Below are 135362 nucleotides of genomic sequence, written 5' to 3'. Positions count from 1 at the left end.
TCAAAAGATAAGGATTCTCCATTCTATACCTAAACACCATAAACACTGTGTAGGTAATGTTTAATCCCTAAGCCTAACATTATGTGCTGACACACTTCATTCAGAAACTGAGTGATCGTTTATTTGAGTGAGCGTGAGTACATGTTTTGCGATGAATGAATTGAATCTACATCTGGAATGAAAACTCAATACAAGCTCACTTTAGACCAACACAACTAATTCATTATTATCAATCAGCTGTTCAGTGTTGTTTTAGGGTGAAATCAGGAGTGATTCAGTTTGATTCTAAATTTTCGACCACTATTCTAGTTTGCATCTGGAGCAAAATAGAACAAACTCGCTGGTTTCCCCAGCAGTGTTCTATTCATGTTTTTCAAATTTTCAATTAATTGAAATCATTATGTTACTGCCAAGAAAGGCGTCGGAATTGCAAAAGTGGATTGATCCGTAGATAAAATGACGCATCCATACACCAAAACAATTGAAAAATATTTGAATCTCGTGATTCAATCGTGGTTCAAATCTGCAGAAAATAGAACGGAGCGTTATACCAGTTTTATTTCTTTGACAGTTGACTGGTATAAAAACTGAATCTAGAACAGCTGCTGGGAAATTCAATGTTTCAGATTCATATTCAAACTGACAGCCCCGAACGATTTGAATCACTGCTGATTTTACTCTTACTGGTCGAATAAAGCTAATATGACAAAAAGATATGAAATAATGATTAAGGAAATTTACCATATATTTTTTTTTCACCGTTATTACCAATGATTGTAGCAAACTGATTTCTATGGTTAGAACACGAACTTAATATTATTCTCTTTATTCTTATTTTGCAAAACGCAAACTTATAAGTTATACTTCCTTCATAAGTTCGTCTTAACTAATAGAGGTAATAAGCTAAGTTTATTACCTCTATTTTTTAACTCTGTCTAGTCATAAAATTACTGAGAGACTGAGACATTAAATCAATAATTGAACATCGATTTCTGTATTTGCATGCTGGCCTATGCCCCCTGTGTAAGGTTCCATAATTGAATTATAATATAGTTTGTATTATAGTTTATTGCGTTTTAGAATCTAGGTATATAATCTGTACCGGATGAAACATAATTCAGGGTCGTTTTCAGTTTGATGTCTATTCGGTTTGATTGATTTAAAAAGACGGATGCCGAGATTGTTGACAAGCTTACTTTGGGTTTTACTTTGATCGAAATCCGTTTAGCATACGTTACTAACAACTACACTCTATTTTCTACTAATATTCACTAACGCACCACCGAAATTGCGGAGGCACGTAGGAGAATGCCTGCCATAAGGGCGGACAACATCGCAGAGCGAATGTGTCGCGATGAAGGTACGTGGCATGCGGTAACCAGAGTCGTGACACAAATAATGTCAGAGCTGCAGCGTCGATGGAGAAGGGACCAGCAAGTAAGCGTCGGGGAGCAAAATCCAGCACAGTGAGCAGTGTTTGGTCTCGGGTCGTAGGGGCGCCAGCGAACCGGAAGTCTTCTGCCAACCAGTGTTGGTAAAATCACTCATAAATCTCAATCAACGAGCGCTCCCGTACGAAGGAAATCATCTGCGATTTTAAAGGAATGCATCACGCTTGAATTTTTCATGCTAAAACGCATCATTTCACTCATTTGCCAAAAAATCATTTTGGTTTAAAAACGTATTTGAAATCAATTTGGGGGCAATTTATTGCTTATACATGGAAGAGTGTCTAATATTTATGCGACAAACGCCAATTCACTGTTTTTAACGAAGGAGAACAAAAGAAAACCAACGATGATTCAAATGGATGATTCAACTCATCCATGAGTTTTTAGGTGCTGAGTTGGGTGCGTTTCAACTCACGCTTGATTTGAATCATCCATGAGTTTTGAGATTTTGAGTTTTTACCAACACTGCTGCCAACCGGAATCGTTGGACCGACCTCGGCACTCGAATTGCCAACCTGCTGAAGAAAGAAGAAAGAAGAAGGAAGTGCTTCGGGTATGTAGGGCACCGCCAGTGCGGACGTTATCCACCACCGGAACTGTCGGACCACCTCTGCAACCCGAAGACGAAGACGGCGCAATGCGCGAAAGCGTCCCCTGCAATAGCCGCCGGTAGTCGGGGCACCATCAGTGCGGAAGTTTCCTTCACCGGAACTGGTGGACCACCCTCGACGCCGGGGGAAGTCAGGAGGATTCGAGTGAGGAAGTTTGTGGCACAACCGCCGAGGGATCGAGACAACGTAGCAGTGGATCTCAGCAAGCCAGTCGGCGAACTAGCCTAAGCTTAGGGGCCGGAATTTTAGAAGAAGTGCATGACCACAGCCCCCCCAAGGCAGTCGCAGCATCCAGTGGTCCTGGGGGATCGAGGCAAGGAGGATAAGGGACCCGGTTTATCCGGGAGGCACATTTTTAGCAGGTCGGGAGGAGCCCATCCCTGTTCGCCTTCGAGCATAGTGTGGATGCTCGAGGTGTCTGTCGCGCAGATTTTTGATGGCCTTTAACCCTTGTAACCCACACACACACACACACACACACACGCGCGCGCGCACACACACAAACAGGGCTACGAAATGGTGAGTTGACATCTGGGTAGGAGCGACCTACACAGCTCTGGTCCTCACAAGTTCCAATCTCACGCTTCCACGGGTCTTCCGATGACAATCGACCGCCAGCTAAGGGTTTTGTACTTAGCTGGTAATGCAGCCTGGGCACTGTTGTCCTTCTGACATCAGCTAGAGTGAGGGGGTGCGACCAAAGGGACCATCGTCCCTAACCCCTAATCCAAAGGCGTTAAGCGACCCGTGCCGAGGGGATGCATGGCCAGGGGGGTGAAATAATGAGCTAGGCCTCTAACGGAGCTTGTGGGGTACCTGGGCACCCTCCACAGTAATTGTCCCTTACCGCGTCATGCTGGGCTCTGGCGTGGTGGAACTCTTTTCCCGAGCAACTCGTGGGACCAAAATGGAAAACCAAGTCAATTCTTCAATTAGTGGTAGTAGTGTAGGCGATAACCCCTTTGCAAGAGGTGGGTTGTTTGTATGCAAGAGGAGGCCAGAGGCAATAGTTGGCAGCTCAGTGCGCAGCGCCAGCGTGGGTCACTTAACCTTCATCTCGGCTAGAAAAAACGCCGGTAGAGGTTATTGACGGCCCCTGGCTTGTGGAGGCGATGAACCGCAAACGCGATGGGCTTTCGGCCTTCGAGGTGGCGACGGAACAGCTGGACGCCATCGTCGACTTTGCGTCATCGAAGCATAATATCAGTAAGGACCTCAAGAGGAGCTTGCTGAAACTTCGAATGTCGATGTTGGATGCCAAGCTGGAGAGGGCGGTCGGGACGGCCAACCTAACCCGTGAAATCCGTGGAGTCGAGGTCTACCCAGACTGAGGCCCAAGGATTCGCGGACTCGGGCAAGGTCGAATCGACCGAGGGCGTGCCAGCGAAGACGGTGGTGCCAAAGTCTACCCAGACTGAGGCTCAAGTATTCCGAGCACGTCGGGGGTGACTGCTCCAACGGAGTAGACACAAAAACGGGGAGACAGTCTCCAGGGATGAGCTCCTTGGGGCCGCTCCAAAACGCGGAGGGTTACTACCCTGAACAAGGGTAGTGGGGATGGAAAGCTGAACCCCGGCCAGGTACCTCCAAAACCGGGGAGGAAGAACCTGGAAAGGTCCGTCCACCCAGGAAAGACGGTGGTAAAGGGTTACGGTAGGCTGAGAGTTCTCAGCCGCACCAGACCAGGGAAATAGAGAGGAAGGCGTCATGGACTCTGGTCAAGAACAAGAAGAAACCGAAGACGTCAAGGGCCGAAAAGAAGGCCCAGGCGAATGAGGGTAGCAAGAAAGTCTAGGGTAGGCGCCAATCGCTCCAGGGGCGATGCCCTAGTCATCACGGCGGACGAGGCTAAGTACTCGGACGTTTTGAAGGCGATGAGGAGTGACGTCAAGCTCGGTGAACTCGGCGCCGACGTACGTCGAATAAGACGAACCCAGATGGGCGAGATGATCCTCGCGCTGAAGCGGGGCGTCTCGCAAAAGGGCGCCGCCTATAAAAGGTTGGCGGAGGAAGTCCTAGGCGAGACGGTCAAGGTGAGGGCACTCACCGCGGAGGTCAATCTAAGGGTTAAAGACCTGGACGAGATCATCGAAGTCGAAAAGCTCGTCACGGCACTGCGGCGACAGTGTGAAGTGGAGACGCCCACCGCAGCCGTTCGGCTACGGAAAGGTCCGGCTGGGACGCAGGTAGCATTGGTTCGGCTATCTGCAGCGGACGCCTCCAAGGTAGTCAAGTTAGGGAGCGTAAAGGTGGGATGGTCGGTATGTCCTGTGGGCATATACGAGCAACCCGAAGTTTGCTTCAAGTGCCTGGCACCGGGGCACAAGCAATGGGACTGCAAAGGCCCTGACAGAAGCAATCTCTGCCGACGCTGCGGATTGGAGGGACATAAAGCACAATGCTGTACGAACCTTCCCAATTGTTTGATTCGTTCCAGCAAAGCTGTGAACAGCAAGCACCCCATGGGGGGTTCGATGTGCCCGGCGTTTAAGCGTGCTGCAAAATCACATTGCAGGTAACGCAGCTGGCTTGCTTGGCCTCACCCGAGTGTTTGGTGTGCGCAGGTTTAGAGGAAACGGCGGAACACGTGGTGTTCGTGTGCTCACGTTTTCGCGCAATGCGTGACCACATGCTTGCCACATGTGGTCTGGACACTACCCCGGACAACCTAGTTCGGAGGATGTGTAAAGATGAAGTTGGCTGGAACGACGTTTTATCGGCTATCGCCCAAATCGTTTCGGAGCTACACAGAAGGTGGCGCGTGGACTCAAGGATGGCTAGTTCACGCGCAAATAAGAGGTGGCCCAAGGGATCCGAATCGGCTTCGTGGGTAATACCGGTGGTCATACTCTGTGGTCGAACTCGATCCTTTTATCGAACAAGTGGCCGCGCGAGGAACAACATGGTATCGTCGCTTTCGCGGCGTCGGTCAACCAGGCGGGTTCCGAGCACGAGGACGGAAAGGGGTCTTCGTCAAGGCTGGGGAAGGCGTAGGCACCGCGTCGGCAAGTCCTACTGTGTGTTGGCGAATAGACCCTGTCGCAGAGAGGTCAATTTGGGATGCACGCGGCATCATCATTAATACGTGGCGAAACGTATAATGGAACTCCTGTGTGACGACCCCAACTACTTAAATTCCTTCAGGGGGTTTGGCACAATCTTTTATGCGGAGTCGGTTTACCTTGGCACCGACCCGCACTAGAAAAGAGTTTGCGCCCAGCAACAGGGTTCACTTTTGCTGTTAAAGCAAATTACAGCACTTGGCAAGGTTCTAAATGAACGCGTTTTCGGGAGCACACCACTCGATACGGAAGCAACGCACAACTGTCATTTTATTATTTCACGCATGCTGCGACGCAGCAAAGCTAAATCAACAAAATGACAGTTGTGCGCCGCCTATGAACTGAGTGGTGTGCTCCCGAAAACGCGAGCACTTTGGAACTTGAATTCCGTCAGGAGTGACCTTAAAGAGAGAGAGAGAGAGAGAGAGAGAGAAAATTGTCAACATAAAGTAGGTTAGCTGTAAGTTAATAAAGAGTATGATTGGTACCACCGCAGCGGAGTGGTGTTTTAATTGATCATATACCCGAAATCCAGTGCCGCCGCGCGGCCTACCGGCGGGGATCATCGCCCCGTCGGTGGAGGTGCGCTTCATCTGAAGCAATTCCTTGTGGAACTCTTGTAGCAATTTCTGGTGGAACGTGTGGTGAAACTCCTAGAACAATTCCTGGTTGAACTCTTGGAGCAATTTCTGGCGAAACGTGTGATGGAAATCCTGGATCAACTTCTGGTGAAACTCTTGGAGCACTATCTGGCGAAACGTGTGATGAAACTCCTACAGCACTCCCTGGTGGAACTCTTGGAGCTATTTCTGGCGAAACGTGTAATGCAACTCCTGGAGCAATTCCTTGTGAAACTCTTGTAGCAATTTCTTTTCTGGTGAAACGTGTGATGAAACTCCTAGAGCAATTCCTGGTGGAACTCTTGGTAGTGCTTGATGGGGATGGGTTTGAAGCTGTTGAAGAGTTTATTTAGTTTGAAGCGTTTCAATGTGACATGCGTGACATGTTTTTTTTATATTGTTAAGGAGACTTTCAGCCCTAGGCTGGCCTGTCTCCGGGATTGTGACATGGGACAATGGCGTTTTCCGTGAAGTGAAAAGACGTATTGCTTTTGTGAATATGACTTTCTACGGATTACTTATACCATCTTAGCCACCACAACATGCAGACGGAAACAAAATTTATTCTGCGTAAAACTCTGATTGTACCAGTGGCCCTTTCTGAAATTTATAAAGCATGGATATTAAAAGGGAAAGACCGGACAGTTTTCGGGTTTTAAGCGAATAATGCTGCATACAATACTAGGTGGGAAACCAGCAAATGGTGTGTGGCACAGACGAATGAATCACGAGCTGTATCAGGTGTTCAAAGAAGAAAATATTGTGAATCGAATTAAATACGCCAGACTTTAGTGGGCTGGTCACTTAGTGCGAATGTCGGAAGAATGAATAGCGAATATACAACAGAGAACCGGATAGAGGGCGGTGACTTCGTGGACGACCATGGACACGCTGCCTGCACGAGGTGGAATCGGACTTGGGACTGGAGGAACATCGCCCAAGACAGTCGATTGTGGAGCTCTACAATACGCTAGGCAAAGTGTATCGACGCTGTAGCCAACCAGGTGTCTAGGTAGGTATCATAAAGGACATACTGTTGATCGTTTGAGAAGCAAGTTTTAAAGCGAAATTTCCCTTTTCCTTCTTTCGTTCCAGATCATATTGTTCGTGCTACCACCAGATCGTGTAAAAAATACCTATAAAAACTTCAGGAGCGATTTTCAACTAATGATCGACTTGATATTATCATGGTACTTCAAGTAGGGACATTTTGTCAATGCGCTGTACACTATTCTTAAAAATATTGTTTTCTCTGTCTATAGAATTCTTCTGCAATTGTTGACTTCAACTATGTCAAATAAACACGGTGAGGGCGTCGTTGAAGTTTATGGCCCGATGTCATTATCCTACAAGATTACAAACAGATCAGTAGAAAACATTTCCAACCAAATGAACAAATGCATTTAATATTACTGTTATAGCCTATTCAGATTGGGCAATTTATGACTTTGTTAAGTGAGAGGGTATCCAATTATTACGAGGTGTTCAGACTGCAGCAAGATAATATATCTTGACGTTTCCATGTTTCCTCATTTGCACGCTAATACAGGGTTGAATTCAAGGAGAGTTTTAAAATTTAATTTGCGAAATCAAGCATTTGTGTGGCGACAATCGAACATTTTTTTCTGAACAAAGTTTCTACGAAAAAAAAATATTAAAAAAAATATGAAAAGGGATTTTTGAAGAATATTTGAAGCTCTCATTAAGGATAATGAGCGAAGCTACATTCATTAGTTGGGTGCGCCGTTCTTCGGGGAATCAGACTATTCCTCAATTTATTTTTAAGTTTAAAAAGTATTTTGATTCTGTACTATGATCGAACGGAGATTTGATAGAAAAATTTAGATACTTTTGGGAATTCTCACAAATGTTTTATTTAAGGTTATTCTACTTTATATATACATCCCATTCAAATCGTACAGTTGTCCCACGTGAAAAATGTTGAAATCCAAAGTATATTAAGCCATTCAAGGAGCAGAATTGAAACAATTTATGAAATCATGTTTATTCATCAAATATATTCGTTTTACAACCGTTCCTACGTTTTAAATTGTCTTCCGCATTGGCCCTTGAACTTTGAAAATTTATTCGATTTGTTCTATTAAATCTAGGTTTAAGTTAAATACTTCATTTTAATTCTAGAGAGCATCTGTTTTTTAAACAATTCATGTTGAATAAGCGGAGAATAAATAATTATCATCGTTATTTTTCATCATATAAAATGCTTTCCACAAAACCATCACAATCCGAGTTATTCTTCAGCGCTCAGAAGATTTCCATCTAACATGCATTCGACCCTGCTGCGACAGAAAGAGCATGACTGTCAACTACGAAACGAAATGAAAACAGAGAGAATTTTCTCTCTGGCAAAGAGAGCGTGACGCTTGTCAGTTTTGTTTTGTTGAATTTCTCCCTGCATTCCAGTTAGAACGAAAGCTCTCTCGTAATAATTGTTCGTAATAAATTCTTTTTAGTAGGTATCTTTTGACAGCGCAAAATGTATGGAATATTACGTAAATAATGACATCATAAAGCGTATTTACCCTGAAACGCCAATTATTATGTCATTAATGACATAATCTGAATAGGCTATTAACGTAGCAAAAATGCATCACTTGTGTTTTATATTTTAATTTGAAGTAAAAGATTTAATTTAAAAAAGAAGGAAAAGGAGCAAGTGTAGTTATATGAACACAGTTGCTTTCATGAATTGCAACACGAAGAAGATAATTGAAATTCAGAAAACCTACAGATGTAAAATTAAAAAAAGCTAAATATTCAAATTTATCTGTAAAATGTTTCCAACAAAATGTTTACAATAAATAAATTGTTGAATCGATAAATAACATGTGTTTTGACTTCGTTTCTCATAACCTAGTTTGTTAGCTTACCTTCAAGATAAATACGGGAAATTGGTCAACCTTTAACTTGTCCACATGTTAGGGTGATAGCGGGGAATCGCCCACGATGAAAAGCTTTCAAGTCGGTCAAGTCTAATCTAATGAAAATTCTTGTAGGAGTTCCACTGAGAATTCCTTCAAGAGTTCCTCTGGATCTTCCTCCAGGAGTTCTACAGAGAATTCTTTCAGGAGCTCCTCTGGGAATTTCTCTAGGAGATCTGAGATTTTCTTTAGACGTTCTTCTGATCATTTTCCAGGAGTCCCTCTAGCAATTCTATCAGGAGTTTCTCTGGGAATATCTCAATGTGCTACTCTGGGGATTCTTTCTGGACTTCTTCTGAGAATTCTTCCAAGCGTTTTTGTAACAATTCTTTGGAGGTTCCCTATGATTTTCTCCAGGAGTCACTCTCTGAAAATTCCTCCAGGAGTTCTTCTGGGAATTCCTCCAGGAGATCCTCTCAGATTTTCTACAGAAATATTTCCAGGAAATCCTCTGGGAATTTCTTCAAGAGTTCCACTTGGGATTCCTCAAGAAGTTCCTCTGAGAATTTATTCAGGAGTCCCTCTGGCATTTTTTCCAGGAGTTCCATTAGCCTCTCTGAGAATTCTTCCATTAGCTTCTTTGAAGATTCTTCTAAGAGCTCCTCTTGGAATTTTACCAAGAGTTCCTTTGAGAAATCTTCCATGGTCTCTTCTGACAATTCTTCCAGGAACTTCTCTTCTTCCATGAGAAGAATTCTTTTGGGACTTCCTCTGGGAATTCTTCCAGAAGTTCCTCTGGGAATATTGCCAGGAGTACCTCTGGGAATTCTTCCATGAGCTTTTCTGAGATATCTCACCTAAGTTCCTCTGGGAATTCTTCCAGAACTTCCGGAATTACTCCTGGAGGAATTTTCGGAATAATTCCTGGAGAAACTTCCGAAAGAAAATTTCGAGGAACTTCCGAAAGAATTCCTGGAGGAACTTCCGGAACAAATCCTGGGGAAACATTCTGAGGAATTCGTGGAGGAACTTTGCCGAGGAATTCCTGGAGAATCTTCCGGAAGTAACCCAGGGAGAAATTTCTGGAGAAACTTCACGAGGAACTCTTGGAGGAACTTCACGAAGAATTCCAGGAGAAAGTTCCGAAAGAATTCCTGAAGGAACTTTGCGAGAAATACTTGGAGGAACTTCTGGAGGAATACTTGGAGAAAGTCCACGAATTCCTGGAAGATATTCCAATGAAACTCCTGGAGGAACTTCCGAAGAAATTTCCGAAGTAATTCCTGAAGGAACTTTCCGAGGAATACCTGAAGGAATTCCGGAGGAACTTCTGGAGAAATTTCCAGAGGAATTCCGGAGGAACTTCTGGAGAAATTTCCAGAGGAATTCTTGGAGGAACTTACGTAGGAATTCTTGGAGTAACTTCACGAAGAATTCTTGGAGGAACTTAGCGAATAATTTGTGGAGAAACTGGAGGAACTTACTGAGGAGTTCCTGGAGGAACTTTTGGAGGAATTCTTAGTGAAACTTTCGGAGGAACTCCTGGAGAAACTTCCCGACGAATTCCTGGAGGAACTTCACGAGGAATTCCTGGAGAATTTTCCAGAGTAATTCCTAGAGGAACTTCTGGATAAATTCCTGGAGAAACTTCCGGAAGAATTCCTGGAGGTACTTCCCTAGGAATTCTTGGAGGAGCTTCGCGAGGAATTCCTGGAGAAACTTCTGGATAAATTTCTGAAGGATCTTCAGGAGAAATTTCTGGAAGGATTCCAGAAGAAATTCTTGAGGAATTCTCGGAGTATCTTTCAGATAAATTCCTGGAGGAACTTCCCGAGGAATTCCTGGAGGATCTTCCGGGGGAATTTCTCGAGGAACTCTTGGAGGAACTTTCGAAGGAATTCCTGAAGGAACTTCACGAGGAGTTCTTGGAGGAACTTCGCGAAGAATTCCTGGAGGAACTTTTGGAGGAATTTCCAGAGGAATTCGAAGGAACTTCTGGAGAAATTTCCAGAGGAATTCTTGGAGGAACTTACGTAGGAACTCTTGGAGTAACTTCACGAAGAATTCTTGGAGGAACTTAGCGAATAATTTGTGGAGAAACTGCCGGAGGAATTCCTGGAGGAACTTACTGAGGAGTTCCTGAAGGAACTTTTGGAGGAATTCTTAGTGAAACTTTCGGAGGAACTCCTGGAGAAACTTCCCGACGAATTCCTGGAGGAACTTCACGAGGAATTCCTGGAGAATCTTCCAGAGTAACTCCTAGAGGAACTTCTGGATAAATTCCTGGAGGTACTTCCCTAGGAATTTCTGGAGGAACTTCGCGAGGAATTCCTGGAGAAACTTCTGGATAAATTTCTGAAGGATCTCGGAGAAATTTCGGGAAGGATACCAGAAGAAATTCTTGAGGAATTCTTGGAGTATCTTTCAGATAAATTCCTGGAGGAACTTCCCGAGGAATTCCTGGAGGATCTTCCGGGGGAATTTCTCGAGGAATTCTTGGAGGAACTTTCGAAGGAATTTCTCGAGGAATTCTTGGAGGAACTTTCGAAGGAATTCCTGAAGGAACTTCACGAGGAGTTCTTGGAGGAACTTCGCGAAGAATTCCTGCAGGAACTTCCGGAGTAATTCCTGGAGGAACTTCTGAATAAATTCCTGGAGACACTTCCGGAGGAATTCCTGGAGGTACTTCCCTAGGAATTCCTGGAGGTACTTCCTCGCGAGGAATTCTCGCTTAACTTTTCAAAAGGACCTAAGTCACATTTTTTTCATGAATTAATTTGAATAGCGCAATCAACAGAAAAACGTAAAAGCTTTTGATTACAGTACTCAAATTAATTCATGAAGCAATATTACTTAGGTCCTTTTGAAAGATTAAACAGAAGAAGAACTTCTGGATAAATTTCTGAAGGATCTTCCGGAGATTATGGAAGGATTCCAGAAGAAATTCTTGATGAATTCTTGGAGTTTCTTTCGGATAAATTCCTGAAGGAACTTCGAGGAATTCCTGGAGGATCTTCTGAGGGAATTTCTCGAGAATTCTTGGAGGAACTTTCGAAGGAATTCCTGCAGGAACTTCGGAAGAATTTCTGCAGGATTTTCCGAGGAATTCCTGCAGGAACTCCCCGAGGAACTTCGCGAGGACTTCCTGGAGGATCTTTCGGAGTTATTCCTGGAGGATCTTACGGGAATTTCTGCAATATTTTCGAGGAATTCCTGCAGGAACTTCCTGAGGAATTCCTGGAGGAACTTCGCGAGGAATTCCTGGAGCATCTTCCGGAGTAATTCCCGGAGGAACTTCTGTAGAAATACCTGGAGAAACTTCCGGAGGAAGTCCTGGGAACTTCGGAGGAATTCCTGGAAAGATTTTCAGAAAATAATTCTGGATGAGATTCCGGAGAAATTCCAGGAGGTTCTTTCCGATGAGGAGGATTGTAGGATTTTCGAGAGGAACTCCTGGAAAAAACTTTCGGAGGAATTCCCGGAGGAACTTCTGGATAAATTCCTGGAGAAACTTCCGGAGAAATTCTTGGAGGATCTTCCAGGAAACTCTTGGAGAAACTTCCGAAGCAATTTCTGGAGGAATTCCTGGAAGAACGTAGCGGTGAATTCTAGAGGATCTTCCGAAGGAATTCTTGGAGGATCTTTCGGAGGATATCCTGGAAGAAATTTCGGAGGAACTTCTGGAGGAATTTTAGTAGTAACTTCCCGAGAATTACTCCTGGAATTTCTCCGGAATCTCCTCCAGAAATTACTCCAATATTCCCTCCAGGAATACCTCCGGAAGTTCCTCCAGGAATTCCTCAGGTAGTTCCTCCATGAATTCCTCGTGAAGTTCCTCCTGAAATTCCTCCAGAAATTTCTTCGAAAGTTCCTCCGGGAATTCCTCACGAAGCTCCTCTAGGAGTTTCCCCAGAAGACCATCCAGCAATTCCTCAGGTAGTTCCTCTGGAAGTTTCTCCAGGAATTCCTCTAGAAGTTCCTTCAGGAATTTCTCGTGAAGTACCACCAGGAGTTCCCCCGAATAATACTCCAAGAATTTCTCCAGAAATTGCTCCGGAATCTCTTCGCGAAGTTCCTCCAGAAATTCCTTTGAAAATTCCAGAAATCCTCGGGAAGTTCCTTCAGGAATTCCTCTGGAAGTTTCTCCAGAAATTCCTGTCCTGCGGCAGTTTCTATGAGAATTCTACGGGAATTTCTGGGAAATTCCTTTAGAATTCCTCCGGAAGTTGCTCTAGGAATTCCTTCAGAAGTTCTTCCAGGAATTCTTTCTAAAGTTCCTCCAGGAATTCCTCCAGAATGAATAAGGTAGGAACTGAATGGCTCAAGGCAATCGAAACTCGGTTATCGGAGTAGGCAAGGCCCACCGCCGGGTACAAGCAGAGTAGACCGTGGCGTGCAAGTGCACCGGCTTCCAGGTCATCAGGGCACTATTGAACCAGAAGTTATCTCCACGGAATCTTTGAATCGATCGACCTCAGCACTCGTCCGCTCACCCGTTGAGACGGGTCGTCAGTTACAGGGGGAGCTTCCGACGAGTAGCTCGCAGTTAAGGCAGAACTGAATGGCTCAATGGTTTAGCAAGTAGCCAAATAGCTGAGTACATGGGAAATCAGTTAATCGGGTAGCCTATATCCACCGCCGGGGACCTGTTGAGTAAATCGTGGCGGGCGAATGCATCGTCTTCTGGTCGTCAGGACACCATTGAACTAGAAGCTATCTCCACCAGAAATCTTTGATCTGACCTAGGCACTCGTCCGGTCATCCGTCGAAGTGTGAAAGTGCGGAGAACTTGAGCTGAACTTTGAATATGCTGACCAGTTGACAGTGTAGTATTGGTACTGTAATAGCCTTCCACGGATGCGGGTCGTTGGTATCAGGGGAGCTTCCGCCGCCGGATGACTCCCCGTCTGAGTAGGATAGATTCGCCACCGGGAACTATGTGAGTAGCTTGCATGTGCTGAATGGCACAAGGAAAAGATAAAGGGTTTGAGGGCTCAAGGCTTTTGTGTGATTTCTGGCACAAACAAGCAAGCTTAAGGTAAGAAGTACCGGTTTGGGAGGAGTACGTTTAGTACTGCCTATCTTACAGAAATAAACTGGAAGGTCGTCCCGGGGAGATCAGGGCATTAGAAGAGAAAATAACTCAAGTAGCGTTCCTTTACTTGCGTGGGTTTACTGGGTCACCCTTCCGCCAATCCCAATCCTTGAGTGATAATTTCAGGTGTCTGTTTTCAAATTTGCCTTCATTCCTCTATACAAAAAAAAACATCTGTTCGACGACTTCAGAGCAGCATATGATACAATGACAACCAATATAACTGATACGGTTGATAGAAGCGGCGATGGATCGGGTGATGTATGTAGTTCGAGTCTTAGGGGAATTCTTGAGTCCCTTCGAAACACGCAGAAGGTTACAACAAGTCGATGATCTATCGTGCCTGCTATTCAAAATCGCTTTAAAGGGGGTAACGGGCACGGATTGACACGAGTGATACGATTCACAAAATTTGTAAGACTGCGGTGGGCCGTATACGTAGCCAAAATGTGTGACAAAAACCCAGGAAAAATGGTTCTCGACAATGTTCCGACGGATACAAGAAGGCGAGGTGCGCAGCGAGCAAGGTAAATCGATTAATGATTTACGGCCCCTCCTTAAAGTGCATGGCTGGCATTGCCATGGACCGTGCTGAATGCGGACGGCAAAGGCCACTCCATCCTTAATAGGCTGAATAAATAATTGAATAGGGTTTAGATTGAATTCGGATTAGATTTGGATTTGAATTTTGATTTGATTTGAAATAGATTTGATTAGGAACGGATTTGTATAAAAAAAGTAAGTAATGTAAGTAATGCATAGTCATTGAAGACGACGCGGCATTCAGTTCACTGTTAAACATCACCTTGTCCTGTTACTCGACAGCAATCTTCCTCTGTCCTCTAATTTTACCCAAAAAAAAAATAAATTTACTTATCTCCTGTTGTATGTATTACAACATGAAATTGAAATTTTTTTATACTAATATGTTAGCGCGTGGAAACGCCCTGTGTCACATCTTTGGTCTCAGTTGATGCCATCCTAGCTCATTCGCTAGATTAACTTCATCAACAACTGCACAGCTGGAAAATTGATGAGACTTCTATTTTGATTTAGGTACCTCCTGAAACCGAGTAGGTGGACAATGTGTCAAAATTCGAAAAAAGCGAACTAGGTATCTATTTGTAACTCTTAATTACCTCACGAATTGTTGCGAGTCATCTCCGGTTGCCAATCGTTTCCCTCTTCACCGAATCACCGTCTTCAAATCGATTTTACGATGCTTGCTGAGTATACACTCCTCGTTTAACTTTCGGGTGCGATTGCAGCAGCGCTGATGGCGTAAGTAGCGGATTTACAGACGATTCCTTCAATTCATGTGAACATTCCGAAATGTGTAAGCACCTGTCCTTCGATCGGTTACATCATGATGTCCAAATCCTGAGATCGTGAACGACGTCGGTAGAATCGTTGATCGAAACGATCGTCAAGTCGGCACCACTACGCACTCGCCACCACCACTGGTCCCAGCCACTGAGAGTCCTCCGCCAAAACGCCACGAATGCCAATCTTTCATGGTGTGGGCAAGCTCTATATGAACCAGAACCCGTTTTAATTTGAGATCCGGAACAGCAGCCTCGAGCTGGTTCGGGTCGTAGGTGGCGTTCTCCCGTACGAGTGTATAACTACCTGTTGCGCTTACTTCAGGTGAAACGATCGTCGTCGGCATCACTACGCACTCGCCACCACCACCAGTCCTCCACCAAAACGCCACGAATGCCAACCTTTCGCGGTGTGGGCATGGTCCAGACCGACCAGGACCTGACGTAATTTGGGATCCGAAATGTGGAAGCCGCCTCGAGCTGTTTCAGGTCGTAGGTGACGTCCTCCCGTACAACGGATTTTCCTCGCGGTTTCAACCAATGCCGATGGCGGATTATTCCTCGGTTCGAGAATAGAAATAATCCAAAACCGGTGGCAAATGATGCTGAAGAAAACCCCTTTTCTATGCTATCGGCACAGCGAACGACGACCATGATATTTTTCACTTCACAATTTCACTTTTTTCTCACTTATGGCATCGGCAGAATTTAACATTTTTTCTTTCTTTTTTAAATTGTTTACATCGATCTGTCATCGAAGATGTGCATGTAATGTTGTTGTATTAGTGAACACAAATCATATTCACTACTACATACACTATTTTGGTCGACTCACTGAAATGACTCACGTTAGGGTAAGAGTTACACTAATGTTACCTAACGCAGACGTTTGATATCAGCAAACGCCTAACACGATGTGGCAATATAGCGTAATTTCAGTCGAGAGTTGACCTAACGTGAATCATTTTCTTAGGCTCATGAGGTAACATGTTGCCTAAAGTTCCGGGTCATGTTAGGCTCATTCTCGCTTGCTAGGTTTGCCAGCAGGAGAATGAAACTAACATGACTTAAACAAATAACATGTTAAAAAAAATTACTGGGTAACCTCAAAGTAACATGTTTCCGTGGCGTTGTGGAGACGATGATGACGGTATCGATGACCGACGTGATTTCACTGAAGCTCTATCGTGCAGAATACCACCGAACCGACCGAACTTCCAGATCTTAGTAAACAGTTCTAATTCATGTTCGTGTTTGGAGAGTTCCTGGTTGATGACAGAACGTTTTCACGTCATTGAAAGGATTACAGACAAAATTAGTATAAAATTTCAATTGAAAGGAAGATTGAACTGATACCTTCGCAGGCTTTCCTAACGACCACAATGACCAACACGCTGACCGAGCAGTCGAACCAAAAAGATATAGTGAAGAAACAACTTCAGTTGTCGAGCCATTTCAGTGATATTCCTGGAGAACAGAAAGAATTACAGGCTTCTGAAAGAATTAAAATAATTCACTGTTGAATAAACCTCGAAGGCTAAGAATCCTGTGATATTCTAACATCATATTGAGCTGACAATGCGTTCCTGCGTTAGACATTAGTAAAAGAAAGAAAATTCCGGAAAAATACCTGGAAATTTGAACATGAAGAGGCATTGGTGGGAGTACATACGGATGATTCACAAGAACACTGAAACCAGTACCAGTCGATGGTCTGGACGAATTCGGAGGTTCAGAGAAGGTGTGGGAGGACCAGGAAGTCCTCTGCAAGCTAACAGTTCAGCACACAAGCAGAGGCCGGGAGTTCAAGGGGTGCTTTCCCAGAGCTGGAGAACTGCAGAGTCAGCCTGGGGTTTCTTCCGAACCGAGGAGATTCCTCTGGGTTCAAAGGGTCTCAGGAGTCGAAGCTCAGAACTGGAAGTCTCGGGAGATCTGAGCAATCTCCGGAGGTCTTTCAGGGACCTAGTGACGGTTGCTACTGTGAATGATTTGAGGTGCTGTGTTGAAAGAAAAATGTGACAAGTCGAAAACGTTGTGAGATTCAGGAATTCGATACCTCCAGGGAAGTTCAGGAGGTCTCGGGAGTTCTCAAAGGTCTCGGGAGGTGGCCAGGGGTGAGGTGAGTTCCTCCTGGGAGTGGTGCTGTGAGGATCAGGCTTGGAGGGTGCCTGAGTCAGGATGAGATATGCAAAATGTCTCAAGCAGAGAGCTTCAAGGATGGAGAACTTCTGAAGTTCACTAGAAGCCTCAAGACGAAATTCCTGGGAAGGCTACCAGAAAATTCTCAGAAGGCCTCAGGCTGAGACTGCTCTGAGACTTCGAGGTCTCAGGGAGGACTACTCAAGGCCCAGAGGTTCAAGAATCGGGAGAGATTCTCATGAGAGGACTGGAAGCAATTTCTGATGAGGTGCTGGGAACCTGCAATTCTCAAATTCATCTGGAATTTCTCCAGGAAATCATGCAAATTCCTCAAGTGGAGATTTCTCCAGGAGTTTTCATAAGTTTCTAATTGTTCCTCAGAGAGTTCCTTCAGAGTGATGGGAGTTCTTCAGGATCTCTCCAGGAGATTCATTGAGGATATCTTCCAGATTCGTGGACTTTCTCCAAGTGATATCGGAAGTTCCTCAAGTATTTCTTGAAGTTCAACTGGAATTCTTTCGGAACTTTCTCCTGGAGTTCCTCGTGAAGATCAGTTCAAGGAGCTTTGATGACTCAAGTTCATCAGAACGATTTCAGGATGGTTTCTATCGGAAAAATTTCCTGGAGGAATTCCTCGGCAAAATTCTCCACAGATTCCTGGGAATGTTCCCCAGGATTAGTTCATCAAAGGATTCCCAGAATTCCTTCAGGTTTATCAAGACTCATTTTCTTTCAGAGGTTTCTCAGGAATTATTCAAAAATTCCTCCAGAGATAATTCGAAGTTCTGGAAAAATTCCCAGAGGAACTAAATTGTGATAGACAGAGACCTCCAGGAAGGAATTCCCAAGTGCTCACGGCAATATTCTCAGAGGTGCAGGCAATAATTCTTCGAGTTCTCAGAAGGGTTACTTCTCAGCAGAGTAGAAAGAAGTTTCCTGGAAGAATTGTCAGAGAGACCGGAGATTTCTCAAAGGAATATTAGTAAAATTCAGAGAATCTTAGAAGAATCTTCAAAAGCTAATGGAAGAATTCTCAAGAAGCTAATGGAGCTCCTGGAAAAATGAGGGACTCTGAATAAATTCTCAGAGGAACTTCGTGAGGAATCTCAGTAGACTCTTGAAGAAATTCCCAGAGGGTTTGCTGGGATAGTTCTCAAAGAAAATCTGGAGGATCTCCTGGAAATTCCAGAAGAACCTCGTGGACTCCGGTTCTCTGGGTCCTGGAGAAAATCTGAGACCTCCAAAGGTGTTACAAAAGCAGCAGAAGGGAATTCTCAGAAGAAGTCCGAAAGAATCCCCAAATGGCATTGAGATATTTCCCGGAAACTGATACAAATTGCTAGAATCCTGGAAAAATGATCAGAAGAACGTCTGAAAATCTCAGATCTCTAGAAATTTCTGAAGGAGCTCTGAAGAATTCATGAGACTCTGGAGGAAGATCCAGAGGAACTCCAGAGGAATTCTGGTGGAACTCTGAAATTTTCTATTCGATTAGACTTGACCACGACTTAGAAAGCTTTTCATCATTAGGCGATTCCCCGCTATCACCTAACGTGGACAAGTTAAAAGGTTATTAATTTCCCGTATTTGTCTTGAAGGTAAGCTAACAAACTGGTTATGAAACGAAGTGAAACACGTAGTGACATCGATTCAACAATTTATTTATTGTAAACATTTTATTTATGACATTTTACAAGATAGAATTTGAATATTTAGCTTTTAATTTTACATTATGGTTTCTGAATTTCGTTATCTTCTTTGTTGCAATTCATGAAGCAGCATGTTCATCTTTAGCTACACTTGCTCCCTTTTCTTCTTTTAAATTCGTCTTTTACTTTAAATTAAATATAAACACAAGTGATGCATTTTTGCTTTACGTTAATAACCTATTCAACGTTATGTCATTGTGTGTACTAATAATTGCGTTCAGGGTAAATACGCTTTGTGATGTCATTATTTGCGTAATATTCCATACATTTTGCGCTGTCAAAAGATACACTAAAATTTATTACGAACAATTGTTCAGAGAGGCTTTCGTTCGTTGGAATGCAGGAGAAATTCAACAAAACAAAACGACCAAGCGTCACGCTCTCTTTTGCCAAGAGAAAATTCTCTCTGTTTTCATTTCGTTCGTAGTTGACAGTCATGCTCTCTGTCGCAGCGGCAGGGTCAAAATCATATTTAATTAAATCTCTTCTGGTAACTGAAGAATAACTCGGATTGTGATGGTTTGTGACATTTTATATATGATGAAAATAACATTGATAATTATTGACTTCTCCTTATTCAACATAGATTGTTTAAAAACAGATGCTCTACAAATTAAAATAGGTATTTAACCCAAACCCTAGATTTAATGAAGACAAATCGAATATGATTTCAAGTTCAAGGGCCAATGCGAACAATTTAAAACGTAGGAACGGTTGTAAAATGAATATATTTGATGAATAAACGAGATTTCATAATTTGACTCAATTCTGCTCCTTGAATGGCTTATATACCTTTGGATTTCAACATTTTTCATTAGGACAACTGTACGATTTGGATAGGATGTATATAAAGTAGAATATAAATAAAACATGGATTACCATTAATTCATCAAATTTGAAATTTAAAAGTATATAAATTTTTCTATCAAATCTCGTTCGATCATGGCTGAAATCAAAATGCTTTTTAAACTTAAAAATAAATTGAGAATAGATACAGTTCCCCGAAGAACAGCGCACCCAACTAATGAATGTAGCTTCGCTCACATTATCCTTAGCCAAAGACTTCAAATATTCTTCAAGAAATCCTTTTCATATTTTTTAATATTTTTTTCATGAAACTTTTGGACTTCAGAAAAAAATGTTCGATTATCTGGGTTTCACAAATACTTGATTTCGCATAATTAAATTTTAAAACTCTCATGAATTCAACCCTGTATTAGCGTGCAAATGAGGAAACATGGAAACGTCAAGATATATTATCTTGCTGCAGTCTGAACACCTCGTAATAATTGGATACCCTCTCCTTAACAAAGTCATAAATTGCCCAATCTGAATAGGCTATAACAGTAATATTAAATGCATTTGTTCATTTGGTTGGAAATGTTTTCTACTGATCTGTTTGTAATCTTGTAGGATAATGACATCGGGCCATAAACTTCAACGACGCCCTCACCGTGTTTATTTGACATAGTTGAAGTCAACAATTGCAGAAGAATTCTATAGACAGAGAAAACAATATTTTTAAGAATAGTGTACAGCGCATTGACAAAATGTCCCTACTTGAAGTACCATGATAATATCAAGTCGATCATTAGTTGAAAATCGCTCCTGAAGTTTTTATAGGTATTTTTTTACACGATCTGGTGGTAGCACGAACAATATGATCTGGAACGAAAGAAGGAAAAAGGGAAATTTCGCTTTAAAACTTGCTTCTCAAACGATCAACAGTATGTCCTTTATGATACCTACCTAGACACCTGGTTGGCTACAGCGTCGATACACTTTGCCTAGCGTATTGTAGAGGCTCCACCATCGGCTGTCTTGGGCGATGTTCCTCCCAGGTCCGATTCCACCTCATGCAGCCAGCAGCCAGCGTGTCCATGGTCTTCCACGAAGTAGCCGGCCTCTACCCGGTTCTCTGTTGAATATTCACTATTCATTCTTCCAACACCCGCACTAAGTGACCAGTCCACTGAAGTCTGGCGTATTTAATTTGATTCACAATATTTTCTTCTTTGAACACCTGATACAGCTCGTGATTCATTCGTCTGTACCACACACCATTTGCTGGTTTCCCACCTAGTATTGTATGCAGCATTATTCGCTTAAAAACCCGAAAACTGTCCGGTCTTTCCCTTTTAATATCCATGCTTTATAAATTTCAGAAGGGGCCACTGATACAATCAGGTTTTACGCAGAATAAATTTTGTTTCCGTCTGCATGTTGTGGTGGCTAAGATGGTATAAGTAATCCGTAGAAAGTCATATTCACAAAAGCAATACGTCTTTTCACTTCACGGAAAACGCCATTGTCCCATGTCACAATCCGGAGACAGGCCAGCCTAGGGCTGAAAGTCTCATAACAATATAAAAAACATGTCACGCATGTCACATTGAAACGCTTCAAACTAAATAAACTCTTCAACAGCTTCAAACCCATCCCCATCAAAGCACTACCAAAGAGTTCCACCAGGAATTGCTCTAGGAGTTTCATCACACGTTTCACCAGAAAAGAAATTGCTACAAGAGTTTCTGAGAATTGCTCCAGGAGTTGCATTACACGTTTCGCCAGAAATAGCTCCAAGAGTTCCACCAGGGAGTGCTGTAGGAGTTTCATCACATGTTTCGCCAGATAGTGCTCAAGAGTTTCACCAGAAGTTGATCCAGGATTTCCATCACACGTTTCGCCAGAAATTGCTCAAGAAGTTCAACCAGGAATTGTTCTAGGGTTTCACACGTTCCACAGGGGTGCTACAAGAGTTCCACAAGGTGCTTCAGATGAAGCGCACCTCCACCGACGGGGCGATGATCCCCGCCGGTAGGCCACGCGGCGGCACTGGATTTCGGGTATATGATCAATTAAAACACCACTCCGCTGCGGTGGTACCAATCATACTCTTTATTAACTTACAGCTAACCTACTTTATGTTGACAATTTTCTCTCTCTCTCTCTCTCTCTCTCTCTCTCTCTCTCTTTAAGGTCACTCCTGACGGAATTCAAGTTCCAAAGTGCTCGCGTTTTCGGGAGCACACCACTCAGTTCATAGGCGGCGCACAACTGTCATTTTGTTGATTTAGCTTTGCTGCGTCGCAGCATGCGTGAAATAATAAAAATGACAGTTGTGCGTTGCTTCCATATCAGTGGTGTGCTCCCGAAAACCTGTTCAATAGAACCTTGCCAAGTGCTGTAATTTGCTTTAACAGCAAAAGTGAACCCTGTTGCTGGGCGCAAACTCTTTTCTAGTGCGGGTCCGGTGCCAAGGTAAACCGACTCCGCATAAAAGATGTGCCAAACCCCTGAAGGAATTTAAGTAGTTGGGGTCGTCACACAGGAGTTCCATTATACGTTTCGCCACGTATTAATGATGATGCCGCGTGCATCCCAAATTGACCTCTCTGCGACAGGGTCTATTCGCCAACACACAGTAGGACTTGCCGACGCGGTGCCTACGCCTTCCCCAGCCTTGACGAAGACCCCTTTCCGTCCTCGTGCTCGGAACCCGCCCGGTTGACCGACGCCGCGAAAGCGACGATACCATGTTGTTCCTCGCGCGGCCACTTGTTCGATAAAAGGATCGAGTTCGACCACAGAGTATGACCACCGGTATTACCCACGAAGCCGATTCGGATCGCCCTTGGGCCACCTCTTATTTGCGCGTGAACTAGCCATCCTTGAGTCCACGCGCCACCTTCTGTGTAGCTCCGAAACGATTTGGGCGATAGCCGATAAAACGTCGTTCCAGCCAACTTCATCTTTACACATCCTACGATCAAGGTTGTCCGCGTGAGTGTCCAGATCACATGTGCCAAGCATGTGGTCACGCATTGCGCGAAAACGTGAGCACACGAACACCACGTGTTCCGCCGTTTCCTTTAAACCTGCGCACACCAAACACTCCGGGTGAGGCCAAGCAAGCCAGCTGCGTTACCTGCAATGTGATTTTGCAGCACAGCAAACGCCAGGCACATCGAACCCCCATGGGGTGCTTGCTGTTCACAGCTTTGCTGGAACAGATCAAACAATTGGGAAGGTTCGTACAGCATTGTGCTTTATGTCCCTCAATCCGCAGCGTCGGCGATTGCTTCTGTCAGGGCCTTTTCCAGTCCATTGCTTGTGCCCCGGTGCCAGGCACTTGAAGCAAACTTCAGGTTGCTCGTATATGCCCACAGGACATACCGACCATCCCACCTTTACGCTCCCTAACCGGCTACCTTGGAGGCGTCCGCTGCAGATAGCCGAACCAATGCTACCTGCGTCCCAGCCGGACCTTTCCGTAGCCGAACGGCTGCGGTGGGCATCTCCACTTCACACTGTCGCCGCAGTGCCGTGACGAGCTTTTTCGACTTCGATGATCTCGTCCAGGTCTTTAACCCGCCGATTGACCTCCGCGGTGAGTGCCCTCACCTTGACCGTCTCGCCTAGGACTTCCTCCGCCAACCTTTTATAGGCGGCGCCCTTTTGCGAGACGCCCCGCTTCCAGCGCGAGATCATCTCGCCCATCTGGGTTCGTCTTATTCGACGTACGTCAGCGCCGGGATTCACCGAGCTTGACGTCACTCCTCATCGCCTTCAAAACGTCCGAGTACTTAGCCTCGTCCGCCGTGATGACTGGGCATCGCCCTGGAGCGATTGGCGCCTACCCTAGACTTCTTGCTACCCTCATTCGCCTGGGCCTTCTTTTCGGCCCTTGACGTCTTCGGTTTCTTCTTGTTCTTGACCAGAGTCCATGACGCCTTCCTCTCTATTTCCCTGGTCTGGTGCGGCTGAGAATTCTCAGCCTACCATAACCCCTTTACCACCGTCTTTCCTGGGTGGACCGGACCTTTCAAGTTCTTCCTCCCCGGTTTTGGAGAGTACCTGGCCGGGGTTCAGCTTTCCATCCCCACTACCCTTGTTCGGGTAGTAACCCTCCGCGTTTTGGAGCGGCCCCCAGGAGCTCATCCCCTGGAGACTGTCTCCCCGTTTTTGTGTCTACTCCGTTGGAGCAGTCACCCCCGACGTGCCCGCGAATACTTGAGCCACCGTCTTCTCTGGCACGCCTTCGGTCGATTCGACCTTGCCCGAGTCCGCGAATCCTTGGGCCTCAGTCTGGGTAAACCTAGACTCCACGGATTTCACAGGTTAGTACTTGACCGTCCCGACCGGCCTCTCCAGCTTAGCGTTCAACATCGACTTTCGAAGTTTCAGCAAGCTCCCCTTGAGGTCCTTACTGATATTATGCTTCGATGACGCAAAGTCGACGATGGCGTCCAGCTGTTCCGCCGCCACCTCGAAGGCCGAAAGCCCATCGCGTTTGCGGTTCATCGCCCCCACAAGCCATGGGTTGTCCATAACCTCTACCGGCGTTTTTCTAGCCGAGATGAAGGTTAAGTGACCCACGCTGGCGCTGCGCACCTGAGCTGCCAACTGGCCTCTGGCCTCCTCTTGCATACAAACAACCCACCTCTTGCAAAGGGGTTATCGCCTACACTACTACCACTAATTGAAGAATTTACTTGGTTTTCCATTTTGGTCCCACGAGTTGCTCGGGAAAAGAGGTCTACCACGCCAGAGCCCAGCATGACGCGGTAAGGAACAATTACTGTGGAGGATGCCCAGGTACCCCACAGGTTCCGTTAAAGGCCTAGCTCATTATTTCACCCCTTGCCCATGCATCCCCTCGACACCGGTCGCTTAACGCCTTGGGATTAGGGGTTAAGGCGATGGTCGCTTTTGTCGCACCCCCTCACTCTAGCTGATGTCAGAAGGAAAACAGAGCCCAGGCTGCACTACCAGCTAAGTACAAAACCCTTAGCTGGCGGTCGATTCAATCATCGGAAGACCCGTGGAAGCGTGAGATTGGAACTTGTGAGGACCAGAGCTGTGTAGGTCGCTCCTACCCAGATGTCAACTCACCATTTCGCAGCCCCGTCTGTGTGTGTGTGCGCGCGCGTGTGTGTGTGTGTGTGTGTGTGGGTTACAAGGGTTAAAGGCCATCAAAAATCTGCGCGACAGACACCTCGAGCATCCACACTATGCTCGAAGGCGAACAGGGCTGGGTTTCTCCCCGACCTGCTAAAAATGTGCCTCCCGGATAATCCCCTTATCCTCCTTGCCTCGATCCCCCCGGGACCACTGGATGCTGCGACTTCCTCGGGGGGGGCTGTGCTCGTGCACTTCTTCTAAAATTCCGGCCCCTAAGCCCAGGCTGGTTCGCCGACTGGCTTGCTGAGATCCCACTGCTACGTTGTCTCGATCCCTCGGCAGTTGTGCCACAAACTTCCTCACTCGAGATCCTCTGGCTTCCCCCCGGCGTCGAGGGTGGTCCACCAGTTCCGGTGAAGGAAACTTCCGCACTGATGGTGCCCCGACTACCGGCAGCTATTGCAGGGGACGCTTTCGCGCATTGCGCCGTCTTCGTCTTCAGGTTGCAGAGGTGGTCCGACGGTTCCGGTGGTGGATAACGTCCGCACTGGCGGTGCCCTACATATCCGAAGCACTTCCTTCTTCTTTCTTCTTTCTTCAGCAGGTTGGCAATTCGAGTGCCGAGGTCCGTCCAACGATTCCGGTTGGCAGCAGTGTTGGTAAAACTCAAAATCTCAAAACTCATGGATGATTCAAATCAAGCGTGAGTTGAAACGCACCAACTCAGCACCCTAAAAACTCATGGATAGAGTTGAATCATCCATTTGAATCATCGTTGGTTTTCTTTTGTTCTCCTTCGTTAAAAACAGTGAATTGACGTTTGTCGCATAAATATTAGACACTCTTCCATGTATAAGCAATAAATTGCCCCAAATTGATTTCAAATACGTTTTTAAATCAAAATGATTTTTAGAAAATGAGTAAAATGATGCGTTTTAGCATGAAAAAATCAAGCGTGATGCATTCCTTTAAAATCGCAGACGATTTCGTTCGCACGGAGGGCTCGTTGATTGAGATTTATGAGTGATTTTACCAACACTGGTTGGCAGAAGACTTCCAGTTCGCTGGCGCCCCTACGACCCGAGACCAAACACTGCTCACTGTGCTGGATTTTGCTCCCCGACGCTTACTTGCTGGTCCCTTCTCCATCGACGCTGCAGCTCTGACATTATTTGTGTCACGACTCTGGTTACCGCATGCCACGTACCTTCATCGCGACACATTCGCTCTGCGATGTTGTCCGCCCTTTTGGCAGGCATTCTTCTACGTGCCTCCGCAAACGTCGAATATCACGTGCTCTGGAGTCTCCTCTACGTTGATACACGCCGGGCAGAATGGCGATGACGCATGGCCACACCGGTGCAAATATTGGCGGAAACAACCGTGTCCGGACAGGAACTGTGTGAGGTAAAAGTTCACCTCACCATGCTCCCTGTTCACCCACGTCGACACATTGGGGATGAGCCGGTGGGTCCACCTTCCATTGTCCGCATTGTCCCTCTCTCACCGCCTTCCTCACATTTCTGGTATCCCTCCGTTGGTAGCACTCGATGTCCTCGATGCAGACTGGAATCATCCCTGCGATAACGCAAATTGCCTCCGACAAAATGGTTCGGTACGCACTCGCGACCCGGATGGCCATTAGACGAAACACGCTATTCAGCTTTCTCCGGTTACGTTTCGTCTTGAGCGCAGCTCCCAAGGCTGGAACTCCCGTACAGCAAGTATCGAGGATGATACTGTCGCCAGAAGACGCCTACTGCTGCCTTTCGGACCGCCGACGTTCGGCATGATCCTTGCTAACGTACTGATCATTTTAGCCGCCTTTTCACAGGAATAGTTCACGTGGGTGTTGAAGTTCAACTAGTCATCAATCATCACGCCTAGATGTCTCAGAGTCCGCACCGAGGGGATGTCGTGCCCTCCGATGGTAATCTGCATTCGCTGGATTACTTTGCAGTGGCTGGCCAGTATCACTTCCGTTTTGTGGTGAGCCAGCTGTGGCTTGACTCCATTCATCCAGGTCGCTTCCGCCACCAGCATTTCCACTTCCTCCAGCGACTCACCGGTTATCGTCAGGATGATATCATCCGCGAATCCGTAAATCTTTCCACCTTTGGGCAACTTCAGCGTCAGCACCCCATTGTACATCACATTTCATAACGTTGGGCCTAGTATGGACCCTTGTGGAACGCCCGCGCCGTAACCCTGATCGACTTCTGCCCCGAGTTCGTGTCGTAAACCAGAATCCGGTTCAGAAAGTAGCTCCTGAAGTTTTACACAGGAAGTCGGAGATTCGCATTCCATGCAGCGCTGCGGCGATGGCCTCCCAGCTGGCACTATTGAACGCGTTTTTGACGTCAATCGTCACTACCGCGCAGAACCGATTGCCGCTCCTCTTCTTCTTGGACGCCCTCTCTGCATCTTCAATGACTGTCCTGATTGCATCCACAGTCGATCTGCCTTTGCGAAATCCGAACTGTTTTTCCGATAAGCCAGTCTCACCCTCCGTGAACTGTGTAAGCCTATTAAGGATAACCCTTTCCAGAAGCTTCCCTAGTGTATCCAGCAGACATATGGGCCTATACGATGCTGGATTCCCCGGCGGTTTTCCTGGTTTCGGCAGCAGCACCAGTTTCTGGATCTTCCACGTGTCCGGAAAATTACCGTCTACTAAACACTTCTGCAGCACCATCCTGAACAGATCCGGGAACGCCAAAATCGCGGATTTTAGAGCCACATTTGGAATTCCATCCGGACCCGGAGCTTTTTCAACTTCAAACCTTTCGCCACTGATAATAGCTCGTCATTGGTGACATACATACCTGCTGCGGATACTCGATCTTCATCTTCGTCCGGCGTACGTGGCCACGTCGTAGAATCATGCTGCGGGAAAAAAACGTCAACAATGATCTTCAGCTCGTCCGGACACATTTCGGCTGGCGTCGCTGGACCCTGATCTTCTTTGTCACAACTCGATAAGCGTTACCCAAGGATCAGCGTCAGCTTCCGTGTGTGTGTGTGTTTTTTTCTTCCTAAACAATGGAGGGAATCTGCTCAACAGACATCCTGGGTTGACCAGGAAGTGCTGGGTTAGGGGCCACCTCCAATGAGGAAACAGGACTGCATCCCCGACCAGCTAAACCGTTTCCATTGCCGCCAAGCCCATAGTCCCTTCGGTACAACCAAAAGTAATGCTTCAAAGGGGGCCAGTGCACAACACACTCGCGAGGTTAGCTGCGTGTCCTTGCAGCATCGAACATCGTAACTCGCTTTTTTAGAAGAACACCATGGTATCGTGCCAGCGCGTTGCCGGCTTTCAGGTGGCCTTGCCACGCCCTATGTCCTCGGAAGGTGGGAAGGGTCGACTTCGCGCCTGCTTCCCTCTGCACGACTGGTATCAAGAATGATGATGCCGCGTGCACCCCAAATTGACCTTTCTGCGATAGGGCCTATTCGCCAGCACACAGAGGGACTTGCCGACGCGAGGCCTACGCCTGCCCCAGCCTTGACGCGAAAGCGACGATACCATGTTGTTCTTCGCGCGGCCACTTGTTCGATAAAAGGATCGAGTTCGACCACAGAGCATGACCACCGGTATGACCCATGAAGCCGACTCCGATCCCTTGGACCACCTCTTATTTGCACCTGAACTAGCCATCCTTGAGTCCACGCGCCACCTTCTGTGTAGCTCCGAGACGATTTGGGCGATAGCCGATAAAACGGCGTTCCAGCCAACTTCGTCTTTACACATCCTCCGAACAAGGTTGTCCGGGGTAGTGTCCAGACCACATGTGGCAAGCATGTGGTCACTCATTGCGCGAAAACGTAAGCACGAACAACACGTGTTCCGCCGTTTCCTCTAAACCTGCGCACACCAAACACTCGGGCGAAGCCGAGCAAGCCAACTGCTTTACCTGCACTTTGATTTTGCAGCACGCTTAAACGCCAGGCACATCAGAACCCCCCATGGGGTGCTTGCTGTTCACAGCTTTGCTGGAACAAATCAAACAATTGGGAGGGTTCGTGCAGCATTGTGCCTTATGTCCCTCAATCCGCAGCGTCGGCGAGAGATTGCTTCTGTCAGGGCCTTTGCAGTCCCATTGCTTGTGCCCCGGTTCCAGGCACTTGAAGCAAACTTCAGGTTGCTCGTATATGCGCACAGGGCTTACCGACCATCCCACCTTGACGCTCCCTAACCCGACTACCTTGGAGGCGTCCGCTGCAGATAGCCGAACCAATGCTACCTGCGTTCCTGCCGGACCTTTCCGTAGCCGAACGGCTGCGGTGGGCGTCTCCACTTCACACTGTCGCCGCAGTGCCGTGACGAGCTCTTCGACTTCAGTGATCTCGTCCAGGTCTTTAACCCTTAGATTCACCTCCGTCGTGAGTGCCCTCACCTTGACCGTCTCGCCTAGGCGCTCCCCCGCCCACTTCTTGTGGGGGGCGCCCTTGTGCGAGGCGTGTGTGTGTGTGTGTGTGTGTGTGTGTGTGTGTGTGTGTGTGTGTGTGTGTGTGTGTGTGTGTGTGTGTGTGTGTGTGTGTGTGTGTGTGTGTGTGTGTGTGTGTGTGTGTGTGTGTGTGTGTGTGTGTGTGTGTGTGTGTGCGCACCAAAAGAGCAAAACGTCTAGCTCACTTTTTTGTACTTACCCTTCCTTATAACCGATTTCTTCGCAACAGGTTGCATTCGACGCAGTATTCTGCCCCATTGTTTCCTATTGAAAATTGGATCGGACAATGGGCTTGGAAGTTATGGCCAAAATACTTTTTCTCATAAAAAAGCACGTGAAAAAGTCTAGCTCACGTTTAATGCACTTACCCTGAACGGATTCCCTCACAACAGGCTGCATTCGACACAGTATCCTGCCCCATTGTTTCCTATTGAAAATTGGACGGATCGGACAATGGGCTTGGTAATTATGGCCATAATACTTTTTCTTATAAAAAAGCGCGTAAAAAAGTAAAAGTTCCTATTAAAAATTGGCCGGATCGGACGATGAGAGTAATGCCCAAAATCTAGCCCAAAATACTATTTTTTACCGCAAGAGAAAGGCATCATCACCGCTAGGTGGATTAATCTGGGTTCATTCCATCGCACGTTTCTCCAGAAATATCTCCATGAGTTCCACCAGAAATTGATCCAGGAGTTCCATTACACATTTCGCCAGAAATTGCTCGAAGAGTTCAACCAGGAATTGCGAGCGGATGCATATTCGAATTACCTGCACCCTGGTAGGGTTCAGTGATGCACGGACAGTTTCAACAAGCACCTCAAAACTACATTTGGCTATGCGCAAACTGATGCATATTCGAATCACTTGCACCCTCGTGGGTTTCAATAATGCACAGACAGTTACAACAAGCACCTCAAAAAACATTTAGCTATGTGCGAGCGGATGCATATTCGAATTACTTGCACCCTGGTAGGGTTCAGTAATGCACAGACAGTTACAACAACTCAAGCACCGCAAAACTACATTTGGCTATGCGCAAACTGATGCATATTCGAATTACTTGCACCCTCGTGGGTTTCAATGATGCACAGACAGTTACAACAAGCACCACAAAAGTACATTTGGCTATGCGCGAACAGATGCTTATTTGAATTACCTGCACCCAGGTGGGTTTCAGTAATGCACATACAGTTTCAACAAGCACCTCAAAACTAAATATGGCTATGCGCAAGCTAATGCATATTCGAATTACCTGCACCCAGGTGGGTTTCAGTAATGCACAGACAGTTTCAACAAGCACCGCAAAACTACATTTGGCTATGCGCAAACTGATGCATATTCGAATTACTTGCATCCTCGTGGGTTTCAATAATGCAGACAGTTACAACAAGCTCCTCAAAAAACATTTGGCTATGTGAGAGCGGATGCATATTCGAATTACCTGCACCCAGGTGGGTCTCACTAATGCACAGATAGTAACAACAAGCACCTCAAAACAACATTTTGCTATGTGCGAAGAGATGCATTTTCGTATTACCTGCACCATCGTGGGTTTCAATAATGCACAGACAGTTACAACAAACTCTTCGAAAAACATTTGGCTAGGTGCGAGCGTATGCATATTCGAATTACCTGCACCTTGGTGGGTTTCAGTAATGCACAGACAGTTACAACAAGCTCCTCAAAAAACATTTGGCTATGTGCGAGCGGATGCATATTCGAATTACCTGCACCCAGGTGGGTTTCAGTAATGCACAGACAGTTTCAACAAGCACCTCAAAACTAAATACGGCTATGTGCGAGCGGATGCATATTCGAATTACTTGCACCCTCGTGGGTTTCAATAATGCACAGACAGTTACAACAAGTTCCTCAAAAAACATTTGGCTATGTGCGAGCGGATGCATATTCGAATTACCTGCACCCTGGTGAGGTGCAGTAATGTACAGACAGTTACAACAAGCACCTCAAAACTACATTTGGATATGCGCAAACTAATGCATAATCTAATTACCTGCACCCTGGTGGGTTTCAGTAATGCACAGACAGTTACAACAAGCTCTTCAAAAAACATTTGGCTATGTGCGAGCGCATGCATATTCGAATTACCTGCACCCTGGTGGGTTTCAGTAATGCACAGACAGTTACAACAAGCTCTTCAAAAAACATTTGGCTATGTGCGAGCGCATGCATATTCGAATTACCTGCACCCTGGTAGGGTTCAGCAATGCAGGGACAGTTTCAACAAGCACCTCAAAACTAGATATGGCTATGTGCGAGCTGATGCATATTCGAATTACTTGCACCCTCGTGGGTTTCAATAATGCACAGACAGTTACAACAAGCTCCTCAAAAAACATTTGGCTATGTGCGAGCGGATGCATATTCGAATTACCTGCACCCTGGTGAGGTTCAGTAATGCACCGACAGTTTCAACAAGCACCTCAAAACTACATTTGGCTATGCGCAAATCAATGCATTATTCGTATTACCTGCACCATCGTGGGTTTCAATAATGCACAGACAGTTACAACAAACTCTTCGAAAAACATTTGGCTAGGTGCGAGCGTATGCATATTCGAATTACCTGCACCTTGGTGGGTTTCAGTAATGCACAGACAGTTACAACAAGCTCCTCAAGAAACATTTGGCTATGTGCGAGCGGATGCATATTCAATTACCTGCACCCAGGTGGGTTTCAGTAATGCACAGACAGTTTCAACAAGCACCTCAAAACTAAATACGGCTATGTGCGAGCGGATGCATATTCGAATTACCTGCACCCTGGTGAGGTTCAGTAATGCAGGGACAGTTTCAACAAGCACCACAAAACTACATTTGACTATGCGCGAACAGATGCTTATTTGAATTACGTGCACCCAGGTGGGTTTCAGTAATGCACATACAGTTTCAACAAGCACCTCAAAACTAAATATGGCTATGCGCAAGCTAATGCATATTCGAATTACCTGCACCCAGGTGGGTTTCAGTAATGCACAGACAGTTTCAACAAGCTCCTCAAAAACATTTGGCTATGTGCGAGCGGATGCATATTCGAATTACTTGCACCTGGTAGGGTTCAGTAATGCACAGACAGTTACAACAACTCAAGCACCGCAAAACTACACTTGGCTATGCGCAAACTGATGCATATTCGAATTATGTACTTGCACTCTCGTGGGGTTCAATGATGCAAAGACAGTTACAACAAGCTCCTCAAAAACATTTGGCTATGTGCGAGCGGATACATACTAAAACGTTAAAACTACTTGTCCCTGGTGGGCATTTCAATTTGAGCTATTACGACTAAAGCATGTTCAATATTCCAAGACCTACCTTGTCTTTATAGGAAACTTGCTCTTGATGCCAGGACAGCTTGCCTCCAGCGTGGTGGAAACAGGAACTGTTGGAATCGCCGGAGTCGAATTCAAGGAGTGTTTCTTCTTCGATGGTCTATGGACTAAGGCTGATGACATAGTGACGCGTGTGCGTGCGCGAATGCGTCAAGACAAAGGAATCCTCTTGCTGATATTCTGCTTCACGAGTGCTTAGACGCGTTCGCGCACGCTCGTGGTTAAGTCCATATCTTTTGTGTTGTTTTTGTTTAATTCACGCTATTCGTTTTGTTTGATTCCCATTATATGCGCCCTGGTGATCCTCAGTAGGCACTGTAAGTTGTAAGGACCTCAAAATAACATTTGCTATGCGCGTACTGATGCATAGTCACACTACCTGCACAATGGTGGGTCTCAATAATGCCATACCCATAACTACCGCCGGAAGGAATTCACCTATGTATTTACACTTTTTAGAAATGAGCCAGCCTAGGGCTACAAGTCTCTTGAATACTGACAATAATAATAAAACATACACTTCCGAATATGATTTTCGAAGCAATTGAAGCTTTCCCAGATACTTGGAACACTTGTTTACTGATGATACACTTTTCTGAAAAAAAAACCGTATATTCCACCTTTGACGGAATTCATCGAATTAGAGAACACAACGATGCGATTATTATCAAAATTTCACTCATCCACTTCCGCCCATGGTTCAAAATACCATGCCTCGTAATTTGCATTTTTTCACCGGCCGCTGGATGTAACCATTCATTACCAGCACCATGACATTTCTCCGGAAAAAACTCTACTCAAGCACTTTTCATTGCAAAAGAAACACCGATCAGTGCAAGGATCAGTGTAATAAAATTTTCACTACGTTTCTACCAATTTCCGGACGGAATCTACTTTATGTGATCATTCATTGGAAGCACCATAACATTTTCTCCGGCAAAAACTTTCCCAACAAAGCACTTTTTATCGAAAAACAAACCCCGATCAATTAAAGAAAATTTTCACCTCGTTTTACAATTCTCGACGGAATCCACTTTCACTGGACACTTTCGCGGAAAATCGACCGGATTTAGTTTGCGGATGTTTGAAACCTCACTACACGCGCTTAATTTTATAAAGATAACGATTTCGCCGACGCGACGACATGTTTTTTCTCGCAAGTACTAAGGTCTGGTGCATCGGTGGAGAAATAATAAAAACAATATCAACAAGGCTCAAACGCTTCGATCAAACGTTTGTTTTTTTTTCTCAATTTTCAGCCACTCACTAGTGCCTAACGAATGCCTCACGACTCACATTTTGTTTGCTGGGATAGGAAAACTGTCAAAACGCACGCAAACGTATCCATTCTGCTCCGCTCTTAACTGGTTTGAAATTGAGACTTGAATAAGGCATTTTTTGAGACGTTTCCCGGTGGCCCGATTATTTACTTTTGATGTTTTGTTTGGTATGATTCTGCGTGAACACTCCGTTAGGTCCGAACACAAAATAATGTTTGTAACGTTTAACTTTTCATTCGAGTTTGCTTAAGCATTTCATGCTTATAGAATGCAATGGTATGAATAATCTAACCACACGTTTTAAGAATCATATGAAAAACTTTGTTCTAAAGCCCTGGTAGACGAAAAGTAAAACAGGCAGAATTAATTATGGGATCCATCGGAATGTTCAGCGCGAAATTACCAAACACGTCGCACCAAACATTACCAAACACGGCTCCCACTGATTGTCAGAGTAGATAAACACGAGAAAATCAGCTGTTTCGATCTGTCTCATAAAATGCCTTATACCAGTCAAAACGATTAATGCAAGAGATTGCGTTTTTTCAGTGGTAGTAAAATCGAAATTTCATTACTATAAAACTACTAATCAGTGCAAACTAAATGCAGGATATAATCTTTTCACCTCATACTTCATTCCTTATCACTACTTTCTGCTAAAACACCTTAATTTTCCATACATTTGCAAAATACCAGTTTCTCATACATTTTATCGATTTCCAACTACCATTCTTCCATTATTCCATGCATGAGCTCATGGTAAAAAATATGAATATCTCAAAACATAGGTTTAACAGCAGGTTTAACAATACAGATTGACAGTCTAAGCATACGTAGAAAATTTTGAAACTCTTTTATATCCAGCTTTCCACGCTCGCCATAATGGCGACTGCTATAAATAAATCTGACAGTAACTGCTTCCGACGCTGACCTGTAATCGACGCGGGTTGTATCTCAGCAACCATTTTCACATTGTTTATTTACTGTTATCATAAAAGGCGAGAATCGAAAAAAGAAGTTTTTCCAACAAACTTTTGATTACTATGTCTGAAACTTGATTATGCATATGTACAACATGTGATAGATTTAGTTCGGAAAAGGTATTGGAGGGTAACCGCCCCTTCGGTGGGGTTTGATCCCGACCCCAGTTCGCATGACAGGTGGTTTCCCTACTAAGCTACGAAGGACCTCCGTCGTCCACCGCAGCTTAGCGGGTACTGATGAAACCAAATTCCCAGCACCAGGTACCAGCCGATCTCTCGCATAATACATTTTCAGAACTAACTCTCTCAAATGTATTTTTGTACATCATGTCAACCAAGTAGGATGAGTATTTAGTATTGTCCGGCTCTACACACTTGCTTCATCAGCAACGGCGCTCAATGAAGTAGGGTTGTGTGAGGTTGTGCCAGTTTGGTCGTCAGATCCCAACACGACCACACAAGCGAAGAGAGATCGCCACTCGAGATCAGTTACATTCAAAGTTAATTGCCTATATGCCGGGTATTAAGCCACCCGGAGTGGAAATTAATTACTATGTCTGAAACTTGATTATGCATATGTACAACATGTGATAGATTTAGTTCGGAAAAGGTATTGGAGGGTAACCGCCCCTTCGGTGGGGTTTGATCCCACGACCCCAGTTCGCATGACAGGTGCTTTCCCTACTAAGCTACGAAGGACCTCCGTCGTCCACCGCAGCTTAGCGGGTACTGATGAAACCAAATTCCCAGCACCAGGTACCAGCCGATCTCTGCAATACATTTTCAGAACTAACTCTCAAATGTATTTTTATTACACATCATGTCAACCAAATGGGATGAGTATTTAGTATTGTCCGGCTCCTACACACTTGCTTCATCAGCAACGGCGCTCAATGAAGTAGGGTTGTGTGAGGTTATTGTGCCAGTTTGGTCGTCAGATCCCAACACGACCACACAAGCGAATAGAGATCGCCACTCGAGATCAGTACATTCAAAAGTTAATTGCCTATATGCGGGTATTAAGCCGCGGGTGGAAATTAATTACTATGTCTGAAACTTGATTATGCATATGTACAACATGTGATAGATTTAGTTCGGAAAAGGTATTGGAGGGTAACCGCCCCTTCGGTGGGTTTGATCCCACGACCCCAGTTCGCATGACAGGTGCTTTCCCTACTAAGCTACGAAGGACCTCCGTCGTCCACCGCAGCTTAGCGGGTACTGATGAAACCAAATTCCCAGCACCAGGTACCAGCCGATCTCTCGCAATACATTTTCAGAACTAACTCTCTCAAATGTATTTTATGTACCACATCATGTCAACCAAGTAGGATGAGTATTTAGTATTGTCCGGCTCCTACACACTTGCTTCATCAGCAACGGCGCTCAATGAAGTAGGGTTGTGTGAGGTTATGCCAGTTTGGTCGTCAGATCCCAACACGACCACACAAGCGAAGAGAGATCGCCACTCGAGATCAGTACATTCAAAGTTAATTGCCTATATGCAAGTTATAAGTTAATTGCCTATTGCCTATATGTTTCAGACATAGTAATTAATTTCCACTCCGGGTGGCTTAATACCCGGCATATAGGCAATTAACTTTGAATGTACTGATCTCGGTGATATTGTTGAAAATTCAGTCTTCGAACATGAGTTCATAATTCTTCCAATTTAATGTTGTTTATTATTAATATTTCTAATACTTTTTTGCCAAAGCAGAGGCGCTTGATGACATGTATATGAAAAAACTTATATATCGCATTAGTCACATACATTCGGAAACTTATACTTTTCATTAACTTATGAATGTTATGTACTTTATGATATGGGATCATTCATTAGGTGGCATAATGAAGAGTATAAGTATTTTCGAATGGTTTTTTGCCATAACATATAAGGTTATTTTTTTACGTGTAGGAGCCGGACAATACTAAATACTCATCCTACTTGGTTGACATGATGTGTACAAAAATACATTTGAGAGAGTTAGTTCTGAAAATGTATTGCGAGAGATCGGCTGGTACCTGGTGCTGGGAATTTGGTTTCATCAGTACCCGCTAAGCTGCAGTGGACGACGGAGGTCCTTCGTAGCTTAGTAGGGAAAGCACCTGTCATGCGAACTGGGGTCGGGATCAAACCCCACCGAAGGGGCGGTTACCCTCAATACCTTTTCCGAACTAAATCTATCACATGTTGTACATATGCATAATCAAGTTTCAGACATAGTAATTAATTTCCACTCCGGGTGGCTTAATACCCGGCATATAGGCAATTAACTTTGAATGTACTGAAGCTTTTGATAATTAAAAACTAATTCATTTATTGTTTTGCAAATATATGATCAGCATTTATCGTTTTAGGTTGAAGTGGTTCCCCCATACAACAACAATTCAAGTACGCGCTGTATGATTCCTGTAGATGTGGAGATTTACTATATAATGATTCCTAACCCGGTAATGTCACAAAGCAGTGCCATCAGTATTAATGTTTAATGAGAATATAATTTCAATATGTTTAAGCATTCGTTATTTGTCTTGATGCTACTTAGTTATGTTTCCTACGCTGACCACCAATGCGCATTCATTGTGTTATGAGCTCATCACCAGTATTCGACCTAAGGTGTTTGATAACCATTACCTTTTGATATTGTGTTCATAGAACATGCGAGTAGTCAATAATACAGCTCAACCACCCGAATATACTATACTACCAACACTCCAGAGGGAAAGCTGTTCGATCTCACGGGAACCAATCAACTCAATAAAAAATAATCCAGCCAGGTTATGCCTCGCATTTCATTATCAACTTATTAAACTTACTTAAACTTAATCGCGCATATGACTTCCTTTACAATAATCATTTCTTAATGCTCAGATTAAGCATGTATATAGCTCTAAGAAATAGGTAAGCTAGTCAATATGGCTAAAGAAAGTATTTATTGGTTATTATATTTTATTCCTGATTTTGTTACAATTTACTGTCCGTAGATCGAAATGGGATTTATAGTATTCTATTCCTGATTCTATTTAATTTAATTAATTGGTGAAATTAAGTAGAATATTATCATCTGAACGGCACTGTGATGAATGGAAAGCGGCTATTTATTGAGCTTGAAACAAACAACGCAACGTTAGTGTTTATCACACCGATCTTAGCACTACCGAGTCTTGTGATTTTAGTTGCTTGCAGATCGGCATTTAGCTAATCATCAGGCTTCTCCTAAATTGATGTTTTTCTTTAGAATCTCAGTTTTGTGCTGCATTTAAACATGTCTGAGTTTGGAGCCGTCGTATGATAACATAAAATTTCACATAAACAGTGGCCACACCATGCGTATTGGAATAACGGTTGAATCGCAAAATTACTTCAACTCGAGCTTCAACCTAAAACAAAAATGTATATCATATTTTTGGCACAGTTGGAATTAGTTTTCAAATATTAAAAGCTTGTTACAACATTTTTTCCATTATCTTCAAGTCTTGCCTTTTTCAATAACAATAAATAAACAATGTGAAAATAGTTACATAGATACGACCAGCGTCGATTACAGGTCAGCGTCGGAAGCAGTTACTGTCAGATTTATTTATAGCAGTCGCCATTATGGCGAGCGTGGAAAGCTGGATAGAAGCAATTTAATTAAAAACGGTTAGCAGTACGGGGTCGGAAATTTCTTATATTGTATAATAACAACATCATTTCGATTTAAAATTTTATTTAGTGATATTGCACTTCATACACAGTATAAGAAATTTCCGACCCCGCACTGCTAACCGTTTTTAATTAAATTTCTTCTAGAATTTTTAAAAAGAGTTTCAAAATTTTCTTCGTATGCTTCCCCGTGCAATATTTTTCGAATATCATCTTCATGTTTCTTCTTCTTCATGCAACGTTTGTTCGCCAATAGAAACGTCGGTATCGCCACTCAGTGACGAGTACCGTAAACATGGTGCACGGAAGATTGTTGTCTTCACTTTTTACGGCTGCTGCACCCTGGAAGCAAATGTCATCGAAGTAAACAGTCGGGTCCCCATTGAGTTTTCTTTGAAAATGACCTATACACTACCAAAAATCCACACATTCAAAAATCGCGAATAAGCAATAATTTGATATATTATGTGTGGATCCATATCGATTATTGTGAGATTTTCAGGATATGATACACTGCGCAACGAATAACGTCGTGTATTTGGGCGTTTAATGTATGTATCGTGAAGAGGAGATGCAGAGCTTGCTGTTAGATATCAAGCAGAATGAATATGTTGAAAATTAATACTCCTTATGACAGGAAAAGCAAAATTCCGCTACTAGGGGGTCCACTATTGGGCATTTTACCCTATTTCATTGATTCATTATGTTGATGGAATAACAACTGAAAACAATAAAATAACAATAACTTTCATTATAACATAAATTGATAGGTCTTCACTGCGAAAATCAGCATATTTAACAAAAAAGAACGCTAGTCAACTCTTGTGCGATTTTATTCTTTGTTTTAAAATATAAGGCTCCAAATCTCAATAAATTTTATATTGGATTTTTTTACAAAATGTTTCCGTATTTTCTTGTTCTGTTCCATTTGAATGACATAGTTGATAATTCAAATCTTCTATAGGAGAATTCGAGAAGGATCCAGTGGTAGAGTGCGCTGCGAGAGTTTGAGAGAAAAGTCGACAGAAGCGATTATTTACATTCAAAATCAATTTTTTTCCATGAAATTTACTTCACTTTATGGTATATGGTCACATGTTTTCCACTGGCATTGGCTTCTTACAGTCTTTAAGCAGCTGTTGAAGACAAATTCCACCCAAATAAGCCGCGAATTGAAAATCCGGGAATTCATAACCAAAATAGTGCGGTGGAGGCACTGCAAGAGATGTGCTATTTAATCTGAAAAATCATATGCAAGCACCCACCGGATGGAAGCTCATCCCAAAGAAAATAAAATTTTCTTCCAATTATGCGACTAGCTTTCATAAATGGTTGGATTAACCAGAAAACGCGAAAATCGTACTCCCTCCGTATGCTGCCAATGCACTTTTTTGGCCAACGACACTTTTTTCGTGGTTCTTGTGACGACCACCAGATGTCGAAATGATCGATAAGCTTTACTCAAATACGCCTATAACCTAATTACTGTTACCCAAAAAGCCATAAAGAATAAGCATGATAATTTATCGGGAAACACGGATTGGCATAATTACCGGCAATGTTCTGGAACGCCAAAATTCTTTCACGGCAATCTACATTGCCGTCGTCATTCATCACCAGCTCCTAATCACATAAATTTATTGATGGATTAATAGTCATTTTGACGTAGGACTTACGTCTTTCTTTACTATCCAGGTTTTTATGCTAGCCATAAATTAACAAGGGGTGAACCGAATTTGACATATGCTGTGAACTTAATTCATAATAATATCTCGGTAGCCTTGAAGTAGAGTGTCGGTCTTCCCCGTTACCATCGAGATTTTTTAGGTTGTTTATTTCTAAACAGCAAGGAATTTTACGCATCACCATTTTCTATAAAATTGCTAATCTTTCTTCTATTTTAGGTATTCCATTTTATGAATAACAAAATGTCTTAAGAGCTACGCAGAATGGTGACAATAATTTTGTCTACTACAAAATTGAACGATGGCACGCCTGTAATTTTGGATTGTTCATGGCTCTACGGGCAATCCGAGGTTCCCTATCGTGCCTCTGCGATTAAACCTTCTGCAGCTATTTTCCATTGCTAAGACGATCCCCACCGATGTGTATCCAAATGAGTGTCTAGTATAGGAACGAAATGCGTTCATATTTTATTTATGCACTTGTTCTCGCACCGGTTGTTTCTATCAAGGTTGTTGAAGTGCAAACATGCTTCGCACCGGTGGTGAATATCCGGTTGCTATTGAGGAAAACACGGAAATAAACAAAATTAGAAAAAAAATATTATTTATTTTCAAATCTTTCAGAACGCGCTCTAACTTTTGTAATATAAGTATGTGCGTAATGCATTTTGTGATTATCAGATTAGCTAGACACACATCTGCTAGGTGGCGCTGGCTTATATGCAATAATTTAGTGAGGTGGAAATCTCGAGATCTATAAGACTTAGAAAGTTTTTGTCTTCTACAAAGTTGTTCGGGTTGCCATAACATTTATGATGGAGACTAGTTTAGTTAGGAATTCATACACATAGCGGCGCTAGTGTATGAGAAATAACCTGTTAGGTTAAATATTTCTAAATCCGTTAGAATAGAAAGTGGCCATCTCCTTCAAAGTTATCCGAATTATCTTTTAGGTTGGTTATTATGTAAGATTTAAAAGGGTAGTAAAAACCAGAAGTTTAGTTTGAAACCGCAATACTCGTTGGCGCTCGAGTTGAGTCGAATCGAGTCAAGTACGAGACACTGAAGATGGCCTTACTGTAGAAGTCGAAATAAGTATCTGTCAAAGGTACAACCAAGTGGTGGAATTAAATGGAATTGTACGAACTCGTCTTATGTCAAGTAACTTTGTAGAATACGGCCATATTCTGAAAATTCCAGATTTTGATATATTTAACCTATCAGTTTATTTCTTATACATTAGCGCCGCTAAGCGATTGTGTTTAAAACTAAACTTGCTTGCATCATGACGGTTTTCACCACCCGAACAACTTTGTGGAATATGGCAATATTCTAAAAATTTCAGTTTTCGAAATATCTAACCTAGTAGGTTATTTTTTATATACTAGCGCCACCAAGCGGTTATATCTTAATTTAAACCTGCGTTGGTCATAATGGTTTTGACCACCCGAACAACTTTGTAGAAGGCAGCAATATTCTAAAAATTACATAATTTGAGATACCTGACCTATCAGGTTATTTCCAATACACTAGCGCCGCCAAGCGATTGTATTATTAACTAAACTTGCTTTCGTCATGATGGTTTTAATCATTCGAACAACTTTGTAGAAGACGGCAATATTCTTAAGAGTTCAACTATCGAAATACCTAACCTTTAAGTTTATTTCCAATTCACTAGCGCCGCCAAGCGGTTGTATTTCAAATTAAACTTGTTTTCGTCATGATGGTTTTGACCACCCGAACAACTTTGTAGAAGACGCCAATATTTTAAAAATTCCAGATTTCGAGATATCTAACCTATCAGGTTATTTCATATGCACTAGCGCCGCCAATCAGTTGAAATCCAAACTAAACTGACCTTCATCACAATGGTTTTGATGATGAATAACCGAACAATTTTTCAGAAGATGGCACATTTTTTATTTATGCGTTACTCTATATTTCCGTGTGATGGTTTGGCAACGGTTGGAGCGGGTCGCCAAATTTGCCAACTCGCTATTCACCGAAGGTTGCGTTTACATTTCCCGAACCCGTTTACCAACGACCGGTGCGAGTTCGCGTCATGATAGAGGTTGCTATTTTGGCTTTATTTACGCACTGGTGGGGATCGTCTAAATCCTACCCGAGATTAAAGTTTTTTTGTGCTGCTAGCTGTGGAATCATAGGGAAGGGTCATAGTTTGATTTTCTCGATCTAGCTGACCTCAGACGAGTACACATATTAAATACACGTTGTCTAATCCTTTTATTTCACAATAGCTCGTATTTTATGGGGGCAGCAGGGACTATGTCCAAGGGCTTGACGATCCCTCCCCAGGCCATCTGCGAGTTGTGGCGCCTGCCTAGGATGTGGTGGGGTTTGACAGTGGGCCCTGTTAAACCTCTATAAAAAGCTGCATGAATCCGCAAGTAGGCTCCGCCAAAGCGACCGTGTGCCGCTCAAAGCGCACAAGCCCAAGTCCTGGTGTTAGGTGGGACGCTAAACAGCCCTGACACGACGGCCCTCCGACGAGACAGGAGGTTTGCGCAGGCCCAATAAGCCGCCTTTAAAACAACCATCACGACTCGATACAATCGGCAACGACCTAGGCGACGAATAAAGGATCACGATTGGAAGCTTGGAACATGGAACTGCAAGTCGCTAAGCTTCGCAGGTTGCGACAGGATAATCTACGATGAATTACATCCCCGCAACTTCGATGTCGTAGCGCTGCAGGAAATCTGCTGGACAGGACAGAAAGTGTGGAAAAGCGGGCATCGAGCGGCTACCTTCTACCAAAGCTGTGGCACCACCAACGAGCTGGGAACCGGCTTCATAGTGCTGGGAAAGATGCGCCAACGCGTGATTGGTTGGCAGCCAATCAACGCAAGGATGTGCAAGCTGAGGATTAAAGGCCGTTTCTTCAACTATAGCATCATCAACGTGCACTGCCCACACGAAGGGAGATCCGACGACGAGAAAGAAGCGTTCTATGCGCAGCTGGAGCAGACATACGATGGATGCCCACTGCGGGACGTCAAAATCGTTATCGGTGACATGAACGCTCAGGTAGGAAGGGAGGAAATGTATAGACCGGTCATCGGACCGGATAGTCTGCATACCGTATCGAACGACAACGGCCAACGATGCATAAACTTTGCAGCCTCCCGCGGAATGGTAGTCCGAAGCACTTTCTTCCCCCGTAAGAATATCCACAAGGCCACATGGAAATCACCTAATCAAGTAACGGAAAACCAAATCGACCACGTTCTAATCGACGGTAAATTCTTCTCCGACATCACAAACGTACGCACTTACCGCAGTGCGAATATTGAATCCGACCACTACCTCGTCGCAGTATGTCTGCGCTCAAAACTCTCGACGGTGATCAACACGCGTCGGAGTCGTCCGCCGCGGCTTAACATTGGGCGGCTACAAGACGGTAGACTAGCCCAAGACTACGCGCAGCAGCTGGAAGTGGCACTCCCAACGGAAGAGCAGCTAGGCGCAGCATCTCTTGAAGATGGCTGGAGAGATATTCGATCCGCCATTGGAAGCACCGCAACCGCTGCACTAGGCACGGTGGCTCCGGATCAGAGAAACGACTGGTATGACGGCGAATGTGAGCAGTTAGTTGAGGAGAAGAATGCAGCATGGGCGAGATTGCTGCAACACCGCACGAGGGCGAACGAGGCACGATACAAACGGGCGCGGAACAGACAAAACTCGATTTTCCGGAGGAAAAAGCGCCAGCAGGAAGATCGAGACCGTGAAGAGACGGAGGAACTGTACCGCGCTAATAACGCACGAAAGTTCTATGAGAAGTTGAACCGTTCACGTAAGGGCCACGTGCCACAGCCCGATATGTGTAAGGACATAAACGGGAACCTTCTTACGAACGAGCGTGAGGTGATCCAAAGGTGGCGGCAGCACTACGAAGAGCACCTGAATGGCGATATGGCAGACAACGGTGGCGGTATGGTAATGAACCTAGGAGCACGCGCGCAGGACATGCGACTTCCGGCTCCGAATCTCCAGGAAATCCAGGAGGAGATCGGCCGGCTGAAAAACAACAAAGCCCCTGGAGTTGACCAACTACCAGGAGAGCTGTTTAAACACGGTGGTGCAGCACTGGCTAGAGCACTGCACTGGGTGATTACCAAGGTTTGGGAGGATGAGGTTCTGCCGCAGGAGTGGATGGAAGGTGTCGTGTGTCCCATCTACAAAAAGGGCGATAAGCTGGATTGTAGCAACTACCGCGCAATCACATTGCTGAACGCCGCCTACAAGGTACTCTCCCAAATTTTATGCCGTCGACTAACACCAATTGCAAGAGAGTTCGTGGGGCAGTACCAGGCGGGATTTATGGGTGAACGCTCTACCACAGACCAGGTGTTCGCCATACGTCAGGTATTGCAGAAATGCCGCGAATACAACGTGCCCACACATCATCTATTTATCGACTTCAAAGCCGCATATGATACAATCGATCGGGACCAGCTATGGCAGCTAATGCACGAAAACGGATTTCCGGATAAACTGATACGGTTGATCAAGGCGACGATGGATCGGGTGATGTGCGTAGTTCGAGTTTCAGGGGCATTCTCGAGTCCCTTCGAAACCCGTAGAGGGTTACGGCAAGGTGATGGTCTTTCGTGTCTGCTATTCAACATAGCTTTGGAGGGAGTAATACGAAGGGCAGGGATTGACACGAGTGGTACGATTTTCACGAAGTCCGTCCAGTTATTTGGTTTCGCCGACGACATTGATATCATGGCACGTAACTTTGAGAGGATGGAGGAAGCCTACATCATTCAGTCTGAAGCTAAACGGATCGGACTAATCATCAATACGTCGAAGACGAAGTACATGATAGGAAGAGGCTCAAGTGACCTCTCTTGTAAGCCACCCACCACGAGTTTCTATCGGTGGTGACGAAATCGAGGTGGTTGAAGAATTCGTGTACTTGGGCTCACTGGTGACCGCCGATAACGATACCAGCAGAGAAATTCGGAGACGCATAGTGGCTGGAAATCGTACGTACTTTGGACTCCGCAAGACGCTCCGATCGAATAGAGTTCGCCGCCGTACCAAACTGACTATCTACAAAACGCTTATAAGACCGGTAGTTCTCTACGGACACGAGACCTGGACGATGCTCGTGGAGGACCAACGCGCACTGGGAGTTTTCGAAAGGAAAGTGTTGCGTACCATCTATGGTGGGGTGCAGATGGCGGACGGTACGTGGAGGAGGCGAATGAACCACGAGTTGCATCAGCTGTTGGGAGAACCATCCATCGTTCACACCGCGAAAATCGGAAGACTGCGGTGGGCCGGGCACGTAGCCAGAATGTCGGACAGTAATCCGGTGAAAATGGTTCTCGACAACGATCCGACGGGAACAAGAAGGCGAGGTGCACAGCGGGCAAGGTGGATCGATCAGGTGGAGGACGACTTGCGGACCCTCCGCAGACTGCGTGGTTGGCGAAGTGCAGCCTTGAACCGAGCTGAATGGAGAAGTCTTTTATGTGCAGCACAGGCCACTCCGGCCTTAGTCTGATGATAAATAAATAAATCGTATTTTACGAGGTGGTAGATTCTTCGTGTAGTTCTCCCCTAATTCGACTAATTAGTAATAGATTAATTGTACATATTGTATTTTGTCAGTAAATTAAATTTGCAAAGGGTCGGTATCAAGACGATCATTCTGGTAGCACTTTATATTTTAGAAGAGATACAACAATGTCTCTTTCATAAATCTGTGCGAGAGATGAATTAGAACCGCGAAACATTTTGAAGCCCTAAAACCATAGATAGTATGACATGGAACGCGCGTCTCCTTGTATTGGAAGAAGGAAGCTCAATAACTTATTCATTCAAATGCATGCCACACTGCCACAGGCACCAGCCACGCTTATATTTTCACGGATACCTAAAAAAAGTACAAATTAATAGTAGGTATATTTTAATGGAGAAAATATTAAACCAAAGACTCAACTCAAAGTAAAATAATGACAGTTCAACGATGTTTACAAAAAAAATCAACGAATCACCGATTGCTAAGATCCATCTACAAATATTATAGTGGACACAGCGAGTGTCAAAAGGGGTGATTCAAAGTATTATGGCACCAACTCGTAAAAAGCTGGATACTGGGTGTCATTTAGATTTTTGGAAATTGAGAGCGTTACGCTGGAAGGGAAGATTTTGAACGTTACTAGCGTCTTCCCGCATAATAAAAAACAACATGTTATATGGTCAGAATCATTATTACGATGTAAGATATAGCTTCACAGTTTACGTTGCGGTTATCGAATACTTTTCAATCGATTCAACCATAACTGCTCGACATTATCACTAAATGTCAACATATAACATGCTGTCTCTAAAATGTTCTTTATTTCCTGCATTATATATCAACATTTTATCATACTGTTGAGCGAAAATTTTGCACGCGAAAACAGACGATTTTTTATGGTGACATAACTTAACAACCCATTCAACATATTGTTATTTATCAAATAACCGTACCACAAACTGTTAAAACTTTATATGAGATTGTTCATTTACAGTTGTCAACAGTAAAGGATACTGTTGTCGACCGCACGGGAAAATATCCATGAACAGTTTGTAATTATGCGGGTTTATCTTTCGGTAGATTTTTAAGATTTTTATATCAATCGACTCGGACACTCTCCACCATTTTGCCTATTTCTTTGAAACTTAGGATTATTAACGATAAGATATTGAAAATTTAAATTCTTGTCAAAGCCAGTAAAAATTTCATATGTAACCAATCACGTGCATTCCTAACACGGACATCAGAATGCGGGCCTTCGGGTCTACCGGAAGATTTTCTTTGTGTATAAAAGAAGCAGTGCCTGCCGTTTGCGAGTCATTACAATTTGTGACAGCAGCGCGTACTGACGGGCATTTTGCTTGCGCATTTTTCGTTTCGTTTGTTCGTTCGATGTGCAGCATGCAGTCACGATTATACAAGTCCTACGTCTACTCGCGGTTATGTTGAAAACATTACCCATTGCTCTTTTTTAATTTGAACAATTAACAGAAGAAACATCTTATTTCCCCCATCATTCATAAAACAAGAAAAATAACATTAGTAGCAAAATTCAATAGATAAAATATGTCTGTTTCTGCCAGCTGATAAAAGTGCGAATTGAAAACAAAACAGATGATAGGGCTTGAGTTCTCACTAATACCATCATACTGACTCGAACCTGATTCATTTATCGTTCTGTTATTCAGAGTCGGGGTCGGACCTCACCCAGGTTTAAAACCAAAAAGAACTTAATCAGCACCTTCTTATATGCTGCATTGGTCAGAATGCTCGGAGCGGTGGGTGCAGTTGACCTAAAGAAATGTCAAATCAGAGACTAAAGCCCCAAACGCAATATAACGGAACGGCGACGGAAACGGCAAATTTGACAGAAAATATATGGGCTAACTGTCAAATTTTCCGTTTCCGTCGCCGTTGTATTGCGTTTGGGGCTTAACCTTCAGCAAGCTGGCGGCCATTACTGCTCGCGGAAAACTGGATACTACAGTATACCCCCGTTGATCCGACAAATGTATGGCTGGACTATCGGGGTTTCTCTCGTTAATCCGACTGTCAAATCCATACAAATGAACCAAAACAAAATCGCAGCACAAATTTGAAAACTGACAGCATAATGTGTTTAAATGGGTGTTGATACTTTTTAATCCGGAAAATTCCGAATTAGCGAAATCCGGACTAACGAGTAGTCGGGCTAGCGAAGTCCGGATAAGCGGGGGGATACTGTACACACTCAAATCGAGAATTTCAGCTCGGTAAAATTATTTACTGATTTTATTCGGTAAAAGAAAAATTAAACCGAGAGCTCAGTTAATTGATAAACTTTTACTGATTTCTGCATTAATTTTTACAGCTGTCTCAGTAGTTCAAAAAAGAATACTGAGTTCCGGTAATAAGCATTACCGATCTACTCTGTAATAAGAAAATGTTCTGAAGTTGTCAAAAAATATGCCGATCACTCAGTAAAATCAAAAGTGCTTTACTGAACACCCGTTAAAGCAAATACCGAGCTCAGTTTCCAACCACATGCTCCCTGATGTGACGCCATTTTTACTACTCGGAATCGGATCAATTTCATTATACACGATTTTTTTTCGTACTTGATTAGTGGTACCAGAAAAAACATGATCTCAACTTAATGTTCAGGTATGTTCCGATATTCTTACCAGCATTTACCAAGATATGTTTCTAGTTTCCAGAGTTTTGTTGATAAATTTATTCCATGAATTTTCAGACTAATATTCACAACCAGTATTTCACATCCCTGCTGCTGATGCTTCGTTTCCAGTAAATTTTGTTTCAATTCTAGATCCTAGAGTCCATAATAAATCTTCAGGTATTTGATTTCTGTAAAATTACTGTTTTCCCTACATTTTTGCTGAACAAATTGCATTCTACAATTCTAGATATAAACTTTCTGGAAGAAAATGCGGTCGTATGCCACCATCTCTAAATTAGCTTCCCGAGATATGAGTGAAGTAGCGCTACTTGAGGAAGACAAAAAAAGAAAAATATCACATCAAATATTCCACAACCCGCAAAAAACAAAACATGTTTTAAAATAAATTAAAAGACTATTAAAGAGCTGATATTCCATCTATTTTTTGTTATCAATGAAAAAGATGAAAATTAAATTACATTTTACTCGGTTCATTGAATTACAGCCCTCGGTTACGTTTTTACAGATCCACCAGTATTTTTTACCGAGAGCTCAGTAAGTATTACAAATCTGCTCGGTATATTTTGACAGTTCATCATCATTAATGTGGAACCGAGGACTCGGTAACAGAATTTGATTACCGAGGTGACTACCGAGAGCTCAGCTGTTGAGAAATCGGTAAATCAATTACCGAGCCCGTTAAATAAAATTAAGTGTGTAGTATCTTGAAGTCTGCAACAAATTTTGGAACGAAGTCCTTCTTCAAAAACCTGTCCTTCCACTGTTAGCGATCTTGATATTTCGCGTTGGGCAGCCCCTCGAATTCATTGCAGTTTTTTAACGAAAACATTTGAGTCACCAACCATCGCCCAGCTGTCAACTTGTTCTGCATCAGAATTAAAATTTGTGTCCGCTCCGCGTCGCAATCGTTCGGGTTCAATTTGTGCAAAATCCATAAAAGTGCTAACTATTTTCAACTTGTTTCCATTTACAATCATCATCGAATAACAATGGTAAGCCAACACGATCATATATGCGAATTAAAGTTTTCGTTTCCCAACAAAAACAAAAAAAAAACGTCGTTTTGTATTTCATGTTCTTTGTTTCGTTTTTCATAGACAAATTTCACCGAAGACCAACTCGCTGGTAAGTTCACTATTTTTATCAAAAATGTTTCATTCGGTAGAAGAATGTATGTTCGAGATATCTTTGCTTTTTAGTGCTCCTTCTGTAAAACTGTTGTGAATAATATAAAAAATCATATCCTGTTGAAGTGGCAAAAGTTCAACAAATTCCTCTGTTATGACGTCATCTACGGAACGATGAGTAAATAATAGGGTGGTACTAAAAGTTAAATGTACATGTAATGATTTCAATGGTTATTTACGTTAAAAATATTTCCGACGATTTCTAAAAAAAAAATCGCCTTGCGCCTTTAAGGGTTGAAGCGCTTGAATATGTAGTTATTAATTCAAACACATAAAAAAAATTAATGTTGTTTATTATTAATATTTCTAATACTTTTTCGCCAAAGCAGGCGCTTAATGACATGTACAAAGAAAAAACTTATACATCGCATTAGTCACATACATACGGAAATAATTTTTATAGCAATTCCTTTTAATCTCTAATCTTCAATTTTTAATAATACCTGTATTTAATTATTATTATACCTAATTATTTTTCATTTAGACACGGCATAAACAATGAATTAGGTTTATTTTTTATTTATTTTTTTATTTAAAGTCGAAAAGTATTCTATGTGGATGGAAAAAGAATAGATTTTTAAAAAATCTGTTAAAAACTATTCGGGGTCTGCTTTCCGTTCAATTTTGTTACACCCGATTTTGTTTTACACGGGTTTTACATTTGAAAATCCGTGTAAAAAAAGTTTTATGATTTCTTGAATCATGCAAAATGGAGCGACTTTGCAATAATGTAAAAAAATCGTGTAAAAACAGCATCGGGTGTAGCAAAAATGTTAAAACGATAATCAATTAATATAGATTAGATCTATTTCTGAAATGTGTATAAATTCAAGTTAATAAGCCTAGGGATCAATTTTCATTCCCTTTTTTCTTGGGGTTTCCAGTTACCCTTGCGAGCAAAGGCGTAGGATTGCATAGCCGGAGATAACGAGTTCGATTATCGGTCCGGCCCAGGATGTTTCCGGGTGGGAAACATTCTTGGCTCCTTGGACATAGTGTATCCATTGTACTTGCCATACAAGACACATATCATGCAATGGTGGGCATAGAAAAGCTTTCAATAATAAAATAAGGAAATGCTAATAGAATTCTAAATTGAAAAGCAGGCCTAATTTCAGTTGGAATGTAGAGCCACAGAACGAGAGGAAAAATTTGTTTTTCATTTGCTTATATATTTTTAAATGAACAACAAAAAATGACCGCTAGGTGAATTAGTTTATCAGATTTTTGTTTTGACACTTGAGATATGCTGAGCCATCACAGCCTATGCAAAAATTTGATTGGTGAATCATTGGGCCTCGTTTCACTTTTTGCCTTTCAAAAATATCCAAAAGTGGTAACGTATTCGTAATTCTCTTGTGCATTGACCTTAGATCACAGTCAATAGCCGTGGAAGTGTTAAAATATTGTTAAGATATTGTCTGTCTAGATTTATGGCATTGGCTACGAAAATGGACATACGTGTGGATGTTTCGTAAGTATCCATATCTGAATATGCCGATCAAAGATTTTCCCATGGACTGTTGTAACAGCCCTGGACCTCCGATAGGTCTCATTATATGGGTTTCTTTATGAGATTTTAATTATTAGGGTAAAATACCCAATAGTAGAGAAATTTTCAACATATTAATTCTGCTTGATATCTAATACCAGGTTCTGTATTTCATCTTCACGATACATACATAAAACGCTCAAATACACGACGTTATTAGTTGAAATTAACATTTTAAAGTCTGACTGAATTCGCCCCCTGGGGGTCCGTAATAGGAAATTGCTTTCCCATAGTCGACACTTCATTTGATTTTTATGTTTCGTTTCGGGATGTTCTTCTTCCCTATTATAGACCCCCAAAATATTCCTATAATGGACACTCTCGTGTTTATTTTTCTATATAATTGCAAAAAATAATCTAATTCAACTAACCACAACATTTCCAATGCATGTAGTCAAATCATAGGACTGTAAGGTAGGTTCTCCCGATGGAATTCCTGGAAAGAATTGACCTTTCCCGTCAAAAATTTGTATTCGCTCAATCGATTCTTTGGCTTATTTAAAGTCAACTTTCCCAAAGAACCCATAAGCCTCTAACTATTTTTAAAATCGAAAACAAAAACCGAACAAGTGCTGCACGTGTAAACCGGCCTGAAAAATTCACCCGATGTTCGTTCATAATCGGGCCAACCTAAAAAAACAGCACTCTTTTCTTTTAAAAATAGTTAGAGGCTTCAAAAAATATGGGTTCTTTGGGAAAGTTGACCTTAAATAAGCCAAAGAATCAACTGAGACAATAAAACGACAATAAAAAAGCTGGATAATGACGAATCGATTAGTTACACGATCAGTTCAAGCATTACGGTTTAAAAAAATCATCCATACAAAAAGTGTTATGAGGGGGAGGAAGGGGAGTAGGTGTCTACAAGTGTCTAATTTTGCGTATCGTAATTTTATGACATTAAATTTATGAGCATAAAAAAGACGATTATAATAATCATCATATTAAAGCCTCAAAGTGCTCACCGGCTGACGAACTAAAACAGCCTACGGCTTCACCGCATCCAAGCGGGAACGGAAACAGGAGTCCCGTCTTTTTCAGGAGAAGAAAAGCCGCCTGGAAGAAGCGGAGGAAGCCGCTCTCAAGAAACACGTAAGTTCTATCAGAAGCTCAACACATCCCGCAAATGCTTCGTGCCGCGAGCCGAGGTGTACAGGTATAAGGATGGCAGCATCTTGACGGACGAACGTGTGGGGATTGAAAGGTGGAAGCAGCACTACGAGGAACATTTAAATGGCGCTGAGAGTACAGGCAGTGAAAGTCAAGGCAGCGGAGGAGATGACTACGTTAGTTCAGCCGACAATAGAAGCCAACCAGCCTCCATCTTGAAGAAAAGTTAATGATGCCATCCAACAGCTATAGTCTATATAAAGCAGCTGGTATCTGAGCTGAGCTCATTAAGATGGGCCCCGAAAAGTTGGCCACTTGCCTACAGCATCTTATTGTGCCCGGCACACCGCAGTCTTCCGATGGATGGTTCTCCCAACAGCTGATGCAACTCGTACTTCATTCGCCTCCTCCAAGTACCGTCGGCCATCTGCACCCCACCATAGATGGTACGCATCACTTTCCTTTCGAAAACTCCTAGTGCGTGTTGGTCCTCCACAAGCATCGTCCAGGTCTTGCGTCCGTAGAGAACTACCAGTCTAATAAGCGTTTTGTAGATAGTCAGCTTGGTACGGTGGCAAACTCTATTCGATCGGAGCGTTTTGCGGAGTTCAATTCTTCAACCACCTCGATTTTGTCACCACCGATGCAAACTCGCGGTGGGTGGGTCACATTGTCTTCTCTTTAGCCTCTTCCTATCATGCACTTCGTCTTCGGCGTGTTGATGACGACATAATATCAATGTCATCGGCAAAACCAAATTACTGGACGGACTTCGTGAAAATCGTACCACTTGTGTCGATCCCTGACCTTCGTATTACCCCCTCGAAAGCGATGTTGAATAGCAGGCACGAAAGACTAACACCTTGCGTAACCCTCTGCGCGTTTCAAAGGGACTCGAGAATGTCCCTTAAACTTGAACTACGCACATCACCTGATCCATCGTCGCCTTGATCAACCGTATCAGTTTATCTGGAAATCCGTTTTCGTGCATTAGCTCCCATAGCTGGTCCCGATAGATTGTATCATGTACGGCTTTGAAGTCTATAAATAGATGATATGTAGGCACGCTGTATTCGCGGCATTTCTGCAATACCTGACGTACGGCGAACACCTAATCTGTGGTGGAGCGTTCACCCATAAATCCCGCCTGGTACTGCCCCACGAACTCTCTTGCAATTGGTGTTAGTCGGCGGCATAAAATTTGGGAGAATACCTTGTAGGCGGCGTTCCGCAATGTGATTACGCGGTAGTTGCTACAATCCAGCTTATCGTCCTTTTTGTAGATGGTACACACGACACCTTCCATCCACTCCTGCGACAGAACCTCATCCTCCCAAACCTTGGTAATTATCCAGTGAAGCGCGTTAGCCAGTGCCTCACCACCGTGTTTAAACAGCTCTTATGGTAGTTGGTCGACTCCAGGGGCTTTGTTGTTTTTCGTCTGGCCCGCCACCGTTGTCTGCCACATCGCCATTGCGGTGCTCTTCGTAGTGCTGCTGCTTCCTTTGGATCACCTCACGGTCGTTCGTAAGAAGGTTCCCGCTTAAAATAAGTCTCTTTAGACAAAGACACCGTGTCATATCTTACCATCCGTTCTTAATACACCCTGGGTCAGTGCCAACCCGAACATTAAATAAAAAGAGCAGAGTTGTTATTGCGAGAAAATAGAAAAATTCGAACGTGCGTCCGACGGTCGACCGTCGGAAAGTTGTTCCGCAAACGTCAAATCACTTGATGCACGGAAAATAATGTTGGTTGATTTTTTCGGTGTTAATGTTGATTATTGAAATGAAAGAAAATATGTAACTTTAAACGGGTGTTACATGTCGCTATTTATTTTAAATAAGTTTTATGGTACTTTCAAAGCATTCTTCTTCTTTGCTCCGCAAAATTAGAAGTTTTCTCTGTTCTCGCAATACGACAATGCGGATTGCGCACCGATTTACATAACGATTTTAGGGCCTCGTGCGGATTTAGTTTTGGGTGAAAGTTTAATAAATAAAATACTAGATCTAAGGACGTGTATTTGGAAATTTGTTTTATGTCTATCTATATGAGCTTTATTTTCATTAGCAAAATTTACGTTTGGATTCTAATACTCGTAACATTTTTCGGACATTTCCAATCCCTTATTAAGTGAATTACATTACACTTTTGAGCATTCAACAAACGACGCATACAAATATGTATATTTTTTATCTCCTCGTCAATATCGTCGTAATTCCGAGATATTTGTCAGTTTCTGATTGATTAATCCTTTTACTATGAACCACATAGCATGACATCATATAATTTTTCAGAAGTTTTCTCGTCAGGAATTCATCATTCATCACAGCATTCATCTATAACGAATAACAACAATTGAAAACACCAAAATGTTTCTTGATTTGATGGAGATGCTTCATGTTATTGAGTGCTTTAGAAGAAGTTCGTTCAAAAATTAAAAGATGACTTTCAATAGGTATATCTGAAAAAAATTGCAATGACTTTAGGAGGATTTTTTGATACATTTTTGAATAACTTCGATGGTATTTTTACAATGATTCTAAAAATGAATTTAAGGAATGCATTTCTACAGCCTAAAGAGGATTTCTGCAGCAGGGATTAAATCCACAGCAATACCGCCTTAAATTTCCAAAGCGATTTTCACAAAAATTTCTGAATGTATTCCCGGAAGAATTTTCGCAGGAGTTCTCACAGAATTTTTCGTAAGTATTCACGTTACGATTTCCTCAGAAATTCCTATAGCAATGATCACAGGAGTTTCTGTAAAAAATCCTTAGATATTGTGCTTGAATTTAGCAGAAAAAAATTAGGGAATTTTTCCGCAGGAAATTTCAAAGCGATTTACGCAGGAGTGTTTTTGAAGAATGTACTTGAAGCTACGACAAAATTCCTGAATCAATTCCCGCTTAAATTTCACTGGAAATTAGTTTTGCGAGAATACCCGGAAGAGTTTTTACCCGTTATGCTGGGATATGGATACTCCGAAGTAGTGTGTAACAGAGTAAATCCGTTCATATCCCAGGCTCGGTACAACACTGAAGCCGAAAATATGACCTTCCTAACCCCGAGTCCCAAGGTGTCAGGCGACCCGTGCCGAGGGAATGAATGGCGTGGGAGTGTGAAACAATGAGCTAAGCAGTTTAATGCTGGGTAGACACCTATTTGGTGGTGCATTACGGAGTAAGATCCACCACACTGTGCTCTAGTTCTTACAATTCTTGTTAATACTTATGAGTCATGTTCGAAAGAGTATGGAACGAATATACTTTGCTTTTAGATGACCCATTTTTTGCACCTTTTAGATGGAGTCAATGGAGTGAATTTTCGAAACGTAACTCAATCTTAAGCTGGTTCCGAAGCCGACGACATGAATCTCCAAGCTCCATAGCGCTGATTAATTAGGAAAGAAGCGGATACGAATTTGGTGGATCTGCTAAACCCTCTGACTGATTAGAGCACTATGTAAAGGTGAGATTCTGCAATGCCAAACGCAATAAAATCAGATCTGTGTACAAAAACGAATTTGGAACTCATAAGAGTAAGCAAAAATATGTTTGAACTTCAGTCGCTATGCATGGTCAAATTCAGTATTATCCCACTTATCGTTGATGCCGAAACTCCGAAACTGATTGAGGGGCGCGCCTTTGAGAGTTGGTATAATCCATTTCTCGAAGGGTATAAATAGCGGTACCTCAATCTAAAGAGGCCTCACATTAAGTTTGAGAAATATTTGAATAAAAAACGACTACTTCATTTCTTCTCAATAGAAATGGAGCAGAAAGACATGCACTTAACAAATTACACGGATATGCTACAAAAGTTCAATGAAATGGACGCAGTTGAACAAAAAAACAACCCTGGACTAGTTATCTTCTTGATTTTGTCGTGTTTGTCTCAGGTTGGAAGCATCAAGGGCGGCAATCTGGGTAGAGATTTCAAAAGAAACGTGTTTGTCTCTGGTGCCACTGTATGAGAAGTCTGCTTCTGAAAGTGGAAAAATGACTTTGACCCAGTGAATGTAACGTATCAAAGAATTAGATTTACCAATTTAAAGTAAACAACCGTTAATAAACGCGAAACCAAAGCAAATGCCATTTGTTCCGCAAAACAGTAAAATTGGTCATTTCTGCCAAGTACAGTTTGATAGGCACGATTATAATCTCAGCTGCTACGCGATATTTCAAAAGTATTTTGTTAGCAAGCAGAAAGCTACTTATCCTCAATGTCTCCGACAATATACATTTTTGCCTTGGTGGTTGTCAATTGCCAGTCAATACCATTCAATCCTTGTACATGTCCTTGTACGGACATAGTTCCGATTGAAGTAACACCTTACCTGAACACGAACGCCAACTGCGTGTACATCAGAAGTATCTACAGCAGAGGATTCCTCTTCACAGCGGATAAAGTGGTGGAAGGCAATCGTTATGTTTACCACGATGTTTCGCATTATCAGAACCCCAATCCCAATTACTCGCATACCGCTTTCTGGAAGATTTATTACCCATGGAAAAACGTTAGCGACACAGCGGATGTCCCTCTGGCCGTGGAAAATATTTTGTCCTCGGAGTATCTCGTTGTAACCGGCAAGATAGTCCAATCTACGAACCGCGAAATAGTGACTTTCCCTGTTTTGACCAAGTATTCACTTTGGTACTTCAGCTACTTTCAACATGAGGGCTATTACAAACTGAAGAATCATTACACTAAAGAGTTTCTGTTCTCGGATGAGCTGCACACAAGTGGTTTTGGTGAGGGTAAAGTCTTTACGGATACCACCAAGCTCGATTCATCAGCTGACTTCCCTGGAAAGTATGGTTTTGCTGTTATACCGTGTTATGAATAATGTGATCAACCATGAAATATATGATTGATACGTGTTGTCTGGGTTTTCATTTATCCCTTTACCCCTTTATCTTGATTATATCAAATTGTTACGTGGAATGTAATATCTCCCAAAAATTCCAAAAGAACACATTGAAGGAACATATCTTTCAACCCATCAGATTTACATGGTTTAAGGAAGCAATGTCGAGAAAGCGAAGAAGATTTGATTCGAATTATGTTGTTCATCGTGTTAGATTTCTGTGATCGTGAAATTGGCCTGGCTCGGTTCCTCCGCATGGATGTGATCGAAGCTAAACATGTCATATGTTATTCTGTGCCATTCACGTGACCACTACAGCGCAAATGTCCCTCTTTGAGGTTATTGTGCAGTGCGGCAAAAAGGGGTCGTTCCTCAATTTGGTATTAAATTGGCGGCCCAAAGGCAATCGGGGTCTGCGTGTTTCCCTTATAAGGAATTACAACTCGCGCATTCAACAGATTTCGCTTTTACGGTGCGGCGCGGCGGCGTGGTGCTGCTGACATACTCGCTATATGGCTGTCTCCGAACAGCAGCAATATCAATAGCGAACTTTGAGGCCGGTTGGCGTCGACGCGTCGTCGCACATACGAGACACGGTGTTCCTAAAAGCTTTAGACATGTTTACAAAGTACCCGGATAAAAATGTACTATTGGTTCAATAGTGTAAACAATTGAATTACCATGCCATGTACGGTATACAATAGGATACATTGTTTCTTGGTGGTTGCACAGATTGTAATAACACTAAGGATACAATACATCAACATATTTCTCTAATGTACCAATACTTGCAATTGTTTTTGAAACGTTTTCGTACATAAGATTCATACATTGATAACTTTTGAAATGTTTCATTACATTGCATATATACTATTTAACAATATTTGCCTCATAGCGCCAAATATGCATTTTTTCCCTTTAAATTGCATTGTTGAACAGTAAAGTTGTCACAACTGAGAAATCAAAATCGTATTGTTTTATTATACAAATACAATACAATCCATTGTATTTTGAACAGATTTGTTCCGATAATTCAACAATATATTAACCATGCACTCTATTGTGTGACGAAAAAATGTATGGAAAAACTCAGATTTTGTATAGTTACGATACTTAACAACCCGTACATTCTATTGCGAAAACTTCATTTACATTTGAATAAATGGTTCATAACAATGCATTCAAATGTTTTCTATGGTTCCATTTACAATATAATCTATCGCCAATTCAATGTTATTAATAGTAGTGTTACAATAAATTGTACTGTGATTCTACTGTATTTTTATTCGGGTAGACTCTAGCATTTTCTATGTGTAAACAGGTTTACAAACCTAAGTATTTGAATTTTGTAATTAAAATCGTTACTTACATGTAATCCAGTATACTTTGCGTATTTTGCGCTCGATAATGGCGGTGTGAGTTATCATGCAAATGTCATATAAATTATGTTCAAGAGTTGTGAAGATTAATAATTCTTGATTGTGAGCAAAATTAATCATTTTATTGTCATTGATCTAAATCAGTGATCCCCAAAGTGCAGCCCTCCAAGCCTTTTCTTGCGACCCGCGAAGTTTTTCTGAGAATGCACTACGTGTGGCTCATTGATAAGCATTATATGACACGAAAAGCTTTTTATCATTCCCAAAATCTCGATGTACTCGTGAACCTGTCAAGTTTACATCACTATGATTTATATATCTTGAATATTGTATCATTTCATTGTATCATTATGGTTCATGAAATTCATAACTTCAATAATATAATAAATAAATATAATAAAATAAATAAATAAAAATGATATGTAGGCCGACAGCAAATACACTGCCATGTTATCGTCTCAGGTCAGGTTATGATAATAGAAAATTTGTATTTAATTGCAGATTTAAAGGAACTCAAGATTGAACTACAGGTAAAAATAATGTTGTCATACACTGCTCCGTACTAATAATGTTTTTATTTCTCAAAATAAGTTAGGTTTTGTAGAAATTAAACTGAAATTCGGTGGATCTCAAAAACTACGTTGACTATTACCAACTGTTTTAATTAACTGTTCAGAACACCATTCGATTTCAGAATCGCAAACAGATTCTGTTCAGAACCTTCAATCGGATTCTTTTTAGAATCTTAAACATAATCCTGAACCAGGGTTACTGATCCCTACATAGCATCATCTTTCGCTTGAGATGCCGCTCAGTAATGAATGCTACAGCTTTCGTTCGTATGTCTTCGTCACACGTGTGAGCACGATACTCGATGAACCAATCCATAAATTTTGGGTTTCCCTTTTCATCCGTGCTTCTGACAATCTCTGAGTTACCAGTTTCTGCTATTTGGAAACAAATGGCACTCACCAGTTATTCGCATCGGCACGGATTCATGCTTTGCGTATAAAGTGTTCATCGTATTCCTTGTTGATTGCATCACGAGTGATGCATCGACAAAACGAATCGCGAGTGATGATGATTGGGTATGATTGGAAGTATTTGGGATTCTCTTTATGGATATAAACCTAGAGGCACTGCGTTAGCCAGTCAGATTTTTTGAAGCGCGAGCACGTGCGCCTGTGTTTTGTACTTGACAGCGCTGGCGTATGGGCGACGACTTAATGGGGTTGATATCTCTAGACTTATACGATTTAGAAATTTGGTGTGATCAAAACCGTGAATACGTGATGGAAGCTACACAGATAGAAAAATCCACTGAAATTCACGCTAAAAATCATGCACATAAATGGAACGTCATTATTAGCGTACTTCCACACGAGATGTAGCCTAAAGGTATACAATATTTGACGTGAATCATCAATATTGCATACAAGTTGTAAGCAATCTTGTTAGGAAGAAGGCCATTGCAGCGTAAAATAGCGTAAATTTCCGCATGTCAAGTTTTACGCGCTGTTTATTTTTCATTATTTTTTTCTGTGTAGGTTAGTCTTGAATCCAATCACTGGGCGGCACTATGATACACCTGTGTTCAGAATAATAGCAGCTAACCATTCGTTAAAAAATTACACACTAGGTCAAATTGTTCAAAATAATAGCAGTTTTTGTTTTGGAAATATCTAAAAAACAATTGAGCAAAACCTGAGCATATGCGAAATTGTTAGATAGTTAGAAAAGCTAACAATCATCGCTTGGGTGTAATGATAAAGTGGTTTGATGTAATTTTCAACCATAGCTTGGATTTTCATTCAAATTTGTTTTAATTATAATTTCAAATAGATTTTGAATTACTGCACGTTCGTTTTAACTTGCGTTTATTTTCAATCTCCAAATATGTATGAGCAACAAAATAAACGTAAAATTAAATTGCATTTCTAGCTGTGTATTACTGATAAGCGTTTGGGTTTTAAACTGAACTTCCATCACAATTTTGATCACACGAACAACTTTAGTAGAAGACGAACACTTACTGAATTTTACACGGGGGTTTTTGTTGCCCAAATTTTATGAAATTCGGCCACAATATTCTTTGATATGCAAAGAATGTTTGGGCCAAATTGAGCATAATTGGTTATAGAAAACCCCTTGACAATAATAGAACAAAACCTGCGAAAGCCGTCATTTTCCTATTTGGTTTTTAGTATTTTGACGAAATTATGTTTTTTTTCCTTGGGAACAAAAGCGCAAAAAAGTTTTTTCACTTATACTGCTTTTTCCGACTAGGACTCTTCCCAAAAAAAAATGTAACGTGCCTTGATTTGATTGGATTTACGTAAAACCTAAAAATCTTTTATTTATTTTTGTTCTTGCCTGTTTCCTCGCTTGCCGGGCAGTGGCAACTATATTGCCACCAATTTTCAATGATTCTGAACTGTTTAATGTATAACAAACATACATTTGAGTTTCATACCATGTCAACATTGTGTCCTATTGTTGTTTTGTTTCTGTAAATTTATTGTTTAGATTCGTCTGCCTTATAAAGGGTTAACCGTACCATGTTATTTTTGTTAAAATATATCAAACTAGCGTCAATTTTTCCTCCAATTTCAGAATCGATTGGATCTAAAAAAAATTTGCCAATATTTTTGGAGTGTAATGAACGTAGGCTACGCTTCTCCAGACTATAAAACGAATTACTACTTATTTTGACGGTTTTCAGTCTCCATTATCATCAAACGACTACTTCATTTTTTCAGTGGGATAAATCGACTGGAGTTTGGATTTTTTCCTCAAAGGTAACATGAGACAATTATGCGTAGAAGAGCAGTTTAGGCGTATATATTAAAATTTCAAAATAAACATTCAATTTGATAGGTCACGTGCAGTGCATCCGCTTAGCTTCACCAGTTCCTATACAATAGCGCCGCCAAATTATTGAATTTCAGACTACACTTACTTTCATTATAATGGTTCTTACCCAAATAACTTTGGAGAAGGCGGTAAGTTTCTAATTTCACAGATTGCAAGATAAGAGGCCTACGGGTGATGGAAATTTTCAACTTTCGATCTGGATTTTTAACTCAATTGGTTTGGTGAAGGGGCCTCAATAAATTGTCGATACGGCTAAAAAAAAGACCGAAAATCATTTTGTTGGCTGCAGGATAAGTTATTTTTAGGAATACACGTTGGTTTGATACCGATTTGACTTGGGTTGAACATGATCATTGTCATTGAAAAGACTATCACTATTGACTGAAGACATGGGTAACACCAGTATACATATCTCGAAAAATAGCAAAACTTCAAAATAGCAAAACAAAACTTTAAGTTTTGGCCTCTTCCAGAGGATTTCCGATGACCACTCCGTAGATGAGATTGCTAGAAAATGATACACACAAGACTGCAAATATGATTGGAATCACCAGAACACATATCGTAAAATGTTGTATGTTTCATATCCTACAAACCAACTAACTGCCTACTGCCCCCTTTTTAGGTTTTCCGAAGACAAGAGAGAAGCCTTTAAATAAATCACTCCAGGGCCCTATTTTAGAAACCTAAAGGCTCCCGTTTGGAGCCAACACATCAAAAATCGACTAGAATATGAACAATGTTATAGGATGCTGTCAATATGATATACACCGCGCGGCTACTGTAATGTTTCCAAAAGCACATTTGCACAGAATTCCACCAATTCCACACGGCGTTCCACAGTCGAAAGGAACAGTCACACCTTAGGAAACGCTGCAATGTTATTTCCCCATAAGAATCTAGTATGCTGGCAGCGCGGTGCGTCGTTTTCCAAGAGGAGTACCGCGTGTAATTATAAGCAAATGCGTTTTGCTTATTTCAATATGCAAAAAACACATGGAAACTACGACGAGCAGCAATGTCGAACCCATTGAACTAGAGATGGGCAAAACAGCTCATTGCAGTGAGCGGATCTGATCCGTTCAGCTCATTGAAAAGAGTCAGCTCCTTGGATCAGCTCTTCAGTTCTTTAATGCTACATATAATAAAACATAATTGTTAATATTATTATTTCAATTATTGTTCAAAAATTTGAAAAATTTATGTCATTCATTAATTTATTCATTCATTCATCATTCATCTATTTACCTTTCTTTGAAATTTTTAAAATGTTTAGCTACAGTGAGGTAATAATTTCTATTGAAAAACCGACAATTTTAAACTAATAACATTTATTACGCTTTTTCTGACCGTCTAGTTTTGAAGTCTAGGAGTTCATTTAGAACCATCACATTTATTTCTATACAAAAACTAACTCAACATTATTTTCTATTCATAATTCTAAGTTACATTTTGTTGATAACGTTTCTCAAATCGTTAATTTAAATAATTCAGTCCCTAGTCTCTGATATGTATATGAACCATATCACGTGTCATAAGTTTTCTCTTCATACTGGGTGCAGTAAATCAATGCCTTGTTTGCGCGCGCTTCTAACCCTTCTAACCATGCGTAGTTGACATTTTCATACAAGCGAGCCCATTCATCTATATTGGCTCCCGAAATGCGAGAGAAATAAAAACAAGAGAGTAAAAAAATACAGAGCACGGTGCTACAAACAAACCGAGTGCACATGTAGCAGTATGCGGGCGGGAAAACCCGTCGCAGGTAAAAGATCCGCTCCGTGCAAGACACAGCACCCAGCTCGGTTCGTTTGAACCACACGGTTCGCTCGCTAGAATCGGTCGCGACTGATCCGGATCGAGATCCGTGTCGCACGGATCTGAGCTAGTGGCGCAGCTCTCGCTTCCATGTCACAGCAATTTCGAGCTGGACGACGACATGAGCGGAACTGAGAGTTGTTCGTATCTTCGGATCTTTTGCTTAGTACGGTTCGTTCGCTACCGCACTACTAGGTATCTTTTGTGTGTCCGTTCGTAGCGCCGAGTATGTGGGTATGGGTTAAGAAATAGGCGGCAAGCTAGATTATTTTTGCTTGTGTGTTTCTTATTCCTCTCTGCAGCAGAAATGATTTCTGTCGCTTGGCTTGATGGTGCTTGAGGTGCAAATAATAAACGATCAGCACGTGTGCGGTACTGGACTGGAATGCTCATACAAGCTCGCTTGTGTTGTGTACCGCGAGCGTGGTATTTTCGTTTGTGCTGTACAAAATACAACAGCGCGCGTACTCGAGTGCGTACGCTCGAGGGAGTTTCTCTAGGCGCGTGTTTGACAATGATTTCATCAATTTAAAGTGAGCTGCTGAGCTGGGCTTCTTTAAAAAAGATCCATGGCTCATCAGCCCAATGTAAGGAAGCGAATCTTTGGAACAGCTCCTGAGCGGAGCGCCCATCTCTACATTGAACCATTATTTTCTCATTCTTCATTATTGAACATTATTTTCTCGGTCGGCATCGCTCGCTGTCCGTTTGCCGGCCCATCGTGATGATTCAATTTTTCTATCACCACTCATCGCCAATCATCATCGCATCTGATCGCAAATCTCCAAATTCTGATGGAGATGAATCGAGGCCGATGCAAAAACAGTACGAAGAGTACGAAACATATTCACACACCGGAGTCACTCACCACATGGCGATGAATCGAAACCGAAGCTAAAGCAGTACGAATAAAAACGAAACATATTCATAAAGGAGTAACTCGGCCGCTTTGGGAAGATAGATATTGTTCTGTTCATTTGGGATACATCGTTCATCGTTCTGCTTCGATTCCTTTCGCCAAATATGAGTGAATGCGAGTTACTTGATGCGATTTCCAGTAACCCTGTCCTGAACGGACTCTATTTAAAATTTCAAACATATTTCCAAAGGATTCTGTCCCGAATCTCGACCGAAATTCTATTCAGAATCGCGAATGGATTCTCTTTAGAATTCCAAACGGATTATGTTTAAAATTCTGATCGGATTCTGTTCAGATTCCCGAACGAATTCTTTTTAGAATCCTAAACGAGATTCTGTTTAGAATCTCGAACAAATTTTGCTCAGAATCTCAAGCGGATGCTGCTGGCTAAGAATCCTAACAGAGTTTTTTTTAAGAACCCCTCTGTTATTTGCTACGAAAAGTTATATGGAACATCTTACCTCGAGTATGAAAAACATGAGATCAAAATTACAGAATTGGTTGCCACATGATTATTTGGGAAAACAGCATAGAATATTTTCTGATAACTGAGCCGACAAGATACTATGGTGAAAAAAATTCTTATGTCGAGTCCGCTACTGCAAAAACGGTACGGGAAGGTGGGGAGACTTGATCACCCCCTGTTTTATTGAGAACTAAAGTAGTTTTCTTCTAGCGTATTTTTTAGTATAGATGCTCTAGACAAATGACCTTTATGATGTGAGTTATTTTTTGGATTGACAACCTTATTTATTCTGCAGGGCGGTTTGTGTGTTTTGAACTTCCTAAAGATTTTTTTATTGGCCACGCAATTTTCATAACAATGACTAAATGCTTTCGTTTTTTCACAGCACAAAGCCATAAATGTGCGTAATGAACTGTACTGATGAAAATGTCAACATTCCATCAATGTTTTAGGATATTTAGATTTGAAGTTATTGCCTCAATATACTTGACACTTGACCCTTGACACTTGATCCCCCATTAGTCACCCATACAAAAATTTGGTGAAAAACTTCAAAAAATATAAATTTGTTCTCAGACTTCTAATTTTTTGTAGATTTGACAGATTTGTTGAAGAGTTGGCAGGAAAAAATATTTATTGCGTAAATATCATAGAAAGGGGATCAAGTCTCCTCAAATTTTAAAATTTCATGTGCTGTCGAATTCAATAACAAAAATCGTTCATGTATACGTACAGCAATTTGAAAATTTCGCGTATTTTGAAGGAAAAATATTTGAAAAATCTGAGGGTACCTTTTTATTTTTTTTATAAGCAAGTTCTTGGAGAGGGATCAATTTCCCCCGAATATTTTAAAAGTCGATTTTTTACAGCACTCCAAAAATTGATTGTGTATCAATAACAACAATAATTTAAGGACTGTCATACACCAGTAAAGTTAAATACTGTATTTTTTAGAGAGTCTGTGTGGAAATCGGGTACATATGTTTATTTATTTTTGGTTGTGACACATCGGAAATCAGAAAAGGGGATCAAGTCTCCCCAGTCTCCCCTACTATAGACTAGAAGTTAGCTACGGCGATAAAATCTGAAGAAATAAGGACATTTACATTTTTAAATACATATTTTATTTGAAAAAGCTTATTTTAGTTACAAGTTAAAGATTGTCGCTTCGGTTCCCTTTGTTCTGTTGGGTACCGAACTCAAATCGTCAAATCGTCAAATCGTATGTTTTTTTTCCTTCATTTACATTTAGCACCCTATCCCAACGACAATCTTTATCTTGTAACTAAAATATCTTTTGCTTCAAAGTAATAACATATTTTATTCAAATATTCAGATTCTGTAATATGCAATACTAGCTTTATGTACCCGGCCTTGCTCGGAATTGCCAGTTTGATTCGCAGTTTTTTTTTTCACAATCGGAAAATGAATAAACCAATTGGTCAACAGGATAATTGCGTTTTCTTATCGATACTTCATCATTTGATCAGAAGAAGGCCGATTTCACTTTTGAAAACATTGACTGAATTTGGAAGAAGGGATCAAACCCATAATCGCCTTATTCCGGGCAAACGTTTATATTTAGAGGAGGAGAAACATCCACCAATGCCTTATTCCGGGCAAACGCGTATTTTTTAAGAAGGGATCCCACCCACTATTGCCAGAAGGAAACACCTTAATCATTGCTTTTCACTGGGCAACCATAATTTCGATAAATGGCTAAATTGATCGATAACTAAACAATACAATAATGGGTTCAGAAGTTAGGCTGGAGCATACACACAAACATACAAACATTGAGTTTTATATATCTCGGGTACTTATTCAAAAGGACGTATGTGATTTTGTAAACAAAGATGCATACGTCGATTTGTCAAATATGATGGCACTCCTACGCAAACCAACACAACGAACATGTAGCCGAAACCTCCCCTACCTGTATGTGGCGATGGTTTGCGTGGGAGTGCTATCAGATTGCAGAAATCAACGTTTAAATTTTTGTTTACAAAATCACATACGTCACATACGTTGAATAAGTATCCGAGATATATAGATAGCTAATAGCTATATGTATTCGGCTTTGCTAGGGACTGAAAAGTAAATTATTCAATTAAAATGTCCAATGCTGTAGCACAAAACCCACAGAGGTAGATCTACCGCTCATAGAATTGTTCCTTTGTATCAATCTATTTTATATATTTGTTTGGCCCTTCTACCTTTTCAATAAACATCTTCCAAAAATAGAGAATAAGTGTACCAAATCTGGTTGTAATTTATCCTGGGAGTTACACTGAATTGCTCATTTTTTTAAAGACAACCCTTCCCCATAACTTCCCTTTTCCCCAATGACCCTCCCACCTCCTTTGTTATCTTCTCCTTGGGATAGAAAATGTGTACACCAATTTTGGTTGAAATCGGTCCTGGGAGTTAGGTGTTACACTGAATTGCTCTTTTTCTAAATACAACCCTTCCCCTTACCTCCCTTTTTCCCAATGATCATACCACCCTTTGTTATTTTCTCCTTAGGATAGAGAATGTGTGTACCAAATTTGGATGAAATCGGTCCAGGGGTTCAAAAGATACACTGAATTGCTTGTTTTCTGAACAATACCCTCCCCCAGCCCCTCCCTCTTTACCAAATTACACTTCCATATGATCGACTACTCTTAGTGAATATGTGTACAAAATTTGGTTGATATGGGTACTGGGGTTGGGAGTTACACTGAATTGCTCGTTTTATAAAGACAACCCCTCCCCATACCCTCCCTTTTTTACAATGACCGCCCCACCCGCTTTGTTATCTTTTGTTTAGGGTAGAGAATGTTTGTATCAAATTTGGTTGAAATCGGTGCAGGGGTTCAGAATTTACTCTGAATTACCCGTTTTCTGAACCATACCCTCCCTCCAGACCCTCCCCTTTCAAAGATTACACTCTCATATGGTTGTCTCCTTATATTGAATATGTGTACAAAATTTGATTGAAATCGGCCCTAGGAGATGCAAGTTACACATAATTGTTCGTTTTCTAAACAAAACCCCTCCCCCCTTTCTAAATGACCCTCCCACCCCCTTTGTCAACTTCCCCTGAGGATAGAGAACGTGTGTACCAAATTTGGTTGAATTCGGCCAAGTGGTTCAGAAGTAGTTAGCGAACATACATACATAGATTGATTTTTATATATATAGATAAAATAAATAGAAAAAAAAACATATCTTGAAAATATACCGCGGCCCGTTTCAACAGCTCAAAAGTTCTGTGCGGCTCTTGATATTGAGCATGCTGGGAACCACTGATCTAAATGACATGTTTTCCTTATAGCCTATTCAGATTGGGCTATTTATGACTTTGTTAAGTGAGAGGGTATCTAATTATTACGAGGTGTTCAGACTGCAGCAAGATAATATATCTTGACGTTTCCATGTTCCTCATTTGCACGCTAATACAGGGTTGAATTCAAGGAGAGTTTTAAAATATAATTTGACAAATAAAGCATTTGTGTGGAAAAAATTAAACATTTTTTTTAGAACAAAGTTTATACGAAAAAAAAAAAAATATAAAAAAAAATATGAAAAGGGATTTTCGAAGAATATTTGAAGCTCTCATTAAGGATAATGAGCGAAGCTACATCATTCATTAGTTGGGTGCGCCGTTCTTCGGGGAATCAGACTATTCCTCAATTTTTTTAAGTTTAAAAAGTATTTTGATTCTGTACTATGATCGAAAGGAGATTTGATAGAAAAATTTAGATACTTTTGGGAATTCTCACAAATAAATAAAAATGGACGATTGGACCAATTTTCAAGAAATATTATCGAACTAAAATGTATTTCCACCAGTATCTCCATGTATGAAGGGCAACTCAGCAACTTAATTGTTTTTAAAATGGAAACTGAACCATTGCGTTCTACTCGACAATCAATGATACAGCTTCTAACAAAATCGAATCGTGTGAATGTGATATAATTTAAACTGGATTTTGGATGAATTAATGCATTACCAATCCATGTTTTATTTAAGGTTATTCTACTTTATATATACATCCCATTCAAATCGTACAGTTGTCCCACGTGAAAATGTTGAAATCAAAGTATATTAAGCCATTCAAGGAGCAGAATTAAAACAATTTATGAAATCATGTTTATTCATCAAATATATTCGTTTTACAACCATTCCTACGTTTTAAATTGTCTTCCGCATTGGCCCTTGAACTTTAAAAATTTATTCGATTTGTTCTATAAAATCTAGGTTTAAGTTAAATACTTCATGTTAATTCTAGAGAGCATCTGTTTTTAAACAATTCATGTTGAATAAGTGGAGAATAAATAATTATCATCATTATTTTCATCATATAAAATGCTTTCCACAAAACCATCACAATCCGAGTTATTCTTCAGCGCTCAGAAGATTTCCATCGAACATGCATTCGACCCTGCTGCGACAGAAAGAGCATGACTGTCAACTTCTGAAACGAAATGAAAACAGAGAGAATTTTCTCTCTGGAAAGAGAGCGTGACGCTTGTCAGTTTTGTTTTGTTGAATTTCTCCCTGCATTCCAGTTAGAACGAAAGCTCTCTCGTAATAATTGTTCGTAATAAATTCTTCATGACTCTTTTTAGCGGGTATCTTTTGACAGCGCAAAATGTATGGAATATTACGTAAATAATGACATCATAAAGCGTATTTACCCTGAAACGCCAATTATTATGTCATTAATGGCGTAATCTGAATAGGCTATTAGTAAAAACTTAAATCTGTTAGCCAGAGGCGTCGCGTGATCAATTCTTCAACCTGTGCACTATTTTAATATTTCGAGAAAAACACATAAAAGTACCTGAAATGATGAACAAATAATTTTCCTGCGCGTTTCTCAATATGTTTGCTTATTTTGTTGCATCTAACTGGTTCTTAGCTACTTCTGAATTAACTCAAACTTAACTAAGCTTCAAAGTGATTTAAGTTTCCAATGTATAATAAACAACAAATAAGCAATATATCTATTCGGAAATTATTGAGCTGGCACTTTCAATTCTAATTTGATTTATTCATAAAATGAGACGAAGTTTTAAATACAGAAAATGAAATTGGAATATATCAATCATGCAAAGGCTCTAATAATAATTTGTAATTAGCATGTCATATCAGAAAAATAAAGTCTGTACAATAAAGAGAACAATTAAGTTCATAGCCCTAATAATTGTAAATAGAATAATTATTAATTGAGAAGAGTAAGGGGTTGTCCATATACCACGTGGACAAGTTTTGGTCAGTTTTAGATACCCCCTCCCGTGGACGTGGACAAGTGCTCACATAAATTTTCAAAAATTTGTATGAACCGTGGACATTCGCCATACACCCCCTTCCCGTTAAACTGTCCACGTGGTATATGGACAACCCTTTACTCTTCTCAATTCATAATTATTCTATTTACAATTTATATCTTTGATCGATATTCTGGACTGGACAGATGTCGAGAATTTTTCCGTTCATCAGCATGGAAACTTGCTCATAAAAAAATTCATAAATTTTTGTGGACCATTGACATTTGACTAAATATATATTGGATTTCTCGAAAAAAAACCCTAAAAAATAAATTTCTTTAAAAATGTTGACCCGTTTCATATTCGCTAATTCTGCGACAATATAGAATCAGAAGATGAAATGTCTGTTTACAATGTCAATAAAGCTCAAAATAATTTTCTTATCAAAATGTCAATATGTTAATATTGTCGGATACTTCAATGTCTGATATAATAGGCGAAGGGTAGAGAACCATTTGGGCAGCACCCCCTATTCCCGTCCACAACGTTCATTACTCGAGCGCATTACAACCAAATTACTTGTTTCTTAGTACATGGTTTTGGGGGCAGCAGGGACTATGTCCAAGGGCTTGACGATCCCTCCCCAGGCCCTCTGCGAGTTGTGGCGCCGGCCTAGGGTGTGGTGGGGTTTGACAGTGGACTTTGTTAAACTCCTATAAAAAGCTGCACGTGTCCGCAAGTAGATTCCGCCAAAGCGACCGTGTGCTGTTCAAAGCGCACAAGCCCAAGTCCTGGTGTTAGGTGGGACGTTAAACAGCCCTGACACGACGGCCCTCCGACGAGACAGGAGGTTTGCGCAGGCCCAATAAGCCGCCTTTAAAAACAACTATTACGAACGACATAGAAGATAATACGACTCGATACAATCGGCAACGACCTAGGCGACGAATAAAGGATCACGATTGGAAGCTTGGAACATGGAACTGCAAGTCGCTAGGCTTCGCAGGTTGCGACAGGATAATCTACGATGAATTACATCCCCGCAACTTCGATGTCGTAGCGCTGCAGGAAATCTGCTGGATAGGACAGAAAGTGTGGAAAAGCGGGCATCGAGCGGCTACCTTCTACCAAAGCTGTGGCACCACCAACGAGCTGGGAACCGGCTTCATAGTGCTGGGAAAGATGCGCCAACGCGTGATTGGGTGGCAGCCAATCTACGCAAGGATGTGCAAGCTGAGGATAAAAGGCCGTATCTTCAACTCCGACTTCAACAAGATCCGACGACGAGAAAGAAGCGTTCTATGTGCAGCTGGAGCAGACATACGATGGATGCCCACTGCGGGACGTCAAAATCGTCATCGGTGACATGAACGCTCAGGTAGGAAGGGAGGAAATGTATAGACCGGTCATCGGACCGGATAGTCTGCATACCGTATCGAACGACAACGGCCAACGATGCATAAACTTTGCAGCCTCCCGTGGAATGGTAGTCCGAAGCACTTTCTTCCCCCGCAAGAATATCCACAAGGCCACATGGAAATCACCTAATCAAGTAACGGAAAACCAAATCGACCACGTTCTAATCGACGGTAAATTCTTCTCCGACATCACGAACGTACGCACTTACCGCAGTGCGAATATTGAATCCGACCACTACCTCGTCGCAGTATGTCTGCGTTCAAAACTCTCGACGGTGATCAACACGCGTCGGAGTCGTCCGCCGCGGCTTAACATTGGGCGGCTACAAGACGGTAGACTAGCCGAAGACTACGCGCAGCAGCTGGAAGTGGCACTCCCAACGGAAGAGCATTTAGGCGCAGCGTCTCTTGAAGATGGCTGGAGAGATATTCGATCTGCCATTGGAAGCACTGCCACCGCCACTAGGCATGGTGGCTCCGGATCAGAGAAACGACTGGTATGACGGCGAATGTGAGCAGTTAGTTGAGGAGAAGAATGCAGCATGGGCGAGATTGCTGCAACACCGCACGAGGGCGAACGAGGCACGATACAAACGGGCACGGAACAGACAAAACTTGATTTTCCGGAGGAAAAAGCGTCAGCAGGAAGATCGAGACCGTGAAGAGACGGAGGAACTGTACCGCGCTAATAACGCACGAAAGTTCTATGAGAAGTTGAACCGTTCCCGTAAGGGCCACGTGCCACAGCCCGATATGTGTAAGGACATAAACGGGAACCTTCTTACGAACGAGCGTGAGGTGATCCAAAGGTGGCGGCAGCACTATGAAGAGCACCTGAATGGCGATATGGCAGACAACGGTGGCGGTATGGTAATCAACCTAGGAGCACGCGCGCAGGACATGCGACTTCCGGCTCCGAATCTCCAGGAAATCCAGGAGGAGATCGGCCGGCTGAAAAACAACAAAGCCCCTGGAGTTGACCAACTACCAGGAGAGCTGTTTAAACACGGTGGTGAAGCACTGGCTAGAGCGCTGCACTGGGTGATTACCAAGGTTTGGGAGGATGAGGTTCTGCCGCAGGAGTGGATGGAAGGTGTCGTGTGTCCCATCTACAAAAAGGGCGATAAGCTGGATTGTAGCAACTACCGCGCAATCACATTGCTGAACGCCGCCTACAAGGTACTCTCCCAAATTTTATGCCGTCGACTAACACCAATTGCAAGAGAGTTCGTGGGGCAGTACCAGGCGGGTTTTATGGGTGAACGCTCTACCACAGACCAGGTGTTCGCCATACGTCAAGTATTGCAGAAATGCCGCGAATACAACGTGCCCACACATCATCTATTTATCGACTTCAAAGCCGCATATGATACAATCGATCGGGACCAGCTATGGCAGCTAATGCACGAAAACGGATTTCCGGATAAACTGATACGGTTGATCAAGGCGACAATGGATCGGGTGATGTGCGTAGTTCGAGTTTCAGGGGCATTCTCGAGTCCCTTCGAAACCCGTAGAGGGTTACGGCAAGGTGACGGTCTTTCGTGTCTGCTATTCAACATCGCTTTGGAGGGAGTAATACGAAGGGCGGGGATTGACACGAGTGGTACGATTTTCACGAAGTCCGTCCAGTTATTTGGTTTCGCCGACGACATTGATATCATGGCACGTAACTTTGAGAGGATGGAGGAAGCCTACATCATACTGAAAAGCGAAGCTAAACGGATTGGACTAGTCATCAACACGTCGAAGACGAAGTACATGTTAGGAAGAGGCTCAAGAGAGGTAAATGTGAGCCACCCACCACGAGTTTCTATCGGTGGTGACGAAATCGAGGTGGTTGAAGAATTCGTGTACTTGCGCTCACTGGTGACCGCCGATAACGATACCAGCAGAGAAATTCGGAGACTATCAACTGACTATCTACAAAACGCTTATAAGACCGGTAGTTCTCTACGGACACGAGACCTGGACGATGCTCGTGGAGGACCAACGCGCACTGGGAGTTTTCGAAAGGAAAGTGTTGCGTACCATCTATGGTGGGGTGCAGATGGCGGACGGTACGTGGAGGAGGCGAATGAACCACGAGTTGCATCAGCTGTTGGGAGAACCATCCATCGTTCACACCGCGAAAATTGGAAGACTGCGGTGGGCCGGGCACGTAGCCAGAATGTCGGACAGTAATCCGGTGAAAATGGTTCTCGACAACGATCCGACGGGAACAAGAAGGCGAGGTGCACAGCGGGCAAGGTAGATCGATCAGATGGAGGACGACTTGCGGACCCTCCGCAGACTGCGTGGTTGGCGAAGTGCAGCCATGGACCGAGCTGAATGGAGAAGTCTTTTATGTGCAGCACAGGCCACTCCGGCCTTAGTCTGATGATAAATAAATAATTAGTACATGGTTAGTTTCTGTAGATATCTAGTGATGTACAGAAAATCAAGCCATTTGGTTGGAGCGCGGTCGAGTTATTAACGTTGCGGACGGGAATAGGGGGTGCTGCTCAAATGGTCCCGCTCCCTATTTGTAAACAGGCTTTATTGCGCTTATTAGCAGATGACAATTTCAGTTTAAATTGAGCTAATGTCGCGTTAGTATTATCGGACAGTACATTGTGGTGGACGACTGATTGTCCCTTTTACACCTGTCTAATTCTGAGGATGCGCGAGTTCGCCTTCCGTGCGATTGTTTATCAGCGCGCCCGTGGACGCTTCTCCAAAGCTGCTGGCTTTACGTGCACGTCGGACGGAGGAGCAATCAGTAGACTATATGAAAGAAAGGCCTTCTTTGAGTTCAGCCTTCTTTGTTCGAAACGATGAGGTGTGGTTTGCTGCGACCACGGATTGACAACGCGCACTGGGAGTCTTCGAAAGGAAAGTGTTGCGTACCATCTATGGTGGGTTGCAGATGGCGGACGGTACGTGGAGGAGGCGAATGAACCACGAGTTGCATCAGCTGTTGGGAGAACCATCCATCGTTCACACCGCGAAAATCGGAAGACTGCGGTGGGCCGGGCACGTAGCCAGAATGTCGGACAGTAATCCGGTAAAAATGGTTCTCGACAACGATCCGACGGGAACAAGAAGGCGAGGTGCACAGCGGGCAAGGTGGATCGATCAGGTGGAGGACGACTTGCGGACCCTCCGCAGACTGCGTGGTTGGCGAAGTGCAGCCATGAACCGAGCTGAATGGAGATGTCTTTTATGTGCAGCACAGGCCACTCCGGCCTTAGTCTGATGATAAATAAAACGGATTGATTTCACCGGATTACGTTCCGATCTACTGTCGTTATTGTGCTTGCTCGGAAGGTCAGTATTTGTTCCGGTTACAGCTGCTTCTATTTGTCAATGCAGCGAGCACATGTCAACTGAGATAAGTGTACGAATGTTACCGTGTTGTCGGTGTGGTTACGGTTCCTTCGTGTCCGGCTATCGTCCTTTCGGCCATTCGGTTCGGTTTTTCGTCACACTGTGTTGACGGTGAGGTTACTGGTTTTTCGTGTCCGGCTGTCGTCCTTCCTTCGGTCACTGGGTTCGTGTTTGGAAAGGTGTTTTCATTCGGGATTGAAACGAGTCTCTGCCCTGGAACCTTCACCTGGTTCAGATCGTTGCGTTGCGTTGCGTTGCGTTGTAACGGAGTATTTCGTAGATTGCATACTGATAGTTGTCATGTATATTCTTTACCTTTCTTACCCCAATTGCTTATGGATTTCCATTTGGGATTCAATGGAAATCCAATTGGGGGTCCAAAATGATAAGACATGAAAGCTATCATTGCCGGCCACGCCCATCTTCTCCGTTACTAGGAAAGGGAAGGAAATGATGATATGACATCTACTTAACGAGAGGCCAGCGACTCACCGACGCCCTCATAGATGTCAAGGAATTGGATGGTGGGTAGGGTATGTGGTTTAGGAGTATCATTATAAGCAAATGATAGAAAATTTGTGGAAATACGTTGGGAGTGACTTTGCTAAGAAATTTATGTCACTCCATTATCCTTGCCGATGATTTTCCTCGGATGGGGCGAAGGTATTAGCCTTGCCCTGGCTAATAGCCTAGGTTTAAGCGCCTTTGCTCGCTCTCTGAAACGAAAAAGAGCAAAAGAAATTAAATTCCCCTTCCCCCCTGATATGATAATGATTTTGATCAACAAATGAATTCTAAGTGGATGAATAAAATTTAAATGATCAAACGGCTGCAAACAAGCCTCTATTGTCGTAGCAGAAGCAAACCCGCCTCAATACGACAGGCAGAAGCACATGTTTGTGATTCAAACGCGGTCGACTGTTGTTCAATTTCGATACACATAATTGGGTAGAGAGAAAAGATGTGAAATATTGCTAAAGTAGGATTCGATGGATACAGGGAATTGACTCATATGCCACCGTTATTTGCTGGTTATGGGACAGCTTTCTCGCAAGGGCAGCTGTTGTATAATTGGTAATATGTCCGTGTTCTTAATGGAATAGTGCGGGTTCAAGTCCCACCGGCAGCCGAACTCTCCCTCGCACACCTCATAAAAAACACCCTCCAATGGCAAACCCAACTATGGGCATCAAAACCAACATCCCTTCCAAAAAAGAAAAAATTCGACCTCCCTTACAATTGATGACTTGTAAAAGCAAAAAAGTAAAAAATAAAAAATATATGTGTAACAAAAAAAATAAAAACACAGTAAAAAGAGTATATTTACATTCTTACACATAAAAACTAATGCAAAGTGTATGATGCTGTCACATTTTCATATGATGCATAAACAAATTTATTTTTGATCATCTTGTTTCACTAGACCCGTACAACTGGTGCTTATTCTTAATTAATTTATATACACATATCCTCATAAAGAACTATCCAGATACTTGAAGTATTAAATAACATTAAAATTAGGGTTAGAGAAATAATCTTCACTAACACAATTCAACGTCCATTGCGAGTGGAAAATAGCAATACTGTTTGGATTCATATTACGAATACTTAGGATGGTAGATTCTGTTCTATTTCCATAAAAAAATTGCATTTCTATTGAGTTTTACTGAACAATAGAACAACGGGATGTGCACATGCGTGTAAACAGCCGCAAAGATTGTAAAATATATTGGAGCGCTTTAAGAGCTCAACTTTTCGAAAGAAAAATTGAAAGAAAGATTTCCAGAGAAATGATATTTGAATTACAGTGAAGTAGCCAAGGAAATCTCCACTACGCAAAAAAAGCAAGTTAAGCGGATACGAATACACACTAATTCACTTTTACATATAGGCTAGCTGATCCGGTAGAAGTTTTGCATATAAGGCAAGATTGCTCGTTGTACTCGCGAGTGAGTGAGCAGGTTTCAAACGATGCTCACTCATTTTTCAACACTGCCCAGGCAAAAATCCCAAACATAATCCAATTTTAGTTTTTCACGATTATTACAATTCTACTCGTAATCAACTTTCTTAAAACCCATCATGCTGGCGAAATAAAGTTTGAATGTAACATATAAATATGATTCATGATCGAGAAGCAAAATCTATCGCTCAGCTCTTATTTTCGAATCCTATTTAACCTGAAGACCTTTGCCGTTGAGTAAAAATTGTAATTTTCCCACTGTTTCCTATAAGTTAAAGGTGGCACACATTTAATCATATCTTCAAGGCCATGACGGGAATCGGATCTTTGATCTGACCATTAATAAGATAATTAAAACGAAGAATAATGGAACATCCTCACCGGTTTTCTGCATTTTCTTGATAGATAAATAAACCATCCACCATTGTCCAATCGTATTCAACTCTTGAAAGCAACACAATGTTTCCTAATTTATCACTAATACATTTTTTCTATAACTATTAAAAAAGGTTTTTTTTCGCACTCCTTTTTGCACTTTTTGAGAACTATCAGCCGAATTTCGGCTTTTCACTCAATGATACGGATCTGGAACCTTCACCTGGTTCAGATCGAACACCAGTGAATGAATGTGGACTTGCTTCCCTGGGTGGACGATCGCCGGTGAAAAACGGTTCAGTTACACACTTCGACCTATGACGATTGAGCTACTCGATGTGCAACGAAACCAGTCCTGTCTCAGCACGTCCGGAAGTAAACGTTAAAACAATGATGGTGTGCAGGAAGATCGTTAGCCTTGCCTCTATCAAGACAAATGCCCAGCAGGCGTTTTTTGCCTGCGGTGAATTGCCACTTAGCATTGTTACACGGTCATTAAAACTAAATCATTATGATTATGGTTACTCTACATCTTTTTATTTGCACTTTTATTCACCAACAATATGAACTGTAACGTTACAAGATTTTCGTTTATCTTCCAAAACTAATTCTAGAGAAAAGATTAATAGGTGAAAGAAGATCCTCAACATAAATAACGAAAAAAGATTTTCCTTTGGTCCGAAAAACGCTTACTCATTGAAACGAAAAGACGAAACCCTACACTCCACCATAGATGGTACGCAGCACTTTCCTTTCGAAAACTGCAAGTGCGCGTTGGTCCTCCACAAGCATCGCCCAGGTCTCGTGTCCGTAGAGGACTACCACCGGTCTAATGAGCGTTTTGTAGATAGTCAGTATGTTACGGTGGGGAACTCTTTTCCCCACGCCATTGACAGTCTCATAAAACCTCCGCATTTTGTTTTGATCCATTCTTTCCTGCGCCACAGTAATCACTTGTTCTTCATACTGTTTTTACAGTACAATACACTTACTTAAAATCCCGATGTAGAACTTCGTAATTACTTTGTCGCCTACTGGGAATTAACACCGAGTGCATTTTCTGCCATCGGAGGTCACCAATCCAAATACCATAACGCTAGTATGATGCTTTATCAGATACCACGATACCATACCACGTCGACCACATCTTCTACCGGAAAAGAATTACACTGTGTTCTGGAATTTGATACGGGATCGACGGTAAACAAAATACCAAACTCTTAGACCTGATTGTAATGTAATCATGTAAGTTAGTTTCAATAAAATTATAACGTAAATAAAACAGTAATTATTTACGTTATAAATTTTATTTTAACTAATGTAAGGGCTATGAAAATTGTAAAACTCTTAGCTGAAAGAGGGTGTATTTCACTCAGCATTGATTTGGATATTTCTTGAAATACCGATTTCGAGAACACCATGCATCCATCTGGAGAGAAACAGTGACGAGGTTAATAGCGGCGCTCCACTCGATACTCATGGCCGAGACAGGAGGGCTCGTTGTGTGATATGTTCTGTATGTTTACCTTCTTGGTCAGCATGGACGGATGAGTAAGCGTTGTGTACCTTAGTAGAAAAATATGGAACTTTAAGCTGCAAAATGCGTGTTAAATTTGAGAAGCCATGAACAATATAATTATTTTTTTAGTATGTAAATAAGATGTATTTTTTGCCAAAATACTTTCATAAGATTAGTAGCCTTAGTTGCATCGATATGCTTCCACCTGCCCGATGTTGGTCCACAAATCAACTGTGTTGATCGTTCGGAGAGGTCAGACGATTCTCTACGTATGGTCAACTTTCATGAGGCTAATTGCATATTTACGACTATATCCGAGTGGATGTATTGCATCAGAAAAACGTGCGCAGGGGACGCCAAAAGTTGTGCAAAACGAGCGTATCTGAAAAGTGAACCTGGCAGTTTGTGTATGATCGTTGTATTTCGCCACCAAACTGTGGGAAAAATTGATTGGCAAGTCATTTTTTGTAGATCTGTGAAATAATGTCTTTTTGGTAGTTTGCTTTCAATGTGGTAGGCATCAACACTGTCAATACGGCATCCCCTTCACTTCTTCCCTCAACTTTGCGCGAACAATCATCCTGCCGGGCCAGCCAACCAGCGATTATTTAATTTTCTTCCATAAATGGCACTGTCCCTCAAGCCGTCGACAGTGCTCATTTATTTAGACATATCGTCTGGATGGTGGTCACTGTGTTATGTCTTGATAAATTTTGAAAAAAATCCCAGTGCACAAATTTATGTAAAGGTGATATACACTTGAATCATATTCATACTTGGGTTCGATCTATTCGTTGCTTTAGAGTTAATAAAAAAATATCTCATTACTAATTACTCATTAGTAGTTTTATGAATAAGTGTGTCAAGTAAGCTTATGATCAATGTCGGAGATCTCTCAAGGTCCTTTTTTCGAGACCCTTTCGGCTTCTATTGTAACATATGTAAAACTAAACATAATTACCATGACGGTGACATACCAACTATGTGTGTGGTGTTCGTCCATGTCTTGCTATTTCTTACATGCATTCGTAGCTGCCCAACAATATTTAAAATTCATATGTCGGATGTGATGACCATTTTCGTCAGTAGTTGAATTTGTTTTTCTTACTTGGGCTTGCACCACGGATGCTGCTGCACAACCGGTCGAACGCTCCCCGCTCGTACTATCACCTGGCTTTTTCGGCAACTATGCTTTGCTATGTAAGAGAGTGTTGTGTTATGGCGGAGTAAAGTGCATTCTGTTGGGCAGCTAATTGGCTTGACATTTTCGCAGCACATATTACAGTATTAAATTGATCAGTTGCGTAAAATTGATTCGGCATCGTCCGCATAATGACGATGCTGTTCATCATATTTATTGGGTTTGGGTTTTTGAAAACAACGAGTTCTCTCGTTTTTGGCTTCCTCGTACACCAAGGTGTAACGAAAAGGCTTGTTCACTCCACTCGACGGGGAACCCTGTTCCGTTGTTATACTTTTTTATAACGCACGAGATAGGCACTATGACCGTTAGGTGGATTAATCAGAGTTTTTAGTGGAACATCTAATTGGCGGACCATCTGTTAACGGCTATCGTTTCTGTTTTATATACAGAAGATTGTGTGTGGAACCTATCAACGCCGCGGTTGTACTACTTTGTTCTATTGTTTCATTTTGGTGCTTTGGCTTCTCTGTTGCATTATAATGTGTAAACAATCGTTAGAACTTGAATTTACTCTATACCATATCTTTCTTTACCCTAAACCTGAATCTAAACACAGTTGTGGACTTGTTGTGTAAGGTATTAAGTATATCCCAACCCCCGTATGTTAAGTTTAGATTAACCAAGTGAAATGAGCAAACTACTCACCTTGCGACATTTCGAATCGTTTCCCCATTCGGTTTGCTTGCGTTAACCGCTCAAACCTAAACGCATATCAAAATTAGTTCGAAAGCGTATTCGAACGTATTGAAAAATACGATCGACAAAATTTATCGAGCAGAACCAGAAAGCGTGATTTTGAAAACAGAATATCAGTTATCAATGAAAATTATTCTGTGGGTTTGTGGTAAGAATTGATAGACGTTGAACAGCATCCTGTGGTGAAGCTTATCCATAGAGTAACCCTTTGTAGGCCTATCCATGCAATGGATGGAATTGAAAAAGTTGCGTGCGAAAACAAAAACAATCCATTGGAATTGTGTGCAGTGGCAATGTGGCATTCACCGACGAGTAACCAGTCGTTTATTATCGACATTCGCGCAACGCACACCGAGCATCCCAATACCTAATTTGATGGAATTATCTCCCTTGAACTGGTCCGTAAAAACGAAAGATCGAGATCGGGTGGCTTGGCGATGTTGTTGTGGTGGCTGCTGTCACAGGGAGAACTTGCGCGCGCATGCCGTAGGCTCAGTTACATTCGTACGCTGAAAGAGTTCACACGCGCGCATTCACTAACTGGAGCCGTCGAATGCAATTACCAGCTGGGCCGGATATCAGCCAACGACAGTACGTCCTGATTATCGTCACTCGGATGCAACTGGAGAAGCCAGCGAACGTGACGTGCAACAAGTGCGCGACCTTCAGAAATTCGTTACATTCTTCGTGTGTTTGATTCGATCTGCGGAGCACATATCGAAGACTGAAGGTGTTGCCTCCGTTGATGCTGAGTTCCACGCGTGCCTACACACGCGAATTGCATTGACGTGCCATACCATCCTTGCCTGGCTTGATAGATGAGAACAGCGGAACGGTGGGGTGGTCGACGTCTGCACCTATTCGATTCACGGTTGACATCAATTGAAGAATAAAGTGGATTATTTTACATCTGCAGCTGGGGAAGATAGTCTTGTTAGTGTTCTGCCATTACCAGCTAGCATCGTTGATATTGTTTGTTATTCGAATTTTTAGTGTTCGGTAATATTCGTATAAAGTTTGAGTGTACGATAAGAAGGAAACTGTGAACATTAGCCATGTACATGTATGACCCACCAAAGAAAAATAACTTCACATCTGTGGAAGGTAAGAATTCAATTCGATTGTACTTTTTGTTAACCATAGAATAACCAAATATAATATATAATATTTGGTATTTTTGTGAAAGTTGTGAATTCGATACACTTTCCGGAGAAGAAACCCAAGATTTCCTTGTTTACATAAAGATTTGTAATGAAAATCTCAGATTAATAGACTGAACTAAAAAAATCGTTCTAAAACTCTTTACGGAATTTAATTGTGCATAGATTTAGAAGATTTCTTGAAATTACTAAAATTAATTTCTTTTGTATCTCACAACTTTATCAGGAGCGAAGAATTTATTTTTGTTTTTATATTCCATTTATGAGTTTTTTTATGACACGCTTTTTATCCGTTTTTATCCTGCAACCACATCAGTCCCATATGAATAAATAGCAACTCGAGTAAACGATCATTTAAAATATAATCAATATTTCTTCAGTGTGGCTTGATTAAAATGCTTTCCAAACATTTTTCACACTAGTGTGGTGTAAAAATATCTATATTTTACTATGCCTTGCATTATTGAAATGATTTTTGCAATTTTTTACGAAAATAATCCATGGGACAGGATAGGCGGTTACTTTGCCTGTTGGAAGGGAAAGTAATAGCATATCCCGCCAGCATGTTGAATTCTGTAGGAAGTTACATTACAAAAATATGACAAATCGTGCATTTCGCATTACCGTCGTGTACATGCACTAAAACTATTGTAATTGATATCGTACTTTCCTGTATTAAGAGTTTTAGACTAGTTTTATAGCCGAATTGTAAAAATGTACATTTTTATCGTGAAATTAAAACACGGACGTTGTGAAACATGTGATTCGGCAAAGCAGAAACAAACCAAACATCCTATGGACATTCAAATGACAATCCCCAATCCCCAAATAATCGTGTGATTTTTCATTATTTATGATTTTTTCAAACGTGTTGCAAATGTTTTGGTGGCAAACTGAAGTTACACGATCAAAATGATAGGTACAATTTAAAAAAAAAAGCTATATGGGTGATTATTAGGGTGGTTCAAAAAATCGATTTTGCTCCACAGTGCTCATCTGATTGTTTATCATGTTCTGAGTGTCCTCTGAAAATTTGAGCTCATTTGGATTAAAACTGATTTAGCACAAGCGATTTCAAGTTTGCATGCAAATTAGTATAAGGGAAATTTATTTTTTCATTATACTGTTGATGACGCTTCCCCATTAAGCGCAGGTTAAAAGAAAACCTACATAGCTAAAAGGAATACTCAGCATCTTTCACTCAGTGAAAACCGCATCTCAATTGATCGCCCCAGTAATTAGTAATCGATTTTAATACAGGTTGCGAATCTTTAGTCATGTATCAAGTGTACAAAGACGAAAATATGGTGAACCGTAGACAGACTTCAGTACCCCACCCCGGTCAGTTAGTGTGAATGTCGGAAGAAAGAATAGCAAAAACGAATTCTACAGAGAACCGGATAGAGTGGAAGGCCACAAACACGCTGGCTGCCCGCGGTGGAATAGGATCTGGAAACACTAAAGTTTAAACGCTCGGAGAAACTGGAGGAACATCATTTCCTAAAAACTTGATGGAATTCACATCGACGTGCATAACACAGATCGAGGATAAAGCGCAGATCGATGTCACCTACACAGACCTGAAGGCTGCCTTTGATACAATTGACCACCGTGTACGTCTTTGTATGTTATCTCGACTTGGATTCTCCGTACAACTAGTGTCCTGGCTGAATTCGGCAGAGCATTGCGTGTAGGAAATGGCTCCTGTCTTTCGACAACTTTTTCTAATACGTTTGAGGTATCGAAAGGTAGCAATTGCTGGCTTCTCTTGTTCGCATTGTTTTTCAAAGACGAGACGTTGCTACTTCGAGTAGGTTGAAACTTAGTACATGCAGATGACTTGAAGCAGTATTTTAGATTTTATTGTACGTTTGATTGAGGACTATGAACGACTCCAAGTGCTGCTCAATGTATTTGTAGTCTGAAGTAGCAATAATAAGCTGATTGTGTCTTTAAATGCGTGGTGCTCACGTTTTGTTGCATCGCATCACTAATTGTTTTCGACTATTGCATTAACGGAGTTTCGCTGACCGGGGTACAAGTAAAGGACTTAGGTGTCATGCTAGATGCTTTATTGTCGTTCGACGAACATCGCTCGGCTGTTATCGCTAAAGCCACTCGTCAGTTTTATCGCCAAGATTGCTAAGGATTTCACAGACCCATATTGCCTGAAATCACTCTATTGTGCCTTGGTTCATCCCATATTGGAAACTGCTCCGATTGTTTATGATCCATACGAGGTTTCATGGTGCTTGAGGATTGAACACAAACAAAAGCGATTTATTCGCTTTTGTAGACTTCTAGGGCAGGAACCGGTACCACGAGGATTGTAAATTGTCATCTGCATGTCATTTGACTAATTTGTTAATAACTTTCTTCAGAATCAAAATTCACATCATAATTTTATATGTACTTGAGTAGGGATATATTTTTGGTCAAGGGTACATTACTCTAAATATAACATCTAAGGCTGGAGAATGAAAACTCTCCAAAATGTCACGTGTCATTTGACATAATGTCATTTGAATGACATTTTGCCTCCCACGCCCTAGATTACATATTTACAGCAATGTCTTGTAAGACAAAGTTGTAGCCACATTTAAGCGCTATAAGTTCGTCATAGATCAATAATCAATAGCTAACTTCTGAAAAAAGTTCTGGGAAAATTATACAAACGAATGCAAATGACATTTTACAACACGACGTAAGAAGATTCAAGCGAAGTTTGTTGGGAAGCTTCTAAATGGAGAAATTGGATTTCCGTACACCGCCATGGCTGTCCCGTAACACGAATCTGCTATAACATAAATTCCATAGAACATCATTTGGATATCAAGCCTAAGCATCGCTAGTAGCTTTTTGATCTATAGCCGAGGGCGCATCTAGTTGTCTTGGTACCCACAGTCGACCTCCTCTGCATTCTAGTGCAGACTCATCTAATGTGACAAAGGGCAATATTCCCGATTCTCCACGCATTCTGTTGCACACCGTTATGCACCGGCAACGTTTGTGAAGGATTGCACGCACCACCCTCCCTTGCTAACCAAACCACGTTGGACATTGGACCACAGATACACTTCCCTGGTTCATCGGACAACATTTCGTACGACTTTGAAAAGGCTAATTTTGACGACATGAACGACTTTCTTCAAACCATCGACTGGACTACAGTTCTTCACAACAATGATGCTAATTGTGCTGCTTCGACGATGTGCAGTATATTGCTTTATGCAGTTGATCAATATGTACCATTGAAGCGAACTCGTGAACATGAAAAACCATCCAGGGCAAACTTCAACCTTCGCTGCTTGAAAAGAGTGAAACGGACAGCACTCAGAAAGCATAGCAGATACCGCATTGTCGAAACGCGAATCGCTTATGTAGCAGCCAACGAAGAATATTCTCGAATTAAAGATCGGCTGCATTATGCATATTTAGCTCAAATGCAAAGTCTTCTACGATCGGACCTTATACATTTTTGCCGTTACGTTAATAACGAGCGCAAACAATCAGGCCTCCCGACTTCTATGACGAATGGCGAACTAGAGGCAGACTCGGTATCGTAGATCGCCAACATGTTCCGGTCTCATTTCAGCAGCGTATTCACCAACGAGCTACTCAATGCATTGGACGTAGAAAGTAGAACTATGGTCTTCGGATTTCCGATAAGGACCCCTGATATGGTGATCTCAGTCCAGATTGTATACCATCTCTGTTACTCAAATGTTGCGCACATGCATTGGCCATTCCGTTCGCGGCAGTGTTCAACCTATCCTTATCTACCGGTGTATTTCCCGAAGGCTGGAAGGACTCTTTTGTTGTTCGGGTTTATAAAAAAGGGTGCAGACGGACAGTTTCTAACAAACGGAAAATTACTGCTTTATGTTCCTCTTCCAAACTATTTTAGAAATCGTTTTAAAAAAATCCGCTCAGACTTTGAAGCAGTATATATCACCTGACCAACATGGTTTCATGCCGAAGCGTTCCAAAACTACTATTCTCGCATATTTTACATCATTCATCATTAAATCGATTGAAATAGGTCACCAAGTGGATGCAATATATACGGATTTGTCTGCAGCATTTGATAAGATGAGCCATGGAAACGTCCTGGCAAAGTTTGGACAAGTTAGGAATCAAAGACAACTTGCTGCATTGGTTACGCTTCTACCTCACTGGTCGCGATATGTCCGTTAAAATAGGAAGTCCTATTTCAACACCATTCCCTTGGATCATTCTTGTTCCTTCTATATATCTTCTACTTTGTATCTTTCTCAATATTTCTCATGTTCTAGGAATCGCTAGAACTGGAATTGGACTTCCATACCTTTTCCATTTCAATGCTATACTAAACTTGACTATTCTAGTAGTAGCTGCTAGAATTGGAAATGAACGAAAAAGCTCGTTTCCCCCTACATCCAATAAGAAATTCTATCAGTTGCTTTCTCCTATCTGTCACATTGGCAGCTCGTTAACCAAGACGAACCTCTGCCTCTCGAACCGAATCCAAAAATTCCAACAAATTCCGCATGAACTCGTGGCAAGTGCAGAAGTATATTCGACTTGCAGTGGGCGAGTGATTGCATCATCATTTCCTTCCCTCTCCCTACATTGACTTGCATTTCGGACGTGGCAGTCGCCAGTGTTTTTTTTTTTTACAAGGGAGAATGCATTTACACACTAACCCAGTACACGTGCATTGTAGTTGCCAAACTACCACACGGAAGTGTACTGGAGTGTCGGACTCGACCATACCGGTAATACCGACTAAACTCCCTTGGGCTCCACCATCGTTTCCCCAGGAACTACCTCTCAGTACTACTTCTGGGGGGACGGCAGTACTAAGCGTACTCACTCATTATCGCTCACACAGGCACTCGTCCCACGCGAGACTGACTTGGGTGCTCGCACCCCATTCACTCCATTTGAGTCTTACTTGGATGCTCTCCCGGACGCTCCGCTGCCATGCCTCGAGGTGTCAATAGCGGTAACTGCCTGGGCCTACAGATATTGCGCTACGACACTCTGCCTCAGCACGAGCAGATCAATCACACCACTGCCGAAGCAGACCATACGCTACCCTGCCGAAGCAGGGACACTCCCCATGCACCACATGTGCACAACTGTAGGTGTGTGGGTACAACCCACTGCTACCCTGCCGCCGAAGCAGCTTCTCCAAAGACCATTCGCTCCATGTGACCCTTTTTCGGGTGCTCACTCTAACACTCGCTGCAATGCCTCGAGGTGTCGATGGGATACCTCGACTCCTGCCTCAGCATGTGCAGTCCATACTCAGACTTCTGCTGCGCTTTGAGGTGACAATAGCGGCGGAGACACGCTATGACACTCCTGCCTCAGCACAACCAGATCACTCACTCCCTGCCGAAGCAGCTCACGCGCTACCCTACCGAAGTAGGTACACTCCACAACTTATTCTAACACTCCACTGCCATGCCTCGAGGTGTCGATAGCGGTATGTGGGGACTTTTTTTTTTTTTTTTTTTTAACTAATTTTATTTGCTAATTATTTAATACATGCATTCATCTCTTAGACTAGGTGTTCCGTGTTTTCTTAACACTATCATCCTTATTTGCTATGTTACGCTTTTAGTTATTAGTAATACATTTCAATTGCCTCTGGCAGTTAGGAATTTCCTCTGGTTGAATTAAACCATGTAGGAATTACAATGTTTTGTACTTAAACTAAACTTAACCTATTTTATACTAAGGGTACAAGGAGTTAATCGTTGCAATAGAAGATTGCAACGATTTTTGTCTAAAATTGGAAATTATTTTGTTGGACATTTGTTGCAATGTCTCAATATTAGAAATACTATGAAGTTCATTGGTACTATACCACGGAGGCAACTTCAGAATCATTTTCAAAATTTTATTTTGAATCCTCTGGAGTGCCTTCTTTCTGGTATTGCAGCAACTAGCCCATATTGGCACAGCTTACAACATGGCAGGTCTACAAATTTGTTTGTAAATCAAAAGTTTGTTCTTAAGACAAAGTTTTGATTTTCTGTTTATAAGTGGATATAGGCACTTAATATATTTGTTACATTTGGCTTGAAGGCCTTCAATGTGATTTTTAAAAGTTAATTTTGATCTAGCAGAAGTCCTAAATATTTAGCTTCGCTAGACCAATTAATTGGAACCCCATTCATAGTGACAATGACCTATTGCTAGAAGGTTTCAAATAAGAAGCTCTCGGCTTATGTGGGAAAATTATAAGCTGAGTTTTGGAAGCATTCGGGAAATTTTCCATTTTGCAAGTAAGTGGAGAAAATATCCAAACTTTTTGCAATCTACTACAAATGACACGAAGGCTTCGCCCTTTGGCTGAAAGGCCCGTGTCATCTGCAAACAAAGATTTTTGACACCCTGGTGGTAAATCAGGTAAGTCAGAAGTAAAGATGTTATACAATATGGGCCCCAGTATGCTGCCTTGGGGGACACCAGCCCTTACAGGTAATCTATCAGATTTAGTATTCTGATAGTCTGATTTTGCAGCGAGCGATCTGATAAATAATTTTGGATCAGTTTAATGATGTACAGAGGAAAATTAAAATTCATCAATTTTACAATCAAACCTTCATGCCAAACACTGTCAAATGCTTTCTCTATATCAAGAAGAGCAACTCCAGTCGAATATCCTTCAGATTTGTTGAGCCGAATTAAGTTCGTAACTCTTAATAACTGATGAGTAGTTGAATGCCCATGGCGAAAACCAAATTGCTCAGTATGTGGGGACTAATCAACGATACTACGCTACGACACTCTTACCTTAGCATGTGCAGTCCATACTCAGACTTCTGCTGCGCTTCGAGGTGGCCATAGCGGCGGCGACTCGCTATGACACTCCTGCCTCAGCACAACAGATCACTCACTCCCTGCCGAAGCAGCTCACGCACTACCCTACCGAAGTAGGGACACTCCACATGCCAGTTGGCACTCCTCCCTGGGCTTGTGCTTTTGAAGCGGCACACAGTCGCTTTGATAAAGTCCGCTTACGGGCACTTGTGGTTTTTTGGGAGGGATTTTAGCAGAGCCCACTGCTAAATCCCACCACGCCCTAGGCAGTTCTCTCGCCAGTGTGACCTAACAAATGAGATCACCAGTACTTGTACATTGAAGATGAATGCTAGTCCCACGTAAACATCTGTTGGTTATCTGTGCAAGAACAGCTGATCTGGTCATAATGGAGTAGCAACTACGGGCAGTCAATCAAGCTCAAGCTAGTATTGAATGCATCTAAATGTTCAGTTATTTCATTCGGACCGAAGCGATCACTTTCACCATCATAACTATCGTTTGGAAGAAACCAATTTGAAACGGGGAACAAACAAAAGACTTGGGTGTTATGATGGATTTCAAACTTACCTTCAAGGATCAGATCGGTTAAATTTTAGCGAAGGTGTCATCATAGCTTGGTTTTATATTCCAATTTGGAAAAAAAATAAGGATATTTACTATTTGAAATCGGTTTTTTGTTCACTGGTACGTCCGATCCTTGAATACTACTGCGTCGTTTGGGGTTCGTTTTACCAGAACGAAACGCAGCGAATAGAAGCAAACCAACGCAAGTTTATTCGCTTTGCCTTACGGCATCCTAGGTTGACGAGATCCGTTCAATCTTCCAAGCTATGAGTCGGTGCAAGCTCAGCAATCTGCAACTGCTTCAAACAAGAAGGACCATAGCCAAAGCATGTTCTATTGCTGTTCTCCTCAAATGTCACATTGATTGTCCTGCATTACTCCGCGAAATTGGAATTCTCGCTTAACTTTTCAAAAGGTCCTAAGTAACATTTTTTTCATGAATTAATTTGAATAGCGCAATCAATAGAACAGCATGAAAGCTATTGATTGCTGTATTCAAATTAATTCATGAAAAAAATGTTACTTAGGACCTTTTGAAAAGTTAAGCGAGAATTCATGTATTTTGTAGACTTTGTTCAAATCCGTTCCTTTTTATTAACTATGGGAAATTTGAGGGCATGCAAAGTATGTGCCGCGTTTTTAATAGTTGCTGCAACGTGTTTGATTTTAATGTTTTACGTCTAGAGTTTAGAGTAGATAGAGTTTGGGTTAAGATTTTACCTGTTGACCAATTAAATAAATAGAAATAGAAATAGATATCACAAGACGGTTATAATATACCTCCGAGCCGAGTGTTTACGCTGTTTGAGTTTTGTGAGACGTCTAGTGGATTTTTGAGCAAGCTGTACAATTCAATGTTAATTTAATATTGTATTTGTAGTAATTTAGTATTTCATCATTCATTAAAGCTTCAGATGGATAAATTGTGAATTGTGAATCCGTATTCTGCTGTTATATATTTTCATAAATATCATTTGGAATTGGCGGTGGATGATTCCCTCCCCTTCATAAAGCTGATTGGTTTAAGGTGATTATAGAATGAAGCCCGTGGTGAATTTCAAATTCACCACACGTTTATCTACATACATTTAAAAAAAGCCCAAATCTGGCGGAATAGTTTTCGTACAGTGCCGAAACACAAATTATGATTGATCAGCATAACTAAGTAAACGATCTACCATTTTTTCAACCTCATACGCGTTATTGTTCTTTCATCTCGTGCGCTTGAAAAAAATATTGGAAAAGCACGTGGTTTACAAAATGGCCGATTTCTGGCTTCATTCTATAATCACCTTAACGTTCAAATTCCCGTCATCCAGTCATCGACAAGAAAAACAGCCACGTGCTCGTATCTTAAAAAAACGCCGCCGAGGGGAAAATGCAGGTGGGCGCCGCCACACACCGTCTTCTTGCACACCGCCGCACTATGGGAAATTCTCATACAAATATGTGGCCAAAAATATTTTTTCAGTGAAAACTGTTTCTATGCAACATTTATTATTAGAATGAACATCCAGGAACTCTCTTTTAACCCTTTAAGGGCATTCGTTAGCCCTTCAAAAAAATTCCTACGCAAAATTTGGGAATTTTTATTTTGTTTGTTTTTAATTCAGTATAGGGTAAAACGTCCTATCGTTGTGGTATGCCCTAATGTTGCGGTAGTGTTAAAGTAGTCCATTCTGGATATAATACCATTGAAAACAATTGTGGGTACGCTAAAACTCTTCGGATTATCGACTAGAACAGCTTTTGTTTGACAAAATTCCGTTCAAAATGATGAAAAATCAACATTTTTCGTTAAAACTTTGAATCCTTTGAGCCTATTATTGCGGTAGTGCTAAGGTCCTATTGTTGCGGTATCGCTCTCCATAAGAATTACATGCAATACCGCAACAATAGGACTGACCTTCAAAAAATATCGCAACGATAGGCAACTGCGTCCTATTATTGCGGTAGTATTTTTTATTGTGATAAAAACAAAACAACATAAGTTCAGCACAATTGACGTAATATTTACGAAACTATAGTTAACGAGCATCCTATTCAACTACTACAATGTAAAAATCGACCAACGGGTAATTTTTGAAGAATTTTTGTAATCAATTTTGTTTTGACACGGTGCTTAACCCCTCCATAATAGGTCGTTTTACCCTATATAAAATAGCAAAAAAATATATGTCCGGTAAGAATGTTGTTCATTTTGTAATCATTGCGAGATATAGAGAATGAAAACCATATTTTTCAAGAAAATTTTGATTGCAGATTTCTCGTAAAAGCGCAAATATGCGCAAGCAAATCACTCACTATAAGGTGGTACTAGGGTTATATTTCATTCCCCAATTTTCAGATTAGGGGACATTTGGAGACATTAGGTTTGCGGGACCATTTTATAGCGGAGAATTAATATAATGATAGTTTTTCTTCTACAACTTTTCGATATTAATCTTTAGGTCCAAAACAAACCAAACTATCGAAAAGCTGATGTTATAAGCTTTGGAATGGTATGCAAAACCCCATATTTGATGAAAAATTGACGTCATAACACTTAAATCAAAGTTGAGAATGATTTTTTATTTTTATGAGCTTTTTTTTACTTCGCCAGCCCATATCTTTTGACTGAATAAACATAACACTTCAATATTTTCCGATTCTTTTATCTAGGATATATGCTTTCATATGTTATAAAAATTAGACAGATTGGAGATAGTAAATTTCAGGATCAATTAAAAATCGTACTCCAGCTGTTACACCCAGCTCTCCGCATGACACCTTCTAGCACAATGTTGAACAACAGGCACGAAAGTCCCCGTTGTATCAGCTTATAGCAAAAATATTACTGTATCCGTTGGATGCTTTATTTGGTTGAATTTCGCAATAGTTTTTGTAAAAACTGCGGAGGAAAATAATACAAACATCAAGAAAAAGAAGATGATTTGATGTATGGGAAACTGTTCCGTTTTCCATCTCACTGAACATATAATCAACCCACCGCAAAACAAAGAAATACAGCATCAATTCCGTCGCTTCTTCCAGCTAATATGCGTGCTGACTGCTAAAAATAATTACAAAAAATAATAAACAAATCAAATTCCATTTCACTGCTATGTTTTTCGTGGGATGAATATCGGAGCTATGGGATGAAGTCCAGGAGCAGTAATCCTATGATCGTTTTCGCACACAAAAATTCAATGTGATTGATTTTATTTTTGTAGAAGTGTCACAACGCCGGTGTTCTTTAACGTCTTCAATTCGCTCCATCTTAATATGCGATTCACGGCAGTACAGGTAATAAAAGCTTCTATTAGATATTTTCTGGAAGTCGTATTTTTCGGTAAACATACCCTTCTTTGAATCAAAGCAGTCAATACTCTTTGTGATTTGAATATGATCATCAATTCCCCTTATGCTTATAGCTGGGCCGGGTTTTTTTTTTACAACAGCGATAGTTTTCAAAACTACTGTGAGAATTTTTACTCTTCTCGTCACCGTGTTTTCGGCAATATGTCACAGGAACATTATTCCCAGAAAAGTTAGATAATTGAAATACCTATCTGCTGAAAAAAATTCATGTATTTCTGAGATGAGGTTTTTTTGTATTATCGATTTTAATTTTTAAAACTATTTTTTTTCAGTGTAGTAATCGTTTTTTTTATTTTTTTGGATATTTTTCCAAAAAACTTATGGGATTTTCACGACAGTCCGCCATACAACACTTTTTTGTAGGTCTTGTCATTTTAGAGTTACATCGATTTAAAAAAAAAATTAGGCCCTCATCAAATGTTACTCTTGATAATTTTTGAAAAACTAAGTATGCAGAGTGGCTTAGAAATACCATATCTTTATGCCCACCAAGTTTCATTCGATTCTGAGATGGTGCTGCCAACCGCTGGTCGAGTTGGCGCGAAATTCGTCAGCAACAAGATTGTCTTTTTTTTTGTTGCTTGCAAAATTTTTCGGATCTTTGTCATTATTATCTCCGACAAAAACAAAGCTTTGTCGTTGGTTTCTTTTGTCGCTTATTTTGCATGCGCATTACTACCAGAAATACCAAGCGGAGAATTTCAGGAAATAGTAATAAGGGAAATCGCCAAATGTTAACAGCCTAAAATATTTTGTCAATTTTTTAACAACAACAGGCAGCAGCATCTAATTACCCGTCCATTAACTTTACGTTACCCTAAACTTGTTCGCGATTCCATTTTTGGTGATGCATGCGTTGTCGCATCGCATCTAGTGCATTTAGAATGTTAATTTAATCACATTCCAGCTGTAGTTTTGTCCAAGTAAGCTAACCGTTTTTGTCTGTTTCTGTGTCTTTCCATGTAAATCAGAATTCCAGGAGGCGTTCAACCTGTTCGACAACCGCGGCGATGGAAAAATTCAGCAGCAGCAGATTGGCGAGTGTCTGCGCGCTTTGGGCCAGAACCCGACCGAGTCGGATGTGAAAAAGTTCACTATGCAGCTGAAACCGGACGAGCGCGTGTCGTTCGAGGTGTTCTTGCCCATCTATCAGGCAATTTCGAAGCAGCGTACGGCGGACACGGCTGATGATTTTATCGAGGGGCTGCGCCACTTCGATAAGGATGCCAGCGGGTTCATTTCCTCAGCTGAGCTGAGACATTTGCTGACCACGTTGGGTGAGAAGTTGGCCGATGATGAGGTAGTTCACTTGTAATTTTGCTATATTGTGCCGTGGAAATAATCAATGATTTTGGTTTATAGGTTGAACAACTCCTCCAGAACCAGGAAGATTCGCAAGGTAACGTTAACTATGAAGAGTTCGTTCGAATGGTCATGAGTGGTTAGAGGGACTGGGAAAAACTGAGTTCATCAAATCCACCATATTTTACAATATCTTGTATTGGATAATTCGACTTGAAAGAACAACTTTTAGGATTCCAATGTGCCCAAGTTTTGTTCAACGAACCTTTGAAAAGTGGGTGGAACAACAATATTTACTTCGTAGCATAGTCTGAAAGTTAGGCCACAGTGTAAGGTTTAAAATGTTACTTAATCAAAATGGTTTTTCTGTTTCTAAAAGTTTTACCTTCCAAAATAGTGGCTAGTTAATATTTTAGACCACTATGATGTGAATTTCATCAAAAATTATAGTATTATTTTCAACCTAATCTGTGCATTCTCACTTTCTATTGTTAAGTTGCTGGTCTAACATTTCTGTTGATGTGCTACCGGTCACAGTTCAATTGATTGCATTTCTTCAAAAACCGCGTTTGAATGTTAAACTACTGCTTATATCTATATAAAACCTTTATTATATTTTAATGTGTAATAAAAGCCTAATTTATACACTACATATTTATATGCAGTTTGCTAACTAAAACATATCCATAGTTCAATTACATAATTTATTTTAGTTCGACGCGAATGTAACGATGAGTTTCTCAAACGATTTATTTTATTTCAACAACTAAGTTTTCAAACTGTACTAAGCAAACAGGTAACATCGAATGTTAAATTAGGTATACAAGATAATTTTGATTGTGAACGGTTGGTGTGTAAGCATTCGAGTGCGAGCACACAAACATGGAAGATTTACCATTGTCTACGATTCGGGATGAGGTTCGCTGATAGCTAAGCTGTGAAGGAACATTATATTTCGCTACCTAAAAGTCCCACTCGAAGCTGCTGCCACCGGTATCCATCGTCATGCCAGAGAATTCATTAGATAGATTCGATTCGTCACCTGTAACAATATGAAACATATAGATTCGTAAGCTATTTGTTTAATCGCCAGTCTAGATGCATTTCACCTTTTAGTGTATTGAAATCCGCCATTTCGATTCCACATGCAGCAAATTGGTCTCTTATGCTTGTGTGCTTACACTGTTTGAATACAGGATGATTAAGTAATTCAAGTGCACTTGATCTTTCATTAGGGTTACTGAAAAAATGGAAGTAAAAAGCATAATTAATTATGTTGTCGGCTCCATTTCGTTACAAATTTTAAATTTTCATTCTAATAAAAATGGTCCAGATTATCTACTCTTGATCATAAATTCAATCAGGTTGGCAGGTTTCTCTGTGGTACCAACTTTTTTCGCTTTTTTCCCATGTTTGACTGTCAATCTTCTCTTAAAATTAGGTGAATCGAATTTATAACGCGAAAAATCAAACAATGTTTGTCTAAAATATGTTTTAAAAAAGCATTTTAAAATTGACGTCCTGTATGCCTTGCGTGTAAAATAAAAAAAACTTTGTTGTACGAGAAAAGTAAAAAGCATCACTCAGCCACTATTTTGTTCTCCCGCTGCCGCCAGCTCCAATTATATCAATTTGCGAAAATATCTCTCGCAATTTTTATCTTTTTGGTCGTTTTTAATGTTAAAATAACAAAACGTATAGCAGAAAAATCTTACTGTGACATCAAATCGAAATCTATTCCAAGCTCAATTAAATTCACTGTTGAAAACGAGGTGGATGGCAAACTTCCCTTTCTTGACCTTATGATCACGAAAACAGAAGATTTACAGAAGAAGACACTAAAGTTTGGAATATATCGAAAACCCACATCAACGGATCGGTACATAACATCTGACTCCAACCATTTTGGTGCTCAGAAACAAGCAGCGTTCCACTCTATGGCACATCGACTGTACAACGTACCCATGGATAAACCAGAATTCGAAGAGGAAGAAAATAAGATCTACAACGCAGCTGAAATGAACGGGTACGACACTGCCGTAATCTGAAAAAGTGACGTATACGCCATTTTCCAAAAATGGTGTTAACGAGTACTACTCATCGAGCTCTTTAACAGAAAAATGGAAAACATGCATGTTGTAAAATGGCTGTTACGTCACTTTTCCAGATTACGGCAGGACAGGAAGTTTGTGGAAACAATTTTCCGAAAACACAAACGAAAAAGGCACCGCCAGGAAATTACAACACTGGAACCAGCAGCAGAGAAAAATAGAAGAATAAGTCTACCGTTTCATCCCAGAATAACCAACTCAATTAGGATCGCACTTCGACGACAGGGACTACACTGCCGTTATAACTGTCCCATGAACATATGAAATCCCAGCAAACATGGGACAAATATGCGTATGACGGCAGTACAGTACACAAAAGCGAAAACACTTTACGTGATTTACTGTGTAACCTGAAGGATAGGGTTCCATCAGAAGAGCAGTCGGGAGTTTACCAAATCTCCTGCGATGACTGTTCTGCAGTCTACATCGGTCAGACCCGCCGCAAAATTAAGGTTCGTTCAAGGGAACACAAAAGTGCTGTGGAAACACTGAAAACAAACGAATCGAGCGTGGCCGCACATGCAGTAAACTGTGGTCACAACATAAACTGGGAGAATTCAAAACTGTTGAGAGCAGTAAGAAAAAACTCCCAGCTCAACGCATGGGAGTCGATGTTCATCACAAATTCCAAGGAACCGCTGATGAATGAAGACGAATGAAGACGAGCCACCCATCGTATCCAACCTTTTCGGGCTGACCGAAAAGAACATTCCCTAACTACAATTGCAACCGAACGTGTACGAGCAACGTACGAAAAGTAGTCAGTTGGACTTAGGGTGGTTCAAAAAATCGATTTTGCTCCACAGTGCTCATCTGATTCTTTACCATGTTCTGAGTGTCCTCTGAAAATTTGAGCTCATTTGGATTAAAACTGATTTAGCACAAGCCGTTTCAAGTTTGCATGCAAATTAGTATGGGAAATTTTTTTTTATTATACTGTTAATGACGTTTCCCCATAAGGCGCAGGTTAAAGAAAACCTACATAGCTAAAGGGATACTCAACAGCTTTCACCCAACGAAAACCGCATGTTGATTAATCGTCCCAATAATTAGTAATCGATTTTAAGACATGTTGCGAATCTAGTCATGATCGTTAAACTTCTTTGATGGCATCACTGAAACGTGGAGTGCAACATAGTAGCCTGAATTTGTGTGTGCTATCTTTCGCGCCACGAGCAGCAATGTTGCCTGTTGATGAGTTATGCAATTAGCTCCAGAAAACCACGGTATAGATTAAATTCGATTACTAATTATTGGAACGATTAATTGAGATGCGGTTTTCACTGAGTAAAAGCTGTTGAGTATTCCTTTTAGCTATGTAGGTTTTCTTTTAACATGCGCTTGATGGGGAAGCGTCATTAACAGTATAATGAAAAAATAAATTTCCCCATACTAATTTGCATGCAAACTTGAAACGGCTTGTGCTAAATCAGTTTTAATCCAAATGAGCTCAAATTATCAGAGGACACTCAGAACATGGTAAAGAATCAGAGGAGCACTGTGGAGCAAAATCGATTTTTTGAACCACCCTATTGGACATAGTCCTGATGATGGGCAACATCGCGCCCGAAACCGGTCGACTTAAAAGGTAACTTTAAAAAATCTTAGTTGACGAGTGTAAAAACGAAAAGTGTTATGTCTTTTCTCGCGTCGCGTTTTATTAGTGTCGTGTTGTTTTTACGTTAGCATAAACCATAAAAACCAAAAGCTTAAAAATATTTGACAGGTACTCAGAAATGATTTATAATAAACCACAGGCGGTGAAAGTTTTTTCATGAAAATCAATGTTGTTTGCTGTATTATTTACAAAAATAAAAAGTATGACCAAAATTTTTGGGGTGACAAAATCGGGTCGAAAACGTGACAAAATCTGGTCGACACTGTATTTTGCTAAATTATGCTTCAACAAGCTTCAATTGGCCATAATTAATGCATCATATTATAGTGCATGGTTGGTTTCATCACCAACATCGATTTGACACTTGTAGTACCAGTACTTTGGCTGCCAGGTCGAATGTTAGTCACGCGAACAGCAACGACATTAGCAATCTTATACTTTTGAATCAACTGTTCATACCGGTGCTCAAGTTTAAGTTCGAGTACACGCAATTTGAACCGTGTGCTCGGTTCGGTTTTAGCAAACCGGACACGGTATTTTACAAACTAGGTTTTCGGGTTTGAGCAAAAAGCAGTCCAATTGAACGCAGTGCTGCTGGAAATTCAAACAGAGATATACGGGTGCGGACGGTGGTTGAAGGAGAAATCTGTTTTAAATTCACATTGATCTTTAACCATGCAATATTGGTATTTATCGATTGGCCTCGATTAGTAGAACATGAAAATCGACGTTTAGCGCCATTTGAATAAAATGGCGGACCAAAAAATTTAAGATGACCGCCGCTTGGGCAACAAAAGTCATATAAAACCATGCAATATGGGTGTCTATCGATTTGGCTAAAAGATATTTTAGTTACTAGCTAAAGATTGTCGCTTCGGTTCCCTTTGTTCTGGTCATCTTGAATTTTCGGTCCGCCATTTTGAATTTCAAAATGGCGTCAGATATCAATTTTCGTGTTGCTCATATTGCATTTACTTTGAATACGAGAAAGGCAGAATATAGCAGTTGTAATAAAATTTCTGGAAACACTTGCTTTCCTCGATAATGAGCACAGAACCGCAACACAACCGGGTTCTGTGTTGAGGTTTTCAACTTCTACTAACTTGCAAAATTTGTGCACCGGTGCAACAAAATCAAACCTAAACCGAATCATATTTTGTTTTTGAGCTGAAAATGGTCTGAATTTTCGATCAATGAATGATAGCGAGCATGTTTACTAAACAGGCACGTTTTTTTGTGGAAAAAAATATAAAGTCACTCTACTTGTATGTTGTTCCAGCCTTATTAACAGCGAGATTTCTAAGCCACCATTTTTGCATTCGTATATCTTTAGGCTAACACGATGATACTTTTATGCCCAGAAAAGTCAAGGAAATTTCCAATCCGAAAATTTCCTAGACCGGACCTAGAATCGAATCCAGCAACCTTCAGCATGGTCTTGCCACACGGCTAAGGAAGGCTTCGAATTTATCTATGATCATGAACATTTCTTATATCTTTTTTTTTTTTTTCTTTATTAAGGAGGCTTTCAGCCCTAGGCTGGCTCGTCTCCGGACTTATAATATCAATGTATCTTGTTCTTATGTTGAACTTCATGAATGTTAAAAACGAATTGAGAAACGTGGATGTAGAGAAAACGTTCAGAAAATTGTGATAACAAAAATTGACATTTCGTGTATTTGAGCAGAATTTAGTTCTGGGTCGCGTGGATTTGGCACGTATAGCACGTGTTTTATAGATTTTAAGGTTTGAAAAATTATTTTTTTTTGGAAAATTAGAAAGTTTGTTTCATGAAACTCGGAACAACTGTCGATGAACATAAAAACAAAAACTAACAAAAACAAAAGATGACTCGCATAGGCAATATCAAGTTCATTAGTCTTACCAACCACTGCGAAATTTCAGGGCTAGTTTGTTTACGTAATTTCGAGTAAGTTTTACTCAATAAGGTAAATTTAAGTGGATTTTCTTGTTATACTCAACGCATCCCCGGGCCGGGGCCAATCTACGTTGCATGACACTAGGCAATACGTTTACTTTGCTGGCTTAAATTTTCATCGTGACGATTACTATATAGAACTCATGAAATCAATGTGAAGTCGACTCGTGGAAAACTTATTCCAGGTTATTCGAAGCTTGTGCTAGAACCTTTATCACAACGGACCTTTCCATCCACTGACTGGTAGGCTCGAGCGTCCCGTCCTCTGCTTCAGACCCATAAGGGGTCCGAAACAGTTCAGTTCCAGGGTATTGAACTTGTGAGGGAATGAAACATAGAGGAGGAGAATGTGGAACGGCTTGTTGTTCGCTTCCGGCTCTAGCGACTGCTATGGAACCTATTTATTAGATAATTGTTTGTAGAGATAGAAACGGTCGTGTTTATACACATGATAAATATTCAGACAGTTCGGGATCGCTATGATAGAGTTCGTTATAGTTTAGAAACTTTTCAGATGATTTATACTTATGGTAGAAGGGAAATTGTTGAAATCCGTTTTCTGGTGATTGTCGAAGAAGCTATGACGATTGATATGATAGAGGTACGTGTAGTTTGGGATTAGTATAATCCCTTTGGTTTTAAATTGAAAAAATAAAATTGAAGGGGGAATAAAATTGAATAAAATTAAAATTGTCCGCTTCGGGCTCTATTGACTGCTATAGAACCTATTTATTAGAGGATAGTTGATTGTAGAAAGAGAAACGGTTGTATTTATAGACATGATAGATGGTTAGGCAGTTTGGAATTGATATGATAGAGTCTTCAATTACTAAATAAAGATTGTGATTAAAATGGAGGTTGGCATTGTTATTGCTTATCAAACTATAATATTATTCTAGATATTCTCTTTAATATGGATACTCAATCCTAACTGTCCCAAAACTGCTTTCACCATACTGCCGCCCCGAGCACAGCCGCCACTACCACTCATAGGCAATGTTCATCCCACCGCCTTGACAGCCTCCAGAAGTATCTATCAAAAGATTTGCGAACTAGAATGAATTATTAACAAGTCCAGCCTTTATATAAAAATGATTTGTTCGAGCAAAGGCGTCATAGATGCGGGAACGACATCGCAATAAACGACACGGGACAGCTATGCTCCACACGACACCGACACCGAATCGGGGACTTACTAAGCTGTTCTATACAATGCAGAGTTTTTACCCTCTCTTGCATTATGTGAGGCTGAAAATTAGCTCCTAATCACGAGACTAGCCAGCCTAGGGCTGAAAGTCTCGCTAATAAAGACAAAAAAAGCTCCTAATCATTTGATGGCAAACAATAAAAATAAAATAAAAACAATCAAACAAAATTAAAATATTTAAGCTAAATTTTACTATTTTGGTCAGCCGTCTGACATCCGCGTTGAAAAATGTGTTCCATGCGTGCCCCCCACATTAAATAATAACGTGTGCTAAAATCACTAATGATACTAAAAGATTTAAATGGAATTAGGTATTGTTCCCGCTTACCATTTTAGCACCGCCAGGGGGAATTTTTTAGTGATAGACCCAATGAATTTTTGCTTTATGAATCCTTCAAGCCTCTATAATAGCCGGCATATATTCCAATAGGGAGGAAGTAAGCATTATTAAAAGGCCAAATCATTTCTAGAAATCTCTTATCCATAAATTTTTAAGATTTTCTGGAAGATTAAATAAACCCATTGGCGTAACTAAGCAAAAATTCTAGGGGGGCTAACTTTTTTCTATTCTTACAGTCAAACAGAAAAAAAAAGTTATTATTTTTGTTCAGTTATTGTTTTTGTTTTGTCCGCAAGTTAGTCTACCAAACAGCTATTTCAATACATCCAGTGACGACTTGGACATCTCTGACATAAAAATCTAGAAATGTTGTCGGATTCCCAATAACTTTGATACGTAAAAAACAAATGATCTTTATAGATACATTAGACTTTCGAGTTTTATATATCCATTAGAAATAATTTCAATACATTCAATGTTAATTGCCTATGTTCCGGGTATTAAGCCACTCGGAGTGAAAATAATTACTATGTCTGAAACTTGATTATGCATTTGTGCAAGATATGATAGATTTAGTTCGGAAAAGGTATTGGAGGGTAACCGCTCCCTTCGGTGGGGTTTGATCCCACGAAACCAGTACGCTAGACAGGACTCTCGCAATAGATTTTCAGAACTAACTCTCTCATATGTCTTTTTGTACAATGCCAACCAAGTAGGATGGGTATTTAGTATTGTCTGGCCCCTACACACTAGCTTCATCAGCAACGGCGCTCGAGGACGGCGGAGGTCCTTCGTAGCTTAGTAGGGAAAGTGCCTGTCTAGCGTACCTCCAATACCTTTTCCGAACTAAATCTATCACATGTTGTGCAAATGCATAATTGAGTTTCAAACATAGTAAACAATTTCAAGTTATTTCTCATTTACAGTTTAGTAACCTCTCCTTGGAATTTTAGGGTTTACCGAGCTTTTTCTGGATTTCAAGAAACCTAGTATGATTATTGGAAATTCAAAGTTTTCGGGAAATAGCAGTAGCATCGCTTGAATACTACAGAAATCTACAGAAAGAAATGCAAATGTCTGCTATTACAGACATACGATACGTTGTGCTTGGCTATCACATTATCGAAAGTTTTCTCTTGACAATCCTTTCAGAAATACCATCCATCTTAAAGGGTTATGTTGGAAAGCTAGAGGTCATATGCACACTTAAAAAAAATACTCGCAATGCAATGCAAAGCAATGTAACCATAAAAATCTTCTGTTACTTCTATTATTTATTCAATCAGCATGAAAATACTGTTCCAACTCCAACATTTCTCTCGACAGAGTCCAAAATTACTGTAACCATGCCCGTCCTATCTATCACCTTGGCTCATCTCTCATTTTGGCAGCACAAATGTCAATTCATATGTGATAAGCACATCTAAAAAACATTTTTGTGCGTACTGGAAACGAGTTGTGTAATGTGCCTCTGAAAGTGTAATTTACTTTAGAAATTAGATTCATAAGCGATTCACCTTAAGCTATTATATGTGTGGCTGAGAATCAAGGGAGTGTAATATCCTTCGTATTTTGCATTCCTAACCATATATTACGACTTTGCATGATTATTGATTATATATTTTTTTCTAACTTCGAAAAATTGATATATATTGATATCAATTTTTCGAAGTTAGAAAAAAAATATATTCAACTCACTGTAGAGAGAGATGATAAGAATTCATTATTTGCAGCTACATGATCGTAGAAATTCTAGGGGGCTAACTTAATTCTAGGTGGGGCTCTAGCCCCCTAGCCCCATGTATTTACGCCAATGAATAAACCTATACAGAATAAAAACCAAAACTGGATGCAGTAGAACGTGGACTTCCGAAAAAAAAGACGGAGCTTTCCGAGCCTTTTGAAAAGTAATTTCCGACCCTTTTGAAAGGAGAGGGCTTCCAGGCTTCCGAGGCTTCCGAACCTTTTGAAAGGAGACCTTCGAGCTTCTTGGAAGACGGCTTCCGAGAAGCGTAGAAGGATGCTTCTAATCCTCTTGCAATGAATCAATCGAGCTTTTCGAACAAAAAAGCGTTTCTGCCTCTCAGACGGAGACTTCCGAACCTTTAGATACATATTCCTAACATATTATTCAACATTTTGTTTAGATCAGGTAGATTCCAATTAAGATTTTCCAAACTTGCTCATTTAACGTTTTGTCCGTTTGATATTTATTCTGCAGCCCTTCATACGCTGTGCTGGTTGAGGAGGGCAGGATTCAATTGGCTTTGATTTACCGTTCGCCATGTATATTATGTACAAGATAAAGTTTTGAAATAAAAATACAGAATTATCAAAACCTAAACAATAAGTTTCAATTGGAAATTAATACGTCCGCCATTACGCATTTTTGTCCGAGGTACCCCTAGGGCCAGCGAAGGTACCCCCAGGGGTACATGTACCCCAGGTTGAGAACCGCTGCTATATATAATAGACTCTGGTTGTATCGATATCGGACCTATTCGCCTCAAGAAGAACCCTTCTTTGGAGTGGACTGCAAAACCTTCTGAATTGCCATTAGACCTATTGATAAAGAGAAAACCATCTCTATAGTGGCTTGATCGTTGGTTTGAAAGAACTACTGTAGAATTAGCTTTATAATACATATTCAACTATGGAGTGAATTTTGTGTCAGCTGTCGGTAATTTGGTGACACTGGTTGATTTGGTTGGACCAATAAATAATAGTGCCGTCATTTCAAATGCTCATCCTCGTAAAATTAATTTCAAGTTATCACTACTATCATTATCATAGTTTGTCTACATACATCTCAAAAACCTCCTTATCACTACCTCCGAGTATCTATTATTTGAAAACAGTTCGGATTTCTTAGTCGCGAACAAAACTATATAGACTATATGGGTTTAGTTTACGCTTGATTTGCAGACTACTCTGTGTTTCACCTTTGGCGTATCAAAGTCCTCATTTAGGGATTCTTCCCCAGATGCTTGTTCCATTCTTCTTTAATTTCCATGAAAACGACTGTGATGGCGATGGCACAAATCAGCCAAAGTAAGAAGCACATGCTCCCTGAGCCGACGTTCTGATACCTGTATCAGTTATTGACGGAAAATGGCCTTACGGAAATTAGTCAAACGGTTGATTACGAATGTAAGGCCCGAAGGAATCGTCTAAAAAAAAGCTTGAAGCTGAATCACTATATGAACCAGTGAATTTAAGAATAATTTGTCAGAAAAATATTAAGCTCGTTTAGTGGAATGTATTAAACCGTCTAAGACGAATTAAGTACTGTCCATTTAATTCCACCAGTTAATTTTCGTTATCTTTGCAGATACGTATTTCGACCACAACTGTGTGGTCGTCTTCAGTGTCTTGTACTTGACTCGATAATTTGTCATTATTTCCCATAGCGCAATTTAGGAATTTGGCGCCCTTGGCGAGGGCCAACCCGGCCAACCACACGCTACGGTGCTGCGTAGAGCCATAGAAGAAAAAGAAGAAGAATGTTTTTGTGGAAGTTTTTTAAAAGTTCAACCGGATTTTTAAGCGCAATGCACATTATAAACTTCATTCCATTTTGATAACTTAACTACTGTTGTTGCACAGACAAACAGACGTAACACTTCTCATTTCAACATTGTTCACGTGTCTAACAGTTGATTTGAAATATATCTGTGCTATGCGATTGTGCCAAGAGAGGCGCTAGTGTTCAATCGCTTTGACATTTGATTAGTGTATATGCTGCTGAATGTTTTCTGTGTTGATGACGATGATGATGATGATTGATATAGAAGTATGCGTTAGGAGCAAACCTCAAAAGGGAAATAATCATGCTCTACTGTGTATCTCGCGATTCTGATAAGATGGCAATAGTGTTTTCTGAAAAGTTAATGACGATAATTTTTCAAACAGTTTATATGGAGAGTTACGCCTGTTCGTCTGTGGTTGTTGATGGTATGAAATATACAATCGAATGCCATAATCTGAATCCAATAATATTTATTTTGTACATTTAGGAGGCAGACCTAATTGAACAGCAATTTGAAATACTTACCATACTAAACACAACTCGGCGAATTTATGTAACGCATCGGAGAATTGTCTTTGCGCGTAGATCTGGCGCGTTTGCGACGAGTTGTTATCCCCCATGCCGGAGTCTATTGCCTGGGCGAATACTTCTTCACTTGGGATGGTCGTGCAGTCCAGCAGCAACGGTTGGTAGCCCCTCAACTTCTCTGTCAGCATCAGAGTGGGTTGAAAGTTGCTGAATGGTTCTACCCCATTGGCCAACTCGCACACCGTTATGCCCAGACTGTAGATGTCGGACTTTTCTGTGTATCCCAGTAGATTCTGTGCCAGCACTTCCGGTGCTAACCAGTTGAGGCTCTTGGTAGAATGTGGGGGGAGTTCGTGCAGATTCTTTACCCGTTTGCCCTCTCCTAGGAAGCTCGTGCAGACCCGGAATCCCCCCATGATAGCCCTCGACTCGTTGAGGAAAATATGACTGGCTTTAATGGAACGATGAATGTACCCTTTTCTGTGTAGGTACTCTAGTCCCAGTACGACGTCCCGCAGTATACAGGCTAGCAACGTTTCCGGGAACCCAGTTTCAAAATAGTTATTCATAGTATCTCGACACGATCCAAAGCACATCAGAGGTAGAATGAAGTACAGGTCCAAATTATGTACGAAAGCCGTATGGTAGCTAAGGATATTAGGGTGATTGAACTCTCTCAAATGTTTGGATTCCTCCTGTAAAAAAAAAAATAGACATTTAGCAACAATTATTTTTACGTGATTTCGATTAGAGTAGGTACATCAAAAGTAGAACTTGAATGAAACCACATAATAAAACTCAATGTTGTGAAAATAATCATAGCTCATTTTTTCTTTGTTATCTCTTACCTTTCAGTTTAGGTATAAGCACTGACAAACTAACAATGAGTTTTCTAGAAAATGATATACATACTCACCATAATGAGATTGAAATCATTTTTAAGATCTTCCATCAGGAACTTTTTGATTGCTACATGTTGCCGGGAGGGTAAATGCTGCGCCAAATATACGATTCCATGGCCGTTGAAGCATTTAGTCAATTCCACTTTCATATCGTAGTTTCGGATGTCGTGACCAAACATTTTGGTTTAACTAAACAGTGTTTTTAAGATAAATCACATTAGATTACATGAAAATCCGAAGCTGTTGAGGTTTTATAAGACTCATAAGTTCTATTTTGTATTATTATTGTTATTATCAAATGATTAACAGTTGACTATTATAAAAATTGCAAAAAAATATTCGTTTCCTTGCTTTTTTTGAAAATGTTTACAAACTAAACCTGATGATAAACAATACAGTCTGTCAAATAAGCTCTATCTGGAATAAGGGCGAATGTCGCAAGAGAGAATTCTCTTCGCCGGCTTCCCCTCTTTTAAATTAAAGTGACAAGCAGATGATTTCGTTGCGGTTTTTCCCTCAGAACGAAAGAAAACAACACTCAACCAAGAAAACTAGAGATAATCATAAGAATATCTTATGTTTTTTTGCTATAAGAATTACTTACATACTTTATACGATTTTCTTATGAACTGTGAGTTATTAGACCGAGAATGAATTTCATAAGTTTGTCTTATGAAAATTTTAAGTTGCTTTGTGAGCTTATGGAGATAATCATAAGGCAATCTTATGAACATCAATAATTCTTACATATGAGGGTCATAATATGTTCAAAACTATTTTTATATAAATCGTGCGTCACGAACTCCAAATGGCCCGTTTACATATACGCTGGTTCTAGCGGACAATGCACTGTCCGACAATACTAGCGCGAAACTAGCATAATGTAAACAGGAATTGTCATCTGCTAATAGTGTTTACATTATGCTAATATCGCGCTAGTATTGTCCGACAGTGCATTGTCCGCTAGAACTGGCGTATATGTAAACGGGCCAAAAGAGAAGGAAATACAAAACAGATTACCGCAAATCATTGCCCTACATATTATTTTATATATCTCTATTTAATATATTCATATTAATCCTTATATAATGTTAAATTTAATGTACCATACACCAGATTCGATCAATTTATGTTCCGTCGGGACGGCAGCAACACACCAGTATAGGAAGGCTCGAGAGTCATCTCATCGTCGGTGTTTCCCTCTCCTACTGGCTGGAAATGTTGAATGGTGAATACGGTGATTATGGGCTGTTACCTTGTGCCAGAATGTTCTGTAACCTATTAATTATGATATTAGAAGTTAACAATAGGATATGATTCCTTAACAATAGGAAATATTTACTTACGTTTCTGCTCCTCCAAATTCACCACCGACTGCCAAAAATTGTCGAACTGGAGAACATGACGATATTTTAAGTTGTGATCAGAACTAGTTCGAACTACAGATTCTACACAGACTGCCATGTTGACCATCATTTCATAAGATTTGTCTTATGAGTTTTTCACATCAAGAATAGTGATGAAGATCATAAGACACCTCTTATGTTTTACTTTTTCTATAGATAACTACTATGAACTTCATAAGATACTACAATGAGTTTTAACGAGCCAACTAAATATCATAAGAGGCTCAATGAAAATGAAATTCGATTATTTTTTCACGCTTCATAAGATGAGGCTTATGATGTTCTTGAGATAGTTTAGTTGAGTGAATGAGAACTTGCATTCTGAGGTGATAAACCGCGATGAAATTCTCTGCTTGTCACTTTTATTTAAAAGAGGGGAAGTCGACGAAGAGAATCCTCTCTTGCGACATTCGCCCTTTTACCAGATAGAGCTTTTTATTTAATGATTTTTTGAAAAGGGGTCGTTCAAAAATTACGTTCAAAGTTTTTCGGCATTTTCATCCCCCCCTCTCTATGTCACAATATCTGTTACAAATCATTACAGTATACCCTCCCCTCGGAAAATGTATCTGTAATTTATATAATGGTTCGTCTTCTTCGTACGCTTGTTTTACAAAAAAAAGTCAGCATCAACTTCCTCATTATCATTATTATTATTATATCATAATCAAATTGTTTCTGAATTGTAATTAGTCTTTTTTACTTGTTGAACGTATACGTACACTCAGCAAACTGGACTATCAAAATTCACAACAATTCACCCACAGTGCTTCTTATACGCAGTTACCCTCCCGAGTATTCAAGCGTCGATGCGCGTGTGTTCGACATACCGGCCTCCCGACCCCGACGTCCATGGTTCGAACCCAGGCTGCCGCACTATCAGTGTTGGTAAAACTCAAAATCTCAAAACTCATGGATGATTCAAATCAAGCGTGAGTTGAAACGCACCCAACTCAGCACCTAAAAACTCATGAATGAGTTGAATCATACATTTGAATCATCGCAGGTTTTCTTTTGTTCTCCTTCGTTAAAAACCAGGGGGGTAATATGCGGTGCATCGTGCCTCCTCTGCATGTAGTATGAAGCAAATGTAAATAAACAGTCCCACATTTTTTCGTTAGCCAGTAGTGTAGGTTAACCAATATCCTACAAGATTCCAGTTCGAAAAATGTTACACTTGCCAAGCGGGGTGGCCCAGGGTGGCCCGCCTTTCCCAAGCGGCGAGGCCCGGATAATACATCTTAGGTAGGCTTGATTTGTTCGTGGATGACAGGCTTACTCCCCCCCTGTTAAAAACAGTGAAATCTAGACCAACATTTGAAAAGGGCGTAACAGCCAAAATTTATTCCTTCTGATTCTTCGTCTACATGTATACACTGAGAGCAGCTTTAGAGTTAAAATTACTATTTTGTAGGGTTAAATTAAATACACAACGCCACTAGATTTGTGCAGACTATATGTCACGTTTGTATCAACTTCAATAAGTTTTGTTTTACTATGGCCTCAAAAGCAATTACAGCAGGGAAAATTACCATTCTTAATATTTATTTAAACTATAACTCATTTTTAAAATAAACATGGTTACTCGTTTACAATAAAAATAACTTGAAGTCGTTTGAACTAATTTGGGATGGTATTTACGAAATAATGTTTGAATTCAGCCACATAAAAACACATTTAAATTAGTTTATTTGCATTCAGTTTTTTAGTTACAACTTATATTACATTGAACGGAGGGGAATGACACAAGTGTTTCGATTTGTTTCGATCTAAAGAATTAAAAAAATACGGGATAATTCGTACAGACTTGCAAACAAACATCTTTTCCAAGATTTTATGGCTCGGGAAACACGTATTGTAAACGTTTAAATAGGTTCGATGCGAGAGAAGCCGGAAGCAAAAACGTTTTTCACTTAATTTCTGGATGAAGTAACGGCAACTCCACTGGCAAAGTACCGCCACCAGGAACCAACGCAGACAGGGTCAGATATTGGTGATGCTTAAATCCTTCTCAACTTTGGCAAATTGATCGGGATTGTTGATTCTCATTTCTGTTGAAAACATTTCTACATTTCTATAGAAAACAGCGACATCGTCATCGATGATAAGCAAAATTGGTTTCGGGAAGCTCAATCTGTAATCAAGTCCAAAATGAAAACAATATAGTTTTCATCACTTTATAAATACTTACCATTGATTTAGCACGAACCTAGTTAGTGTTTCCAGGATCTTTAGAATATTAGATTCATTATTTCGCGCATTATTAATAAACTAATTAATTTGCTTCCAAAATACAGCACACAGCACAAAATATGGCTGCTTTGACGACCAATATCGAGAAAATTTTCTTCACCATGAACATGCGCATGGTAAAATTAGCAACAGTGATGTTATTTTGTAAAAACAATCATTTATATTGACAACATTTGGAAATAGTAATTTTGAATACAATATCATGGTTAAAACTACCCCAACATTTATTTCAGTGTAGCAATATATGTGGACGAAGGATCAGAAGGAATAAATTTTGGCTGTTACGCCCTATTCAAATGTTGGTCTAGAAATGACGTTTGTCGCATAAAATATTAGACACTCCTTCATATACATAACACAAGACGAGACCCGCCCTTCTTTCCCGGTCACATTTCCATTTCAGACTCCCCTCCCCCTCAAAACTTGTACGTAATTTTTGAACGACCCCTAATAAAAAGAAAACTGTCAGTGCCTGAACACAATGTGAACGGCAATGCGGCAGAACGGAACTGCGGCAGAGCGGAATTGTTCTAAAACTGCCGTTGCCGTTCTGCCGTTGCTGCTTTGCCGCTAACCAACCCACAATGTGAACGGTTCAAAGGCGATACTGACTGTTCAAAATAGCCACAAACAGTTTATTTTTGTAACATTATTGTCATTATTTTCACTTTTATTAGTATAATAAAAGGAGGGCATCATGACTTGCTGTTTCTTCGAAAATAAATACATTCGTGAGCAGATTTTTAGGCAAAAATATATTTGTTTACAAATCATCTTAAAAAGTACCTCAGGCATTCTCATTCGTTGATCTTGATTGGGACGATTGACGTTTACCGCTTTGCTGTTCCGCCAATTTCCAAATTTCTGAGATTTAGTACAATGTCACTTTTGCCGCAGCGCCGTCATTGTGGGCTGCACCATATAGTTCCATATGTTGGAAATTTGCCGTTACCGTTCTGCCGCATTGCCGTTCACATTGTGTTTGGGCACTCACGTTTATAAACGCCCGCCAGAATGCTAGGGTGGCCAGAATTATGCACTTAAAATGCTAATACCAAATTTTCAAAACGCTTATCTACTTTTGTATTCAAAGATTCTAACCTGGGTGGTGCGGATAGAATCGATTTGGTTGTCGAACTGAAGCCAAAATTTTCTATTGTTGCGGAGCCAAACATTGAAGATTGTGGTTATGTTCGTTTTAGATCTTATATTGAGAAGTATTGTTTTTATTTTTTGAAAAAATAAAAATAAACTTTGGACCAGTTTTGCATTCTTTGTAACAAATATGGTCACATTATATTTCGAGTGGATAATTAGTAGGAATGCAACTAAAAAGCACTCGTTACGAGATTTCACGAGATTCAGCAGCTGATTGAAGCAGGAATGTATGTAAACCATCGTAAAGTCATGTAGAGTCTCACGCATTTGTGCCTCCTTGCAGCATGGAAAGAGAAATTCGAAGAGCAGGAAATGTTTGACAGCCGGAGAACTGCAAAATAATTCTGCTTATGGGATTGATTTCAAAATATTCCGCTACTCGCTTGAGAGCAGAAAAGCGGCTCTATCCGCAGTACCCAGATTCTAACATCTATTTTATGAATCTGATACACGAAAAAAATGCATAGCGAATATATAAGACATTCTTATACATTTTTGCCATTGAGTAATTCTAATTCTAAAATTTCTTAATTTCAAATTGAAATAAAGTATTAGCAATTGGTCAGCATTGGATAGAAATTTTATTTATTGAATAACTATCCAGCTAGCAAAAACATTCTTCATACGGTACTTCCGAGCATTTGATGGCCAAATCACTCGGCGAAAGCTTTACATCGATGGATCCAGTGCACTGTTGCGGTTTGGTGCATGATCTGCATCTCGCAATCTCAGATCTATTCATAGGAAAAAAAATTATTAGTTGTTAATTAGAAAATAACCTGAAGTATAGATACTTTCTTGATAAAACCACCGAGAAAACTAACACGAGGTTCTCCTTACTATCGCCATGTACGCCATGTTCAAATAAAATGAAAGGTATAAGCAAATCGTAATACATTTTTGCCAATAGGAAAACTTATACTTTTCATTGCGCCATGAAATAAAACATACACGCTTAACAGATCATATGCAAATATGACATGATGGTTATTGCGTGGCCTGATGGTTTACATATTTGATGAGTAATAAAGCTATTAAATCAAATCTAATAAATAAAATAATTACATTTTTTCACGTGTAGTACTCCAACGCAAATTAACACCATCAACTTATAGCCGATAGATTTGCCGACAAAACCATAGATGAAGATTGTCGCTGCGGTTATCTTTGTTCTCGTTCCCAATCATGCACGTAAAAAAATAACCTTATATGTTATGGCAAAAAACCATTCTAAAATACTTATACTCTTCATTATGCCACCTAATGAATGATCGCATACCAAAAAGCTAATAACATTCATAAGTTAATGAAAAGTATAAGTTTCGGAATGTATGTGACTAATGCGATGTATAAGTTTTTTCTTATACATATCATTAAGCGCCTGCTTTGACAAAAAAGTATTAGAAATCTTAATAATAAATAACATTAAATTTTTTTACGTGTGTTGGGTACACAACCCGCATAGATATGGATTTTTAAATTGCTGTCTCCTGTATAATTCACAACCATACGGAACAATACCTGTACATTATTAAATTTAGATCATACACCAAACGATTATTATATTCATAGAATCATCAAATGCGTGATAAAGTGATTGTAAGCTCAATGATACAGCAATTTTTGTATTCGCAAAAACGACCCGTTCGGTGTATCATTAAAAATCCGAAAATTGTAGAGGCTATCGTCAAAATCCTTTATGTTACAATTGGTGTATAATTCACTACGATAGCATAAATAATCCAACCGTAACATGTATAATAAAAAAAAACAATTACTGGTAAAATTGATGTTTGATATTATCATTTCTATGCGGGCTACCGAAAGGAACATTTTCCCGAGAATATTCACAGTGTAGCTTAATGCCGATATTATCAACATTCCTGACATCACTGGTCAGCTGACATTTGGCGGGCATCTATTAAAAGCGGGCAATAATCGTGTCCACATCGTCAGATTTTTTGACACGTATCGGCTACGTTTGCTTCTTTCACCGCAGATTCACGGAGCATTCATCGGATCTACAAGTATCTGCACTAGTTTTTTCCAGGTCCACATCCCAGTTCGATAGTGCTCTTACCGGTTGGTTTTCCGTTGTTAAACCTTTCCAAAGTTGAAATTGTATTAATTTGTGCATTGTGTTTACAGCCTCAGCCTCATCAAAATCATGTCTCACCAAACCAGCTCAGGATTTACCAAGGAGGAAGAGTTGCTTTTGCAAGATTTCAGCCGAAATGTGAGCACCAAGTCAAACGCACTTTTCTACGGAAATGCTTTCATTATTTCCGCTGTGCCGATCTGTAAGTAAATAGACAGCAAGTAGTAATTTGAGCTAGATTTTATGTTTTTTTTAAATTTCTAACTTCAATGAGTTTCATCCATCAATCAGTGAAAATGTCCTAGACATTCGCCCCTTTTTGTTAAATTTTGGTAGGCTTGATGTATAAAAGTAACTTAGTGTGATCTAGAAAAGCAACAATGAAAACATTTGGCCATAATATACAAAATGTATATCAAAGATAATGGCCCGATTATAAGTGTAAACTAACCGAATATCGTTCTCAATAAAAATTACAATAACAATAAAAAAATGTGGACGAGTTTTAGAAAACCCTGGATAATAATGAACTTAGTTTACCTTTGAATTTTTCATCATTTATTATAAATTTATTTAACAAATTTATTAAGCTTCGTGGTTTACCTATTTTTAATTCATAGTCGCTTTCTGATTTTTGTCTTAATTTTTATCTTATTGTCGATCAATTAATTCACAGGGCTCTTCTGGAGAGTGCACCAAATGGAACTGCTTCCTTCATTGGTGTTCTTCGCTATAATAACCGGGCTTAGCACTTATCTGATGGCCATGGCCTACAAGTACACCAAGTTCACCCTGAAGCACAAGATTGCAAATAAGCGTGAGGATGCTGTGACCCGCGAAATGACCGCACTGCTAGCCGATGACAAAAAAATCAGTCGCAAGGAAAAAGACGAACGCATCCTGTGGAAGAAGAACGACGTGGCCGAATACGAGGCGACCACTTTCTCCATCTTCTACAATAACGCTCTCTTCCTGGCTGTAGTCATCTTCGCAAGCTTCTACCTTTTGCGTTCCTTCACGCCCACCTTCAACTACATTTTGTCGGTGGCTGGAGCTAGCGGTTTGATGGCGCTGCTGTCGACTGGAAAGTCTGCGTAATTTACACCATACCGGGAGAAAACACGAGTCGATGCCAGATTGGCGGTAAGATTCAACTTTTTTTTGTGTGTTTTGTAACATGTAGTTATTTTCCGAAGAATTCAAGACTTTCGCATTTAAGTTTAAGAAGGCAGGTTTTTCTTCGGTTTATTCTCACAATTTTGAGTTTAATTTAAAATCATCAAAGTGAACACATTTTTTTTCATAAGCTCAGTACTGATTCAGGGAAGGTTTTAACTTCTCATGATAGATAATTTAAGAGAAAATTTGAACGACTATTTTCATAGCCTGGAAAGAGATTCAAACGTATCACAATAAAAAGAAGTGCGTGGAAAGTTCAATATCTAACTACTTATTTTGATGACAAGTAATCCACATTAGCGTATAATATAGGGATTAGAACTCCGAGTGCCGATAGTGAGTCATGTTTCAAAGACTTACTTTATATTTGTTAAAGCTAGTAAGGTACATTGGGGCAAGTAAGTAATAGAAATAGCATAGTTTATGTTCATTAAGTCAAGTTTTTTATGTCTTTATTAGACAGAAATGCAGCTCTGGGCTGGCTCACCTCTCCAAAGTCATAAAAGCTGAATATATTATTGAAATTGATCATAGTTCTTTTATGCATCCCCTATACAGCGCGATCCAATCCTTGGTAGTTGCTTACTTTTAGGATATTATCAATTATTGAACTGGGGTTTATAAATGGGGTGGTCCAGCTGCTAGACAGTAGGGTCCCTACTCCCTCGCAGAGTGGGAGGCGCTGCTAAAGCTGGATCATAGTTACGATGGGATGGTTCCTTCTCTTCTATATAGAGCGAAATAATTGATTCAGTTTGCTATATTTGGTTTTACGTGGTTTACGTCTAGCGGTCGTGTCTTGTATACAACCCCAACATTTTTTTTAGTTTTCTTTACTTGAACTTGAAATCAATAAAATGAAACATTTCTTTTCAATTTGCGCCTTACATTACTTTTTATTTAATATTTATAGTAGCATACCTTGGCACGGCAAATGCTGGGTAAAGCGTACCATTGCACTATGCAGGGCTGGTAGCAAGTCACTTTTTAGTGACTTGGTCACTATTTTGAGCCTAGTCACTAAAAAGTCACTATTTTTCGGAAAATGGTCACTAAAGTCACTATTTTCGCACCACCGTTTGTAAAAAAAAGTTCAAAATAAAAATCATTTGTACCTACCATTATCATCAAACAAATCAAATGTAAATCTGTTAGCAAAATATATAATGTTTGAAAAATTGCTCCAAGGCCGCCTTATGAAACGCAGAGTGGGTTCGAACCATGGACTTCGGGATCGAGAGACACACAGACAGACCACACAGCAAAGATTGGGCATACGTTTAGGCAACTCCGTATGTAAAGCGCAGGATTGTTACGTCTACGAGGATTTCGCGATTTTCGCGGTTTTTGCTATTCTCGCGGATTTGATGCGGATTTACATAACGGTTGAGGCTTCGCGCAGATTAAGTTTTAGGTGGAAATTTAATAAATAAGGAGCGTAGGGTTTTGTTTTCGATAGCAAAATGTCGTTGAGAAGGGACTCCACATTTGAAGTCTATGTTTACCCAATTTTTTGGATATTTCCAAGCCATTATTGAATGCATCATACTTTTGAGAACTCGTTTATAAGGGTGAGAACTTCACTTGTTGTCATTTTTCATCGTTTCTGAATATCCATTTTTTGTCACGTCAATTTTGACATAATTCCGAGATATTTCTTGGTTTCTGATTGATTAACCCCTCTACGACGAACCACATAGCATGATATTGTCGGCGTAGCACCACAGTAGAATTCGGACATCGGGACTTCCGAACCGAATTTTCTTCCGAAGTTTTATCTGTCAAACTAATTCCAGCGCACTACTTCCTAAGTTGGGTAAGTTGCCTGTATCTAGAGGAAAATCCACCTTTGTTATAAAAAGCTTTCCTAACACTATAATTTCTGTAGCGATGACCGCATAAATCTTCTATATAATAAAAATGAGTTGAGATTTCCTTCCTGACGATTTAACTCGCGAACGGGTTGACCGATTTGCAAGATTTTTTCCCTAATCGATTCGTTTTGTGATCCGCAAGGTTTGTATCTACAAAAAGTTAGCGAATTTAACGGGGAAATGTAAAAAATCATTTGCATACAATTTTGGATCAGCTGTTGAGGAAAACAAAACAAACGCGCGGAAATTGATCTAGAGTGCGGTGCTGCAAATAGTTCATTGTGACAATTGCAACACCCGGGCAAAGCTGGGTCTCTTTCGCTAGTCTTTTTATAAAATTCAGTAAAAATTTCGCCTTGAATTTGGGAAATAATTTTCGGAAGGTTTTTCTTAGGAATTTACCAAACAATGTCTACAGGAATTCTCAAAAAGCTTTCTACCGGAATTCATGAAAAAATCCGCTTGTATTTGAAGGAATTTTTTTTTTCATCAGGGATTCACGGAGAAGTTTATATAGTAATTGACGTGCAGTTTCCGCGGACATTCCTGAAAGACAGTAGGAATGTCTACAAAATATTCTGCCTCGAATTTATGGTATGAAAGAATTTCTGGAAGTTTTTGTACTGACATTTGCCATCGGATTTCTGTTGGAATTTCCGTTTGAACTCCTGGAGATAGATTTCACAAGGATTAAAGTATTTTCGGCACAATTTCTGAAAAAAAAAATCCTAAAAATTGATTAGATCATTTTATTTCTTTTTTGCCGAAAAACCGTGTTAATTTTTCAACGTGCCAAAACGAATGTTCACACGTTAGCGAAAGCCCAATCCAAAAACATCCTTCTAGCACTTTTTCATACTGTCTTGCAGCTGAATCATCTATATATGGTGAAACTTTTGGGAATATATTTTAACGAGACAATATTTTTTGATCGATAGTAAAAGACAGCGCAAAATTTGTTATACTTCATTCTGCCTTTTTCATATACAAACTGCAGTTTCACGAAAAACTTCGAGCTCATGTTAAACTTTATTACCACAATGCTGTAGAACTTGCTTCAAAATCGTTGTTGAAATTATAAGCATGGTTTAGTGTAACAACTTGTAACTCGTTACCTGCTCCCTGGAATAAGGTTTACCATGGACATATTGCTAGCCTCTGGATGTCCCAACGAATACCTTCCTCAATATCCAACTCTGTGGTATTTATGATGGTGTCGCCAAGTCGATTGTCCTTTGCTAAGTTCCATCTTCTCCCTAGTTACGATGAAGATGCACACGGCCAGCAGTAGTAATCCTCATGATTTTGTAAAATTTAGTCTTTTCTTGATTTCTGATAGCATTCTAATAAAGATTTGAAAAAAACATGATATCCCTAGTTTCCGATCTACTACGAGTTAATCAGTAACAATACGAATGCAACTCAGCTCTCTACCTGGTTGAGTACTTCACCTAAAAGTCACTATTTGGTCACTTTTTTCTGGTTCTGAAAGTCACTATTTGGTCACTTTTTCGTCAACGTTGGTCACTAAGTCACTATTTTGAAAGGCATTTATCGCTCCAGGGCCGGATTTAGAGGGGGGCCGGGGGGGCCGTGGCCCCGGGCCCCCACAAATCTTATGTACCAAAACTAACCTTTTTTATATATTTTGGGGCCCCCACAAGCTGTCGGCCCCGGGGCCCCCTTTCGGCTAAATCCGGTCCTATTCGCTACCAGCCCTGACTATGGGGAATTCGCATTCAAATGGGAGGCCAAAAATATTTTTTCAATGAAAACTGTTTCTATGCAACATACATTATGTAAAGGAATATTTAAGAACTTTTTTTAACCCTTCAAGGGCCATCGTTAACCCTTCAATAAATTTTACCCATGAAAAAAACTTTTTTTTTTCTATTTTTTTGGACATTTTTTTTTGTTTGTTTCCAATACAGCATGCATCAAATAGCAAACAATCATATTTCTAGTGATAATGTTGTTCTTTTTCTAATCATTACGAGGTATAGGCCCTTATTATGGATTCCACTTCACAGTGAAAACAAAGTGAAGTGAGCAGAACCTATATTACGGTTTCCACATCAGTGAGAACATGTGAGAAGTTCATTTCATGTGACAGCTCTGATGAACGCAGGGTTATTATGGTTTTCACATATGTGAAAAAAAAACAACTCACTTTAGGTGGAATGTTTTTAATGTCGTTCTTGGAGGTGAAAAGTTGTCACGCAGAATGGAGTAAGTTGAAAATGGATTGTTATTTAAGTTTTTCCTCAAATGTTTTGTTATTTGCTATATTTTAGTAAGAAAAGGACTAACGTACGCCAATTTGTTTACTCGTTCTTGTTTCGTTCATGGAGGACCATCCAGAACTAGCTAGAGGTGGTAGATTCTCAAATTGCAAAGAATCTGTTTCTTCTCTTTGGGCTACAATTCAAGCTGCATTAAATAGCTTGGGTCCTCCGACACGTTCTGTTGCAGCTTGGCAGAAAGTTTGGAATGATAAAAAGCTTCAAATAAAGAAGAAACTGCAGCATAACCAAAACGAAGTGAAAGCTACCGGTGGTGGGCGCAATACACAGTAATCTTTTAATGATGTAGAAGAAGCCATCATCCGTCTACTGTCTTTGTGAAGAACAGTGGACCACAATGGTGCTATTTTGGAACACAATCCTCCACAGGACTTCCAAATCAAGAGCATAATCAGGAATTAAATGATGGACCATCGCCAGCTGGCGAGATTGAATTTCTAAGAACATCGGCAGATCTAACCAACAGATCAACTCGAACAAATTGAAACTGAAAATGAGCATCCCGATCAACGCGAAATCGTGGCCGCGGTAATCAGCGCAATTACCGCAAAGCTCTGCTAGAAAAGCAGACCAATGATCTTAAAGAACTTAAAGAACATGTATCGGCATGTGCCAGGTACTCTCGAAAATCGTTTATGGTCCATAAAAAACGATTCGGCTTAGAACAAAGGCAGTTTCAATTAGAGGAAGAAAAATTTCAATTTGAAAAACAAATACGATTGGAACAGCAAAAACAATGGACTAAACAGCAAACAAAAAATTCTCAACTACAAGAAGCGTAAACTAGATTTCGAGATGGGACGGACAACAATTGATGCATTGGAAGAACACAATGAACTATTGGAAGCTCAACTAGAAGATAGCTTTAATAGGGAGAATAATTAAACGTCTTTGCTTTGAAGATATTTGAATTTAAACGCAATTTAAATTGCTTTTTATTTTGTTTATCATGTGAAAAGCGTGTTCGAATAATATATATCGTTGTCTACAAAATATTGTTCATAATTTCTAGTCTTACTACATTTAATTTTCATATTCTTCATTTTCTCCATTAGCGGGTAAGTTTACGTTTTCGTGAATCAGCTCAGGGTCGTCGAAATTCATTTTATGTTTTACACGGAGATTGAAGGTGCGACGTAGTAGTGTTGCCAAAAAAGTGAAATGCTGTGGTTTGTTTGATTATTTTAGAATTTTTGTTCTGAAAGGTTCGACTGTGAAAATAAGAATTTTAAACTGAAAAAAAACTTTCGAATAAATCAATTTTGCATTTGACTGCAAAGTTTTAGCTCTCAAAAGTACCAAATTTCTCATATTGTTAAAATGAAATTAGAAAATGTTGGAATCCCAACTTTTTTTTCTCTGTGTATATACTTTCATATGATATATACACTCAAAATAATTATCACTTTAATTCCACTATAAAAAGTCATGTAGACTTTAAAAATCAAAACTTTCATCGACCTTACTGGAATCAAATAAGTCTTACTCAAATCACAAGTACATCTTAATAAGAAATGTAGGATTTCATTTAGAAAACATTGAAAATAATATCTATATACTCTTCTAGTGAATTCTACTCAAAATGAATGTATGAAAAATATATGAGTGGGGTTCTCATAGCGAAATGTATGTTTATTAACAATCGCTAATGAAACATTCTGCAGAAGCATTATGAGAACGATTTGCAAAAATTATCTTTGAGTGTGAACTAATATTCTACTCCTTTTTTGCCCTCGTCCGCTTCTAGTGGACGGGATATCAACTACAAGGATACTATAAATGAAAAATTATCTAAGTTTCACTTAAAATTTAAGTACATGGCCAAACGAAAATTCACTTAAATTTTATTTTATTTCCCAGCGAATTAAGAATAATGAGCACCATCACTAATGAATCATTTAACTTTTACTCTCGAAACTACATGGAAAATATCTGCATATGTTTTCAAGTAGCTTCTAAGTGAAAATTATTTTGAATGTAAATTAAACAAATTAGAGATAGTAAATTTTCCGATTAATGGCCACCCTTTTCCCCATAGTGCATTGGTACTTCGCGTACCTGAAGGAATAAAATAGACCCCATCTCCCCCGGTCCTTAGCCTCTTACCCAGCTACTCCTATCTCTACCTCCCCGTGGTGCTGGCCGGGATACGAGCAACCTTAGGGAAGATCGGGTAACCAACCCCGGTGGGAACTATGGTCGTATGCTGACAGGGAAGGGGGGGTTTGCTCCTCTCCGGAGGTGCAAATCTTATTGAGCGTCTGTTCTCCATGTCAGGATCGGCTCACAACAGCGTCTGTTGTGCACCATGGTCCACCGGGAGTAAGGAGGAATGGTCGTCCAGAAATTTAGGGGGTTTGGTGTCAGGCCCTGCAAGCCAGGCTTTGAAAAAAATACGCAACGAATAATCAACAAAAGAGTACGGACCGGAACCATCGGCGAAGACCACCGCGACGAAAAGGGACTAGCGATTGGAAACTCGGTTCGTGGAACTGTAAATCTCTCAACTTCATCGGGAGAACATGCATACTCGCCGATGTGCTCAAGGACCGTGAATTCGGCATCGTAGCGCTGCAGGAGGTTTATTGGAAGGGATCAATGGTGCGAACGTTTAGAGGTAGTCATACCATCTACCAGAGCTGCGGCAACACACATGAGCTGGGAACAGCTTTCATAGTGATGGACGATATGCAAAGACGCGTGATCGGGTGGTGGCCGATCAACGAGAGAATGTGCAGGTTGAGGATCAAAGGCCGGTTCTTCAACTTCAGCATAATCAACGTCCATAGCCCACACTCCGGAAGCACTGATGATGATATAGACGCATTCTCCGCGCAACTGGAACGTGAGTACGACAGCTGCCCAAGCTACGACGTCAAAATCATCATAGGAGATTTGAACGCTCAGGTTGGCCAAGAAGAGGAGTTTAGACCGACTATTGGGAAGTTCAGCGCTCACCGGCAAAAACAAAAATGGCCTACGACTAATTGATTGCGCCGCCTCCAAGAATATGGCCATTCGCGGCACCTACTTCCAACACAGCCTTCCGTATCGGTGCTCCTGGAGATCACCACTGCAGACAGAATTACAAATGGACCACGTTCTGATTGATGGACGGCACTTCTCCGACATTATCGACGTCAGGGCATATCGTGGCGCTAACATCGAGTCAGACCAATGTCTGGTGATGATTAAACTGCGCCCAAAATTACCCTTCACCAACAATGTTCGGTACCGACGGCCGCCGCGGTACGACCTAGAGCGACTGAAGCAACATGATGTCGCCACTGCATACGCGCAGTATCTCGAGACAGCGTTGCCGGAAGAGGGTGAGCTCGATGGGGACCCTCTTGAGGACTGCTGGAATACAGTTAAAGCAGCCATTAACGACGCAGCGTCGGGTATGTGGGACGAAGTCGACGATTGGTTCGACGAAGAGTGCAGACAGATTCTGGAGGAGAAGGACGCAGCAAGGGTCGCGCTACCGCGAGGTTCCTGGCAGAACGTGGAACGTTATAGACGGAAGCGAAGACAGCAGACCCGCCTTTTCCAGGAGAAGAAACGCCGCCTGGAAGAAGCGGAGTGCGAGGAGATGGAACAGCTGTGCCGTTCTCAAGAAACACGCAAGTTCTATCAGAAGCTCAACGCATACCGCAAAGGCTTCGTGCCTCGAGCCGAAATGTGCAGGGTTAAGGATGGGAGCATCTTGACGGACGAACGTGTGGTGATCGAAAGGTGGAAGCAGCACTACGAGGAACATTTAAATGGCGCGGAGAGTTCAGACAGTGAAAGTCAAGGCAGCGGAGGAAATGACCACGTCAGTTCAGCGGACGGTGGAAGCCAACCAGACCCCACCTTGAGGGAAGTTAAGGATGCCATCCAATAGCTAAAGACCAATAAAGCAGCTGGTATGATGGTATCGGAGTTGAGCCTTATCAAGATGGGCCCGGAAATGCTAGCCACTTGCCTGCACAAATTGGTAGTCAGAATCTGGGAAACTGAACAGCTACCGGAGGAGTGGAAGGATGGGGTTATATGCCCCATCTACAAGAAAAGCGACAAGCTGGAGTGTGAGAACTTTCGAGCGATCACCATCCTTAATGCCGCCTACAAAGTGATATCCCAGATTATCTTCTGCCGTCTGTCACCATTAGTAAATGAGTTCGTGGGAAGTTATCTAGCCGGCTTCGTTGACGGACCAGATACTGTACGGCAAATCCTTCAAAAATACCGTGAATACCAGGTCCCAACGTACCATCTGTTCGTTGATTTCAAGGCGACATACGACAGTATAGACCGCATGGAGATATGGAAAATTATGGACGAGAACAACTTCCCTAGGAAGCTTACCAGACTGATCAAAGCAACGGTGGATGGTGTGCAAAACTGTGTGAAGATTTCGGGCGAACACTCCAGTTCGTTTGAATCGCGCCGGAGACTAAGACACGGTGATGGACTTTCGCGTCTGTTGTTCAGCATTGCGCTAGAAGGTGTTATGCGGAGAGCCGGGTGTAACAGCCGGGGTACGATTTTCAACAGATCCAGTCAATTTATTTGTTTCGCGGATGACATGGACATTGTCGACCGAACATTTGCAAAGGTGGCAGAACTGTACACCCGCCTGAAACGTGAAGCAACAAAAGTTGGACTGGTGTCAAGGAATTCGTCTATCTTAGATCCATGCTAACGGTTGATAACAATGTTAGTCGTGAAATACGAAGGCGCATCATCTGTGGAAGTCGGGCCTACTACGGGCTCCAGAAGAAACTGCGGTCCAACAAGATTCGCCATCGCACCAAATGTGTTGTGTACAAGACGCTGAAAGGACCGGTTGTCCTCTACGGACATGAAACATGGACAATGCTCGAGGAGGACTTGCAAGCACTAGGAGTATTCGAGAGACGGGTGTTTAGGATAATCTTTGGCGGTGTGCAATAAGACGGTGTGTGGTGGCGAAGAATGAACCACGAGCTCGCCCAGCTCTACGGCGAACCCAGTATCCAGAAGGTAGCTAAAGCTGATAGGCAGGGCATGTTGCAAGAATGCCGGACAGCAACTCTGCAAAGATGGTGTTTGCTTTCGATCCGACAGGTGCGAAACGGCGTGGAGCAGAGCGACCGAGGTGGGCAGACCACGGGCAAAATGATTTGGTGAGCGTGGGGCGCATTCGAGGATGGAGAGATTCGGCCTCGAACCGTGTATTGCGGCGTCAAATTGTTGATTCAGTGCTATCTGTTTAGATGTAAAATAAATAAATGAAAAATGAATGAAAAAAGTCAGCGATTGGAATGCGACTTCAGTCTCGATTCACTGCAAGTATCACGGCATAAATTATATATATAGATTTCTGAAGCAATTATTAGAGAAATGTTTAATTAGTTGTGAAATACATATTATTATATTATTTTAGAATAATTGATAGAGGAACATTTGAGATAAATCATAGCTTGAAGAATTCAGGATGAAAACTGTGTGTGACGACTTAAAAAAACTTGTGAAATTTTTTTTTTTTCATTCTGCTGTTTTTTTTATTTCTCGAACTCAATCTGAACTATTGGAAGAATTTATTGAAAAAAAATATTTAAGCTCATTTAGTTGAATGTTTTCCACTGTCATGAGACGAGTTTAGTACTTTCCAGTTAACTCCACCACGTTTTGTAATCTTTGCAGACACGTATTTCGACCTCAACTGTGAGGCCGTCTTCAGTGTCTCGTACTTGCCTCGACTTGGTAAGGGGAGGTCTCCAGTTGGCCTTGCGAGCTAAGGCGTAGGATTGCCAATCCGGAGATGACGAGTTCGATTCTCGGTCCGGTCTAGGATGTTTTCGTGTGGGAAACATTATCGAGGAAATGCTAATAGAATACTAAGTTGAAAAGCAGGCCAAGTTCCAGTTGGAATGTAGAGCCACAGAAGAAGAAGAAGTTGGCGATGACGTTGATTTGTTGAATAAACGGTCCTTGCACATCCTTGCGTTATTTTGCTGCCATCCAATTACGCATTGACCAAGCACTATGCTGCCGCTAACCGCAAGTCAAGCAGATGTGCTCGATTTGCGGTTAGCGGCAGTATGGCTTAGGGTAATGCGCTTTTAGCAGCACACGGTCGCTTTGGAGCCCACACTACGTCCTAGGCAAGCCCCATAACTCGCATTGGCCAAGGGAGGGTTTGTCCAGCCCTGTAGTAGTCCAGTAGTGATGGATTACACTCGCATGATAGTGAGCATGATTTTGTCAGAATGTGCATGTTTTGCTTTGCAAATGGTTGTTAACAAGATCATGTACGATCAGATTGCAAAGCCCCGAATTTTCAATACAAAGCGTAAAAGTAGGACCTCATTCATCATAAAAATAATATTGATGAAAGGCCTGACAAGTGTACAATGTGATAAGCCTGATTTTATTTCACTACAAAAATGCTCTATGAGTAGTGGTGATGCGAGACTGTTTACGGTAATGTGTTTTATTAAGCAAGGCGCGTGGTGTAGTGAACGCTCCATTCATTCCTGCTACATTCCGACCATGATGTGTTGTCCCTTGTCTGTTCATTGAGCTGGATGATATTATTCAAAACAAAGCACATTGGTGTTGGCTAGTGGAAAAATCGAAAATATATTGCAAGACATTAGGAGCAGTGGTTGAAAAACTGGTGCAAAATATTTCCAACTATGGATTACGAAGAATTGACAGTGGTTGAGGAGCAAAATCAACCGGTAAGTGGCTAAAAAATAAATCAAAATACTTTTCGGAAGTGTCCCCGTGGAACATATGACCGAGCAAAACAAAAATGGCGACGAATGGTAGTCAAGCTGTTCGGTTGTTTTTGTTTTGATCGTCGCTTGGGTGCGCCAGCTTCCCAAGCACTGAGCGTGATAAGACGCATGGAAATTTCATTTGAAATTTCTATTCTCCAATATTGTTCAGCTTCGAATCCTATCAAAGTGAATAATTGAAATGTGCATATGGTGAAAATTTTACTAATGTTGCGAAATCAGTACTAAGTAGATGAAGTTTGTTTTTTGATGGACGTTGTTGTTTTCGTTCTTGAACTTTTCCTAGTGATATTGTTATTATCCATGACGCATTTAGTTCAACATCCTATGTGTGAGTGAATTGAAAGACAGTGAAGGTGAAGGTTTGTGGAATGCGCGTGATCGAAAAACTGGTGACGTTATTTTGTTTTGCTCGTGAATTTCAAACGAACGGAGCGAGCAAGTTGAATAAATGTTTAGGGGAATTTGGGATAATGCGCTAAACTTAATAAAATTATTATTTAAATAATGAACTTTATCTGCACAAAACATATTTTATTATAGGTATAAGCATTAAGCAGTTAATTGATCGCTTTATTATAAAAATTTTAACGGGATAGGAAATAAGATTAATATTATCAACTAAATATTCAGTACTCGCGTTCTAATACATATACTACTAAAAATGAACCATTAAACGCACACATTTATATTTTGCCAAATGTTACATGAATTAAGGCGTAAATAGCTTTTTTATTTAATTATGCCATACACATTTGTGAATTGACTGCGCATTATATAATTAACCCCGTTTTTAAGAACCGAAAGCGCTCTAAAATGTTAACACATTTCATATGTGAGATCAAAACGCGGACAAGTAAAATAAAAAAAAAAAACTGAATATCCAAGACACTTTATTAATTTGCCCGTTAACTTGGCATTTTTTCTGTCCACACATTTTTTAGGATCAGACTAAAATAGAAAATACTGTTTTGCCTTTCTCGTACAACAAAGTTGTACCAGAAGGCTATAATTTCACTCCAAAAGCCAAATTTTGATAGAAGGCTCGGAGACCAATAGTGTTATATACCAATCGACTCAGCTCGAAAAACTGAGCACATGTCTGACTGTGTGTGTGGGTAGCCCTGGGAATTTTTTATTGTTAAACACGTTTCATATAGAAGGACTTGACTGATTCGAGTGCAACTAGTTTTCATTCGACGGAGAAACTTTCCTAGTTGGACACTATTGTTTTTGTTTGCTAATATCTCATGCGGTTTGAATAATATTTCTATTTTTCTTTTATCAAATACGCTGTGTACATGCACATTTTAAATCAATAATCAATTTAGCCGTGACGCAATCCATTACTCTCATAGTTGAGTTATTTTTAAGCAGCGTGATATAATCGCATCAAAGCTATTAACCGCCTAAATGTAAGCAATTTACGTTGCATTTACCATACTAGGGTATCCAATCATGGTTTGAACCAAGTGGCGGGTTTCAGATGAGCCGACAAAACAAAGTTGATTTATTTAATTAAAGAGACATGTTAGAACTGCGATTTCTAGTTTATATGGAAGCTTAGTTAATTATCTTTCTAAATACATCCTGGGTTCACATATTTATGCTTAGTTTCATTGAAAAACTTGATAATTACATAACTTCAATTCGTATCATGGTTGGAACTACACTGTTCATGGTTTGAACTAAATTCATTACCATGGTTTGAACTACTGCAGCAGCCAGCAGCTCCTAAATATAATACTAATCACATGCATGAAAACGCTGAGGAAATCTATAGAAAAGCAAATTTGTTTTACTATTCATCTTCTTGCATTAGATTAGTAACTCGAAACGTGTGAAAATCGTCTAAATTATCGATATGAAAATCGCGATTTTTTTTATATTGGAAATGTAAACAAAATGCTCCAGCTAGGCGTATGCAGCGCTCCTAGCGGACAACAGCAGAACATGACTGTATTCACAAGTTCAAACCATGATACGAATTTAGTCCAAGCCATTTTTACCTTGTATAAATGTTACTATTTTAACTATTTAAAATTGTTTCTCAATTGTATGATAATGTCAATCGATTACAGATAAAAATAGCGCTCTTTTGGTATATTGATCTCACTCCTGTGTCATAAAATGCGTCCCTTACGAGCTTTTTGATATTATGCCACTGGTGGGGGCGATTTAGCGCAAATTCAGGACGTTTTAAATCGCTTTATTTTATTACTTAAACAATATGTACGAATGTTTAAATAAACTCTATCACTTCCAGTATACCTAAATATGCCATTCATACTGTTTTAGGTTCATTTCCTGCCAATGAGATGGTAATTTCTACTGATTTCAAAATGGTTCAAACCATGATACGCTTTTCACTAGTTCAAACCATGATTGGATACCCTAATTCGAATTCAACACATTGAATCGAGAAAGGCATAATAACCACTAGGGGATAAATTTGGGTTTTGGTTCAATAAGCACTTTATTAGTTTTCAATGTTTGTTGGGTTATTGAGCTGTGTTTTTACATCGCATAAAATGCAATCATTAGGATTTTTTAACTGCCTAACTCAGGGGAAAATTATGTTTGCAACATGTACATTCTTAACTGGCAAAAATCCACACATAAATTTAGACTATAGCATTTCTCACATAAGGGCCATGTGAATGCGCACAGCACATAGGAGGAAAAACAAATAAAATTTATTTGCAAATTTCTTCTGATTTTTGCCAATAAAAATGTGTGGATTTTTGACGTAAACTACGTCTAAGGAGAAGACTCGGATACAGGGTGTAAAATGAAAATTTCAAAATTGGGGACCGTCACGAAATCATGTAAGATTTGTAATATTAATAGGGCCTTTATCTTTCAATGGATTTTAAAGATGTATATATCAATCGATTCGCAAACTCTCCACCAATTTGCCAGTAGCATTGAAACTTTTGAATCAACGTTAAACTATTGAAATATTTAGTTCTTTCATGCATCATGCATCTCCTATGCAGCGCGTTCCATTCCTTGGTAATTGCCTACTTTTAGGGTATTATCAATTGTTGAACTGGGGTGCTTGACAGTGGGTCCTACTCCCTCATAGAGTGGGAGATGCTGCTAAAGCTTCTATATAGAGCTATATACTATATCTTCAATATAGTATAGGAGACAGGGCAAGGAATGGTTAAGTAATGAATGCTCTACTGAAGTTCCTTGAGCAGTACGGAGCGGACAAGCAGTGAAAATTTCGTAAGGCTAATAACGCCTGCCATGTAAACTAAATAGAGCTGTCACTTTTCCTTGTGGAACTATATTCCTTCTCATTCTTCAAGAAAAAGTGACATTTTTCTCATCCTTGAACAGCTGTCCACTATACCCAATTACCAATTATTATGTTTGGAAACTTGAAGTACATAGGCGCAGAATATGAAAGATTCAATTCGCAAAATGTATTAGAGGTTACTTATTTCCTTCGATGAGATTCGAACCCTCGATCCTCAGTATGTGAAATCATGAAGTTTGATACGTCGCAAGCCAGGTTTCAAAATTGCTTAAATAGTGGCCACTTCCCCCATAGGACCTTTCCAGGTGTACCACATAACATCAAAACACATTCCTATCAACTAGTTTTGCAAAATGAAAACGATGTGTTTCTGGTTCGATCAGGCAGCGGCCATTTTTTCCGGGACGGGAGGTTGCCTTTAGTACTCGCATCAATATCTCCAGAACCATGTACATTTTCTACAAAATGACCATTGTTCCAAAAAGTACAGGAATGTTGAGATCGGTTGCAGAAAACAGAACCAAATTCCGATGCAAGACTGCTGAGAACTTAATTCGAAAAATGTATATTTTGGCGGGGAACCACTTCTGTCGGAAGACAAGAGGCCAAATGAATTATTAGCAGTGGCTGGTTTCCTACCCGCCACTGCCAGCATTCAGGAGCTAACGTATATGCGTAAATAGCCAAGATGAGTTAATCACCAGAAATTTGTATGGCGAAAGACGTCTCAAGTGGAATTTCTCAAAAGTAGGAACTTTTCACGAAAAAGGTGTCCGCTGCTATGCCTACCAAATATTTTTTCAATAAAGGTGCTTAATTTTGAGAAATCGAACATTAGATGCTTTTTGCCATACTGATTTCAGAAAGTTAACTCCTAGCGTGCCGCTGTAAGAACGCTTAAAGTAGGTGGTTCATTGACAGAGTTCGGTATGTGCCTGTGAGAATTTGGGCTCGGCAGTACACGCTAAGCTGTGGAGGACGACGTACATCCTTCGAAGCTTAGGAGGGAAACACCTATGTTTGAGAAGCTCGACCGGGATCTCGTCCTTTACTGTTCTCCAGCTCATTAAGAGCATTCTGTGGGTCTCCAGTAGCTTCGCGAACAAAGGCGTAGGAATGCCAATCCGGAGGTGGCGAGTTCGATTCTTGGTCCGGTCTAGAATATTTTGGGATGGGACCATTCTCGACTCCCTGGGCATAGTGTATCCATTGTACTTCCCACACAAGATACATACTAGGGTGGCTCAAAAAACACTTTTTAAAATTTTGGGGCCGGTTCTATAGAACCTTTTATTCGGTTCTATTTGATGCCCTGATGCTCTGGACAAAATTTCAGCTAAATCGGTCAACGTTTGGGTGGTGCTAAACTCGTTGGAAGTTTATATGGACAAATGTATGCAGAAACATCCAAAAACAGTGATTTGCAGTTGGACGGCACAATTTACGATCAAGAACCATGATACTCATTCAGTTCTTGGAGAACTAAGTACAGAATTTTATGCTGAAAACCGCGAGAAGATTAGAGTTTATTAGGCAAAGATATTATCATTTTACTGGGGTGTTGTAGGGATGAATTTATTTCTTTTTAAAGGTAAAAGAAACGAAATTTACTCAAACCCCACTTCAGAGAAATGCTTATAACTTAGCCGGGCAAACTCTAATCTTCTCGCGGTTTTCTGCATAACATTCTGTATTAAATTCTTCAAGATTTGAATGAGTATCATAGTTCTTCATCGTAAGTTGTGCCGCATACATTTTTGCATATAAACTTCCAACGACCAAAAGTTCACATTTTACTTAAATTTGTTGCCAACCGAACCAATAAGTTCACTCTTGGTTCACATCGAGTTCCTAACACCTTAACAGAACTTCAAAGTTCACTATTGCGCTCCAGTCATACAAATAATTACTTAAAATGCAAGCTGCTTAAGCCAAAACATCCCATCTTATCCGTACTTTTGGTTGCTTGGGGAGTTTAGCACCGCCCAAACGTTGACCGATTTGGCTGAAATTTTGTCCAGAGCATCAAGACATCAAATAGAATCGAATAAAAGGGCGGCTCGTCAAAAAAATTGTAAAAAGTTTTTGCCATACTAATTTCAGCCACCCTAATACATACTCATGCAATAGCGGGCATAGAAAAAGCTTTTAATTAATAACTGAGGAAATGCTTATAGAATACTTACCTGAAAAGCAGGAAAAGTTCCAGTTGGAATGTAAAGCAATTGAAGAAGAAAAAGTGTTGGTGGTTCCACAGCTTGACCGTACATCTTCATTTACACAGTTCAAGTAATGTTCGAAGTGCTCTTTCCACCTGGCTGTCATCATAGTCTTGTCTGTTAGCAAATTCCCCTCTCGGTCATTGCACATGGCGCGCATTGGCGCAGTCTTATGCCGTGCGCCATTGACAGTTGCGTATCCATGTTCTCCTGCGCTTCAGCTATCACACTCTCTTCGTGTTGCCTTTTTCTTCTGGGGTGGATTTGTTTCTCTGCCTTTACTCTCTGTTGGAACGGGTACGAGCCACTAGCATTCGACTCCTGCAGCATTTTTCTCATCCGTCACTCGCTGGCACTACACATCAAACTAACCATTTCGTTGGTGTCACAGTGCAGTGCCTAACACTTCCTGCGCTGCTGTAGTTACAGCTCAAGGATATTTTCCCACAATCTGTTGACGTCTTCAGATCCGGTGGCATCTCTTATCCGTCGTCCAGCTTCTGGTGGTACTGTTCAGCAACTCCTTCAACTGACAAGCGTTGGACATTGAAACGCATCGTTCTGTTGTTTCGGAAAGTCGCACCCGAATGTTTACAACTATAATCCGAGTGATCCGAGTCAATGTTCGGGCCTCTGAAGGACCTTAATTCTATAACATCCAAGAAATGTCTTCCGTGGATCAGCACGTGGTCTAACTTTGAGCAATAGTCTCCACTCGGATGTTGCAAGGTGTGGTTGCGGATATTCTTACGCGCGAAGTAGGTACTGCTGATTGCCATTCCTCTAACAGCAGCAAAGGTCACAAGTCGCATACCATTATCGTTGGTAGCGGAATGAAGGTTTTCCGTACCAATGACAGGGCGAAAGAAACTTTCTCTTCCGATCTGCGCATTTGCATCCCCGATGACAATCTTTACATCGTGTGTTGGGCACTCTCCGTAGGGTCTCATAGAACTCATCCTTCACGTCATCAGGTTTATCGTTCGTTGGAGCATAGATGCTGATCAGGCATCAACACGCAAATGTGGTCGCTTATTGGCTTCCACCGGATAACATGCTTCATCTGCTTCCCGATCATCATTAAGCCAACTCCTCATTCTCCTCTGTCACCGCCGCTATAGTAGATTATTATTATTTATTCAGACTAAGGCCTAAGTGGCCTATGTGGTATATAAGAGTCTTCTCCATTCGGCTCGGTCCATGGCTACACGTCGCCAACCACGCCCAGTCTACGAAAGGTCCGCAAGTCATTTTCCACCTGATCTGATCCACCTTTGCCCGCTGCGCTCCTCGCCGCCTTCTTGTGCCCGTCGGATCGTTGTCGAGAACCATTTTCACCGGGTTACTGTCACCACATTCTGGCTACGTGCCCGGCCCATCGCAGTCGTCCGATTTTCGCGGTGTGAACGATGGATGGTTCTCCCAACAGCCTGATGGCAATTCGTGGTTCATTCTTGCCTCTCCACGTACCGTCCGCCATCTGCACCCCACCATAGATGGTACGCAAGCACTCTTCCTTTCGAAAACCTTCCAAATTGCAAGCGTTGTCCTCCACGAGCATCGTCCAGGGTCTCGGTGTCCAAAATTGTAGAGGACCTACCGGTCTAATTAAAAGCGTTTTGTAGATTGGTTGTCAGTTTGGTACGGCGGCAAGGAATCTCTATCTTCGATCGGAGCGTCTTGCGGAGTCCAAAGTACGTAGCTGATTTCCAGCCACTATGCGTCTCCGAATTTCTCTTGAGGTTGGTGCCGCCTTCTGGCAGTCACCAGTGAGCCCAAGTACACAAATTCTTCTACCACCTCGATTTCCTGCTCAACACCCGATGCAAACTCGCGGTGGGTGGCTCACATTGTCTTCTCTTGAACCTCTTCCTATCATGTACTTCGTGCCTTCGACGTGTTAGATGACTAGTCCGATCCGCTTAGCTTCCTCTTCAGTCTGATGTAGGCTTCCTCCATCTTCTCAAAGTTACGTGCCATAATATCTATGTCGTTTGGCGAAACCAAATAGCTGGACGGACTTATTGAAAATTGTACCACTCGTGTTAATCCCTGCTCTTCGTATTACTACTTTCCAAAGCGATGTTGAATAGCAAACACGAAATACCATCACCTTGCCGTAACCCTCTTGCGGGTTTCGAAGCGACTCGAGAATGCCCCTGAAACTCGAATCACGCACATCACCAGATCCATCGTCGCTTTATTCCACCGTGTCAGTTTATCCGGAAAAACCGTGTTCGTGCATTAGCTGCCATAGCTGGTCCTGATCGATTGTGGTATCATATGCGGCTTCTTGAAGTCGATGAACAGATGATGTGGGCACGTTGTATTCGCGGCATTTCTGCAGCATTCTGGCGAATGGCAAACACCTGGTCCGTGGTGGAGCGTTCGCCCATAAAAACCTACCTGGTACTGCCCCACGAACTCCCTTGCAGTTATGCCAGTCGACGGCGTAAAACGGGGAGAGTACCTTTGTAGGCGGCGTTCAGCACGTGATTAGCGGTAGTTGCTACAATCCAGTTTGACGCCCTTTTGTAGATGTGGACACACGACACCTTCCATCCACTCCTGCGGCAAAACTTCCTCCTCCCAAATCTTGGTAATGACCCCGCGCAGCGCTCTAGCCAGTGCCTCACCACCGTGTTTAAGTAGCTCTCCCAGTAGTTGGTCAACCCCAGGGGCTTTATTGTTCTTTAGCCGGCCAATCTCCTCCTGGATTTCCTGGAGATCCGGAGCCGGTAAAATTGCGTCCCGCGCGCGTTCTCCCAGGTCCATCACCATACCGCCATCTTCGTCTGCCACATCGCCATTCAGGTGTTCTTCGTAGTGCCGCCGCCACCTTTTGATCACCTCACGCTCGTTCGTAAGATGGTTCCTGTTTATATCCCACACATATCGGGCTGTGGCACGTAACCCTTACGTGAACGGTTCAACTTCTCATAGAACTTTCGTGTGTTATTAGCGCGGCACAGTTGCTCCGTTTCTTCACGGTCCTGATCTTTCCTGGCTGGCGCTTTTTCCTCCGGAAAATCGGAGTTTTGCCCGTTCCGCGCCCGTTTATATATCGTGCCTCGTTCGCCCTCGTGCGGTGCTGCAGCAATTTTACCCATGCTGCATTCTTCTCTTCCACTAACTGCTCACATTCGCCGTCATACCAGCCGTTTCTCTGATTCGGGGCACCGTGCCAAGTGCAACGGTTGTGGTGCTACCAATGGCGGATCGAATATCTCTCCAGCCATCTTTCAAGAGAGATGCTGCGCCCAGCTGCTCTTCCGTTGGAAGTGCTACTTCCAGCTGTTGCGCGTATTCTTGGGCTATTCTACCGTCTTGTAGCCGCTCATCGTTAAGTTGCGGCGGGTCCGACTTCGACGCGTATTGTACACCGTCGAGAGTTTTGAGCGCAGGTATACTGCAACGAGGTAGTGGTTTGATTCAATATTTGCATCGTGGTAAGTGCGGACGTTCGTGATGTCGGAGAAGAATTTACCGTCGATTAGAACGTGGTCGATTTGGTTTTCCGTTTCTTGCTAGGGTGATCTCCAAGGTGGCCTTGTGGATACTTTTGCGGGGAAAGAAGGTGCTTCGGACTCGCCATTTCGCGGGAGGCTGCGAAGTTTATGCATCGTTGGCTGCTGTCATTCGATACGGTGTGTAGACTATCCGGTCCGATGACCGGTCTATTAGCATTTCCTCCCTTCCTACCTGTAGTGCCTATGTCACCGATGACGATTTTAACGTCCCGCAGTGGGCATCCATCGTATGGGTCTGCTCCCAGCTGTGCTTAGAACGCTTCTTTCTCGTCGTCGGGTCTCCCTTCGTGTGGGCAGTGCACGTTGATGATGCTATAGTTGAAGAAACGGCCTTTAATCCTCAGTTTGTACATCCCGGTGCTGATTGGCTGCCACCCAATCACGCGTTGGCGCATCTTACCCAGCACTATGAAGCCGGTTCCCAGCTCGTTGGTGGTGCCACAGCTTTGCAGAAGGTAGCCACTCGATGCCCGCTTTTCCACACTTCTCTGTCCTGTCCAGCAAATCTCCTGCAGCGCTGGCTTGACGTCGAAGCAGTGGGGATGTAATCTATCGTAGATCATCCTGTCGCAACTCAAGAAACCTAGCGACTTGGTAACTCCATGTTCCAAGCTTCCAATCGTGACCCTGTATTCGTCGCTCAGGGTCTTTGCCGATTATATCGAGTCGCATTTATCTCTTCAGGTTGTTCGTAATGATTGGTTTTCTAGGCGGCTTATTAGGCTCAGCGCAAACCTCCTGTCTCGTCGGAGGGCCGTCGTGTCAGGGCTGTTTAGCGTCCCACTCAACACCAGGACTTGGGCTTTGTGCGCTGAGTGTGGCACACACGGTCGCTTTGGTGTGTTTACTTGCGGATACATGCAGCTTTTTATAGAGGCTTATCAGGGCCTACCGTCAAACCTCCCACTCACACTCCCAGGCAAGCACCAACTCGCAGATAGGCCTGGGGAGGGATCGTCAAGCCCTTGGACATAGTCCCTGCTGCCCTGCTGCTATGGTAGATGTGGTACTTGAATGAAGTGTTCGCTATGGGATCCACCGTCTGGAATTCACGTTCTCCAGTTCTGGGCCACCGTATTTCCTGGATGCCGCTACACTCACGCCGCCGACCTTCTGCAGCTCACGAGCCAGGAGCCTAACACGTGAGGGATCATTCAAAGTTCTCACGTTCTAAGATCCGACTTTGCAATCGTTATCCTTTATTCGTTGACGAGTCTATTGCCGTTGAATCAATCCGTTTGATCTACTTTTGCTTTTCTTGGTAACTACCTTGCCAGGGTTGCGCTATCTACATCGCGTTGAAGAGGCTGCCTTCTCAATGCTGATACGATGCAGCATAGTGTGCACAGTTTTGCTTATCATTAACTCATCGTAGATACGAGCGACCTTATGGAAGATTGGGTAATCCCGGTGGGAAGGGGGAATGTTCTCCATGTTGGGAGCGGCTAACAACAGCGTCTGTTCCCCATCTTAGGGGCAGCTGATCATCGTCCGAGTGACGAGCGGGACTC

At 41.2% G+C, this 135362-nt stretch overlaps 4 protein-coding genes and 1 long non-coding RNA gene across 7 annotated transcripts; 4 read left to right on the top strand and 1 right to left on the bottom strand.

The window, feature by feature from the left end:
- Positions 1-47979: 47979 nt before the first annotated feature.
- On the top strand, positions 47980-48790 carry LOC134216505 (uncharacterized). Its single transcript, XR_009980700.1, has 4 exons — positions 47980-48034; positions 48107-48399; positions 48488-48589; positions 48660-48790. It is a non-coding gene; the product is annotated as an uncharacterized LOC134216505 (long non-coding RNA).
- Positions 48791-49268: 478 nt separating this feature from the next.
- Positions 49269-94271, top strand: LOC134212371 (myosin-2 essential light chain). Of its 3 annotated transcripts, none has more exons than XM_062690148.1 (4): positions 49269-49425; positions 49531-49558; positions 93289-93617; positions 93680-94271. In XM_062690148.1, exons 1-4 carry the CDS (start codon positions 49423-49425, stop codon positions 93761-93763), a joined length of 444 nt encoding a protein of 147 aa, XP_062546132.1. In that variant the 5' UTR covers positions 49269-49422; the 3' UTR covers positions 93764-94271. The 3 variants fall into 3 exon arrangements, with proteins under 3 accessions (XP_062546132.1, XP_062546131.1, XP_062546130.1); XM_062690147.1 differs by lacking the exons at positions 49269-49425; positions 49531-49558 and adding exons at positions 80915-81347; positions 81408-81518; XM_062690146.1 differs by lacking the exons at positions 49269-49425; positions 49531-49558 and adding an exon at positions 80915-81518.
- LOC134216504 (uncharacterized) lies at positions 56433-57167 on the top strand. The gene has a single exon (XM_062695372.1). It carries the CDS (start codon positions 56511-56513, stop codon positions 57132-57134), a length of 624 nt encoding a protein of 207 aa, XP_062551356.1. The 5' UTR covers positions 56433-56510; the 3' UTR covers positions 57135-57167.
- Positions 94208-106178, bottom strand: LOC134212370 (STE20-related kinase adapter protein alpha). The gene is made up of 4 exons (XM_062690145.1): positions 105808-106178; positions 104889-105586; positions 94729-94859; positions 94208-94661 (listed from the first exon to the last, which is right to left on the bottom strand). Exons 1-4 carry the CDS (start codon positions 105970-105972, stop codon positions 94582-94584), a joined length of 1074 nt encoding a protein of 357 aa, XP_062546129.1. The 5' UTR covers positions 105973-106178; the 3' UTR covers positions 94208-94581.
- A 6354-nt stretch (positions 106179-112532) lies between these two features.
- Positions 112533-114147, top strand: LOC134216503 (translocon-associated protein subunit gamma). Its single transcript, XM_062695371.1, has 3 exons — positions 112533-112692; positions 112759-112910; positions 113385-114147. Exons 2-3 carry the CDS (start codon positions 112778-112780, stop codon positions 113804-113806), a joined length of 555 nt encoding a protein of 184 aa, XP_062551355.1. The 5' UTR covers positions 112533-112692; positions 112759-112777; the 3' UTR covers positions 113807-114147.
- Positions 114148-135362: the final 21215 nt, after the last annotated feature.

Source organism: Armigeres subalbatus, chromosome 2 (genome assembly GCF_024139115.2).
Source record: "Armigeres subalbatus isolate Guangzhou_Male chromosome 2, GZ_Asu_2, whole genome shotgun sequence".
Classification (NCBI taxonomy): Eukaryota; Metazoa; Arthropoda; class Insecta; order Diptera; family Culicidae; genus Armigeres; species Armigeres subalbatus.
Note: the sequence above shows the minus strand (reverse complement) of the source record. Positions and strands in the feature narration are given on the sequence as shown.

What these genes read in the sequence shown, in the direction of transcription:
- LOC134216504 (XM_062695372.1), top strand. Translation starts at nt 56,511, where the DNA reads ATGTCTCCGACAATATACATTTTTGCCTTGGTGGTTGTCAATTGCCAG.
- LOC134212371 (XM_062690147.1), top strand. Translation starts at nt 81,470, where the DNA reads ATGTACATGTATGACCCACCAAAGAAAAATAACTTCACATCTGTGGAA. An exon ending in TAACTTCACATCTGTGGAAG is followed by an intron (nt 81,519 to 93,288) that starts GTAAGAATTCAA and finishes CATGTAAATCAG; the next exon opens with AATTCCAGGAGGCGTTCAAC. An exon ending in AGAAGTTGGCCGATGATGAG is followed by an intron (nt 93,618 to 93,679) that starts GTAGTTCACTTG and finishes TTTGGTTTATAG; the next exon opens with GTTGAACAACTCCTCCAGAA.
- LOC134212370 (XM_062690145.1), bottom strand. Translation starts at nt 105,972, where the DNA reads ATGTTTGGTCACGACATCCGAAACTACGATATGAAAGTGGAATTGACT. An exon ending in GCCGAGTTGTGTTTAGTATG is followed by an intron (nt 94,860 to 104,888) that starts GTAAGTATTTCA and finishes CCATTTTTTCAG; the next exon opens with TAACCCTAATGAAAGATCAA. An exon ending in GGATTTCAATACACTAAAAG is followed by an intron (nt 94,662 to 94,728) that starts GTGAAATGCATC and finishes ATATTGTTACAG; the next exon opens with GTGACGAATCGAATCTATCT.
- LOC134216503 (XM_062695371.1), top strand. Translation starts at nt 112,778, where the DNA reads ATGTCTCACCAAACCAGCTCAGGATTTACCAAGGAGGAAGAGTTGCTT. An exon ending in TATTTCCGCTGTGCCGATCT is followed by an intron (nt 112,911 to 113,384) that starts GTAAGTAAATAG and finishes ATTAATTCACAG; the next exon opens with GGCTCTTCTGGAGAGTGCAC.